Source organism: Aotus nancymaae, unplaced genomic scaffold, assembly GCF_030222135.1.
Source record: "Aotus nancymaae isolate 86718 unplaced genomic scaffold, 86718_ANA_hifiasm-v0.15.2.pri h1tg000015l_0, whole genome shotgun sequence".
Lineage (NCBI taxonomy): Eukaryota > Metazoa > Chordata > Mammalia > Primates > Aotidae > Aotus > Aotus nancymaae.
In genome coordinates, this window is record NW_026988426.1 from 11,819,632 (window position 1) to 11,963,810 (window position 144,179).

Below are 144,179 nucleotides of genomic sequence, written 5' to 3' on the forward strand. Positions count from 1 at the left end.
GGTGTGATGGTGTATATTTGTCGTCCTAGCTACTTGGGAAGCTGAAGTGAGATGATATTTGAGCCCAGGAGTTCTAGGTTGCAGTGAGATATGATTATTCCATGCATTGCAGTCTGGACAACAAAGTTACACCTTGTTTCTAAAAAAATAAAATAAAATAAAAGAGTTAGCTTGAAGTAAATCAATGTTAAATAACGTTATTTTTCTATCTTTTTTCTCCCTGTCCCCATCTTAAAAGTAACTTTGAAAGGACGATTGTACTGATTGCTTGCTTCTGCTTCTGCTTCCTTCAGTCCTTCTCTATGAAAGCAATCTCTTCTGCTCAGCTCATTAGAACAGATTCTTTTTCATGAAATGAGGCATTGCCCAATTGTAGAATCACAACAAAGCCAATTGAGATCTTTAAATTCATTGTAATTTCATCCTGTGTCACTGCTTTGTGCTATTGTTAACATATATTTTATATGTGTGATAAACTCAAAAATTCACTGTTACAGTTTTTACATTAAAAAGTCAGGTGCCTTTTAAAGATATCAAGATAAAATATATCCTCTTTTCTGTTTTCTCACATATTAACCATTTTCAGTGCTCCTCACTCCTTTTTCTAGATCTGGGTTTCCATCTGGTGTCACTTTCAGCATAAAGAATTTCTGTAGCATTATTTTTAGTTCAGTTTCACTGGTGACAAATTCTCTCAGCCTTCATTTATTTGAAAATGTCTTTATTTTGCTTTTATTTTTGAAGGATTTATTTACTAGATATAGAATTCTATGTATACATTTTATTTCAGCACTTTAAAGATGTTGTCATCCAAAAAGCCAGCATGGTGGTGCATGCGTGTTGTCTCTACTACTCGGGAAGCTGAGGCAGAATCGCTGGAGCCCAGGAGTTCCAAGCTGTCATGTGCAATGATTGTGCCTAAGAATAGCCACTGTGCTCCAGCCTGGAAAACATAACAAGACCTTGTCTCTTAAAAAACAAAAGAGAAAGAAGAAAAAAGTTGTCATCCACTATTTCCTGGCCTCACTTGTTTTGGTAAGTCACTTTATTATTGGCCTTTATAGCAATCGTAATAGTTCATCTTTCTCTGGGTGCTTTCCAAAGTTTCAGTGTATCTTTAGTTTCTGGATGTGTGACTATAACGTCCCTACATATCATTTTTATGGTGTTTACTCTGCTTTGGGTCTACTAAGCTTCTCGGATCTATATGTTAATATTTTCCAGCAATTTTGGAAAAATGTTGCCCATTATTACTTTAAATATTTTTCTGCTTAGTTCTTTCTTTCTTCTCCCTCTACACAACTTTATTAGGATGTTTGATGCTATATCACAGTTAACTACTGTCTCTTTTGTTTTTGTTTTTATTATTTTTTCTGATTTTTAAAATACTGGATAATTTTTATTAATCTGTATTCAAGTTTTGCTGATAATTTCTTCAACTGCTATTCTGCAATTGCCAATCCACTATTAAAACTTATGCAGTGACTTGTTCTTTTCAGGCATTATAAATTTCAGTTCTACAATTTCCATTTTGCTTTCTAAAAAAAAATCATCCCAGCCAGTCACAGTGGCTAATTCCTGTAATCCCAGCATTTTGCGGGGCTGAGACTGGCAGATCACATGAGGTCAGGAGTTTGAGACCAGCCTGGCCAAGATAGTGAAACCCTGTCTCAACTAAAACTACAAAAATTAGCCAGGTATGGTGGTGGGCGCCTGCAATCCCAGCTTGGGAGGCTGAAGCAGGAGAATCACTTGAACCTGGGAGGTGGACGTTGCAGCGAGCTGAGATCATGCCACTGCACTCCAGTTTGGATGACACAGTGAGACTCTGTCTCAATAATATAAATAATTTTGATTTACCTACTGAGATTTAATACTGCTAACTTATTTGACCATATAAACATCATTACCAAATTTTTCTTTAAGTTTTTAAACTATTTTATGGTGGTTGCTTGAATATCCTCATCTGCTAACTGTAGTATCTGGAGTGTCTCAGGTTTTGCCTGTGCCTATTGAAGATACATATATGCTCACACATTCATACAGACATATATATACATACATATATGTGTGTGTGTGTATCCTATTATTATATACTGTTTTGTGATATTTTTTAAACAATGTACCAGACATTTTCTACATTAATTACATTCTGATTTGTTATATTCCTCGGATTGATTCCTATTAATTTTTATTATAAATAATACCAGTTAAATTATTGATAAATTACTTTAATCTTGCAGAAGATTTGTTTTATACTCTTTTCAGGTTGGTCAATCTCAGTTTGTTTTTAGGCTTAGAGTAAATTCATCTGTTTTAACTTTTAGAACAGATAAAATTTACGGTCCTTCTGGGTTTTGAAGGAATGTCAGAGAGGTTTAGGAAGATCCTCTAACTTATTGGAATTTAAACTTCAAATCCAGTATCTCCTGCAGCGAGTGGCAGCTGAAATATTTGCTCAACTTTTTCAGTCTCTCAATTTTTGCTTTCATCTGGGATTCTTGTTGTCTTTTCTCCATTTCCACATAAAAACAAACAAAATTTAAGGGCGGTTTACATACACATGTGGAGTCTTATCTTTCTGTCTGTGATTTCCCTCCTCATGTGAGCTGCTCTGGCAGCCCAAAGCTTCCTCTTAAACCTCAAGCCAGTAAGATTGCTGCCTTCTGCTGATTGTAACCATCCTGCATTTCCAGGATGGAAGGGCTTCCTGGATGTTGGACTTTCTGTGCTAAAACCAGGAAGTTTCCACAGGGGAAAAGTCACAAAATCTTAGATCTCATCCAATTCAATTTCCTCTCTCTCTCTCTTTTGAGACAGAGTTTCACTCTTGTTGCCCAGGCTGGAGTTCAATGGCGCAATCTCGGCTCACTGGAACCTACCCATCCCAGGTTCAAGTGATACTCTTTGCTCAGTCTCCTGAGTAGCTGGGATTACAGGTGTGTAACCACCATGCCCAGCTAATTTTTTGCATTTTTAGTAGAGACAAGGTTTCACCATGTTGGTCAGGCTGGTCTCGAACTTCTGACCTCAGGTGATCTGCCCTCCTTGGCCTCCCAAAGTGTGGGGATTACAGGCGTGAGCCACCTCACCTGGCCTCAATTTCCTCTCTTATTGCCCATATCTTTTCACTTTCTGCCTCCTTTCGGCAGCATCCTACTACTTGACATATTTGCTTATTTAATATTTTGTCCAATAGTAATAATTATTACCTGTAAATAGTCTACTTTATCACTACTAGAAGTAGAATATAAATAATATATTTTACTTTTCCAAGTAATGAGAGATTTGATATCAACAACAAAACTTGTCCAACTTATAACCTCAAAATTCACTTCTGGATGTAGAAACTATCACAAGAATAGTAGTCCTAATACAATGTCAAATTATAATCAAAAATAAAACTTTATTCATAGAAAACTAACTTGCAAAACAATTTTCCAACATATTGGCAAGGCTTGTTTGGATGAGTGGATGTGGTGGTAATTTTCTTCTTTTTGCTTTCCAGTGTTTTTCAAACGTTAATATAAGTAAATAAATACACACACACACATATACACATATATATGGCAACTTCGCATAATGAGGATTTCAAGCTGAAGGACATTGAGAAGACCACAGAAGCAGGAATGTCTTTCTGGCCTTCTTCTGCCCCACTTCTCTCCCTAATCAGGTCATAGAAACTATAGAGAATTTCCTTCGCTCTTTTTCCCCAGCAGTGGGCTATAAAACCTAGTTGACCTTCTGAAAATAGGTCATAAGGTCCTCATCCCAGGGATGTCCTTCCTGTGCCTGGAGAAAAGCAATGTCTTTGTCTCTGAAGACACAGAGACATGGAGATGAATCTGAACTAGGAGGCCTCTCTGAGTTCCCCCGCTTATGACCTTTAGATCATATCTGTTTTTGTCCAATAATGTTTCTGCACAACCATCCACTTCTTCATCTGACTTAGCATAAAATACACAATTTTCCCTGTTTCTTTTGAGCTTTCATTTCTAAAGGCTCCCATGTCACATAAAACTTAAATGAAATAAATATTTATGCCTTCTATTGTTAATCTGTCTTTTGTCATAGGGATCTCAGACATAAACTTTGTAAAGGGGAGGAAAATATGTTATATATTTCCTCTATAATATATACATATATACTATTTGCAATTAGAAGATAAGCATCATGCATATTGAATAATGGTTATTTTATTTATTAGAAGAATAATCTTAAAAATGGGCAGGAGTATAGCTCAAATGTGATAACAGAAGAAATTACTAGGTCTCTTATAAACACCATTGAATATAGCATGTGTTGTGAAATATTAGAAAACATATTAAAATACTTTTTTTAAGAGAGTAGTCGGCAGATGAGAAAGGTCCAGAGAGGCATGCTGATGCTTACTAGCTATGAACGGCACAATTAAATTTGTACTCAGATACCATAAATAGTAAAATTTCCTCTATGGTTTCTCTTAATATGCTGGGTAAAATTCCATCATTCAATAGCTTCTAATTTATACGGATAAGGGATCAGTACATGAATCACTTCTTTGTGAATGTGACAGCATTCATTTTCACAACTTCGTTATGGTTGATAATAAATAAACTCACTTGAGAAATTTACACAAAAATTTGGAAATGTCATGTATGGTAACAGAATTGTCACATATAGATATTTTATATAGTCTATAAAAATTGCAGCCTTGTGGCCTGCATGCCTGCTTATTTTGGCCTCCTTTGCATTTTAAAAATTAGAACATTTTACCCTGCAAATCAATTTCCATTTCTCTGGCAGTTCTGATTGGAACTTAACAGTGGCAACTCCATTTGGATGGAGTATCAGCACTTCAGTGTGCATGGTTTCCACCACTTTACTGATTCATAACCTGCCAATCTTTTCCATTTATCTCACTTTCTTGGGTTTTGTAGGGACTTAAGTAAATACATGCACACATATCTTATCCTACAAAAGTGTGATTCAATAATTTCAGTGAGAAAATATATACAGCTATCAACAAACTAGGCTCTTTTTAAAAAAAAATTGTGAAAATGTGGCACATATACACCATGGAATACTATGCATGCCATTAAAAAGATGAGTTCATGTCCTTTGTAGGGACATGGATGAAGCTGGAAACCATCTTTCTCAGCAAACTGACACAAAAACAGAAAACCAAACACCGCATGTTCTCACTCATAGGTGAGTGTTGAACAATGATAACACATGGACACAGGGAAGGGAACATCATACACTGGGGTCTTTGGGGGGGCAGGGGGCTAGGGGAGAAATAGTGGGGAGTGGGGAGGGATAACATTGGGAGAAATACCTAATGTAGGTGATGGGGGGATGGAGACAGCAAATCACCATGGCATGTGTATACTTATCTAACAATCCTGCAAGATCTGCACATGTACCCCAGAACTTAAAGTATAACATAAAAAAAAAAGAAAAAAAAAGAGACACTAAAAAAATTGTGAATATAAGAAGGGTCATGATATTAGCCAGGCATATTGATGTAGTTCTATAGTCCCAGCTTCTTAGGAGATTGAGGCAGGAAGATTGATTCAGCTCACAAGTTTTAGGTTGCAGTGAGCTGTGATCATCCCACTGTACTCCAGGCTGGCTGACAAAACAAGACTTTGCCTCTAAATTAAACAAATAAAAATTAAAGAAGAGGAAAATGCCTTCACAGTGCAGCAGAGAAAAAAAAAGTTACATAGAAAGGGGATTTATGTTTGCTTTGCCTCCATTTTAATCCCAAGAGAAAAAAGTCAAAACTGCACTTGAATGTGGTTTTCATTGGATTTTTTGTCTAAATATCTCTGCCTTAGGCAGAGTTATAAAGCCATGCAGGATTACAGTTGGGTCTGTCAGGACGTTTTTGCTTCATTGTCAGAATGCATCTCCTCAGTCCATGTGATGAGCATCAGCCACTGGTAATTCTTTCTGCATTCCTTGGGTATATTTTAGTGTTAGTGATGGAAAGTGGACCTGATTTTCTCATGTTTATTCCTATGCCTCCTGGACTCCTTACTCAAACTCCATTCTTGGAAGACCTTTTTCTTGCAGGAAAGGTACTTAATTTGAGACAACTCCTTGTCACTTTGCACAAAGGGCTCAGATTGGACCTCATCACCAGTACTGCTTCCTGCATGCCTTCGTGGTAGTATCTTGCCTTTAAAGAACCATGAAACACTCTCCCACTTTCTTTTTCATGATTAATTTAAGGGATTTCCTCTGTGGTGGATGAATTAGTTTGGTATAAAGGGGTATCTTCTATATGTTAGTATCCATGGTAACATTCTAGGCAAGGAAGAAGCATGCTAATACCACTAATCCAACATATAAACTTTCAGAATTATTACAAAGAAGAGCAAAAAATCAACCCCCCACCTAACAAACAGAAATCCCTTTGCATTGTTAAATGACCCCCTGATTATACCCCTCAGCCCATCCTTCCTTCAAAAAGCACCCCCCTCTCACATCCTACCACAAAGATTGTGGTAGGTAATCTTTACTCAAGCAGCTATCCCCATGCAATTACATTTGTCAAACTTCAAGCAGTTTTGTGTCTTTACATTATTACTGGGGTTAGAGGATGGACCAGGGAGGAATGAATTCTGAGTAGCATAGAATTTCTCCATGTCTTTTAATTCTATCAATGTTTTCTTCCCTCATTCAAATTGAATTCACCAATCTGTCTGCCTACAGGATGGCTTACTGAGACACTCACACCTCCCCCACTGTCTGCTCCCCCAGCTCTAACAATGCAACCATGATTTCTAAGACTGTACGAGTTTAAAATAAGGATTCTTGGCAGATCTGACGACCACAAACCTTCTGTCATTGGTGATGTAGTTTCTGGGCTTGCTAAAGCATCTCTTGTCCCCATGAATGCCAGTCCTTGCATGCTTATGTGTGCAGTAAAGGGTTAAAAAGCTTTGGAAAGACACCACGCATGTGTTAATTCGTGCTGCAGCAGCGTGCATCACTTCCACTTTGACCTCATAATCTGCGTGATAGTTAATCACGCAGAGTCTCTAATGATTTTTTTCCTGTTTATTTTAAATACATACACACACACAGGGGGCTGCACCCTGTAAAAGAAAAAAAAATCAAAACAAACAGATAGATAAACCCAAAGCGATGGACCCGGGGGAGAACGTGTATGTGTGAGGGGCATGAGTATACACGAGTGTGCGCGTCTTTCCCTCTCCCTTATTTGTCTCCGTGTGAGTCTCTCCCTGTACCCTCCCCCTGCCTCGATGATATTACTCCCCCAGACTTGGAAGCCGCTGCCAGAGTGACGCTTTGATGGCATCTGCAAGCGTTTGTGCTGATCTTATCTCTGCCCCCTGAATATTAATTCCCAAAGCTGGTAGCAATCCATCTCCCCAGTGACGGGACCTACTAGAAGCAGATGGGGGGAGCCACCATCAGATCATAAGCACAAGAATAATACAAAGGGGAGGGATTCTTCTGCAACCAAGAGGCAAGAGGAGAGAGGAGGAAAAAAAAAAAAAAGCGATGAGTTCGCCAAATATATGGAGCACAGGAAGCTCAGTCTACTCGACTCCTGTATTTTCACAGAAAATGACGGTGTGGATTCTGCTCCTGCTGTCGCTATATCCTGGGTAAGATGTGCCCTTTTTGGCGTCGTTTTGCTCAAAAGAGGTGGGGGGAAGGGGTGGGGAGGGGGAACTCGGGAGACCACCCAGATTTAAAACACTCTTCTAGGACGTGAGGCTTTATAATTTAGGGGAGAGTGAATATATGGGGCGGGGACTGGAAGGAGAAAAGTGGAAGGTCACTTTTGTTAATGTATTAATTTATTGGATTTTATTTTTTTGTTGTTGTTTGGTTTTAGAGTGGAAAAGGTAACCTCATAAAGACTTAGTATTTGAGGAGTAGCATTTTGACATTACTGCAATCTGATGTCGGAGTGGGCTGTGCTGGTGCACGCCAGCATTTGAGGCCATGTTGCAAGCGTTGTGGGTGGGGGTCTGAAGAAGAAATTTACAAATGGGGTCCTGGCGCACACCCGAGGGATATGTGTGAAGGAGCTGGGGGAGGGGGCGGCAAGCAGCCCTGTGTCTGTGTACTAAGGCATCCTTTGCTTCTGAACCTGGCATTCTTAAGGTCACTCAGCCAGATTTTGCATCCAGCCCCATTGACCAGACAGCCAACTCCCCTTGTGCAAACATGGTTCAGCACCAGGGACAGCAGTCCTGGTTGGGGCCAAAGGGAGAGAGGCTTGTCTAACCTGATAGACTGTCTCTAAATATACATAGGGTATCCACACAGTCAGACAGAAGGCCAATGAAGCCACGGGGCACTAATAAAATCTAAAGACCCTGATCTGATTACCTCTACCTCCTCGTTGATATGGGAGGAGAACTATTTGGCACAGGATGGAGAATGTAGTTAAATGATTGCATAGGGGAATGTATGTTGAAAAGAGTTGGCCTTGCTGCAGTGTTGGAAAATATACTGAACCAGGTGAATGTGATGCCAAAATCGTGAAGTATGCATTAATGCTTTAAAACCTTGCTGCACTGAATAGAAAAAAAGGAAAGGCTGGAGACTGGACTCTGAAAACCCTGAAAATGTGTGTACTCTGAAGTACCTGGCATTTAAATTTCCTTGAACTTCCTTGAGTCAAGAGTATTACAGAAGTAACCATCCATGCAGCTTAGTTGACTATTTGTCTACCTACCTAAACACTTCCCCCACGCTCCAAAATCTCTAACTAGGACCCAAAGGCACATCAGAGGTCCACTATTTACATTACTTGCATTCTTCTATGCTTTCATTTTGAAATAAAGTTCTAGAAATATAACTCTCACATTCTACCAATATAGAGGAACAACCAAACAAAAACTAGCTATAGAAAATATCAAGACATTTCCCTAACATTTTTTGTGCGTTAATAATCTTACATGGTAGTTGTAACAAAAGGAGTTAAAAGAGATGGAGGGTAAACTTAAAAAAAAAAATTATTGAAACTATCTAGTCAACTTCTCCGGCCCCCTCTTCTCTAGAATGGGTAATGAGACATATAGCTTTATGATAAAGAGACCCAAGCAAAACAAGGAGTGAAAGCCTCACTTTGGAGTTTCTAAACAGCGAGAGTCTGCTTAACTCTTCCAGCAGTTTTTATAACTTCCTTATTTACTATAAAAATACAATGTATTTTCATTAGGAGTATAAGATTTCAATAGCTTTCTCAAAATAGGAGAGGGCTTTTTACTGGAAACAGTTTTATATGTAATACAATTTCATTAAATCCTGAAAAAATCATTTTTCAATTCAAAATTTGAACCCATTTTTATATTTAAGGTTGTGGATTGCTGTTAAACTTAATTGTTTCAGAAATTAGAAAATGTCTATTTTCTAATTTACTTACTAATGAAAAATATCTTTTCCCTATTTCTACCATTAATGAAACCTGTGGATTAAAATCTAGACAAGACACAAGGGAATGTCTTTCTTTTTGACTCGTCTCCATCTTTGTAAACAACTGTCTAACTTAATAGATAACAATACTATGTGTTTTATCTCCAGTGGCCCTATTTTAACCAAAACGTGTTTAACTTTACTCTAGTTCATAATAATGTACTCTTTAAGATGTGTTCTTATTGCCACAGCCCCATCTTTTCCATTTCAATGTCATATAAAAAGTACATTTGATGATACATTTTAATTTTCAATTCGTAACAGACTGTCTTAGATGAGTTTTTTAAAAGAGCTCTAAAAAATATGAGCTATTTGTAAAGGAAACTCCCCAAAGTGGTAATTTTTACATTTTCTCAGTAGTGACAGAGAATGGAGTCATTGCTGTGTGCTGCAGAGAATGTCATCAGAGTTTCAGTCTCTTACAGTCCTATAATAAAAGTCATTTGAATCATTGAGTAGGACTGGAGGTAAATGGAAGCTTTGATCTCTAAAGCTTACCCTGAGGAGGGACAATAAATAACTGGGAAATATTTGAGACACTAGGAGCTCATAGGGAATAGTACTTATGAAATAATACTTCTGTGGTAAACAGTAGTAGTAGAACCACCTAGGAAGTTAAAGAAAATGTTTAAAAAATGATTTTTCATTTATATAACTCAAAAGGATGTTTCCCCCCTCATTAATAACAAAGTTTATTGGTCTGTGTCTTTACAAAAGTAAAGCAAGGAGAAAAATAAAGCTCTGAAGTGAGACTATTAATGGCTAATATCTCCTCATAAGTGAAATAGTTAATTTCTGAAATTCAAAATTTTTGAAACATTCACATATCTTGTGCTGTCATAAAAAATAACCTAGGGAACTTACAACATGGAGATTCCTACACTATACACTAAATGATTTTGAATTATTATGTCGGGGTGGAGAACAGGAATATTCAACAGGAATATTTTCAACAAGTACCCTAGACCTCACTTTGAAGAAAAGTAGCCTATACTTTGATGATTTTGAAAAGTAGTTTATCAACATATTTAATATTTAAAGCTGTTCTGATTATTCATACGTTATTATTCAGCTGAGAATAATGAATCAATTTAACATCAATAATTTTTTATTTATATATAAATCATTGAGATATTATACATATAATAAAACATAAGGAATAGTATAAAGAATACACCCACAATAAGTATGAGAAGATATTGGCTGCAAAAAATAAAACATATATACATATATAAATGTGTATGTGCTTATATTCAAAAACTATATATACTCCACATGTATATGCACACGGATTTTAACATAAATTTTACAATTTTATAAACTTTTTCAGTGTAACTTTATTCCATCTCAAAGTAAAAATATCCTAAAGGAAAGAAACACAATAGGAAAATATAGAAAATAATTTAGAGTAAACAAGAATAAGTGAAACAAGAAATGTTTTTATTTTATTAAAATTAAACAAGATTTTGTAATATGCTTAGAGTAACAAAACTATTTTTCAAGGATAGATTGAGCAGAAATAAATTGGGTTGAATTTTTGATGATCCATCTAAACCTTACTTTGAAGAGCTCATTTCGAAGTTTTGAAAAGAAAATACAGTTAAAGGTTTATAAATATTTTCTATTTTTAGCTGTTGCTTAAACAAAGATGCTTTCAGTGATGTTTTTTATGAGCTGCTAAAGTGTTTATATTCCATAATTTTATTTTACATAGTTCTTTAACAGGCTGACTATGCATATAGAAAAAATATTTTGATTCTTCAATATACCCCTATTTGATTACAGAATTAATCTCTACAGACAAGCTTGTAATTCCCTATCTTTCTAAATGCTCCATCTGGTATCATCAAGAAAAAAAATTTATTTCCTCAGCATACTGAATTGCTTTAGTTATAGCCAAAACATTTCAAATAATCTATCCTGATGTAGACTGGGTAGATTATTTGAAAGGTAGGGCTACCCTACCTTTCACATTTGAAAGTTTACCCTGAGGCAACCATTAACCAAAGAAAAAAAAAATTAAAGAAAAACAGAAAGAAAATAGAAGCTTATCAGCCAGTGTTTCCCAGAATCCGGTTGCCTGCTACTATCTAAACAAAACACCTGAACTGTTGGCAAAAGTTAAAAATTGGCTAGTAATTTAAATAATTTGTTATATAAATGTCTCTTTCATATCCCAGATTCATTTAGAACAGCTATTTTCCTCAAAATAATTGATTTAAAGCATATTTGTTTTAATGATAGAGGACTCTGTTCTATACTTTAAAAAATTGTTTCATGCCAAGGATTTCCACTCAAATTGGAAGGGAGTTAAGACTAACTTTAGATACTGTATCTCTTTGCTATAAATATGTTACTAGGGTCCTGGCTACCTCTCTACTACAATTTCCCAGCCATTCCAAGACAGACTTTTTGGTTTAAGTATAAGTAGGCTTTACTGGAATTATACATACTTATCGTTCTCCAAATAATTCTGCCAAATTGGCTGATTATAGAAGATCGAATTATAATTAAAAGTTATAATTAGAGCAGTTTAGAAATTGTTTGACCACTCAGGTGTCAGTACAATTCAAAGGCTCAGAGATTCAGGATTTCAGTTGAGATAGATATTCCAGATGTGATACTTTCTTCAGGTAGACATGCAGAAGAAAATGAGTCTTTCTGCTGCTGGGTTATCCGATACCTATGTGACATCTTCAAAGTCAGAAACCAAATAGTCACAAGATAATATCAATTTCATGCCCTGCTTGTGTCATGTTATACATACACTGAATCAAGTAATACACACATGCATACACACTCATACACACACTTAATCTTCATTATGACTCCACAAAGTATTTATCATCAACCACATTTGAAAGACTAGAAAACCAAGATTATAGACAGATTAAATGACTTGCTTAAACACAATAGAAAACTAGAAGTAGCATAATATAATAAACGTGAATGTGGATATATATAAATGTAAGTAAACATTTATACATATATACATATACATATATATGATGATGTTTATATATGTGTGTATATATATGAATTATAATAACTGGTTTTTTCTTAGATCTGTCAATATTATCTTCTGTGTTTTCTTACTCAGTATGGTGTCTCAATCCATCAACAGTGTTCATACAAGTGTAATAGGTGGATTGGATTATCTATAAGATATTTACTAGTTTTAATATTTATGATTCTCTGATTCTATCTTCAGATGATAGAATCTATAGCAGATACTTTACATCCATTTAGTCCACTGAATAAATCAAAACATCTAATTTATATAAGGGCATTGTTTAAGATACTCAATCTCCATCAATGACATAAATATTACATTACATTTTATTGTTTTGATTGGAAGGTCTAGAAAGAAATGCTTAGCAATAGTCTGAAATTCCATTGTTTTTTAATTTAAGAACATACTAAATGAAATTATTTAGAGCTGCACCAAAATTATATTTAGAATATAACTTTCCCCGTTGGTTGTGTCTATGTAAGTAAAGCATAGTTTAATCTGCACTTAATTATACATCTGGAAACTTAACTATAGCATGTCATTCCATTTTTAATGAGGAGACCTTGCCTTCTATTGAGCAAATTTATAGGAAACTTGCTCAATGTTGTCCTCCAGTTTTCTTACAAAAATTCTTGGAAAAGTGAAAGACAAAAGTGAAGCAACTATACTCAATATTAAAGTAGAAATAATGTTACAACTTCATATATAGATATGTATAGTTTTAATATGTAGATATTGAAGGATGACATTTTAATCAACCCAATCATACTAGCAACTGCTTAATTGACTTTGCTATGTGGTAACAATATGAAGGCTCTTAAGTTTCCATTTCTAGAGGAATAAGAAGTTATAATTTCTAGAAAGTAGAAAGTAATAGGGGTTTTACATTTTTCCAGGAATGTTTGTATCCACAGTTTTAGTCTCTCAGTAGACTCATGAGTTAGATGAAAAAGATAATATTTTCTTCTGACAACTGTAGAAAATGAGATATTGAGAGATGAAGGGACTTGTCCAAGGATCCTTTAATATTTCCTGTAGGACAGAATTAAGACCCCCTCCTTGAATTCATAGCGCAATACATCACATTGCACAAGTATAGTCACACTCTTTTTTTCTAAATGTAAGAAAATACTTTGGTTGTTTAGAGATGTAAAAGTCTTCTCTACCTTGCATTACTCAGGAGGGTTATTTCCTATTCATTTGTTCCACACACTAGAGAATAAATATCCTTTAAAAAGGAAATAAAAAGCTTCTTTTACATTACACATTAGTGGTTTAGGGTAAAAATAAAACTTAACTCCAAATCATATTAATCCCTACAGTATTATGATGTAAGAGAACAAACTATGGTAATAATTCTATATTATTATAAAAATTATTGTATAACTCTGCATAGATAAAATACCATGTAAATGCTAAATAAGTAGCACTGATACTTCACTCTCCACCCGTTCATAAAGGAAACCATATAAGTACCAAATAACATAATCACTGGGAAAACAAGGGATGTTTTAAAGCAAAGATCCTTTGTAATACCTGAAACCCTGCCATGAACCCAAGTGTTGCTGTAAAGCCAAAGTCTATGTAGAAATACAAATATACAGTGTGTATTTACTTGAATACACCCAAATAAGTTACAGAAATTACTGTATAGTTATATAAATAAAGTGGGAAAGACAAACTGAATATAATATGTCAATATAATCATGATGGGAAAAAATTAATGATTGATACCTTCACATGTTCTTTTTTTTGTTGGTAATCAGATCTTTTTATAAAGTGCTTTTTGAAAACACACTTGAGATACATAATTGAGGAAAGCAACTCTAAACATAAAAGTAGAAATGAATGTACACTTTCTTAATTTATGAAAGGAATTGTATTTGAGCCAACTCTGGGATTTTTGCATTATAGAGAATACAGGCCAAATTTCCCTAAGAATTATCTAGCCACTCTTTGTTCCGAGAATGCTAAGAGGTTGTCAAAAGTTTTTGTGTTTGGATTAGAGATAAGAATTGGCCTCTTAGTCTTTTTTTATGGTGGACATTTATGAGTACATTTCCTGATTTCCTTTTCACTTACCTTAAGGTAGAAGTGGAGCTACCTCCCACTATGGCAGGAGATATGAAATTGAACAGTTCCTTCTACTCTAGGCCAGTAACTCTCTTCCACAAATACTCCTCTCTTATTTAATCCTTAAACTCCTATCACATAGCTGCAAGGCTGGGGAAAGAAAAGGAACTCAGGGCTGTTTTATTAATCTTTTCCAGAAGGTTCTGTTTCTTCTTAGCAGTCTACCATATGTATATTAAATAAGAATATGACGTTTGTCGTCTACTTTTCTCAGGAAATTTATCATGATAACACAGGAAAAATTTTGTATACTATTCTGTTCCCTGTGCAATGTATTTCTCTCACATATCCACTGATTAACTCACTTATTTTAAGTTTTGCTCAAAATCCTCATCTTCTCAACAAGGCCCGCACTTACCACTCAATGTAATACTGCAAACTCCACTCCACCCTGTACTCCCAAGTCCTCTAATCCTCTCTGCTTTATGTTGCCTTAGTATTTACTTATAGCCTTTAGTGATTAATTCAAAAAAATTATGTTATTCTTGGTTTGCTATTTTTACTTTTTTATTTTCTATCCCTCTAAGCTAGAAGCCAGGACACATAAAGGCAGAGATGCCATTGATATAACCCACCTTTCATAGCATGCGTAGCCTATAATAGATGTCCAATAATTATATGCTTAATTAAGTAATAAAAATTGAACTCATTTCCACCCAAATTTGTATTCTTTTCAAAAAAAAGGAAGTATGTTCAAAATTTTTATTGTATCTCACTCTAATTCAGCATATATGACTGTCAGGAAAAAAAAAAAAAAAAGAAAAGAAACAAACAAACATGTTCCATAGCATAGTATACTTGTTAATACATAAGCTATGGAGACACACTTGATCGGGGTTCAATTTGATGCCCCCAGTCAACTCGTTTCAGTTAGCCTCTATCTCTTCATATAAAAAGAAGAAGGTTTGGGAAGCTGACTTGGGAGGATTGCTTGAGCCCAGGAGTTCCAAACTGGCCTGGGCAACATGGCGAGACCTTATTTGAAAAAAGCAAAAAAGTAGCTAGGCATGGTAGTGCATACTTGTGGTCCTAACTTCTTGGGAGGCTAAGGCAGGAGGATCACTTCAGCCCAGGAGTTCAAGGCTGCAGTGAACCGTATTTGCACCACTGTACTCAAGCCTGGGTGACAGAGTGAGACCCCGTCTCAAATAAAAAGGAAGATAATAATATTTTATAAGTTTATTTTGAATAGGAATTGATAGTAAGGGGCACATAGTAAGTGACCTTTACACGGTGTTATTTTTGTTAGTTATTGTTATTGTTGTTTTTGTTACTAATACAAGTCATTATTTATCTCCTGATATACCCCTGGAAGCACAGGTAGTCTCTGCACTCCTGCTAAACTCTGAAATTTGGGGAGTGTAGAAGAGGGATTTTTTTAAATACAGCTTTTGTAATTCTCCAGTTTCTTGCTTTGGCTTGTATGAGATAAGCAAATTGGGTAGAGGTCCCTAAGTTTTGAGAATGCCTATATAAACATTGAACTTAATATCTCCAACAATGTGGAATAGTTCCTATTTAAATGAGAAAATATATCTTGTCATACAAGACTCCTTCCTGAAGATAATTGTGTCATTGTATGTAAAGAAGGATATTTTCCCAAAGATATTGTAAAACATTATCCCTTAGTTGCTAAGCAAATTTATTCAACTCTTTATTCAGAGCAAACTCGAGTTGCTACTCTTGATGGTCAAGTCTATACTGGACAACATGAAATGGAAGCAGTGGTTAAGGAATCTGGAGAATAACGAGGAATTAAACAATCCAAGCTGATATTTTGCTATTCAAGGTCATGACTGACTTTTCATTTTTCTTTGTGCCTCATACATCTGATCATAGAACAAAATTCCACATCATCTGTCACCTGGGTCACTGTATCACTACCCAAAATACCCTTCTGAATATCTTTTTTGCTCTCTTCCAATTCACTCATCACATAATAGACTTTTCTCCACAACTATTTCTTAAATAAAGACATAATTTAGATTCAACAAATTATTCAGAATTTAATAGATAGGTGAGTTTTTTTTCCAAATGTATGCAGCAGTATGACCACCACCACTGTGTGTGTGTGTGTGTGTGTGTGTGTGTGATGTTTCTATCACAACAGCATGCTTTATTATATTCCTTTAACAATCATCATTCTTCTACTCTCTAATCCCTGCTTGCCCCTGGTAGCCTCTTTTCTTATTTCTTTCATCATAGATTATATTTTTCTGTTGCACAACTTTATAATAATGGAATTAACAATGTGCATACTCTTTTGCGCCTGGCTTCTTCTGCTCAACATGATGTTTTTGAGATATAATACTTTTGCATATATCATGAGTTCCTTTTTATTATTGTTGTTATTAATTCCATGGTATGAATTACAATATATTCACCCATTATCCCCTTGATGCTTCTAGTTTGAGATTAATTTAAAAAACTGTCATGAATGTTTTTGTATGAGTGTTGCTATAGACATCTGTTACTACTCTTGAAATTTCTAGGGCATAGCATGGATGTATTTTATTATTACTCTAAGAAATTAGCAAAACACTATTTCAGTGTATGACAGTTTATGTTACTTTAAGTCATTTCAGCCTTAGATATTATCCATCTTTGCATTAGTTATCTATGTCTACATAACCACTTATCCAAAAGTTAGCAGTTTCCAATAAGAAACACTTATTTTTGCAGTTTCTGAGGAGCAGGAATCCAAGAATGAGTAACTTGGTGATTGTAGTTTCAGATCCCTCATAAGATTGCCGTCAAGATGTTGAACAGGGTGCTGGACATCTTAAGGTGCTAAAAAATTAACTTTCATGCTCACTCCAATATGGCTATTAAAAGAAAGCTCCAGTTTCTTGCCTTATGAGCTCTCCATGGGGTTGGAGAACTGGAAAAAGAGAGGAGACAAGAGTGGACTGGCGGAGGAAAGGAGAGAGGAAGGGAGAGGGAGAGAGGGTCTTCAAGATAAAAGCCATAGTTTTTACAATAAATTGTCAAAAATTATACGCTATAGCTTTTGTCATATTCTGTTGGTGATACAGACCCATCCTGCTGCATAATGGGAAGGGTCTACTTGAAGGTGATTCCTTAGTCTGTTTCTGCTGCTAAAATAAAACACATAGAATATGTGGCTTAACAACAGAAATATTTTTCTCACAGTTCTGGAGACTAGAAGTCTGAGATCAGGATGCCAACATGACTGGGTTCTGGTGAGGGCCTTCTTCTGGGTTGCAAATTGCTCTTCTCATTGTATCCTCACAAATACTGTTATGCCACATTAAACTTAATTAGATCATTTTAAACACCAGGCTTATTTTCCTGTCACCTTTACAGGCACTATCTTCAGAGCATCTTACCCCTCATCCATTTTTGTTGTTGTTGTTGTTGTTTTTTGAGACGGAGTTTCGCTCTTGTTACCCAGGCTGGAGTACAATGGCACGATCTCGGCTCACCGCAACCTCCGCCTCCTGGGTTCAGGCAGTTCTCCTGCCTCAGCCTCCTGAGTAGCTGGGATTACAGGCACGCGCCACCATGCCCAGCTAATTTTTTGTATTACTAGAGACGGGGTTTCACCATGTTGACCAAGATGGTCTCGATCTTTCATCCATTTTTTTTAAGCATATCATCTTCAATACAGAATTTTCAACCGAATGATGGCTCAGGATTTGAGATATAATTTTGTTATAAGTCTTTTCCATTTAAAGTTTAAAAAGTGCCGGGCGCAGTGGCTCACGTCTGTAATCTCAGCACTTTGGGACGCCGAGGCGGGTGGATCAAGAGGTCAAGAGATCGAGACCATCCTGGTCAACATGGTGAAACCCCGTCTCTACTAAAAATACAAAAAATTAGCTGGGCGTGGTGGCGCGTGCCTGTAATCCCAGCTAGTCAGGAGGCTAAGGCAGGAGAATTGCCTGAACCCAGGAGGCGGAGGTTGCGGTGAGCCGAGATCGCGCCATTGCACTCCAGCCTGGGTAACAAGAGCGAAACTCCGTCTCAAAAAAAGAAAAAAATAAATAAAAAAACGTTTAAAAAGTGAGGTCATACATTGAATAACATTTAACTCAGCTAATTATTGTTTTTTAAAGCCTGAAATATTAAAAGTGACTTTGTCTACATAAACAAAATCCACAACCTTCCAGTCACCTCAAAGTCTTTTATATATTAATAATTAAATTTATTTAATTTGTTTAAATTAAACAAATATTAATTAATAATTTTAAAAATGCAAAAATATTAACTCAGTCCCATAAAACCAAAAATATGTGAGTACTCACGTACTCCTCAAAACTTCTATCACAGTTGATTGTAGTTTTCCACGTACTCTTGCAGTCAACAGGCCATTTAAAACAGTTTCCATGGTCCATGTTGGAAGTCCTCTTGGGAGACCAACTTCCCTTTGCATGTGCCTCTCCGTTTCTCTGATGATCAAGCATCACAGTAAACTCTAGAAAGTCATATGAGTATGGAGAGATTTCTTGATTCAATTTTAGTCTCTTTTACTTCAGGTTGTAAGTGATATACCAAGTGTTGTTACTCTTGATTATTACTCTCAGCAGATTCTTAACAGTTGTTTAATTTTCAATAAAATATATCAGAAAAGGACAAATGCACATAAAGCACAAGATTTGAGGTAGGAGTTGTATACTCTGTTTCAGGTGACCAAAACTATACCGTCTTGAATTCCTATCTATTTTGTTAATGACATTTTTATTAATTCCTATCCACTATGTTCTTAGCACCATGCCAGCTGCTGAAGATATAGCGCAGAGAAGGCAAACATAGTCCTGCTCTTATAAAGCCTGTTTTCTAGAATAAGGACATAATTTTTAAAATATAATATACTATATATAATGTAATGATATATAGCACTGCTTTTATAAATTAACTTAAAGACAATATCATACCTATATATTGATTTACTTTACTTATTGACTCTGATACAAGGTAGTTGTGTACCCAGACACACATCTTATACTCAAACATTGTTTTTTTATTTTTATTTTATTTATTTATTTTTTTATTTATTGAGACGAAGTCTCACTCTGTCTCCCAGGCTGGACTTCAGTGGCTCAATCTCAGCTCACTGCAGCCTCTGACTCCCAGGTTCAAGCAAATCTCCCACCTCATCCTCTCGAGTGCTGAGATTACAGGGGCGCACCACCATGCCTGGCTAGCTTTTACATTTTTTAAACCCATAAATCCACACGATTCTGTTTACTTTTCCCTTGAAATAAGCTAACATAAGATGCCATTTGACCCTTGTTGAGCTCTGAGGTATTGTGCTAAATGTAGAATGAATATAAATGCAAGGTGGATAAATTCCTTCCTGCCTGCTTCCTGCCTTCCTGTATTGAGTTTCTAATACTTGCTTGGCGGTGTACTAGGAAATAGACCTTGCTGTCTGTGGGAAAGCAGACAGTAAAGAAACAAATTAAATAAACATCAAATTGTGATAGTGTTGAGGGTATAACTTAAAAGTGTGGTGTGATGAAAATAATCAAGGAAATTTTACTTTGCATATACTGGCCAGGAAAGGCAATTATGAATAATGGATAAGAAGTAGAGACTATGAGAGGAGGAAAATAACCCACCAATGAAAAGTTTGAAGGGAAGACCATTATCATCATAGGTAAAAGCAGGTACAAGGATTCCCCAATGAAAAAGGAGCTTAGTTTAATTTAAGAATGAATAGAAGGTCCTGATTGGGAATGAAAAAGGGGGAAGAAATTAGAAGGCAGAAAGCTATTTCCTAATGCATGACCTCAAAACCATTGTAAGTAATCTGAATTGTGTTTCAGGTAAGGAGTTTGGATCAGGGGAAAAACTTTATATACTAATATCATGAGTTTCATTCTTAGGGGAAAGTGTACCTATATGATCTGGGGAATGACGAGGATTGCATTTTACCTACCAGTTTCCAGTTGCTTGACAATTAACTCAAGTGCTGACTCTCAGCTTCCTCTAAGTTATATAACATGTTGTTCTCCAGCCTATTGCAAAATCTTAGCAATATTAAGAACCAGTTATTGATTCTGCTATTAGGTCAGTGATTTAAAACATACTCATGGCATTGTAATAAAATTATTGCATTATATTTAACTAATGTATGTAAATAGATTTGTTTTCATAGAGCTAAATGCATTGCATCTAATAAATGGCAAAGACTCTTGATGAATTCCAGGTTAATTATTATGAATTGGTCATTAATTGCATGTTTAAAATTTGAAGGGATTCTCATAGAGAGCATTGACAAAAGTGTACTAATTTCCTATCCATAAGGTTTGTTATTTAACTTAATCTGTGTATAAATCCAGGCAAATAGTAAAAAAGATATTTAAAATTGTATACAAAACTAACAAGAAATCAGAGTATTAGTTCATTAATGAAATTTTATTTCTCCCCACAAAATTTTTAAAATTTTAAGCCCAATTATCTCATACTTTAAGGAAATTTCCACAAATATCTAATGGCAGAGAATATTTTTTAAAATGTAATGATTAGGTTACAGAATAATAGTTTTGTTTTTAAGTTATCATACAGTATAATGGACCTTTTCAAGTGTATATTTATATACATTTTAACATATATGTTAGTTCTCTCAAGTACCATAAGTGCTACCCAAATCAGTATTCTTGGTTTGAGTGGTACTTATGGTACTCACAAGAACAAAACAAAAAGCAAACCATCACCACCACAACAAAACCCTCTACTCCTTAAAACTGATCTGTTATTCATCATTGAAGATTTTTCTTTCAGGAATATAATTAGAGACACATACAGTTCATTTAGCATAATACTTTAGAGATTCATCTAACTTTTTGAGGTGTCAAATAATCACAGGAAAAGAGGTTCAACATCATTAGCCATTACCCATTAGGCAAATGCAAATTAAAATCATAATACGGTATCACTACACACCTATTAGAATTGGCAAAATAAAAACCACTCTGGCAAGACCAAGTGTGGTGAGGATGTGAAGCAATGGGAACTACATAGGTAGTGTGAATGAAAATGGTATAGCTACTCAGGAAAACCAATTTAGCAATTTCTTATAAGTTAAACATACACCCAACATATTACACAGTAATTCTACTCCTAAATATTTACATGGGATAATTAAAAACTTATGTTACAGAATAGTAGATTTTAAAACACAGTGACTACGTTTCTTTTTTCCAGAAACTCTTACATAAAAAATGATCACATTCAGTTTTCTAGACAAAATGAAGGTTTTTTTTTTCTTAGAGAGTACATTCTTGATTGGATTAATTGTGAACTTTTAAATGGCTATGTGTTCTGTGTTGAGACTGCTGGTGATTATGGACCTGATATTATTAGAAAGACTAGAGAAAGTAATAATAGGAAAGATGGGGGAAGAGCATGGATTCTATAAAAGCCTAATTTTACAATAAGCACATTAGTGTTGCAGCCTTTTGTAAGAGATGATAATATACTGCCAGAAAAGACAGTAAGTTATCTTGTTCTTCCATTAAGTTACTCTCATTTTGTGATATGGATTCATAATAATGTAAGGCTTTTAGCCTTATTGCGTGTTAAAAGATATAAACTTGTAAATCTGTAAATTACACAAACAGCCTTTTTCTATTATATAAATCTTTTTGACTCAACATATGCTTAAAATTGGGGTGAAGTTAGGATGGTTTCATATTTCATTGGGGATTTTGGTATGTTGTTCCAGAATTCCAGGAACAAATGTAATTTTGGACTTTCCAAAATGGGTTCATGAAGAACTAATTTGTTCACTCTCAATATGGAACTTTTAAAAAAAGTAATAATTCTAAGTGCTAAGAATAGTGCTTAGCTCATAAGAGATGTCAGTGAATAAACACAAATGAGTGAATGAACACAAATTTCTATAATCTGGAGTATTCATAATTCCTAGTTATGTAAATTCATATTATATGGGGATAAAAATAAGCTATTTATATAACGAGAGTAGGAGGAACGAGGAACAAGAACAGTACTAACAACACGACTAAAAGATAAGAAAAGACTTGATTAACTTTTTAAAGTGAACAATAAAACCTTGATTTTGAGAAAATATTTTATCTATAAAGAATCGAAGAAAACTTAGTAGTAGTCTTCTAGAATTGGCCATGACCACGAGGACAGATTTGGCGTTTGTTTACCTTGAATATGAAGATGAAGTTTTAGCACAATTTTAGAAAAGAAAGAAACAAACATAAAAGTATAAGAAAGATGAGTAAGAAAAAAATTCCAGAATTATGATCATTCAGTTGTATGTACACATGTTGTTAACACTAGTTTATGAAAATGAAAATTTAATCAACTATCTGAAAAAAATTATTCCATTGTTTCAAATATCGAAATATTAAAATGAAATTGGAATGTTTCATTTTCTGTTACCATAGAGCAATATGAATTTTCAAATACATTTGATACATTTATGTGTCTAAATATGGAACCAGCTTTCATTTTCATACACTTGTTCACAGTAACCTTTAAATGATCCTAAATCTGAGAGAGTTTAATCTTTTATTCATGTGTCATGTGAAAGTGCATAGAAGTTCTCCTATCCATCTGTGGTCTCTGTAAATATGTAAAACATTATGCATGTTTTTATATATGAATGTTTTTGCTAGAGAAAGAATCAAAAGTTTTATTAGTTCCTCAAACTATTTTGTATTCTAGAAGAAAATTTTCATCTTACATAAACTGAGATTTGAAAGTGAATGCGGTAGAATATTGATAGAAGTAACCTCAATATCAAATTGGAGGTGCTGACAGACAGAGCTAAGTCATGTTCTACAATGTGAGAATGTTTTTGGTATTGTCTTGCATTGTTATTTGGTGTTATTTTTTTTCTAACTGTTCACGTATTTGTCTTCTTAAATAGATGAGGAGTGTTTTGATATCAACATTATATTTTGTACTTCTTTCCATTTGCAACTGTGGCTTACAGACAAAGAGTCTCAAATATAAGCCAATTAATGATGAACAAAGAAATCTAAATCTGTGTCACTGTTTCCCAAATTCAGTGTCTTTTGCTACATCTAAGTAATACATGGTCATTCATGACTGAACTTTTTTTTTATAAAACTAAGTACCTTTCAATAAAATAATTTTAGTTAATGCATTTAATAAATACAATACAAACTGGAAATCAGTGTCAGTTTTCACACTGAAAGACAACTGCAAAGTAAATTCAATATACCAGAACAATATTATCAAATTTTAATTATGTATTTTGTCTCCCAGATATGCCAAGCTTGCTCTTGCTCTCTTTAGAAGTCAGATTAGCAAATTAAAAGGAGTGGCTAAAGACAAATTAGAAATAAACTGAGACTTTGTCCTCAATGTAATTAGATATGCTGAAAGAAAATTAAAAAGGCAAAAACTTTCTAATTATATGTTTCAATATCTTTTAATAGTGTACTTATGTGACACTTCATTAAAATTGCCTGTGTACAAGGGCAGGTGTCCCAAGCTTTAGGAAACACTAATTTGGACCTATCTTAGTACATAAATATCGAGGATGATGCTATTTTGAATTTTCAGTTTACCATGAAACACTATAGTAAGTGACATCTGACTTTCCTAAAAGCAGCTACCAAAGTAATTCTTTACTCTAAGAAAAGAAAGTCTAGGTGGTTCTGTCATACTCTCTTGCAGTAGCTCGTTTACAGCTGCACCTTAGAATTATTTCGATACCAAAGTCTTGGTCTCATAGAGACCAATTAAAGCGGTATAAGAGGTAGGCCTTCAGCACTGGTGTTTGTCTAAAGCCCTCTACTTAATATTAACACAGTCAGGGTTAAGAATGACTGGTATACGTCCTATTTTGAAAATAGTATATGCAGCACTTTGCACATTTTTAACATATTAGTCATTACACAAATTAAGAAATAAGAAGTATTTCTTACTTGATATATTTCTTGATGGTAAATAATTACATCCTTCTCTTTTTAGGTTTGCATATCTTCTGTGGTTAAAATTGGTCTCGTATTTTCCTAGAACATGGCAAGAAATGCAATCTAGAGTGCATTTTCTGGAAATGTTTCTGGAGTGAAGGAGAGGAAGCCTTCCTAATTACATTGACTTTGTCACCATGTTATCATTATAGTCCAGTAAGAAGTCAAGTACAGTGTATAAGTTCTACCGTCTGATAAAACAAATGCTGCATTAGGCCAACATATTTATGAACTCATTTCAAGTTACTGCCTTTAAAAGCTTCCATGTTAGTGTGTAGTGTGCAAGACAAGCTGTCCCAGTTTTCCCAAGGTCATGCAGGGTATGAGGTCACCAATATTATATGTGGCAATATTTCACAAATTGGCATTGTTATCCAATATTTCATTATATGTACATGCCATATTTTATTTATCAATTTTACTGTTGATTTGAGTTCTATTTATTTCTGTATGTGACAAATAATGCAACTGTGAACTTTCTTGTACATATATTAAGTGAAACAAAGTCATAGCTTTTATTCTGCAGTCAGGTATGCACAAATGAGAAAGTGAAAATACTACTTTTAACATGTTGTAAATAATTATACTGAAGTGCTTTATAAATAAGGAGATAAATGAGAAATATTCCGGTTTAATAGTCATTTATTAACTTTTCTTTCTACCCACAATTTAGCATGCACATTTTTCTTTCTATTCTACCGAGCAGCCATGGGCATATGACATGATTTTAGGATTTGTTCTTGCGTTAACCTTGGCTTTTTTTTTTTTAACTACTTTTTCTTTTAACTTTTATTTTAAGTTCAGCAGTACAAGTGCAGGCTTCTTGTATATGTAAACTTGTGTTTACAGGGGTTTTTTGTACAAATTATTTCATCATGCAGATATTTTGCCTAGTGCCCATCAGTTATTTTTCCTGGTCCTCTCCCTTCTGGAAGCCACCCTCCACCCTCTGAAAGGCCCCAGTGTGTGTTGCTCTCCTCTATTTGTTCATGTGTCCTCATCATTTAGCTCCCAGTTGTAAGGGAGAACATGCAGTATTTGGCTTTCTGTTCCTGTGTTAGTTTGATAAGGATACTGGCCTCCAGCGCCACCCATGTCCCTGCAAAGAACATGATCTCATTCTTTTTTGTGAATGAGAAATGCCTATCTTATTCTTTTGATAGGCATTTAGATTGATTCCATGTCTTTGCTATTGTGAATACTGCTGCAATAAACATACTAGTGCATGCCTTTGTTTCATTATAGTCTAAAAAGTATTTTAAATGTATGTCATTTGAGTTTTCCCATGCAGAGAATCGACAGCACTTGATGAAGAGAGCAATAGCAACCATACAATAGCATGTTATATAGGCAGCTCCTTTTAGTATTAATTCTAATTGTTACATGGGCACATATATAAAGAGAGTGAGCCACTTACTAAGTTAATTCCACAAATATTGAATCTTCATTCAAAAAATCCATACTCATGTTTTGAAACCTATTCATTGGGTGCCTTGCCAAATGCCAGGCACTTGTAAAGTTTTAGAAAACACCACCTCTGAAGACAGAAGCAGTTCTTGCTCTTAGGTGCCTAATGCTCTGCTTTTAACCTTCATAGCTAAACTTGATTATTTTGTTTCCTATGCAGTATTAATGTATAAAGAGCATATAAGTTTAAAATATAGCCCAATGCATTATCACAAATTCCAATAAAAACCCATGTAATTTATCAACTATGTCTGAAAATAAAATATTACCAATGCCCCAGGAAACATCTTCTTTCTTTCCTAGTTTCTGTCCTCTTTCTCTTACTTCAAATAACTGCTGTCCTGACTTTGAGCACTATAGATACGTTTTTTTGCCACTAAATTTTATATAACAGAAGTATTATATATTTGTGCATATATATGAATGTATAGACATCTTTTGCTCAGATTTTTATTTTTCAAATTTATTTTGCTGCATGTAGCAATATTTCACAAATTTGCATTGTTGTACAATATTTCATTATGTGTACAAGCCATATTTTATTTATCCATTTTACCACTGGTTTGGGTTCTATTTATTCCCGTATGTGACAAATAATGCAACTGTCTACTTTCTTGTACCTGTATTTTAGTAGATGTGTGAATTTATTTCCTTTTGGAAATAATCAAGAGATTAAATTTCTGGGTTATATAACACACAAAATGTTCATTATTAGCAGATAATGCCAAAATATTTTCCCTCCAGCAGTACTGAGTCCTAGTTACTCTATGTCTTTTCACTTTTGTTTAGGAAGGGTTGAAACAAAGGATAAAAACAGTAAAATATGAGAGGGAGGTGTAATCTGGAGAAAATTGACTGTAATGATTTCATAATGTAATCTGACATTGATTATTTTTTTCTGTTCTACTCCCCACAATGAGCATAGCCATTGCCTCTCCACATTTCCCCTCCTCACCTTCTGAACTACTACAATATTAATTTGGTATCTGTGAAGCTCACGAGCTTTCGGGGAAGCCATTTTCATATTTTACGCTACTGGTAGGTTTATATAATTAAGGTTAAATATTTATCATTTCCTCATTCTCTAGCCACTGATAACAGTTTCATGTGTCTGATCCCACTCAGCCTAGTGATATGGAAAAAAAAAAAAAGGAGGCTTTTGAAGGGGTTTTAGAAAAGTAACTATTTTCCTCTTTTTGAGAGAGCTTTTGAAAAAGTTTATCTCTGTTTTTATGGATATATACGAAGGAGCATAGAGGCGAAAAGTTGTAGCCAGAGTCTTGTGATGACATAGATACTTCTCTGAGTTGAAGTTGACACCATGAAGGATAGAAGAGAGAGACAGAAAAAAAAAATCTAAGATTTTGAATACATAGTTAAAGAACTAAGTCAAAACTCCCTGAAGCTCATACTACCTTAGAATTTATAATTATACCTGTCAGTGTCTCTCAATTTAGTTTGAATATTGTGATACTTACAATCAAATTCATCTTAGCTAACAAAATCCCACAGACATTTATTTGATATGCACCATTTGTGGCTGTTAATAAAGTAAACAATTTGCATTTGATATATTGGAAACTAAATGTCTGATAATTGATTCAGTTCAAACACACCAACAGCTGTTAGCCTAATATAAAAAAAATAAACAGGATGTGAGATGAGAAAGCCATTTTAAGTAGGACAATTTGTTAGTAGAATGGTTTACTTTCCTGCCCTAATTCTACCCTCTTTGCATATATGCACTCATGTGTACACATTCATGCACAAAGCACCCTCCAAACAGGTTCTGTACAGGAAATTTACATGTCCTCACTGGGAGGAATAAAATCCCATGGGCCACTGAAGGACCTATATGAAGCAACTAGTGCCCCAATGGCCCTGTCCATTGAACACCACCATGTCTTTAAAGAGTAGCCAGCCCTCCTGGATAGTACTGAGGGGAGTCCCCCTTCCCATGATCGTATGCTGAGTTCCCTATGCCTTCTGAGGATGTACACTCACCTACTCTGCTTGTTCCTATGCTGTTTACCAAAGCCCACCTTTTGCAGTGACTGGAGGACATCCTTTAAATTGAACTAGCTTATATGTGTACCTTGCCCCTGCTACATACACTGCTTTCCAAACAGAGGAAAGAGTTTAAATGAGGCAGATGATCACATCCATTAAGTTAAATGGCAAGCTTTGCTTTTATTCCTCAGAGTGGGGAGATCAAATCATCACTATCTGCAATGGCAAGTTTATGAAATCCGAATGTTATTAACTTTGTGCTAAACACATCATGTCTTTTATTGAACTCAGACATAAACTAATTTATTGTTTTAAAGGAAAATGGGCTGGAACAATCATTTATTTTGGATGATCTCATTGTTGGATGAATGTATAGCTGTAGATTCTTTGGTCCCAATTTCTTTCTCAAAGCCATGAAAGGTAATGGTTAAATATTTCGTTTTGGCCAACTAACAGTGACTATTATGACTATTATGATTGTCACAGTGTTTCTATATCTATAAAATGGAATAATCACAGGAATATCAGTGTTTTGAGAATTAAGTGTTTTCAGGAATGTGTGTGAAATCTTTAAAGTTATACCTAGAACACAATGAATATTTAACAGTACCTATTTTCAATATTATTATTTCTCCTAGGAAAACTGGTGAGCAAAAAATTTATTTCCATAAATCTCCATTTAGCACACACTCATGAAATTTATAGTTTAGTAATGAAAACAGGCCATAGACCAATCAATAAATGCACACTGTGATAAATTCTATGAAACAGTCTCCTGGTAGAACATGTGATGGGTGGGTGGGTGGGCAACAAATGTAGATAAGAGTCAGAAATAGTCTCTATGATATGATGCTTGTATTGGAACATGCTAAGTAGTAGATTGAGGAGTGGAGCAAAGGAAAGTTTGAAGGCAGAAAGGATAGATACATGCAAAGGTTCTGGAGTTTGGCTTGATTTTCAGAACTCAACTAACTCTCAGGTAATATGATGATATAAGGAACAAGAGATTTCTGTATTAATGATAACTTTGGGGCATGGGATTCCCACTGAACTCTACAGCCTCATGACAATCTGGCGTAGCAGTGGGTCCTTGTACATGTGGCAAAGGAAAGGATAGAGATTTATGAGATATAAGGAGTGGGTATTCAAAATTTAGAGTTAACAATGGAGCAGAAAATCCAACGCATGGGAATTTTTCATAGAAAAGGTCTAAGGTATCATTTTCCCAAGTATACGTCTTGAGAGATTTATTCTGACCTACGAAATACTTTGCATATGAACTCATTACACTTTTAAAAAAGTAAACCAAAACTTGTACCAAGAAAATATTAGTGAAACCAATGTAATAAAAGAAGGGAATGCTGAAAATGTAAAAATAATTGAAGAATACAAATAATTAATTTTTTAAATTCCACTACTTAACAGCGTTAAAGAAAGATAAATATATATTCAGTCTTATTATGCCAAGTACCTATAGGTTTAAAGAAACCTGAACAAAAAGACAAATGCCATTATTTCTCATCCAAATGTTTGCTGTTCTACTATCCTGGGCAATGACTAGATTTTCTTTGTCCACCCCTAAACCTAGAACTTTATTAAATATATAGAAATCTGAAATACCTAGGTGGAAATTTAAAATTCCAGAAACTGCATGACTAATCTTCACAATGGCAAACACCCAGAATATGTACCAAAATTAAAATGTCTAGAATCCTGTACATAATTGTGAGCAACCTGTCATCGAACAATCTCTATGCAGTATTTGTTGTGTTTTATAAGCCACTTTTGTTCTTCTAAATAGGATTGATTTCTACTTCTAATTACAAATATGAATTCATGTTTGTAATCATGCCTAAATTCAAATTATGCATAAAACTGTAATGATGAGAATAAACATGAATAATCTAATATACAACATGAAGATTCAGATTTAAATCTAAAGTAGGAACCTGAGAATTTGTATTTTAAAAAAATCCCGCCCCAACACATACACATACACATACATACAGAGCCAAGAATCAGTACCACTGATCTAACCATTCTATGACTGAGATCCTCAAATATTAATATTATGTGAATCATTTAAGAAACTTGTTAAAATAGCAATTCTGATTCCGGGGTCTTCGTGGGTCCTAGAGTTCTGCATTTCTGGCAAGCTCCCAGGCGATGCTGCTGCTGTGGCCCCAGGCTCTCACTAAGGTGGCTTTCCAATGATTTTTTGAATGTTTTCAGAGATGAAATCTTCACATTCTCTTCTGACACTATCACTCATAAACTATCATTCAGTTGACAAAAATGTCTTTATTATGGTTAGTTAATTGAAGGGGAATTTTAATTTCAGTTATTTCCCTCTATATGAATATTTTCTAATTATAAGTTACCAAGAGGAGTATTAACCTCTAAAGGCTGTTTCATGCAGGTAGATACCTTTAGCCAGAAGTTCAAGTATGTTTGCTCTCTATCTGCTCAAATGTCGAGTGAATTCCTTAAATCATTATCAATCTGTTTCTGCCCAGGCACTCTTATGGAGTCCACAATTCCACAGCATGTCTCATCTGATGGCCAGACTTCATTATTCCTAGATAGCCTACCTGCAAATGCAGAGGTTTTTTATGTCCAAAGCACTCTAGAGAAACAAACAGTATAGCTTTAATAAAAGAAGTTCCTTTTTGTTTTAAGACAAATCTGGAAACAATCCCAGATTTATGCATCAGCTCTTTTAATTTGGACCTCAACTAGAAAAGCTGTGGAAAAGAACAACTTCATTCATTTATAATGTAGACAGCCATAATTTTTTTCCTGCAAAACATCTGTTTTTAGTTCTTCTCAGCCCTTATTGTATTAAAAGTCTTGATGCAGCATAGGTAGATAGATGTAGGTTTTTGTTACATGTTTGGAGCTGGTGTTATAAATCTAGCAGTGGTCACTTCATAAAATTATTATAATAATTATAATAATATTTGTTTCATTAATGAATTATGCTATTGCTTAATTAACAATATAATAACTGTTATGGACTTATTTTCAGTACTGTGTGCTAGGCACTGTGCTAAGCACTTAAGCATTGCCTCAACCTTACATAAGAATGTAATGTAAGAACTAATATTAAACCTCTTTTAAAGCTGAAAACTTTGAGGCTTAGCAAGGTTAAATAACTTGCTCAAAGTCATTAACAGTAAGTGCCAGGCAAGACACAAATTGAGAAAGCAGAGCTAGCCTTTCCTAATTCCCAAGTATATACTTTTAAGTACTCTATTTTATCTCTTGATGGCTAAGTAGACATCCTGAAGTGTAAAAAAACTTGGCGATGACTCTGAGGGAATTGTTGGAGCAATTCTGGAAAAGTAGCCTTACTTCTAAAAAAGTATCCCTTATGTTTTCACTTTATGTAGTTTCCCTCCTGGTCTGCTAGATAATCATAATAATGGTAGTACAGCACCATTATACGTGATTCATTTATTTGTTGGTATGAGGAGGTGCCATAAACAAACACACCGAACAATTGGTACATGTCCTCTTTCCTTGAAGAAAATTTAATAGGGTGCATGTGTCTGATAGACCTAAGAGAGAGAGAGAGAGTTTTTGAAACGGCACTTTTGCATGAACCATTTATACGGTAATAAATTGTATTATGGCATCTGATGAACCAATCATATTCTTTTCTCATGAGTTATTGGAGGGATTTGAAAATTACTTTTCCAGAGAGATTTTTTTCTTCCCTTCAACCAGTAAGATTTGGGTCAGAGGATTAAAGCTCTATTGGGCAGAGTTCAGCAGTACTCTGGAGAAATGATGAATTGAGGCCCAAGAGGGATTTTTCTAGCAGCAAACTGGCCTCTGCTTGAACGGAGGCTTTTCTCTCTGAGACCTGACAGAAGCATTGCTCAGTCCATCATACTCACTATGGGCATTCTGTGAAATTAATGATCGTTAAAACTTCCTATGCTCACTAAAGTGCAAGATGTAAGACACTGGGTATGTTGGGCCTTTTGCAGATGTATTTTTATAGTGTTTCCTAGTTACAAAGCTTAAAAAGAATGAAAAAAGATGTCACTATAATCACTTACTAAGTTGACCCATGACAATAATTACTCTTAAGATGTCATCCTCTATCCTTAATCTCAAACCAGATTAATCACATAATCATCTTACTTCTGCAATATTAACTCAAGATCTATATATACCTATGCACATGAAACATATATCTGTTCATGTGTACACACATACATACAGACATAGGTATGTATATTTAACTACATTGTATGTGTGTGTATAGATACTTGATGACTGAGTATGAGTGAAGAAAGGTAATAAATCTGGCTTGAGAATATATGAATATATACATTTATTTATTCAAGGTAAAGATGGCAATTATGTGATAGCTGACAAAATTCATTCTATATTGTTGTTTAGAAAAACAAGGTAAAGATAGGAGCAGGGTGGGAAATACTATATTTTAAGTTTGTATTTTTTTAAATTTTACTTTAAACTGTAGAAGTAGCCAATATTTATTGAGTGCTTATAAAAATGAAATGACAGCTTTTGCAAAGGTTTGTGTTTCCCCTGGATCTGGAAAAAATCATCTTGGCAGGGTTGTCTTGGGACTTGAGTTAGGGGGAGAGGTAAACTATAGGAATTCCAATCCCTTTCCAGAGTCATTCTTAGGTGGCTTCCAGCTCAACTGCTGAAGGGGTTTCTGACAGGTTTGGGCATAGTAAATATAAACAAAGAATATTATGTGGCTTTTTGATCAGTTATAACAGGTCATTTCATTTCTATGATTGTGGTACATTAACCATTGGAGTGAGTTTCCAGCCTAGAAACCTTTGCCATGATAAAGAGTGGTTTAAAGTCTGTAACCACATTTTTCTTCATAGTACCAGGTTCTTAACAACCAAAGATAAATGAACCGCCCTTGCCTTCAGTGCAAGTGAGGGGAAAAAATACACATAAACACACCCTGGGGGAAGCAAAGGCAGAGAGACTGAGCTCTCTCCTTAAGTGTTCAATTTAGCAGGGAGAGGCATGTCTGGCAGTTCATGGGAGGGAATCTAATTATCAGTCTCTTACTTTATTAATAAGTTGCGCCAAGTGAACTCCTCAAAGGAGGAAAGAGGAGACATTATACCTGAATTCTTAGACTACATATGATCATTTAGCCATCACTTTCACACAAATAGTTTTTTTATAATTACTTCAGGAGGCTGGGAAGTAGGGAGAAAGAACATCAAATATGGGAAAAGTAAACATAACTAGCAAAACATGGTGTATTTGTACATGGGAGGGCAAAGAATTCTGAAAAACTAAAGTGTGCACTTGAATAGATTTAAGTCTCCATCTATGCAGTTTTATTAGAGTAACCCTCGATGAGAATTTCAATGTAAACATTGCTTCAATCCTGTTTTATTTCTTCTTTTCCACTGGTGGTCTGTGGATAAAAGTCAACTTGAGTGTAACCTATGTGTTTTTTGACCAGTGTTTTTTTCTTAGCTTCACTAGCCAGAAATCTGATGATGACTACGAAGATTATGCTTCTAACAAAACATGGGTGTTGACTCCAAAAGTTCCTGAGGGTGATGTCACTGTCATCTTAAACAACCTCCTGGAAGGATATGACAATAAACTTCGGCCTGATATAGGAGGTGTGTTAAAGTCTTTTGTGTTGTGCTATAGATAGGGTCACATAAAATTATCTACTTTATTAGAAAAAAAAAATCAGTGTAGTTCAAGAGCAAGGAAGACTTAAATTATACATTTTTATGTGTTGTAAAAGTAGTGTTTAAATAGTATTCAGGCCTAGGAGTGGGAGGGATGTCAGTAAGTTTAAAATGAAGACATATTATTTTCAAGTGAAGCTTGAGAGCTAGAGCTAGAAATTCAAATATTCCTAGATATCTCAGACTGAGGCTGTAGGAATAAAAGCAACAATCCCTTTATGAAGCAAGGTAAAAAAATCTCCAGAGCTTCTGTACAGCAAAAGAAACAATCATTAGAGTGCACCCGCAACCAACAGAATGGGAAAAAATTTTTTGCAATCTACCCATCTGACAAAGGGCTAATATCCAGAATCTACAAAGAACTAAAACAGATTTACAAGAAAACAAACAAACAAACAAACAAAACCATTCAAAAGTGGGTGAAGGATATGAACAGACACTTTTCAAAAGAAGACACATATGAGGCCAACAAACATATGAAAAAATGCTCATCCTCACTGATCATTAGAGAAATGCAAATCAAAACTACATTGAGATACCATCTAATGCCAGTTAGAAGGGCGATCGTTAAAATATCTGGAGACAACAGATGCTGGAGAGGATGTGGATAAATAGGAACACTTTTACACTGTTGGTGGGAGTGTAAACTAATTCAGCCATTGTGGAAGACAGTGTGGCAATTCCTCAAGGACCTAGAAATAGAAATTCTATTTGACCCAGCAATCCCAATACTGGGTAGATATCCAAAGGATTATAAGTCATTCTATTATAAAGATACATGCACACCTATGTTCATAGCAGCACTATTTACAATAGCAAAGACTTGGAACCAACCCAAATGATAGACTGGACAAGGAAAATGTGGTACATATACAACATGGAATACTATGCAGCCGTAAAAAAGATGAGTTCGTGTCTTTTGAAGGGACATGGATGAACCTGAAAACCATCATTCTCAGCAAACTGACACAAGAACAGAAAAACACCACATGTTCTCACTCATAGGCAGGTGTTGAACAATGAGAACACATAGACACAGGGAGGGGAGCATCACACACTGTGGTCTGTTGGGGGAAAATAGGGGAGGGACAGTGGGGTAGGGCAGTTGGGGAGGGATAACATGGGTAGAAATGCCAGATATAGGTGATGGGGGTATGGAGGCAGCAAACCACATTGCCATGTATGTACCTATGCAACAATCCTGCATGTTCTCCACATGTACCCCAGAACCTAAAGTGCAATAAAAAAATATATATGTATAATTAAACAAAACAATAACAGTAAAGAGAGGATATATTGTTTGCTTGTTGCTATGTAACGAACAACCACAAAATCTCAATGGCATATGACAATAAACACTTCTGTAATACTCCCCTGGAGGGTACACTAATCTAGGCTAAAGCAAGCTGGAGCTGCTTATTTAGGGCAACTATACTGTACATGTTTCTCGTTCTACTCCTGGGACCAGCAGCTAGCTAGGAAAACCATTCTCATAGCAGTAGAAAGCAGCCGATGAGTAAGTAGAAGCTCATAAAGCTGAATGCTTAGTCGTAGCACTGGCACATTCACTTTTGTCTATATATTATTAGCCAAAACCAATCAGATAGTGAAGCCCAAAGTCCAGAGGGGGAGGAATAGCCTCACCCAGGAGAAGGCAAGGATGTGAATACCAGTTATAGAGAAGAATTCAATCCACCACAGAGAGTTAGGACATGATACTTTCAAAGAAAATAAATAAAGAAGAGACTAACACTCTGGTTGTTCATTAAATGTTAAATAAAAATGGAGGCCATCCATTTGGTCATGGATATCATACTACAGATTTTTAATATCATTCATCTCTGACCAATAGGTGTATAATGGGTTTCCATATGGTTTTCTCATATTATCTATGATATCACAGTGTACAACAAATCATTAAGGAAGATTAATTTTGTGTCGGTGAGAAGTATATGAGGATAATGTGGTCATAAAAGAAATTAACAGGGAACTGTGACCCAAAAACAATTTATATTACCCATTTGATCTTTATGTCCACTTCATGTTCCTAATGCATATTTTTTTCTGAGTCATTAAGAAATTATATTTCTATATGGGTCAAGTCAGGGACATGTCCAAGTCAATTTCAGAGCTTGAAGGAATCATGGTAAAATTCAAAATATCTGAGAGAAAGATGGAGAAAAGCTAAGGGCAGCATTTTCTAATTTATTCATTTTTATGTTAGTTTTAAAAGGATAATTGGTTTCAAAACTCTACTCTGCTTGCTTATTGCAGTGCATGCTTAAAAAAGATATTTCTTTGAAAACAAAATAGTTATTCAAATGTGGCAAATTAGTAACTGGTACCAAATTAGTTATGAATAAATTACTTCTAATGTAGCTAAATAAATCTATTCTAGAAAACAAAGATTAAAACATTAAAATCGTGTACCTCTCTATGTGCACACATTTCTATGTTTCTCTTTACAGTGAAACCAACATTAATTCACACAGACATGTATGTGAATAGCATTGGTCCAGTGAACGCTATCAATATGGTGAGTTTGCAAATAAAATTCTTCGTCTATTTTATTAGCATGTTTGAGAGAAAATGTAGTGTCATGGAAATAGTAAGGAACATGCCAGCAAAAAAATTTAAGTTTAAAACTTTTGAAGTGAAAGATAGTCTTCCAGATCCTTTTTTTCTTGTAATATAAAGATAATTAAATTTTAAGTATTTTTGTCATGAGAATTAAATAGGATCATACATATATAATTAATTTGTGTCAATATGCTATGCTGTTGAAATTCAACAATCGATGTTTACTTGCCAAGTGCTACTTCCTACGAACTAAGATATAGTAATCCACTACTTATTAGAATATTAACAGTGTGAGAATGGCATAGTTTGCTTCAAATCAGAAATGTTTCTCAGACAAAATAGTGTGTCAGATGTAATAATGAAAGTAATTCTGTTCCTAATGTAACACTTTCTACCCAAATGTGAAATACAAAACTAGACTGGAGTCCATGATACAATAGAGAATGTAAAATATAGTAGAGCAGAATGGAGTACAATATAATATAATGTTACATAATATTCCATACTACACAATATTAGTACAACATGATATATTATAGTGATACTCTCACTTTAAAATGGCATTTACCAAGCTAGCAATGAAGATACTCTGCTAAGTCAGAAAGAGACATTGCTATCCCAATTGAGGTGGTACACCATCACCTGCATACTCCAAGCTAATTAAGTTTGCTTGTTTCATCATTAAACAAATTCTAACTTCTTTGTAGCTATCATTCGCAGAATCTTTAGAGTTCTTATATAAATTATAAATAACTAAGAAGTAGAAGCTATATAGGTAGTTTATTTAAATGCAGAACTGTCTTGTTTTAGGAGCAACAGTCCCCAGCACTGTTCTACAATCACACTTTGTGAAATAATGGTTTTCAGAATCAAAGTTTTTTATTCATGGCTTTTCTGGCCAAAATGCAGAATAGAAATTAATTAATTATTCTTTCTCCTGGCACATCACTAATTGGTTGATAAGGGATTTCATAAAACAGGTTCTTTTCTCATTACTTGTAGACTGTAAAAATGAAACTAAATGGTGAACAAGGGTGAAATGGCTTACCCGAGTAGAACTGTAGCTAATCACAATGACACCCAGTGGAAGGTGATGCAAGGAAAGAAAACAGAACAATGTGAATGAGGCAAGACTCAGCCTTAATGGTCTGAATTTCACACTGTATCTGCTTTTCTTTTGCTGAAGTCAAGCTCTCTCCAGTTTAGTGATATGTATACTTGATGCAAATAATTATAGTAATTTGTCACTATAGCATTTAAGAATGCATTTTGTGATAGAGATTAGCACAGTATTAGAAATCATTTTTAATTGGTTAATTTCATCTTGTTTAGAGAAAAGAACATTATAAATAAATAGTGAAAAAAAAAACCCTCTGTTTTATTGGGTGTTTGCTATCTACCAGGCATGATGCAAAGCACCTTCTGTTCATTCCCCTTTTCTATCCTAACAAGGACTATCCAGTTAGGTTCTTAAGGATCCCCATTTTAATATAGGCCCAATTGAACTTCCAGATTTCCTGCTTAGGACTTTTTCATATTCTGAACTTTGTTTCACTCTACAGCAGTGGTTCTGAACCTGGACTTTTTTTCCCCCTCAGGAGACGTTTGACTATCTCTGGAGGCAATTTTAGTTGCCATTACTTGGCAGGATTGAGGGTGGGTTTGGGGGTTGCTACTGTCATCTAACAAGTAAAGGCCAGAGTTGCTTCTAAACATTCCACAATGCACAGAACAGCCCTCATGGCAAGGAATTAGCTGGCCCAAAACAATACTGCTCTACAGACATGGAAAGTAATGGATTGTATCAAGGCTACGCTCTTTTGCCAGAAATCACTTTGACAGGTCTACTTTTTCATATAAGTATCAAACATAGCTACAAAAGATGGGTGAGATGGTAGACTCCTCAGCAAAACTCTAGCTTTCTTTTGGACTAGAAGCCAAGATAGCTTTGCTTCATATTGGCAAAGAGAACAGGAATGAAATATACTGATATTTAACAATATAATCTTACTGTGTACACATTTTCTGTTTTATCATTTTTTTAAAAAACAGGAATACACTATTGATATATTTTTCGCGCAAACGTGGTATGACAGACGTTTGAAATTTAACAGCACTATTAAAGTCCTCCGATTGAACAGCAACATGGTAGGGAAAATCTGGATTCCAGACACTTTCTTCAGAAACTCCAAAAAGGCTGATGCACACTGGATCACCACCCCCAACAGGATGCTGAGAATTTGGAATGATGGTCGAGTGCTCTACACCCTAAGGTATTCTGTTGTGAAAGGAAAGGAGTAATTGTTAGAAGAAAACAAACAAAAAAATGCAAAAATCAACGATAAGTCTTTAAAAAAAGAAACTTTAAGACTACATCAGAGTTGGCATGTTTGTTCAAATAGTATATGACATCACCACATTAGTTTTCTTCTTTCTGTTATCAATGAGTTTTTTCAAAGCACTAATTATAGGCAGAGCTTATTCCCACGATTGTTGTAAAAACTACTTTTTCTCAAAACTGACCTAAAATTTCCTTTGCCTTTCAAGATCATCTGACCTTTGTATCTATCTTGGTTTTTGTGTGTGTGCATGTCCTGGTACTTTAGAACACAAAAATTAAAACACAACTAGTCATCCTTGGGACTGCCAGCTCTTATGATTGGAAATATCCTTAGTTTGAATGAAATAGTTCCTAAAAGAGAAGTTTTGATGTGTATGTCTCCATACATCCTTCTCTTTTTAGCTTCACAATAGCAAGCACCTAGAATCTATTGTATTTCATCTCCTGGCACCCCTCTTCCCATTATGTTAATAGGCTGTTTAACTTAATTTATTGTCTATCTTGGGAGAAAGTTGAAGGAGCTATCTTTCAGCCTCTGAAATTAAATTCTGAAATTAAAATTTGAAATTAGAGTAAAATGCTACTTTAATAAAATAATGATTTTATGTCATTATCTTAGAACTTGATACATCGCATTTAAAACATTTTTACATTGAAGTTTCTCATTGGTGGGAGTACATTATTAGACAGAATAATAGATAAGTACATAGGCTTAGGAATCAGACATCGACTTTGGTTCTTAGCTCTCTGTTTTACTATCTGTATGAACTAAGGTAACTCTCCAGCATTTCTATGTAAAAGGGCTTAGGGACAGCTATCTGGTAGCAGGACATTCGGTGTTAGAAGCTTTGTTTGCATAGTAAGTATGATGTTTTTACATAGTTACTTTATTTAGAAAAATTAAGAACTGATGGAAATTATTGGGAAGGAAAGCACAGCCACGCTGTCCCACTCTGTACTATCTCTCCTCCTACCTTGACACCACAACTGAGCGGACTCTTTTACCTTTCATTTCTTTAATTTCTATAAAACAGAGATGTTTATTCTGATGTTACAGATTTGCTACAAGGACAAAATAGGGTAATAAGTAAAGTGATTAGGGTAGAGCCTGATACATAGTAAATATAGAAAATATTAAAATTATGTGTATACATTTTCAATCAAAATAAGAATACTACAATTCTAAATCTTCATATCTGAGAACGTCTAGCTTCAAAATGATTGATGTTAAATGTGCTTGCTCAACATACAAAATATAATACTTGAAAATGGCTCCAAAACCTTTATCAGTTATATCAGTTACTAGGACAAAAATAGCCACAATTCTAAAATAAGTTCATTCCATGCCTTTTATATTCATCATGGCTTTCATCAACTTAGAGATATAGTAATAACTGAATTTATTTTTATTTATTTTGAGACAGTGTCTCACTCTGTCACTCAGGGTGGAGTACAGTGGCATGATCTTAGCACACTGCAACCTCTGCCCTCCAGAGGTTCAAGTGATCTTCCCACCTCAGCCTCCTGAGTAGCTGGGACCACAAGCACATGCCACTATGCCCTGCTAAGACTTTTTTGTATTTTTTGTAGAGATGGTCTCACTGTGTTGCCCGTGTGGTCTCTTACTCCTGGGTTCAAGATATCTGCACCTCAGCCTCCCAAAGTCTGGGGATTGTAAGTGTCAGCCATAGTGTCTGGCCAATGCCTGAATTCAGAATCTAGTGGGTACAAAATTCCCCTGATACATCAGAGCTCAGTTCAGCTTTTTAAATATGAAGTCAATCATACTATATCAAATGACTTTATTGTTCTCATAACATTGTAGTCATTTTTGGACTTTTATTAATTTGTGGAATCTTGCATTAGTTAATTACTAAAGCCATCTCGAAAGTGTCACTAATGGGAGATTCAATCAAAGCTTGAATGGTTACTAGTCTATATATAGAGAAGATTTTGTTCTGGCTGTCTAAAATGAGCTATGAGTGTGTTTGTGTGTTTTTGTGCATGCCCAAAGACATTTAGAACTGTATGTATGTTTGTATCTGCAATTATATTATTTTCATTTAATAATTCCAGTTTAATTTGGAGTAAACAATTAAAATATCAAATTTAATTGTAACTTCCTTTATGAGTAAAACTAATCTTCCCTTTGAAGAGCATATAAATATACAGTAACAATGATTAAAATCTCCATCTTTGAAGGTAGATAATCCTGGGTCCAAATTTCAACTGTGCCTCCAGTTATATGACTTTGGAAGAGTTCAAGAAGAATAAATACATAATAACACTTATTAAATGAGGAAGCAATTCACTCTATCCAGTGCTTCATAGATAATTAAGGGATCAGTAATTATTAGATACATTTTAACATCAGTAATTGCTCCATTGTATCATAGAATAATACATTCTTAATTCTTTTCAATTAAAAATTATACTAATTGGATAAACTCTTAAAAATAAATTTTTAAAAATAATTTTTTTCCTGGTCTTGGTGGATTTCTTCATCAGGGAACACCTTGTGTTTTCAATCAGAATGTGAGGTTTTCTCTAGAAAACAAAAACAAATTATCATTTAAAATTGTGCAAATTTACAATTTAAAATTATGTCTAAAATCCATTTTATGTTTAATATCTTTCTACTTAGGTTGACGATTGATGCTGAGTGCCAATTACAATTGCACAACTTCCCAATGGATGAACACTCCTGCCCCTTGGAGTTCTCCAGTTGTAAGTAACATTTCCTCTATATTTGTGTCCTCCTTCATCTACAGTCTTTCTGATTGCAGTGTTAATTAATTGAAAGAAGCATAAAGAATTGCAAAGTTGTATTAAACTATGTTGTTGACTTTGATGATTTTGACCATCTATCTCATCATAATCCCAGGTTGCTCTAAGATGATTCGGGCAAAAGGACTTATTTTATTAAGAATTACAAATAGTTTCATTGAATTGCAAACTTTTAATAAAGTGGCAGGGTTGCCTAGAGCCTTTTTTTTTTTTTTTTTTTTTTTTTTTTTTGTAATGGATTGTAAGTCCAAGTCTGGACTCAATAGAGAGGGTGCAGTCGTTAATTATATATCCTCTTCCTTTTTCTCCTATGGGCCTAGGAAGGGGCTATAGCAGCACACTGCTAGTTAAGGCCTGCCCCACAGCAAAATTATTTCATTGATAAAATATATGTGAACTGCTACCTGACACACAATAAGATCAAATATAAAACCATTATTTTTTAATGTATTATTTTTATCAGATAGATAATAGAATGTGGTAAGGGGATCTATGATGATCTAACCCAGATTATGCTTTAGTAACCTTTACAGATATATCCTGCCTGAACCAAAGCCAAGCAAACCTAAATTTCCCTAAACATTTTCTTTACTATTCGTTCAGCATCTGTGAAAGGTGAATCAGCCTTTTACATTTTTTGTCTGCCAGTTGTGCATATTGGGCAAAATAAAAATCTGATTCGAGGTTTTAAAATTATGTTTGTAGAAATGTAATTTCTCCACAAGGGTGTCTGCCAAAGTTGATGACCAGAGAACTAATCACCTATTTATCACTTCATCAATACCAGAGGCAACCAGAGGAAAATTATCACTGTACATCATACTTATCCAGAAAAATTCTCATTATAAAACTTATTCCATATTTTACCAAATCCAAGAATGAAATATATTTAATTATAAAATTAAAGCTTCCCCGAACTTTAGAGAGACTAGACTTCCTTTCTTTTAATTTTCCAAGTGAGACTACTTCTTTCTTGCATCAGCTAAAACTCAAAAAACTGTTGATTTCTGTGCCATCAGATGGTCAGTTGAAAACTGTCCTCTGAACCCAAACAAACACAATTTAACACAATTCAATGTTACTTATTGCTATCAGAATAATTCAGTTACCAGCACATTCTCTGCAGAAAGTTGTCTCATATTATCATTTTTTTTTTTTTTTTTGAGGCACAGTCTTGTTCTGTTGCCTAGGCTGGAGTGTGCAGTGGTGTGATCTCAGCTTACTGCAGCCTTCACTTCTGAGGCTCAAGTGATCCTCCCACCTCAGCCTCCAGAGTAGCTGGGATTTCAGGCACATACCACCATATCCAGCTGATTTTTGTATTTTTTGAAGAGATGGGGCTTCATCATGTTGCCCAGGCTGTATGTCATCATTGTTCTCCTCAATTTTCATCACATCCTACCATAGCCCTCTCTATCCCCTGCAACAGTTCTCTAGGGACTACTTTTTTTCCCCTCTTTAATTAATGTAAAAATATAATAGATAAACCTGCATCAAAAGGAACAGAAAGGAGGAAATACGTGAGATTCTATTCCACATACTCAGTGTTCATAATCAAACTCATCTTTGATTATTGTTATTTATTATTACATTATAATTAGCAATATTAGTAGACAAATTGTTAAAACTACTTCTGGTTTTTTATTTATTTTCTTGAAAAAGTTAATTCTACAGTTGACTTCATAATAATGTTTGTCCATTCAGCAAATATACATTGACCATCAATTCCATGAGAGAAGTGCTATCATCTTCCTATAAGGGAACAGACACTTTAGGAGGAAAAACATACACTTGTCCAGAGTAGAATGTCTGGGAAATTGTACTCATAACCACTATTTTATCTCACCTCCCAGTATGATGCTCTCAATAAATATTTTCTATCCTATTAGTACAAACTCATGATATCTTCCTCTTAGCATTTCTACTTACTGCTGCTTTTAATTATGTATTTCTGTGTATATTAAAATGAAATCCTGACAAGTTGAGAAAGAAAGACAATAAATAATTGAGGTTATTTTCTTCAACTATCTTCTACTTCAAATGCATTCTTTGGAGAATTTTGAGTCTATTCTGATCTTATTATTTTCTGTTTCTATGTGACTGAAATCTTGCTCTGTGGACTGCCTTTTATTGTGATATAAGAATTCGTATTTCTACTATTTATTCTAGACTGGTCACTTCATATGCACTATTCCAGATGATGTAAACTATGCATATGCCATATATAAAGCCACATGTAGTGTAATTTCTATGTCATTTAAATGATTTTCAAAAGTCAACTTGACCTTTGTATTTTTGAATATTACTTCCCATTAGAATGGGATGTCATTGTAATTTACGTCCCCACTGCAATGCCCTTTGGTCCAAGATCTTCACCTAGCACTCACAGCCTTTATCTCAGGGTCCTGTTCATAGACGATAGTTGCCATATATGCCAATTTATAATAATTTTTAATGTGAGCTTTCCTATCTCACGGCAGATGGCTATCCACGAGAAGAAATTGTTTATCAATGGAAGCGAAGTTCTGTTGAAGTAGGTGACACAAGATCCTGGAGGCTTTATCAATTTTCTTTTGTTGGTCTAAGAAATACGACTGAAGTAGTGAAGACAACTTCTGGTAAGATGCACTTGCAAAGAATTTCAAGTGACCCTTCCAGAGTTGAAATTGTGATATACATGATTTGGAAGGTTTCTTTCTACGAATGATAATCAGAAAATTAAATGAAGTGTTTCAATTTTCTAGAGAAAATTGTAATTGAAATTCAAGTAGAATAAATATAAATATATTCTATCAATTTGAGCAAATTGGATTCAAATTGGATTAGTAAATTATTCCCTGATTTATTTAAGGAAAAATGAATACCAATTATGGAAAAAGAAAATATTTATTAGATGTACTCTTTTTTTTTTTAGAAAGTATGTTTTATATTATAGCAAAATCACCACATTTCACACAGGAAGAATGATTTTTTTACAAGTGAGCATAGTGGAAATGGATTCAGTCTCCGTTTATTAGTTTAGTATTTTAATTTTGTCCATCAGTGGATAACAGACCAAGCATTGAGTATCAGAGAGGGGTGGGTTCAAATCCCAACTGTATCATTTATGAGCTGTAGACATTGGGCAAATGTATTGGATTTCTGAGATCAGCTATTCCAGATACCTAATATGCATTTAAAAAATTGCATCACAAGGAGACCGTCTGTATGCAAAATATGAATAAAATAAAAAACTTAGAATGATAGCTGGCACTTAGTGAGCACTTGGTCAATAGTAGCTCTTACTAATATTAATTATTATTATGGGATGTGCAGGAGGCATAATATGGTCAGGAATTGAGAATTATTTTAAGATAAGCCAAAGTAAATATTTTTATATGGAATCTTGCGATTTGTAATAATATCAATTAATTGACATAAAACCCTATGCCAGGCATTTAGATATGTTTCCAGACCAGATCTGTGTCATGGGTGGCCTGTTCGAGCTCTCAGCAATGCTGCGTATATTCTCCAGGCAGATTACTCCACTATTCCTTTTAAATTTTTTTACTTTACATATGTTCAAATTTCAAATACAAACATTGTTCTCAGCTTACCATTTATTAAGATATCATTTGAAACATATTTTCAAGAGTTGAGCTGTTTTCTGTTGATTTATTCACTTACATCTGATTAGTTTCTAGAATTCATAGGACATAATTTTTTGTATACAATAATTTGGAATCAGGGCTTGTTCTACTTTATAGAGAGAAGCAAATAAAGGATCTACACAAAAATGGAAATTTATGATTCTACTTTTAAAAGAAATCATCCTCCAAATCAAAGAGATATCTGGCTATAACACTGTTTTGCACATTTGCAGCTGTCTCGTAAGGGAAGGCTCTTTTCTTTCGAAAAAAATAATCTGAAAAAATATCCTAGTAATGTTTGAGTATACTCTTTTAAAATGGCCTTCTGTTCCCTTATTTACAAGAAACTTGACCATCAAGTACTAAACAATCTTTCATTTGGTTCAAAAAGAAAGAGTTCAGAATTGCCTTAGAACTGAAGTTTCCATCTGTGAAAGAAAAAAAAAAAAACACATGTAAAATTAATCTCCAATTCTTCATGTTTCCAGAATGAGAGATTGGGCATTAAGTTCTGTTGTATATTCATATTTCTATAATTATTCCAGCACTCTAAAACAGAACCCACAAACTCATGACTAGATGATCTCTTGTTTAGTTGTTTAGAGCCTAAGAGTGGTATGAAGGCCTAATGGCGGAGACAGAAGCTTTGATTTTACGTCACAGAGCCTAACCTTACCCCTCCCCAATGTCTCATGTGGAGAATGATCCAGGGAATTTACTACCTATTGAGAGACACTTGTGGGAGAAAATCATCTACTTACTTTAAGCATAGCAAAAAGAATTAACCAGGTCCCACAAGGCTGTTAGTCTTCCCAAGGAAATCACAGCAAAACAGTACTGAGAAGGGGAATACTACATTTCACATTGAGTACCATCATGTAACTAATCTCATCAACTCCTTTGTGAGTCTTAATATTGCGGATATTCTTCACAGTTGGCCTTCTCTCCCTCTCCTAGCTCCTGCTGGTTGGTATTTTGTGTGTAATACTATTTCAATGGGCTCCTTGAAGAGAAGGGGCTGAATTGAAAATTAGTGTTGATAATCAAAAAGCAGTCTGATTTCTGTTACAGTTGATTTTTTAATAACTGGAAGTTTTTGCTTGATATTTGCTTGATTTCTGATGCTGTTCTTATCTTCAAAGCATAGCTCTGTAACTAATGAATATCTGCAAGGAAGTTACATTCACAACTTTCTTGGGAAGTTATCAGGAGCTCAATCTTAGTCAATTATAATGTGATTTTCTTTTAGACTTGTGGTAAATGTATCTCCCTTTAAGATGCTTCTTTTGTAACTGGGCAGGAATATTGCCAAATTTTGACATAACTTAGTGAAGGATTTTTCAACCTTTATTCATTCAAGCTTTGTTATATCCAAGTAGTGACTGTACTTCTAATTCCTAATTGTTTTTTCTTTAAATTGATTCATGGGGGGTTTATTGAAGTAAAATGAATTTTATTATTTTGTTTTAACTTTTATTTTAAGTTCAGGAGTACATGTACAGGTTTGTTTTATAGGTAAACTTGTGTCACGGGGGTTTGTTGTATGGATTATTTCATCACCTAGGTATTAAGCCTAGTACCCATTAGTTTTCCTGATCCTCTTCCTCCTGCCTACCTCTACCCTCTCAAAGGCCCCAGTATCTGTTATTCCCTTCTACGTGTCCATGTGTTATCATATTTAACTCCCACTTATAAGTGAGAACATGCGGTATTTGGTTTTCTTTTCCTGTGTTAGTTTGATAAGGATACTGGTTTCCAACTCCGTCTATGTTCCTTCAAAGAACATGTTTTCATTTTGTATGGTTGCATAGTATTCCTTGATACATGGTTTTTTTAGTGAAATTAACTTTTAAAGGAAATTTATATAAGGACTATCACTGGAAAACCAGGACATTTGATAAAAATGTAAGTGATGTAAAAATATGATTTAAAAACAAGTGAATACTCTTATACTTTAAGTGCATATATTTGTGTTCCCTAGACATTGAATATGTTGAAAATCAGAGAAAGAGAGAGAAAAAGATATTAGAGCTTGAGTAAAGTGCAATTTGTACCAAATCAAAACATTCTCTTTGATATTAACAGAAGAATAGAAGAAGCATTTCATAGGAAAGAATTTGCTTACCAGGTAATTTAATGCTAGGTGAGAGTCCTTGCATCCACCATCTGAATCATCTCCTTTATTATCAGTTTTATCTGTACTACAGTTGAGAAAAATATTTACCCTGTGGTAGACTGATAAGATTTGAAGAATATTTTTAATTTATTGTCAATATGCTAGAACAGATTCTGGATCCATGAGTTCTTCTTCAAACTGTAATTCCTTCCTGATTGTTCTATATCTGGTAAAAGAACCACCATTGCCCCAGTGAGCCAGGCGTGAACACTCAGAATCATGTCTCTGCCTCCCACATCTAATGAATCATGAAGGCACTTATGCTTCTGAAATATCTTGTGTAACTGTCCTCTTTTCAGTTGCCATTGCCACTGTCCCAGTTCATGATTTTGTCTGTTCTCATCTGGAATGTGTCAGTAGCTTATTAAGTTATGTGCCTGCTGTCAGTTTCTCTTATCTCCAGTCTATGCTTTTCATCTTAATTATAAAAGCTAGCACTTACTAAGCACTAACTATGTGCACCATAGCAAGGACTATGTGTAAATGATCTACTTTCTCATAACCATAGTCACACTTACTATTATTAACACAGATGGTATCACTGCAGATGAGAAAATTGAGACTTCGAAGGGTTCATTTACCTACAGGAAACAAGTGCAAGTACAGAGACAGAAACTCAAATGGTCTGCTCTGAGATTCATGCTCTTAATCACACTATTAGACTCCCATCATGCCCCAGTGAGCTCCTGATATACCCCTTTCATCATGTCTCAATAATCCAGTAGGTTCAGTTAAGCATAACTGTTTCTAGTATGTAAGAATCTGGCCTCAGGAACTTTCCAACATTGTTTTATATAATTGCCCAGCTTGTGAAAGAACTGATCTGTTAATATTTTTCTGTGTTTAACCAGTCTTACACTCACATGGAATCCTAATCTCTTTCTGTTTTGAGTGACTTCTTAATGCATCACTACCGTCTATGACTTTAAGGCTTAAATCAATGGCATCTCTTCAACAGTGCCTTCACTGATCTTAACACCAAAACAACTTGAAACAATTTTTAAGAATGTTCACCATTTGAGTTAGACAGCTCAGGTTTTAACACCAGCTTTGCCACTTACTAGTGGCGTGACTTCGTATAAATCATTTAATATATCTGAGCCCAATATCACCAGTATCAACAGGGTTGCTCCAAGGATTAAGAAAGATACTGCATTAAAAATGTGCCTGACAAATGGGAAGCACTTGGCAAATGGAAGGCAGCATTATTACTAATATTATCACTATCATTATTATTTCATTAACTCCTCCAAGAGCATTTGCACGCACCTCAAGAAAACATGATTTCTGCCTTGTGTTGATTCGGCACTCGTTTTACTCCTCAGTCCCTGACCCATTACTCCACTACATAATCTTCACAGCATAAACCTTATTTTAATCATCTCTAAGCCAGCCACCAGACTAATAGTCATCATGGACTATTAACCTGGTGGCTGGCTTAGAGATGATTACAGGTAATTGTTGAATTAATCACTCGTAACAACTATATTGATAAAACGATATATTGTTCATCAATGAAATACATAATGCAGAATGCTATTATATATATGTTCCATTGCTTATTGTGTTCTTTAAACTAGAAGAGTTTATTCTTTCTGTCATGTTGCCATGACCAGCTCATCAAATTCCATCCATAATTTTTGACTCTTTGTTCTTCCTGTTGTCATCCTGAGATATGGGCTAGAAAAGTCGACAAATGAGTTTCTTAGGGGAACCTACATTGTTGGGATCCTCATGCCATCATAATGAATCACCAAGAAATAGATCACATTTCTCCCAAATCAGAATACCATTGAATTTGTCATATCATCTTTAGCAATACATCCAAAACATTAGTGTTTCATGAAACGTCTTCATAATTATTTTTGGCATAACCATGTAAATTATTTTCTGTTTTTGTTGTTTTTAATGCCACTTTTTTTCTTAGATTTCATGTTTTAGTTATATTTTCCTGATTTTTATCACAAGGAATATATAACTAGGAAAATGAAAAATCTGTGTACCACTAAATTTATCTTCCTTTACACCAGTGACATGCAGATCACAATTTTAGAAACACCAGCTCCATGGATGAAGTTCATGTTTGTTACCTGATTTCTAAAATATTTATAATCTACTCTACATCTTTAAATGTTGTGCCTCATTTCCCATCATAATGTTTCTCTCCCTGAGATTTTCTTGATATATTACACTTATCCCAAAGTCTCTACTCCTATTTATTTTATTATTTAATACCAAGCTCAAGTCCAACCTTCTCTGCCTACATCAATATTTACATACGAATGAAATGCTTCTTTAAATAAAGAACAATAGCTTCCACCTTTCAGGATGTTTTAATTTAAATGTCCTTGGTAAACTAAGAAACATGCACAAAACTTGACTCATCACTTAGGTGATCTACTTTGGCAGAAAAAAAAGGAAAGTAAAAAAAAAAAATACAAGTTGATGCTATTGTTTTAACTAAAGACGTTGAAAGCAGGAGACAAAAAAACCTAAATGAAATAAGAGAAATAAATAACTACGGCACCAATCCTCCAGTCTCCTGTTACTCCTGAGTCTCAGTGAGTTGTGAGCCTATTTTAGTCAATACTAAATTTTTCAAACTACTTGAAGCAACGTAATATCTTAAAATAAACCAGTGGATGATTGCACGGTAATAGATTTTAATTTTATTTTTAAGCTTCAATTTAGAAAGTCAACTTTGGTCTCAGGAGAGGAAAATGTATAAATTATGTAAATCGAGCTGGGCCTGGAGCAGCCATGGGGAAGTCACTTACCCTCCCTGGGATGAAATTTCCTTATCTATAAAAGGAGTGCATTTGATTAGATGCTTCTTTAGAGTCCTTGTCCTCAGCATTTGTTCGTAATCCCTGATATAACCAAGGTTACACTGTCAATGTCCTAATGTGAGAACTATTTTCTTTATAAATGAATATTTTTCTAGAATGTTATTCCTTAATCAAGTTTTCAATATATTTTAAAAACAAGTGCAAAAATGAACTCCTTGGCATTTAGGTTTTTAATTTAGACGAAGCAGTTCTCCCCCTCCATCTGTTTTGTTCTTAGTAATATGTTATTATACACATTCAACAAAAATGTTAACCAAAAATGATAACATATTTTCTTTCCATTGTGATTCTGGAATATTAGTATATTATGTTGAAAATCGCATATTTGGGTTTTAAATTCTAAGGTTGTGTTCACATTACCTAGCCGGGAGATAGTTTTTAAGGGGTGGAAGGAGATGGTATAGACAAGTTCTGTGAAATCAAAGGAAAATTGTTTGGTTTGAAGGTGACACATGTCATTTCTGCTTATGTTCTATTGGCAAGAATTAGTTGCATATTCCCATAGAGATAAAATGAGGCTGAGAAATGTAGCTCAATTTTGGGTTAGGAAGGAACATTGGGTTTTATGACTTTCTAGCAACTATGCCATATGCACATTGATATTTTATTTCTCACATGAAGCTTCTGAGAAAGAGACTATTATTTTGCAAGACAGAAGAGGAAACTAAAGTTTAGATGGGCCAACTTATTTGTTTAAGGTTATTCAGTGGGTAGAGTTTTTTTATTCAGATCCAGAAATTTACTCCATAAAGAGATGAATTAAAATAAAAACTATTCCTAAGCTTGATAATAGCTACTTTTACAGAAACATGGAACAACGAAGTATTAGCACTTGATATGATAGCCATATATATGAATCAACAATATGTTAACCTGTAGGAATAGCAATTATATTTAGATATAGCAAAAGTATCAAGTGAGAAACTTAATTTAGCAATTACATCCTTTCATTTTTCATAAAAGTTATTTACTGCTTATAGGATGTGAGCATTAGTCACTAGTTAAGTGGACCTACACATGACCATTCAAATCCGGCTTTAACTCAGAAACTGTTGAATCTAGTGTATTTGTGAAAACTTGTTCTTTGAAAAAAAAAATTCCATTTGAGAGAATATATAATAAATGATTTGCATGATGACTATTTATAATAAATTTAAAAATTAATGTTTTTTAACAATATCAAAACCAACCAGCTCTAAAAGCATTTTTAAAATCCAAGTTGTTGGTATTTTCTAACTCAACTGAAAATCCTATTTAGCTATATTTAAGAGACACTTACATCAGTGTGACTGACATAACTAATATATCTCTCCGAAAAAGCTGCTGCCCCAAAATAAATTTAAAACAATTTTTTTTGAAAACGCAAAAATGTGAGTGAGAGAATGAAGACTGAGCCTACAGAGATGATACTCCACACACGAACTCATTGAAGATTGTTTTCGCCCTATTTGATGTAAGAGAGTGATTCCTTCATCTTATTTTTCCAGTTTCAGAAAATAATGCTATTCGGCATTGCAGATAAGCACTTTTAAGCATATCACTGACTGGAAAGTACAGCAAATAGCAATGAGGAAAATAATGTATTCTTTTTACAATATTTTACCTTCTTTTTTTATAAAGGAGATTTTTATGAAGGCCATAACATTGTGTTGCACAACATTCTAGAAAAGAATTTGCGGGGCATACAGATTAGGGGCTGACTAGAGCTTACTTACCATTCTCACCTGCCATTCAATGTAGTTCATTTAAAAGACCAAGAACATCTAATTTTAGTAGTACATCCAGCAAAACAGAAACAGATAGTAAAACCCCAAGGAAAAAGGATTGACCAATATGTTAACCATGATTTACAGTGTCATTTTTTGTTTGCTTTTATTTATTTATTTGTTTGTTTGTTTATTGAGACAAAGTCTTGCTCTGTAACCCAGGCTGGAGTGCATTACCAAGATCTCAGCTCACTGCAACCTCTGCCTCCTGGGTTCAAGAGATTCATGCCTCAGCCTCTAGAGTAGCTGGGATTACAGGTGCACAGCCACCATGCCTGGCTAATTTTTGTATTTTTAGTAGAGATGGGGTTTCACCATATTGGCCATGCTGGTCTCAAACTCCTGACCTCAAGTGATCCACCTGCCAGGGACTACAGGTGTGAACCACCGTGCCTGGCCTGGTTTGCAGTTTTTTTTTTTTCTTTTTCTTTTCTTTTTATTTCTTTCTTTTTTCTTTTCTTTTCTTTTCTTTTTTTTTTTTTTTTTTTTTTTGAGACTGATTTCTTGCTCTGTTGCCCAGGCTGGAGTACAATGGTATGGTCTCAGCTCACTGCAAACTCCGTCGCCCAGGTTCATGTGATTTTTGTATTTTTTAGCAGAGGCAGGATTTCACCATGTTGACAAGATCAGGAGTCTTGAACTCCTGATCTTGTGATCTGCCTACCCTCACCTCCCAAAGTGGTAAGATACAGGTGTGAGCCACCATGCTCGGCCTGCTTTTATATATGGGTATCTCTGCTGTTCAAGAAATTGACAGTGCTTTACATTTAACATAGAAAACACATTATAGAGGTCTAATTTTTCACATTTTTCTGTTTTCCAATTTATCCACTCCAAAATTAATTACTCTGTAGTACGCCATGTTCCAGAATGATGACAAGAAAATACACTAAAAAGTTATATTTTCTTAAAATTAGTTCTTCTTCTGTGTCCACCACAAACCTAATTGTTTTGCCCATAACCACCTCACTACCAGCTTTATAAGATGATATCTTTCTTTAGAAACACTGAAGTACAATAAATAAGTTACATTGCTGACAAGAATCAAAGATGAAAGCTTCCGTTTAGACAAGTCAGTTTACTGGATTAGTTGCCAAACATGATTTCTAATTTCATTATACTCACATGACTAAAGGCACCATGTACCTTGATTGTCATCATTACATCTATTGTTCACTGCTAAGTGGTGGAGAGCTATGTAGTATAAAAGGCAATGTGTAATTCATGAACTGTGTAATGGCTCCTGGTTAAAGAGGTAATGCAGTGAAACCCCTTCTCTACTAACAATACAAAAAATTAGCTGGGCATAGTGGTGCGTGCCTGTAATCCCAGCTACTCAGGAGGCTGAGGCAGGAGAATTGCCTGAACCCAGAAGGCGGAGGTTGCGGTGAGCCAAGATCGCGCCATTGCACTCCAGCCTGGGTAACAAGAGCGAAACTCCGTCTCAAAAAAAAAAAAGAGGTAATGCAATCATGGACACCAATTGTAATCGCCTAATGATCACATTCCCTTATGGGTGGTTTCCTGTTACCAGTATTAGTGACTAAGAGTGGAGTAGGATTGGTACAAAAATGAAATTTTAGGGCTAAATCTTAAAGATCAAGCTGAGTTGTAATTTCACTTACCGGGAAATTACTCCAAAGAGGTAAAGTCAGAGCTTCCGAATTGGTTGCCAATTATCTGACTCCTGCCTATAGAATGGGTCTTTAGGATGGTCAGAGTTAAATTTTATTTTATTTATCAGCTAATATTAAACAACAGAGAATTTTCATGGAAATGTAAAACATTTTTATATCTTAAATATCTGGGAAAGCCCTCACCTCCATGTAAAAATATTTATGTTGAGCTAAATTATCACCTGTCTCAACATGTGGGTCATACAATCTCCAGTTTACCAAAGTCTCTACCACTCCCTGTCCAATTTTCAGAATTGTGTTTTCTACTTGAGCCACTGTTTTCATATTTTGGAAAGCAATGTGTATGTGTATCTCGATGAAAATGGGGAAAATTAAAGATCAGTCTCAAAATGAGAGTGCATATGTACCTGTAGAGATGAAGAATATTATTTTATATTTTAGAGGCAAACAGGATTTTTCTATCACAAAATGACACTCTAAAAAATGAATGTTAAAACCATGACTCAATCAAGGTTTGACTGAAGAAAAAATATTAGGTGAATTGCAAAGAAGTGCCAGAATCTTGTCAATCTAGGTCTTACCTTCTTTTGACATTCTGCTACTGGGCTTATGTATCATAAATATCTAGCATAAGTAATCTTAAGTTTATTCAGTTTATCTCTACTATCCACTTTCATGGAAGACGGATTTTGAATAAAAATAAAATTGTGAAGTTCTGTATATGGACATCTGTGCCTGTAGTCTTTGCTGTCTTTTAGTCAGTTTTTCAACTCACATGTAAGCAGCCAAAAGCTTTGTTGCGATTCTGCTTTGTTGCCATTTTATTGCACATTAGCAGTCTTGCATTGTCAATCAAATTGATACTTTGTCCTTTTGTGATTTTCCGAAGATCTACCCAGTTCAAGTTCTGCAATAAAACCCTATTCTTCACTTACTTTGATAAAATGAGGCAGCTGCATATAGAGCTGTACGTACAGTATGATTCCTATTTAAAGGTTTCCATTTTGGTTGTGTTATCCTGCAGCTGAATGACCTTAAGGAAGTCATTTCTCTTTAAACCTGTAATTTCTTTGTCTCAAAATATATAAAAATCAGACTAGACTGATTTTGAAGGTCTACTTCACTCTTAGAACACTGTGTCATATTTCCTGCTGTTTAACATCTCTGTGATAGGGCAAACATCTGGTGGGTGTTTGTGTTCTCTATGTCCCCCAGAATTCCTAATGAAACTTTTATCATGTTTTCTTATTATGTCACATTCAGAAATTAACAGATCTACTTTGTCAGTCACATGTGGAGATCTTGGGTGAAGGAAGGGGCCCAGGGTGTTGCCGTGGAGATGGCTGATAAGTTAGCTAAGGTCTAATAAAGTGAATTCAGCATGGAAACATAGATCTGCTGTGAGTGGGAGGAGCAAGGGTGAATGCTAACTGAATTTACTGTGGATGAGAAATTGGGGATGGGATGAAGGTAGGATGGTGGTTGTGACAAGGCCTTCAGAGGGGAAGGAATAGATACTCAGGTCTTCAAACAAGAAGACTTGCAATCAAGAGTGCATAAAAGGACCTTAATGTATTAGCTTATTATTTTGTTTTTACTATCTTAATTGTATAAATTGGTTGAATATGTATAGTGCTGTGACTCAGCAGTCAAAATAATAATGACACTACTACCTCTAAATAATAGTAATGATAGTAATAAGATACGCTAACATTTTGAAGCTCTTTCTACACATCATCTCATTCGTTTTTCACAGCCATTCTATAATGTGATTCTCATTTTCCAGATGAAATTATCAGGTAAAACCAACCTTACAGAAAAGTTTACAGAAAGGGTAAGAACCTTGTTCAATATCATGGTGTAAGTTACTGAATAAACACTCACCTTTCCTGACTGACAGTCTGATTGCAATCCAATGATGAATTAAACACCAAGTTTTGTGTGTGTGTCTGTGTATGTGTGTGTGTGTGTTTCCAGAAAGACTTACTCTTGGCCTTATTTCTTTATCTAGTGTGTAATTTGTGTTCCTGTTATTGTTTTGATATCTATCTATCTATCATCGTCATCTATTCTTTATCAATTTATCTAAAGGTGATTGCATATAAGTATGGTAGAATCAGTCTGTATTTATCATCTTAATCTAGATTATGCTATGATAGCAAATAATCCTCAAAATCTCAGTGGTTTAAAGTAAGAAAAAAAGTTTACATTGCACATATTGTTCTCCCTCCTGTGTTTCTACGTTCTGTGGCACATCATTCTCATAGCCAAAAGGGGAAATAATAGAAGAGTAAGTGGTCCTTAAAGCTTCTGCTTTGTGGGTCATAAGTAATTCTGACTCACATTCTACTGACCAAAGCAAATCCCTTGAACAAACCTAATGTTCATGGAATAAGATGCACAGGGAAGGCCTCTATAGGGATGAATTTCATAAAAAGGGGCAGCAAATATCTGAATTACAAAACTATCACCAACAATTAATAATAATATAATCCTTTATACTACACATGTCTCGCCTACCTGGCCATGTCAGAGGGGCCCAGTCACCAGTTCTCATGAAGTCTTCTCTAGAAACAGTGAGGCAGGCAATACTCTGTGCAATTTAATTCTGCAGTATGAGACTATAACTTTGACCAAGATCCCGTCTTCTTAGAGAGTTTGAAAGGAATTCCTAGTCATATGAATGGGAAATAGAGTCCCAGGCTGGTGATTTACCAGTCTTAGTTTCTGTTGATTTTTAGATCTCAAGATCATGTGTCAGGATAAGTCACTTTTAAAAAGAGAGAGATACCATACTCTCAGAGAAAGTATAACCCAAGTATGCAAATGTCTCTCTGAGAATTATCCACTTAAAAAGAGGCTGTTTTGGGTCAAGTCCGTCTCACTTTTTCAGTGACCTATAGCATGATTTCCTATTTTGTAAAATTGGTTTCAGAAGGGCAGGTGAGAACACATGATACTAACATGAAAATGATCATAGGGTGATGGGAACTATCACATTTTATAAACATAAGCAATTTTTTTTTGCTGTGCTGCTGAGACAGCTTTATTAATTATAAGTCCAAAATATTGGTCCTGTACTAAGTTCAATTTTATAGTTATTTGTCAGTGGTAACTTCTAAAAAACAATAAACCAGAATCATCCCCTTGTCAGTAGGAGGAAGTAATTGAACATGATTTAATAAAGAACAGTGACAAAATAATGTAATTGTCCTGGTTGTTATTATTCTTTGCATGGAAAAAAAACTTTAATGTCTTTAACAGTCCTGTGTAAGAGGAAGATATTGTCAAAAAGAGGAGTTTCAAGCAACTTTTAAAATGTTTTCCTGTATTTAATCTTAACAGTTGAGGTATGATTTAACCTTTCCTTTTATGAAGCATTCTTAAAAATAATTATGTTTCTTTGTTTTATATATAAAGTACATGAAGCATAGTGCTACCAATAATTTAAAACATTGCCATATGGCTAATTATTAGTGGAAGTAGAGCTCATTAACAAGCATAGGGACCCCAAGCAACTGTCCTCTCCTCTACCCAAGACTGAATTAATATAAAACAGAATTGCCACTTCATTGGTTGACATTGAATAATTGAGTAGTGAGAGATATTTTGGTCCTAAAAATCTGCCACCATTAATATATGCACAGATAAGTAGTGTTGGTAATGATATGATGATGATGATGATGATGATGATGATGATGCAGATGCTAAAGTCAACTTTTATTGGGCATCCCACATATGAAAGACACCCTGCTAAGCATTTCACAAAAACTGTAAACCTGAGACCATTTTTTGCAGGTTTTTGAATTATAGATTCAAATCCTGAGTCAGGATTTAATCTGGGAGTCAGCCCTAGAATTTTTGTTGGGTCTTATTTGTAGGTGGTGGTGATTTGGTATAGCAGTTTTGTTTATTTTTTCTCCTCAAATCTTTTTCTGCCATCCATAGTAGTTTTCAAGAATAAAAAACTATTGCAATCTTGCATGTTCTTCACATATACCCCAAAACCTAAAATGCAGTTAAAAAAAAAAAAAAAGAAAAAGAAGGGAAAAAAACCTACTGATGTTCACAGAGGTTTCTACAGTGTGTGTGTGTGTGCGTGTGTGTGTATCTGTAATAAACATAATAAAACATATTTTCAAGGTACTCATGCCAATTATATAGTGTAACAGCCTGATAAGTTTTATTAACTGCAGCTAATGGCAATAGGGTTTTGATAATTAACTCTAATATATCTAGTTTTCTTTTTATAAATATAAGAATGAAGAAGTAACAGGAGAATCTTGACAGTTAAAATGCTTCCCATGACTGGACATATTATCTGTCTCTCCAAGGAAAACTCTGTATAATTACATGGGTACTATAATAGCAAAACTACACTAGAAATGAGAAGATCTGGCTTTAAGTTCCAGCGAAACTTATGAATATGTGAATATATTTGAGCAACTCACGTAGCCTCTTAGATCTCACTTTGCTTCTCTGTAGAATGAAAAAAAACTATAATTGCTCTGCCAAAGTTGCTAGAAGACTGAGGTACGTATTTGAAAATGCTTAGGAAATTGTGGCTAGCTTTGAAAATAGGTGATAATGTGATCACAATATCATTTCTTTCCCCATCATTCTCATCCCTTAATTTTACACTTGAAATAAAAATGTTTCTTCATGACAACTTCTTTAAAAACTTCCAGGCATATTTAAGGGCTCTAAGAAAATAAATGTGATTTATAATTTTTTTTAAGTTAGTAAAACCTAGTGCTTGATGCTTGATGCAATGGTGCACTCCTGTTCACTCTGCAACCTTCCATTCAGAATACAGACTACAGAAGCTTTCCTTGGTGAGCAGGTCTATGGAAACCTACCCCTAAAAGGAGGAAGCTGAGAAGCTGAAGAAAAAGGCTGTCAAATCCAATTTCTCTGAAAGAAACATTTAATAGAGACTTACAGACAGAAGCAATGTCTAAGGTAGCCACAAGATGGTAGATCCCTGAACCTGCCTTCCAAAAAATATCTTTTATATGTATCAAGCTTTTTGGTTAAACATGTGCAGGTGGTCATGCCTCAGACTTTCTTGCAAAACTTTTGACCACTGGGGAGGTTAGATAAACATCTTTATGAGGGGTTGTATTTGCTATGAGAATACTTTGGTATTCAGGAATCACAGATCATGGTGGCTTTGCTTCAACGTGGTGTTGCTTTCACCATGGAACAGGCTGTTTTCGTACAGGGAGCTCTCTTTTAATAGCTGTCCCCAAAAGTGGCTTTGGAAGAAAAGTACCTTAGAACTTGGAAAAGAAATATTAGTTGACTTGTTGGTAAATCATGACTAGCTTGTAGTGAACACAACAGAACACCCACATTCATGCATGTAAGCACATATTTGCTATCAGAGAAGTTAATTATTTTCCATTTCACATAACTAGCAGTGCTATATGCCATAGTTATATAATAAAGGCAAAATCATGCAACCCAGAGAAATCCTGGGCTTGCCTAGTCAAGTTCCTTTATTTCATATATATATATATATATACACACACACACACATACACACACACACGTAAATATATATCTGAAATATATATATAATAATATATATGTGTATGTATATATAAGGTACAGAGAAGTGAAATGGTACACTTAAGGTCTCTCAGCTTCTAGTTGCATAGAAAAGAGTCATGTAAGGATTGGTTTCCATATCTCATTTCAATAGCCCTCTCTCAAGCCTCCCTGGTAATTTACATAACTCAGAAGTTTACTTTAGCAGTTCTTCTCTCATGCACTAGATATTGAAGTAAAACAGAATAAAGAAAAATGAAAATCAAGAGAATAAAAATGACTGAATTAACAAGATGACCAATGTTTATGTTTGCTGAAACATGTCAGCTTTCAATGATTTCTGAGGAATAACTTAGTATTTTTGATAGTGTTTGTAATTATTCATTATTAGGTGGAATATCATGGAGTGGTGAATGAAACACTAGAGGATGAGTCTTTCAACCCAAGTTCTACACCTACGACTGCTTCTAACTTACTGCATTGTCTTGATCAAATCCTTTTATCCCTTTGTTCTTCAGTTTCCTGTCAGTTTGACGTGCATATTAGCAGGCTGCCTTTCTCAGAGAAGTTTAGAAAGAATCAAATGAAATGATGAATGCAAAAATGTTTTGTGACATATTGGGAAAGCAGCATATAGGCAGAACATAATCATGATCATTGCTGTGATAATCATCTGTAAGGCTCCTGCAGGTCTATACACACACATACACACACACATACACACATACACATACACACACATATGCCAGTAAGCAAATTGAGACGTGAAATAAATGAATCATTTGTCCCAACTCCACAAGGAGCAAAACTGAGAGTATGACTCAAGTTCCTGCATCTCACTCTTGGGTTCCTGTGATCAGATTTTGTCATCGGGACTTAAGAAGGATGATGAGATGATAACAATCAAGGGTGTTGTTAAAGCAACACAAAAGGCAAAATTCTGACTTTTCTGCCACTTTGGTGGAAAATTGCTATTAAAAGATCAAGGCTAAATATGGAAATAAAAGGATAAAGAAAACTACACTCAGAGGAAAACAGAGGAAGGTGGTATTGGGATGCCCCCTAGGATTAATGCACTTAAACCTAAAGTGAAAAAGGGACTGGTAGCATTGGACACATTTGAGGTCCCCAGGTGCATTTGAGAATGCTGGACCCAGTTAAATGCAGTCCTTTAACTCTTTTGGGAATTGAAAATTAAACTCTCAGATAAGAAATGCAGGATGGAAAATAATTTGAAATTAGACTCCACAGAGAGATATTTAAGAGAATTATTCTTTCATATCAAAACGTTCGATGCATTCTCTTGCCTGTAAGTGGGGACACAAGGAAAATTACAAAACTTAGTATTAGTGCTAGTCTGCATTCTGTCTGGTGCTGAGAGAAGCAAATGCTTATTTCCTCCTGAAAACTGATGACCTATTTTCAACTTTCCAAATTTCTCTCAGGATAATTGCTGTTTACTTCAAGAGTTCACAGTTACCCAATATTGTAACAATTACTAACATGTTTATTTGTTGAAAACTACTGTGTGCAGCAAACTACCCAGAGCACTTTGTTTATAGTATCTCATAATTCTTATAAGAACTTTGAAGTAGATATATGATTACTACCCTACTTTCAGAGATCAGTTCATTGTTTATTTATTCTCAGCTTCCTATGTTCCTAAATAGGATTCAAGAAGGTAAATTTTTCTTGAGCAGCCCGTAGTCCAACGAAATGACAATGAGACAGATGTAACTGAACATTAAATCATTTTTACATGAATCTCTATGTGCTAAGCCTGATGAAGCACTTACCATACACAAAAATCTATGGTTTTTACTACAACCAAGCACATCAATGCCTACGTGCTTCAATAGCATGTCATTCTCATTTTTATTTTTTTGAATGAAGAAATCATTATCCTAAATATACCTTAAATTCTTAAAATACCTTAGGATATGTTTGGAATATAATTTGAAGGTATTGGTACAGTCATAATGCTGTTTAAGAGCTATTGTAGTTCTTAATTGTGACGGCTCTAGGGGCTTATTTTTAGCAAGTTGCCTACTTCCACCCACTCCTCTTCCTGGCATTTGGAATGATCGCCCCCATGCTTGCCATGCCTAGTGCCTCTCAGACAGAGGCTGGTGGGAGAGATGTATCTGCACAGTCCATCTGCCAGCCCTGCACAGAAATAACTGGGGTTTACTTGAGAAGCCTTTGCTAAAACCTCAGACAGTGACAAAGGTGGTGTTTCCATAGCTGTGCCAACTTAACACTAAGTCAGGTACTAGATGGTTTATACTAGACTTTCTCTGTCTTTTACATTTAATTTTGGGCCCATGGAAGTACCAGGCACGACCTTTGCACACATACATATGTGATCTGCCCATAATTCTATATATGATAGTCATTTGATATTGTGTCCAACATTTCCATCCACCCTCAGTCCCTTAGGGGTTCTTTCTCAGGTCTAGGAGAATATAATATAATAGATCACACTCAAAGGGAGCATTAAGCTCTTTTTGAGATTATTACTCTAGCATTGAAGTTTCATGTCTAAACATGACGTTGTGCCTACTTGAGTTCTCTGTACAGTGGAGATATTAGAGATTTGCAGTTAGGACTCCAGAACTGTAGTTTTTGCTTGGCTATTCATCCTTCAATATAAGATATGGACTTGGGAGGATCCTGGATGAGGTATCAGATAATAGAGATGGCATGTGAGCTCTCACGCCGTCTCTGCAAGCTGCATGAACTCAGGCAGTTTCTAATCTAACTTAGCCACAGTTTCCATGCCTGTAAATAGGAATTAAAATATTCAATTTATCTGACCATATAGGATCCTTGTAATTATTAAATGAGATTAAAGTATATGAAAATTGCTCTGTAATTGCAAAGCACAGCTTAACTTTACAGGACCATTTAAGCTGTATTATGCAAGAACAGATCTAGCCAGTTTAGATTAAGAATTCCCATTAAAACCTGGTAGTAAAAAGCCAGCATTGATTTCTTTAACCAAGATATTATTCAATTAGATATCTTGTTCATTATTTGTTTAGTATTTGCTGAGCACATATTGTGTATAAAACACTGTATCAAGAACTATTAGGTTCAAAGTTAAGGCAAGGATTCCAGTTTCAGTAAGCTTAAAGTTTTAGTCATTCATCTGAATTATTATAAAACTGTAGAAGGAGTATGCTTTTTACTGAAACTTCCCTCTGTCAAAAGTATGGACCAATGTCTGTGGCAATTTCAACACTAGATTTCCGTGGGTCATTCCATTGCATGTCCACATACTTCTGTTGAGTTTAATGTTTATCCAGAGTCAGCTGTGTTTCCATCCAAACCTGTTAATGAATGTTGAACTATTATTTTAATGATACAATTTCCATATTACTTAAGGCCATATAATTAGATGTGAGCTAATGAATTGTAAATGCTTATAAAACAATACACATTAGAAATATTTTTTACACTCGATATTGTTAAAATTGATGAATTTGGATGTGATTTGTATATGAAAGATAACATTTGGATAACCAGTTGGTAGACTCTTGCTTGAAGCAAAGGAGATTTGGATCTTTTCTCTTTTAATGGTGAATAAAGTGTATATTTTGTAGAATTTTAGTTAAAAATGCATGTTGAAACATTATATCAATAATACTCATTAATAACTTAGATTTCTTTTAACCAACTGATCTAGTACAAGCTCTTTTTGTATTTGGTAAGAGGGATATAGAATATAGATACAATGCCACAAACATGCAATTTTATTGTTATCTCCTTAGCAAGTACTTAGTGCCTGGCATATAGTAGGTGCTTTTTGAAGGCATGATGGAATTGAAGGAGGTAACTAGAAGAAAAATCATGAAATGGAAGCATTTGAAATGAATTTTGCAAATAAGGAGAAATTGGCTTTGATAGTGATGTGGACAGAACAGAAAGATCATCATATGTCCTCTTGAGATCAAGGGATTATGGTTTAATGTAATTTAAGGCATTTGAATTTCTATATCTGTAAAATGTAGAATAGCTAGCAGTCAAAGGGTCATATAGACACTATGCATGCATGAATAAATTAGTGCTGTCATTAACTTTCCAATGTCTTAGTGTCACTGAGGGCAAAAGTCAGGTTTAAAAATATTCTTAACTTTCAATTACATAAAATGCATAAGAAAATTTGTGAAATTGGATGAGTTGCAAATATATCTTTCTTAATTCCTCTAGAATACACACAAACACATAAAAATAAATGCTTATTTTAAAATTTGACAAGATATATATTTATGTAACTTGAAGTAATTTTAAATTATTTAGAACCAAAATAAAATTTCATTGGCTGAACGTAGGGAGGAAATTGAATACTTAAATGCAATTCATAGATCCTATATCCTAATAACTATAAGAGTTAGACCTCTGCTGCAGTGTTGCCTCTCTTAAAAGCACACCAAAACAAACCGAAAATAAACAAAGTGGACAAACGAATATACCCATACACAAATTTTAAAACAGACAAAAATAATTCAAGACTTTTAAAAAATTAAATGATTATAGAATTTGCTTACACTGAATATATTAAAAAAGAGAATAGGTAATCTATATAATCCATTTGTCACGTGTACTATTGAAGGGGTTCATCACTAGTATAGAGACATGTCATGAATAGTCCGTTTTATACTTCAGATTATTTAATGTTATTTTATCTTCATGACAGACAACCCATTATATTTCAGTTGTCTTGAAATATAATTTTAAAAACAGAGAAAGAAAAAAGGAAAGATCAAATAAAGCAAAAAAGGAAGACTTTCACAAAGATATGTCTAGATAAATGGCTTCATCAGTGAATATATTTAAGCATTAAAGAGAAATATTATTCTTATACAAACTATTTGAGAATGGAAAAGATAGAACATGAATTTTGAGACCATTGAAACCTGACATAATATTTAAAGACTCTGTAAGGCAAATAAGAAAATTTAAAAAAGGAAGGAAAAGAAAGAAAATATTAAAATGACCTTATTTTGTTGATTCTAAAGATTTTATTTTTCATTTTAATATATTTAATATTTAGATATTTTAAAATCAATACTATAATATCTTGCACTATAAGTCTGGGAAGTAGCTTCTGGCACAGCCAAGAAAGTAGCAATATGAAAATACCTTAGAATATATTCAACATGAAGATCATTGTATATTTGAAAACAGAGTGCTTAATCATAGTTAAAAAATAACTACTTAAATGTTTTAATATTCTACAAAGAGTTAACTAATTATATTTGAGAAAAATATGAGGCATATGTATTATTTGTTTTCTATTAATAAAATCTGAAACTCATCCTCCTAATATTATTTTTTTCTAAATTCTATTTCTTCACACTTCAAACATTAAAAGTCAACAATGTATTTGTTTGGAATTAGTCATGGATAAGATATAGTTGACTCTATTAGACTCTAATAATGTTCTATGTATATGAATCTTTCCTTTATCTAATGATTATTATTTATCGAATTATTTCTGTAAGATGATGGTATTGTCATACGATACATCTATATTTAAACAAATTTTCCGGTGGAACTTGATGGGGATTAACCAATACAAAATAATTATGCATTCTCAAATTTAAAAATTTGGTTAAGCTCAATCTGTCTTAGGAGTTATAGCAAAAAGGAAAAGGACATACATGTGTAAGTGTGTGTCTGTTTACATATAAACACATTATGTATTTATAAAGAATGACAGTAGCTTATTGGGTATTTACTATGTGTCAGGAGTTGAGCTAAGTGTTTTATGATGTTACTCAATTGATCATTATAGTAACTATGAGGACTTATATTATTATTATCATTCTACAGGAGAGAAATAGATTTAGAGAAGTTAAGAAATTTACCAGTGGATCACATAGTGTGTAGCAAAGCCAAAACATGTAAAAGGGCTTGTCTACCTCCAAAGAATGTGTCCATAACCATTGTGTTAATGCTTTCATTTTTGTGTGAAACATTTAAAATAATGGTACTATAAAAGCAACCTCTTCAAATGATTGGTCTTCAGGAAAGCTGAGAGAAAAATGATTCTCTTTTATCCATATGAGCAAAACGCAGCAATGAATGATGAGTCAAGGTTGGGGATAAGTAGGGTTAAAGCAATGCTCAGTAGAGGGCCTGGGAGGCATGAGGAACCAAAGAAAGTTCCTTAAAGACAAGGTGTTTGAGCTGGGTCTTATGAGATTTCAACTGGCTAAAGAGAGAAAAGGGACATTTAGGCCAGGATAATAGTATAAATAAAGGTTAATATGTCAGAATGAGCAAGTGTTTTCAAATGATTGTGAATGTTTTTGTTTAAGAGTTCAATTAGCAACATGATCTTCCTGCCTCCCATGTTCTAAAACAATAGAAAAATACAACAAATAAAGTGAGGAGAAAGTGACCAAAGCATCATCTTCATTACTGATATTCCTGATATTGAAAAGTTTTGCATATACCTATGAGAGAAATTGCTTTTTAGTGTTAAAGCCAAGAATGAGAAATACCTATCTAGCAGAATCAGAGTTACTCACCCCTGGAAAAACAGCATAGAATAGCATGCCTTTTAGAGACCCCCTCCCAAGAAAAAGGACTAGGAAGGAATGTGCCAATGCATATCCAGTTTTGTTTTGTTTTTTTCCCCTCCAGGGAGGAGAAGGACAGAGGCTGGCAATGTTATTCTAATAGAGCACCTTCACAGGGGAGGAAATATGAGGAGTGAAGAAAAAGCATCCCTCCACCTAGGCCAGACTTGAAAATCTGCATGTAGAATCTCAAGAATGGGCTGTTTCTTAATGTGCTACATGACACACAGTGCTAGAGATCCAGTCCTTTATTCCTAGCTCTTTCTAAATATTCCTAATACCAATTAAACCCAAGAATTGAAATTTGCCTCTGCAAAATGATGCAAGGAATCTCATAAGTCACCAACAAAGGGTATTACCTACACATAAGAGCAGTCTCCAAATGAATAAGATGCAGTTTTTGCTGTTCTTTCTGGCGTAAAGAGATGTGTGTGGGTGGATGGAGGGCGGTGTATTTGCAACTAGGTGTATCAAAAACAGAATAGAATGAAAGGTTTCTCAGTTTTTGACCATACTTTTTCTGAGTTCAATAATTCAATAATTATGTCTGAAAAAAAAACAAAACCTTGGGACAAATACGCTATATCCTGAGAAGATAGAAACTTTCACTTTCTGGTAGAAAAACAACTAGAGAAATCTATTGCCTATATTTTTTCTCTTAATTTCCAAAATTTATATTTATTTATTTCCAGTTGAATCTTTGGGCAAACTCTCTTTGGTGTGAGTCCTTTTTAATCTTCTGGATATTCATTTTTACCCTATTGTTTGCTCATCTATCCTTTCTGTTGTGAATGTCTGATTTTAAAATATGCTTTAACATTTTATTATTAAATATAATCAAAGAGTGTCTGTATTCTAGTGATGATAAGGCATTTCCCACCAAGATTGTGGGCGATATAAACACTGAGGCCTCAAGGCAAACGTAGGTAGCAGCTTCACTGTAAGGCATGATGCATAAGGTTTGAGGTCCTGTACCATTTTTGATAGTTAGGATTCCCAGTTTTTAAACACTATTTTTTAATTGCTGCAAAGTTATTAGGGAAGAAGACACCTCAATGGTCCAAAGGACAGCAAGGTCAGGTTGGTTGAGAGTGGGCATCAAGCAGGAGAGAATTTTGATTTAATCAAAGTGATGGTTTTGTCAGATGAACATAATGAAAGACAAGAGAATTGAGAGAGGCCACTGAAGGGATGAGGGAGTTGTAGTCACCAACGAAAGAACTTACACAGAGTAAGGAAGGAGAGGCCACTGACGAGATGAGGGAGGGTTATAAGGTCATAGAATCAATAGATTGAAGGTCTCCATAAGATAAAAAGATTTGGAATGCTAGAGTATAAGAGGGAGTTTATTAGAAACAAGTAAGACATGTTGTTCCATAGTAACATTCAGGAAATAGACGTTATGGAAAGATTACAGTTGTTAATTTAAAAATAGTAATGTCGTGAGTATGCCATTGAAGAGGGTGAATAAAATAGTATGGAGGTCAACCTCATACAGCATCAATCTAGAGAAATGTAAGAAACGTAGAAGACAGAGATTTGTGGCTCATATTTTTGAAAACTCAAGAATTAATACAAAAGATGTTAGAGTGTGTTATAGTGAGCCAATATTTAAAGTCTTCAAGAGATGAGAGGGTAATGACATTTCATATTAGGTTAGACATAATAGAGTCGAGTTAGCTAGTGTTGGTGCAGCTATTGAGAGTATGGCTGAAGAAGTGGTACTTGTGGTTTCATCTTCACTCCTACAGATGAGGAAAGGCATTCTGGAGTATTGGAGGTTTACCCCACTGTGCAATTCAGTCTTCCACTCCCATTGGATCCCTGATAAATGGAAAATCCTGTGGAAATCATTGTCCTAGACTAGTGTGTGAACTTGCTTTTCACCTCTATTGTGGGGAGATGGGACTGTATGAAGTGTGAGGCTCTACTTGACATCTTTAGACAGTTAAAACTCGGGGAAAGGCAGATGTTATCCTAGAATGAGGTTTCTCTCTGCACACGAATGGTGGTAGACAGCCTACGAAATGCTTCACATCATTCCCAGGAGCAATTCCAAATACCTTAGCCTGACATACATGATACTGCATACTCAATTCTCTGAGCTCATCTTTCCCCATGTTTCCCTTCATCTAATTCTAGCAATCAACATTATAGCCACATGAACTGTTTGTAGTTTTTCAAATATGTCAGGCTTCCACATGCCCCAGGGACTCTTCCCTTGTTTCCTCTGCCTGAAACATTCTTCACTTGACAACTCCTATTTGTCCTTTATTATTAAGTTGTGATGTGGCAATTTCAGAAAATATGCTTGCATTTCTCTTCCTTTATTGTTCTTGTTCATGGCAGCTATATCAATGCTTTGAATTGCTTGTTTACCTGAAGTCTTTCATTGTTCACAAAAAGCACTTTGCAATTTGAAACTCTCTTGTTTACCCTGTATCTATGTTTCCTATCACTGGGAGTGGTTTATAGCAGGTGATCAGCAAAATCAGATTGTTATAAGTTAATTTAATTTCCCATAGTAATTAATCATCCTGAACATTTTCAAATTTATAATTAGAAAATTCCAGAGGTAATTTCCAGGCACCATTACCTCTGCAAACCGACCATCATTAGAATTCAACAGTGGCACTCTTAAGGATGAAAAAAAAGATAAAAAAGTCTTAAGTACAGACACATAAGTAACGGAGATTAAGATAGCAGGATTGCCTGAAGCTCATAACTCTTGTTAAGAATTTTTAAAGCAAAGTTATTGAACCTCTGCACACATACGTGTTTTGAATATAAATGTAATTTTTTTCATGAAAATCATCTTTTCACTAGTGCCGATAACTTTAGATATTTGTGGTTAGTGGCTTTTCCTGGAAATTAAAAGTATGCTAGAAAAATTTAAGATTATTCTAGGTTTATATTGGGTTGTTCTAGATTTTTTCTCTTCACCTAATCACCTATTTGTATGCTCTAGTATATGATTCAATCTAAGATTTTTGTAAGATTATAAAATTGGGGGTATCTTTATTTATAACCAGTTCAGCCATCAGTGGAAGCTCATATGTCATATCGCATATCTCCATATTTGAGCAATATTGATGTGGGTCTTTAGGGCAGATTAGAGAGTCTGTTTTGTCACTGTACGAATGAATAACAATGAATTTGGGAGCTCTGGATATGATTCTATCCTCCTGTGCACCATGATATCGAAACCCCAGTATTAAATATCTTGTCTCCTGAGTTCACAGCATTGTGTCTTCAGGAGTCCCCTGTAAAATGCAAATGCCCAAGAAAGGCAATCATTAGACACCTAGTATGTTATACTTTCTTTCTATTAGATCAAAGGGAGGGAATACAACACAAAAATATTTGAGCATAGACATGAAGAAACTGACGATCCAAGGATTTCAGTAACTTAAAGTCATATACTTAGTAAGAACCAGAGTCAAGTTGTGAATCCAAATTTGGTCTCAAAGCCACATGGACTTAGTGAGAGCACAGAGTGATACTCAGGGTAAATGGTCTGTGAGGTGCCTTGTGTGAAGTTAGGCAGGAGAAGATGGAAAGCAGATCTTTGGTCACATGGGACAGACAGCATCAAGAGACCATTTCCCAGAGAAACAGAAAGCATATGTGATACATAAATTCAGTATTTATCATGCTTTTACTTAGGTTATTCAAATTATTCAGAAGAAGGGAAACTCCTCTTTTCTTTTACCTGCTGGCCCAATTTCCTGAACACCCTCACTTTCCTGGAGATCACAGAAGGTGGCTACACGCCAAGCCACGCATCGCTTCTGCTTAAGTTTTCCCCAGTTCTTTTTTCTGGCTGAGATACAGTGAGGAGGTGTATTGATTTCAGCTCAGATTCTCATCTGGGTCATTCAACCCGCATTCAGCAAGTGGCATTCTTTCACTGCTGGAAGCAGAGAGACACTGTCAGTCTCTCCCTGGAGGACAGTTGACTAAGTGTAGTAAGACTGTTTGCTGGCATCCCTTCCCTTGTCTGGGTTTGTTTTACATAATAGCATGCCACAGCTCCTCAAGGAACAATGCTGGAAAGGGCCTTGGCTTCCCTTCTTCTGACATGTAGGAGGGAAACATGAGCATTTGCAAAACGCTGTTGCTCCAAACTCAGCTCTCAGCAGGCAGATAATCAATATTCCTCCGTGCTGAGCTCCTTCCTCTCCTCTCCTCTCCTCTCCCTCTTCTTCCACATTACATGGTTATCTATGACAGTGAAGCACTGACACTGTACTTCCCCTTCCTGAGAAGGCAGGATGAAGAGCTAGGGCCTTCAGTTTCCTCATTTCTAAGATGGAAGAATTGAAGAAGTTGATATCTAAATGTGCATATTTCTGTGGTCATGGTTATCCTGTTATTATTTCAGTAGCATGGACCAAATCTTCTGTGTGTGTCTTTTAATGGAATGTCATTGTGAAAAAAAAATTTTTTTTCTTTTGAGACAGAGTCTCGCTCTGTTGCCAGGCTGGAGTACAGTGGCATGATCTCCACTCACTGCAACCTACGCCTCCCGCGTTCAAGCGATTTTCCTGCCTCAGCTTCCTGAGTAGCTGGGACTACAGGTGCATGCTACCATGCATAGCTAATTTTTGTATTTTTAGCAGAGATGAGGATTCACCATGTTAGCCAGGATGGTCTTGATCTCTTGACATCGTGTTCCACCCACCTTGGCCTCCCAAAGTGCTGAAATTACAGTCATAAGCCATTGCCCTTGGCCAGAAATCTTTAAATTAAGAATCAAGCAACTAAAATTCTATAGCTAGATCTGGTACTAACTAATTATGTGACCCTGGTTATCATTTCAACTGTCTGAGCTGCAGTTATAGCTGGATTAGGTGATCCTTGACAGTCTTTCTAACTGCAAATAAGTCTGTTATATGCTTTCTTTTTTCTAATTGGTGTATCTTTTATTTAAAGTGCTAATATTTAAAACAAATAATTTTGGAACTAAAAACACAGGGAACCTGTTCATATTTTCTTAGTTGTTGATCAGTGTATTTTTTTTAACAAGAACAATAGCCAAACTGGCATAGGAAAGCAAGAAAGTCTGTAAGCAATGTTTATGTCACCAGATTTTCTTTGCCTTTCTACAGGAGATAAGTTACATGAAATCTTGTTGAATTTGACATTGGGTTAGGTTACCAACTTTCCACAAAAGTAGACACATGGTAAACGAGAAAAGAAAAGGTTTGTCTTCTCCTCATTCAGAATACAAATCTTAAAACATTATTAAGAGTATATTTCCTAACATGAAAAGGAATAAAAACAATAATGTTTAACTCAAAGCAACTATTTTCTATTCTATAATTCCTATAGTTAGCAAACCAGTTTTCACAAATTATTCCTGTTACCTTTTTACCACCAAATTCTACATGTTGTTAAGGAACTGGTTGGAGTGAAAGAGCTATATGGTAATGTGAATAAATTCTACAAAGTGTACATTCTATGGAAACTGCATGAAAAGAAATAGATTTTTTTTTTACACTCTAGGGAAAACTACAAGAAGAAGAAGGTAACTATTATTTAAATACTAGATTCGAAGTAGGCTACAAATTCATTAATGCCAACATGAAATCTTCCTTGAAATAAATCTCTCTTGATTAGTTGGGCTAAGTTGTTGCTTCAATGCTGAGAGAATAGTAGAGTCTTAGCAATAACATAGCTCTTTAAAATTAAGGATTATTATTTTTTCCCTTATTGTTATTTGCAAATTACTAAAGCAGTTACTCCACAACAAGGATAGGTTACCTCTGAAGTTTATTCAGGAACTCAAGCATGACAAAGGAGAGAGAAAAATCTATTAAATGTTTCATGCTAAAACTATAGTTCAGATTTATATCTCATAGTTTAGTTATTAAAATGACAGTATCGATTAGAATATTAAAGGTACCCAGTGTAAACTGAAGGACCTGGCTTCACGTGCAGGTTCTGGGTTGTGAACAGTGACCTTTGACAAACTCCTGTCCCTTTCAGGACTCCTCTTATTCACTGGAAGAAACTGGTCTGATCTGTAAAATATCTTTTAGCTCGACACTGCAAGATCAAATGCAAATTCGAAATCAGCAATGAAAGCACTGGCACTGACAATTCTCTGTAACAAGGACAGAAACAGTTTCGGTTTTGGTGAGCAGAGCACCGTACAATTGTTTTTGATGATGATTAGTAATGGGTTACAACTTTTGAAAATAAAGCAAGTACCAACCCAAAAGAATGGAGTTAGAGAGCCTTCGGTAATCCCCTATATCAATACTACAATAGCAGAAGCCAGATATGGGGCAGATGCCTACATACCTGGATTCACAGGATCCTTTTTCCTAGAAGTTTATTCTGCTCAAGAGTACAACTAAAATCTTCCCTGTGGACAGAAAATGCTTGACACTAACTCCCACTCTGGTTTGTCCTTTATAAAATGAAAGAGGCTCAATGCCTTATGTGACACACAGCTTGAGACCAGAATTCATTATTTGAATACAAAATTAGGTGACCGTAGTGGCGGGCACCTGTAATTCCAGCTACTCGGGAGGCTGAGGCAAAAGAATCACTTGAACCTGGGAGGTGGGGGCTGTGGTGAGCCAAGATCATGCCACTACACTCCAGCCTGGGCGACAGAGTGAGATTCAATATAAATTTTTTTTTTAGATTATTCTTTGGCATATAAATTGAAAACCAAGACAAACTTGATTCTGAAGTCCAAATATAATCTGAAAATGCATATGGTTACCTGCTTTTTTCAAAGTCATCATATTATTTTACTTAATGACACAATCAAGTCACAACAAAGTATTTTGATGTACAGAGGTGATTATGCGTAAGAGTGGAGTAGAGGCAAGGTAGCCCTGAGGGGGACACTTTAATCTGCAGATTTCATGTAGAGTACAAGGCCTGCCACCTTCTGCTAGGCAGCATTCTTATATTATGGCTGGGCTGCTGACTTCTCACATTACTAGGGCTGTAGTAGAGTCTTGTCAGGAAAAGAAGAAAAATGAATGGTTCTGCTTTCTTGTCTTTGACTCTAAGTAGGCATTACAATGCAAGAGAAAAGATTCTGTTAGACGTACAGCTATAGGATTTTTAGATTTAAAACTGGAAGAGGAAAGAAAGGGACTAAGCATGTGATTTCCTGACAGGTACAGAAGAACTTAAAGGCATTTTTTGTAAATGCAAACCCAAACAAACAACTGTGATATACAGCTAGATTCTCAAGATTATAAGAACCTATGAATTATATGAAGACATTTAAAAAGTGAAAAAAAAATGGTAATAGCATTCAGTAGCATTTGTTAAGCGCCTATCATGTCTCAATCCCTGTGCTAAATACACCATAGAAATCATTTATTTAATCAGTTTAACAAATCTATGAGGTACAGATGATAATTTTTTCCATTTTCGTCTGTGAAAAGACAGACCAGAAAAATAAGGTAATGTTTCTTGCTCCACATTATAGAGCAACTGAAGTCAAACTAAGAAATAACAGAGGTTTTTTAAATTTTTCATCAAATCTTGTATTCCTTAATTTTTCAAAAATAAATTTTAGAACTCTCATTGTTAAAATTTGACATATATATTACATATGTAAATTTCAAAAAAAAATCACTAAAGTTTTTTAAATATTAAAATTGTATTTAACAGTTATATAGGGTTTTTACTGATCTATTATTTAATTGAATTTGTTGTAATTTATAGGGAAGAGAAAGAGAGTCGGAAAGAGATGGAATTCATCCAGGAATATACAACAAGTTCACATGTAGGCAGGAATTAGAAGCAAGGTCTGCTGACTTTGAATCCAGTGTTTTTCCCACCAAAACAGAAAGTTTCCTTATTCAGAGAAGTTGAGGATTTTTGAAACAATTCTATATGGTATGATAAAATTTCCAGAGGTTTTAAAATATATATTGGCAATGATTTTTAACAGTATCTTAAAAATATCCTTGAATATCACAAAATGAAAAAGTTCCTGGGTGAAAGAATTCCATAGGGAAATGGGTGTGGTAGTTTAAAATTGAGTGCTTGGGAATAAAGAGCAAATAAGGTCAAATTTTTAAACCTATAATTTTGCAGAGTATCCCCAGGAGTGATTTGACATCTTGGGGAACATTTTGTGATTTGACCTTTTGCAACCACTTCCTGCAGTTGCCTGAATTTGAACATTCTTTTTTTTTCCAGCTGCTTTCAAAGCCATTTTAGAAAGCTTGGTATTCTGATAACATTAGGTTTCTCTACCTCTGTGGAGCCTTTTCTTTAAGAAAATGTCAGTGCCAGTGTTAGATTAATCAGGTCTGGCTTCAAATGCAAAGTTACCCAGGTTCATCAAAAGGGTGAAAATGACAAAATAAATTTCCCCAAAAGAGGTTTCTGGGTTTGGGGTTATATTTATTAATAACATTTCTCAATTTATCTCTTGATTTTGACCCATTTGTGAGATATAGCTATAAATTGAACAAACAGAATTTAAATACCATCTCGATTGTAGGTAGCCTTGGTTTGTAGGATTAGTTTTTATTTACAGCTGGGATTCTTAGATTTATACTTCAGGGCTAATATTTGGTATTAACCAACTCAAGAAAGAGCTGGGTGTGGAAGACCACACACTTGCTTAGAATAGCTGGCTGACACCCACTAAGCCCCCATAGTAGGCATGGAGAGAGACTACGAGGTCATCATCTAAACAGTAATCCATGCCTTGACTCAAGAGAGCTTACCAAATGAAGGACAAAAGCAAGGAATTACGAGATCCATTCAGTAAGAAAACACCTAAGTGGTGAAGTGTCTTAATTTCATCAATTAGATAAAACAAAATGAATAAAGTGAAAGCAGAAAGAGTAGAATCTTTTCTTTCCAATACTTCTAAAAGGCCATACATTTCTGTTCACAGGTCAGAAAAAAAATGAGGGAAGACAAAGGACATTATGACTCCTAAAGAGGAGTATTCCCCACAGCAAGTCCTGCTGAATATGGGTACTGTAAGCTATAGTAAATGTTTCCTAAAACCCTAGATTTGTGAAAATACATCTTTGGAAAATGCTAAGTTAAAGGCAAACATCTCCTAGTGCAAAAGCACTTACGTGCTAATGTGCATGGTGAACTTCCAGTGGTATAGCATGTTGTATCACAAAATCAAATGTTCCTGATTGAAGAAGTCATTATTTTTAGCATATTATGGGACCAATGTTCAATGAAATACATTTTTTAGAAACATCGTTTTAAGAGTATTCTCAACTATTCTCTTCTTCTTTCTCCTCCACTGTATTCTCTTTCTTCTTTTTTAAATATTTTAAATTCTGGTGGTTCTCAAACTTTGGTAGGAATATTAAACAAGGAATGAAATAAACTACGACCTAAAAGAAAGAACAAGTATTTGTAAGAATTTATAATTTTTAAAGAATACAAATTATTTATAGACAAAACTTATATAAAATACATATTTATAAAGACTTTTAACATGCATACTTTCAAATCCACAAGACAGCATCCATCTAATTATAGTCTGAACCTATATGCCACGATTCAAATATCCCCCAATGTTCATACTGCCCTTCTAAAGTTTGCAGCTGTTACTTTGTTAGAATTATTAAAAAATAATTGGTAAGGCTTGGATTTAGGGTCAAAACTTGGTTCGATGCCTACTCCAATATTAGTAGCTATAAGGAAGTTACCACAAATTTGAAATCGTTGTATACTACTCAGTGAAATATTTCCAATAGTAAAACATAGGTTTTGGGTGGCATTCAGAGTTCCAAGTAGAGCCTTCGGCACCTAGGAGAGGATCAAAAATGGTGGTAATTACAACAAGTATTTATTAATTACAACAAGTTATTGCAACAAGTATTGAACAGGTCAGATTGCTATGGAGCATTTTGTCATCTGTATTTTACAAAATAGGAAACTGAATCTCAGATTGCTTAGTTAAAATAACCTCCTATTCACAAATTAGTTCTTGATCAATTTGGGAAAAGAACTCGGTTCTTACTAGAGATATTGTCCTGTTTTTAATAAATTGATGAATACCAAGCAATTTTTCAGGAGAACAAGATTCTGTCTCCAGAATAGATGGAAAAAGTGGTTTCCCGTGGCCAAGGCATCCGTTTTCCAGGACAGACCTGTGGACCAGGTATTTTTCTGTTGAGAATTCCTGGTTCTTTCCACACACCACAAAGAGAATTTCTACTCATTTTCTCTGTGAAATGCAGTCTCATCATTTCCGTGTCAGAAAGGCAAAATGTAACATATCGACCCCACCTCTGTGGCTCTGGGGTTACAATTCAGACAAAGGAGCATATCTACCACTTACCTAACTATGTATGGTTAACTAAAAGTAAATATCTGCAACATTTCTCAGAATTTATCACATCTTGACTGATACCACTGTAGATCCCGTTTTCTTTATTAAAGTCAAATTTTCATATCAAAGTTAATATGCAACTATTGTATATGCTTCTTATTGGCACCTCTCTTCTAAAGTACTGAAAATAATTCCAGTGAACCATGAGAGCTAAGAATGGAATATGCAATCACATTTTAAAATCTCTCCTAAAATAGGACTTCTGCAAAAGGTAAATTAGATCTTTTAGTGTCACAATCATATTCTACACAAACATTAACTGCACGCAAAAGAATATTTTGTTACCTTCTCCTGACAAAACCTGTTGGTATGTAACTAGTCTGTTCCTCAGAATCTGAGTTGAACAGAAGAGCATAATTTTACTAATGCAAGTATGTGAACTCTAATATTGTAGGAATGTATTACTGGCTTTCATGGATGTATTAATATTAGTAGAAACAAGAATAAGATTGGCTGCTTTACTATTACTCCAAGGCTGAAGGTAGCCTTTTAACAAAGGCAAAAAAAAAAAAAAAAAAAATCACTCAACAGGAAAATTACCTACCAATGTCACAGAAGTTATCTATACTCTGTGTTCGAAAGACTTTACCTATACCCCGTGTTCGAAAGATGACAAAACACTTTCCCTACCATCACAATAGTCTTAGCAATATTTGTTTATTCCTACATTAGTGGGACAATTTAAACAACTTACTCATATTTCTGTATCTTATTATCAAGATCGCATGTACTTGAATCCTGGGACTAGATCTGCCACTGTGACTTGTCCTGCATTTATGTAATACATGTTTTAATATCTAGTTAGATGTAAGCAGGAGTTACAGTTAATTATACTGGGAAATTGCAGTCTCTTTTGATGGATCAAAGTAGCAAATGTATTCATTTGTATCTGCAGTTTTAGATATCTGAGCTGGAGTTGTTTTATTAATGTATATCCCAAGGTGAACGTATTTGCTGCATTTTTGGAATTTCATTATAGACTCAGACAAATGAATTGCATTACAAAAGTCCACATTGGGCTAGGCATCTGTGGTAGCTTTCTGAAGGGTGAGAAAGATAACCTCTTGCATAAAGAGAATTTTCTAGTAAAAGCAGGCAGAAAACTGGGATATTTACAAAGAATTTGCTCTGTGAAACTAGAAAACCACTACATTTCAAGGCTTTGCAGATATCAAGCTTTCTTTCATCTAAAGCTATCCACCAGGAGAAAATTTCCACTATTGTTGAGTCAGACACATCCCAGACAAATGAGTTTTCAGCTTCCAAAAGGTAATATGTGGATTATACAAGGTTCAATAGTAAATGAAGACTCTGTTCGAGGTTGAGGGCCCCAATTATCCAAACCAGCTTTCTATATTAACCACATTAATGACATTGACAATTAGCTTTCCACATTGTTTTTGTTTGTTTTTTTGGATTTATCGTCATGGTCCTAACCACCGATTTAGAATGCAGAGGCTATTTTTTACAGGAGTATGTGTTTGCGATGCAGGAATCTTGGACCTGCTTTGGATAAAGCATCCTTCTTTGATGAACCTCAACTGCTTAATCTTCAAGAGAATAGAATTGATTAATGTAGATGAAGTCTAAGACCCTTTCTAACTCTAATTCTCTTTTGAATATTTAGTAAGTTTCTCCCATGTTTATTATGGGTCAAAACAGTGTTTAATCATATTACATAGATTACTCTGCCTTGTCATAACTGACATTACTGTACTGTCCTATGTGACAGGAATTGTACCAAGAATGGTGTGTATATTAATTCTTTTTATGTTCACAATATCGATGTGAAGTGGATTCTATTATTACTCTTACTTTATAGATAAAGAAGTTGAGACTCAGAGACTTAAGCAGGTTGCCTGAAATCACACAACCAGTTAGTGACAGCATTCAAATTTTGAACCCAGTTGATCTGATATCTACCCTTGCAGTAGATACTGTTGATGCCCCTGCCAGCCTCTCACCTTCCTTGAACTCACACACCCATCTCCCAGATGCTTAAGGGTTGACTGCCGAGAGCTCACTACTTGCCACTTTTTCCAGAGAAATACCTTTGTCCAAAATACAGCCATCTAAGCTAGGAGACTAAGACCATCCCTCCTCAGCAGCCTGCAGGGAGCAAATGACTGCTCCCCTTCGAGGGAAACGGATTCAAAGCAGTTCCCATTCTTCACTATAGTTCCCAACCTCTGCCCTCGGTTGAGATTCAGATAGAGTCTTTGAAAGATAAATTTAAACCAGAAAAATTACCTTAATGCACTTTTTATTTTTTATTATATTTCCCTCAATTGCTATTTTGTCCTTCTTCATGCACTTAACAGATAAAATCAAAATGGCAAACTTTTTAAATGAAAACACACCTAGTGGACTTGGCAGAAAGTGACACTTGTGTTTTAGCAGCCAAACCCCTTTGTTCTCTTCTTTCACTAATGGATCTGGCTGAGAAACTCAAATCACTAAATGATTGTTTACTAAACATAATGCAGCCACTCTGATAAAGCTGATTTCCCGTCTCTATTTTTTTTCTTGGCAAGCAGTTAGGATTGCTAACAGCTCATTGTGACCTTATATCCATTGACATTAAGTTCAGCACATTTTTTTCCAGAGGCGGTAATTTGTAATGTAAAGTTTAATATCTTAAAAGCCCATGTTGATCTCCACCTCGATCTTAAAGACTTCTGGTGTATAGCTCATCTAGAATTTTCTTCATGTCATTCTGAACTAAAGCGTTTATTTATTTAACAAATAATTGTTGAATTCCCCTCTATGTCCCAGGCACTGTATTAGATGCTGAGAAGAAAATAGTGAGCAAAATAGGTACAGCTACATCCCTCATAGAGCCCATAAAATAATTATAATCTAGACTATAATCCACTATTCACAATCATATATTTTTATTGTGATCTTACTGAGTTTTTACTATGATGTCTTACTGAGGACATTTGATGTAATCAAGGCTTCTTCCATGATGAGACACATTAATTGACATTTGAAAAATGAATGGAGTTAATTGAGTAAAGAAAGATGAGATACTAGAGTTTGAGCCAGAGGAGGCAGCAGGTGAAAGAACCCTGTGGGGAGAGGAAGCATGAGGAAGGCATGTCAAGAACTACAAGAACCCCAATAAGTGAAGAAACACTATTTAATATGAGTCTGGGAATATAGTGAGGGAAAAACAAACAAAACAAAACAACCTATGAAGCCTTAGAGAACAAGCTAAAGAATTTTAGTGTGTCCTGATATCAGCGGGCAATTATTGAAGAGTTTGGAGGTATTTATATGTATATGGCATAATCAGAGGGGTAGAGAACATTTTAGAAGTTGAGAGCAACATATTGCAAACAGGGGCAAAATAATGAGAAGTTTCCCCTTGGAAAAGCAGAAAGTAAATCATATAGCTGGGCTAAGAGGTGGGTGATTATAAAGCTGGGATGCTTCAGGGTGGATCAAAGCAAACCGGGCCAGAATCACATGTTAAGCAGCGTGAATTTCATACTGAGATGCTCTAGGGGAATGACCTGAACAGATAGGTATTCTAGACAGAAAAGCTTGGTTTAGCACTGTCTAATTAAACTTTCTATGACGAAGAAACTGCTCTATCATCTGTACTTTCCAATATACTAGTCACTAGCTACGTGTGGCTCTTGCGCACTTGAAATGTAACTTGTGCAACTAAGAAATTAAATTTTTTTTAAATTTTAAAGTATGTTTAAGAAGCCTAGCATTTTAGATAGCACAGGTATAGACGCATTGTGGAGTATATGTGTGTGGAGTGGTGGTGGTGGTGGTGGTGATATGGGGGGTCAGAAAGTTGGAATGAAGAAAAGGACTAAAGAGATTATTCAGCAATCTAGGAGAGAGATGATGGCAGGAAGAATAAAGACAGAAAAATCATAGAGACATGAAATAAAAATATTTAATTTATTTGTCTAGGGCTTACAGGACACAAATAGAATAATGAGAGAGAAAGGCTCAGACTAAATTTAGATATACAGCCTTGATGCCAGGTTTAGAAGCCTGGACATTTTCTGACGAGGAGCATGGACCTATTTAAGTTTAGTGAAGATAGGCTTTTTTACTCAGAATTTTCAAAAATATGCCTGTCAGAAGGTTTCCTTATGGTATGTAAGATAAATTAGGATGTACCTGTTATATTAGAGCTATTGTGCCATTATGTAGTGAGAATGTATTGACATGACTTTCTTAGCCTGACAAATCCTTGATGGCAAAACTAGAACTTAGCTATATATATTTTCCCCTCTCTTGACCGCACAGGACCTGGTTGGCAGGAGATGTTGAATGTATTCCAGAAGAGTTAAGAGAGAATAAACAGCCCCTGAGAATGGTGGGCAGGTGATGAATGCAGAAACTGCTTGAGAGTAGCATTTATAGAAGTTAGCAGCTGATTAATTTGGGAATATTTTCTTCACAACAATGTTCTGGATCCTTTAAGCTCAGGGATTGGGATTCTGCCCAAAGATTGGGTATTCTACTTAGACTTCTGGGCACATAACAAACCATGAGAAAATTTTGGTGCCAATTGAATAGCAATATTTGAAAACTTTTTGTTTCTGTAGTGTTTATCCAAGAATTAAAATATATATATATGTTTCTATATACTTCCAGATTATCTTCCTGAAAGTCCACATCAATGTGTATCCCCACCAACATCACCAATACATTTGGTTTTTCCTCAATCTGCCAGGCTAAAAATGAAATACTATTATTTGATGTTAGATTTCACTGATCCCTTCTAAAGCTGAGTTTTCATACATATGTATGTATAAGGTCTTCATTTTCTTTTAGCTTAGTTAAAAATTTAGTATTTTTTCTCAATGACAAATGGGAATTCTTTATGTATTTGGTGATATTAGCCTTTGAATTCTTATTTATTTTGGAAATATCTCACCACACTCAAATGTGGAGTTTTGCCTTTTAAAACTAGTTATAGCAGTGTTTCTCTTTCTTTCTTCCTTCCTTCTTTCTTTCTTTCTTTTTCTTTCTTTTTTTTTTTGAAACAAAGTCTCACTGTGTCCCTGATGCTGGAATGCAGGAGTCTGAGGTGCTGTAAAAGGATCTCCACTCACTGCAAATTCCACCCCACAGGTTCAAGGGGTCTTCCCAACTCAGTACCTGAAGTAGCTGGGATTACAGGCGCATGCTGCCATGCCTGGCTAATTTTTTGTAGAGATGGGTTTCACTATGTTGCCCAGGCTTTTATTGAACTTCTGGATGCAAGCAATCCATGTGACTTGTGCTCCCCAAGTGCAGGGATTACAGGTGTGAGCCACCATGCTCAGCCAGCAGTCTTGATAATACAGAAGTCTTTTTGTTGTTGTTTTTAGTTCATGTTTTTTATTAACTCATACTTATCTTCTGGTTTGTTGAAGCAGTAAGTCAGACAACATTTGCCACAGTAATGTCTGTCAAAGTGGCTTTCCATAAACACTCCAGCACCACATTCATCAGAAGGGCACTCTCGACCAAGGCAACTAATTTTGCCATTCTCATCCACCTTATAATATTTCAGGACAGCAAGCTTAACCTTTCTATTGTGCTTATTCTTCTTGGGAGTGGTGGAAGACTTCTTCATTTTCTTAACACCACCACAAGGTCTCAGCACAAGATGAAGAGTAGATTGGTTTTGAATGTTGTAGTCAGACAAGTATGTCCATCTTCCAGTTACATTTTACACAATCAACCTGTATTTTTTCCTTTATGCCTTTTAAATTTTATGTTATACTTGACAAAGCATTTTCCACACTAAGATTATGTAGATATTCTATAGTTTTCATTCCGTAGTATTTATATTTGCTCATAAATTTGAATCTTTGGTCCATCTTGAATTTATTTGTGTCTTAGAGTGAGTACAGGTCTAATCTCAGAAAACAGTTTTCCCAAATGAAAACTCAGTCAATCAACTCTCCTGCCTGCCTTTGGTCAAAATCAGCCTCATGGAATTTTGCCCCCAGTTCAAGTGTTTAATGAGGGATGCTAAAGCTGGATCTAATGCATTGTCCTAGAACATCTCTCTTTATCTGGGTTATAGAAAGAAAACCATCATTTGTCCTTTTAACACATTTAATTTAAAATCAGTAATGAGGCCCCCTAGGTTTTATTCTCCACATTACCTAATACACTGCTCTATGCATAGCAGTGATTAAAAATATCTGTGGGCTTAAAACAGGAGCTAGAGAAAGGAATGTAAAGAAGAGTGCAACACTATTTATACCTTCAAAGTTAACCAAGCAGAATAAGATATACTTTATTCAACTATGTTTAAGTTGAATAAGAATGATGAGAGAGGAACAAAGTGAAGATATATTTCATACTTCATTTTTTCACCATCCTGACAAAGCATTTAGGATGTTTATAGATAATATATGCAAACCATTCATCCCAGTGTCTACACATAGTATGTTTTCATGATTGGTAATTAGAAAATTATTTCCTAGTTCTCCTTGAAGAGGTCCTTTATGTTCCTTGTTAGTTGTATTCCTAGGTATTTTATTCTCTTTGTAGCAATTGTGAATGGCAGTTCGTTCTTGATTTGGTTCTCTTTAAGTCTATTATTGCTGTATAGGAATGCTTGTGATTTTTGCACATTGATTTTGTATCCTGAGACTTTGCTGAAGTTGCTTATCAGTTTCAGGAGATTTTGGGCTGAGATGATAGGGTCTTCTAGATATACAATCATGTCGTCTGCAAATAGAGACAATTTGACTTCCTCCTTTCCTAATTGAATACCCTTTATTTCTTTTTCTTGTCTGATTGCTCTGGCTAGAACTTCCAGTACTATATTGAATAGGAGTGGTGAGAGAGGGCATCCTTGTCTAGTGCCCGATTTCAAAGGGAATGCTTCCAGTTTTTGCCCATTCAGTATGATATTGGCTGTTGGTTTGTCATAAATAGCTTTTATTATTTTGAGGTACGTTCCGTCGATACCTAGTTTATTGAGAGTTTTTAGCATAAAGGGCTGTTGAATTTTGTCGAAGGCCTTCTCTGCATCAATTGAGATAATCATGTGGTTTTTGTCTTTGGTTCTGTTTATGTGGTGAATTACATTTATAGACTTGCGTATATTGAACCAGCCTTGCATCCCCGGGATGAATCCTACTTGATCATGGTGGATAAGCTTTTTGATGTGCTGTTGCAATCGGCTTGCCAGTATTTTACGAAATAAGAGAGGACACAAACAGATGGAGAAACATTCCATGTTCATGGTTAGGAAGAATTAATATCATGAAAATGGCCATACTGCCCAAAGTAATTTACAGATTCAACGCTATCCCCATCAAGCTACCAATGACCTTCTTCACAGAACTGGAAAAAACCACCTTAAACTTCATATGGAACCAAAAGAGAGCCCGCATAGCCAAGTCAATTCTAAGCAAAAAGAACAAAGCAGGAGGAATCACACTACCAGACTTCAAACTCTACTACAAGGCTACGGTAATCAAAACAGCTTGGTACTGGTACCAAAACAGAGATATAGACCAATTGAACAGAACAGAGGCGTCGGAGGCAACACAACATATCTACAACCACCCGATCTTTGACAAACCTGATAAAAACAAGCAATGGGGAAAGGATTCCCTGTTCAATAAGTGGTGTTGGGAAAACTGGCTAGCCATATGCAGAAAGCAGAAACTCGACCCCTTCCTGACACCTTACACTAAAATTGACTCCAGATGGATTAAAGACTTAAACATAAGGCCTAACACCATAAAAACACTAGAAGGAAACCTAGGCAAAACCATTCAGGACATAGGCGTAGGCAAGGACTTTATGACCAAAACACCAAAAGCATTGGCAACAAAAGCCAAAATAGACAAATGGGACCTAATCAAACTCCACAGCTTCTGCATGGCAAAAGAAACAGTCAATAGAGTGAATCGGCAACCAACAGAATGGGAAAAAATTTTTGCAGCCTACCCATCTGACGAAGGGCTGATATCCAGAATTTACAACGAGCTATAAAAGATTTACAAGAAAAAAACAAACAAGCCCATTCAAAAATGGGCGAAGGACATGAACAGATACTTTACAAAAGAAGACATACAAGAGGCCAACAAGCATATGAAAAAATGCTCATCATCACTGGTCATTAGAGAAATGCAAATCAAAACTACATTGAGATACCATCTCGCACCAGTTAGAATGGCGATCATTAAAAAATCTGGAGAAAATAGATGCTGGAGAGGATGTGGAGAAATAGGAACACTTTTACACTGTTGGTGGGAGTGTAAATTAGTTCAACCACTGTGGAAAACAGTGTGGCGATTCCTCAAGGACCTAGAAATAGAAATTCCATTTGACCCAGCAATCCCATTACTGGGCATATATCCAAAGGACTATAAATCGTTCTACTATAAGGACACATGCACACGAATGTTCATTGCAGCACAGTTTACAATAGCAAAGACCTGGAACCAACCCAAATGCCCATCGATGATAGACTGGACAGGAAAAATGTGGCACATATACACCATGGAATATTATGCAGCCATTAAAAATGAGGAGTTCGCGTCCTTTGTAGGGACATGGATGAACCTGGAAACCATCATTCTCAGCAAACTGACACAAGAACACAAAACCAAACACCACATGTTCTCACTCATAGGAGGGTGTTGAACAAGGAGAACACATGGACACAGGGAGGGGAGCACTATACACGGGGGTCTGTTGCGGGGTAGTGGGGGGGACAGCGGTGGGGGGAGTTGGGGAGGGATAGCATGGGGAGAAATGCCAGATATGGGTGAGGGGGAGGGAGGCAGCAAATCACACTGCCATGAATGCACCTATGCAACAACTTTGCATGTTTTTCACATGTACCCCAAAACCTAAAATGCAATAAAAAAAAAAAAAGAAAAAAGAAAATTATTTCCTATTATTTCAAGGATTTAATAGAGGGAAAGATTTCTTTACCATGGAATCTTCAAGTTTCTAAAATGAGATAGTTTCATGTAGGAAATAGAAACCTAAACACTCCACCACATATTAAATTTTAAAACTATCATGATTATTTACCACTACAGCTTAAAAACAACTGACATTGATAATCTCTTCCTAAAACTAGACATAAGAATCTCACAAAAAAAAGATAAATATTAATGGGTGTTAATATGTCTCCACTCTTCAATCATAGCCTACATCTATAGATTCTAAATTAAGACCAAAGCAGGAATGAAATGAATATGTAAAATACTATGACTTTAATGTCATATGTTAGGATAAATCAATAGAAGGAATAAATTTGAAGTGGCAGAAATAATCACCTTTGACTTGCTTGGCATTTAAACCTTTTGGGCTTGGGAATCACTGATGCGGCACTTTAAGGGGATTTGATTTTATAGGCTCTTTAGCCCAAGAGTTTTTAGGAATACCAAAAGCGAAGTGGCCTTGGAGATATGACAGGCATCAGGCTGTCACTGTGAAGCTGCTTTGCCTTTAAATGGCTTGTTCTCAAGTTTGAATCCATAATCCACTGGTATAAAAGCTTTAGACTTACTGGCAAAGATGAAAGATGCTCAGAAGCCATTACCTTATAATAGAAATTGATAGATAAGTAGACCATAGAAGTTTAGACTCTGACCTAAAGGGAAGTGGAGAATTAAATTGAGATAATTATCTTGTTAACTTTGGGCAAAATTAAGGTTTACCTTTAAAAGTGTCAGATCATTAATGCCAAAGTGCAGATCCTCATTCACTCAAATGAAAGGTGAAAAGAAGTTACTAAAATTGTCTAGCTTTATTTAAAACATTATAATTCATAATTTTTTATTTAAACACATTTAAAATGTGCAGAAAGCTCAAAGACTTGGAAAATAGGAAGAGAAAAGTTACCCATAAATGTTATTATTTAAATAGAAAAACTTCCTTTATTACTTTGCTCTTCCTATCTGGAATAAGAAAGGATGCATTTGCCTTTAGTATTCTGATCAAAGAAATGAGAAAGAAAAAGATGGGTGTTAATAAAGGTCATCTCAAATTAAATCCTTTTGCTCTTCAATCATAGCCTGTGTCTATTATATTCCAATTTAGGACAAAAGCAAAGACCGAAATGATTTATGAAATGCTGTGTCTGTAAATAGCTTATGTTCAATAAATTAACACAGAGGAGCATATGCTGTGGGAATTAACTGAAATATATTATCATTGATAAAAAATTAAATTTCTACCTTCAAGTCTTTAGGCACAATTGCTAAATAATTGCTACTTATTGATCTCTGGGATTAAACTGATGTCCCATTGGAAGCCTAATTCCCCGATCAGTGCTAAGTCTTGATCACTACCTCAACCAGGTCGTACTTAAACAAGTAACTATATGCCAGTCTTCCAAAAGGCACTGTTAAGGAGCATTCAAGACCCCACTTAGGAAACACTGCAAGGTTAGAGGACAGTCTACTCCCTCAAAGAGCAGCTAATAAAGGGCTATTTCAGCAGCTTTGAGGGGCATGGGGTGAAGCTTGAGAGTGGAAAAGAAAAACTAGCCTGAGTAGTTTTTCTACTCACCCTGCTAAGTCAATTTTCTCTGCATGAGGCTTCTAGGGCACCTTATTTTCAAATCAGATTAAATCAGCCAAATAAGTAGAGAAATGTAGGCATAAAGCCAAGTAATTAAGCTAAAAGATATGATTTGAATTTAATTATCTATGTATTTTAGGGCAAAATATAATTTAGCCAAAAAAAAAAAAGGAGCAACATTTGAAAAGCTATCTCATTTATTCACCTCACATTGTGAGTGCAGATACAATATTTGAAACGGATGTTCTCTGAGTATTAAAAGATGTGTAGTAACTGGGATGCGTTTCTGTAGTGTATTTTCTGATTTTAATATTCAAATGCTTTAAAACTTTGCTTGGAATAATTCAAAGTGAAGGCCACGGAATTTTAAGAGCAACACGTACATCATGATTTTAAGAAATCAGAGACTTCAAATTGTGTCCCAGTGAATTGTTCTCATACCTTGCTATATGGTTATTCCTTTATTCCTTTAGTACTTTGTCTTAACATATTCTCTGGATTATTTACATAAATTTCTCTTTTTAATTCAAACGTTCCATAATATATCTTCTTTATTTTTAGAGGCTTTTTATGTGTAAAATTTATAAAGGCATTCATTCATTTGCACAATTACTTGACAAATGTTACTTAATGCCTGTCTGGAGTCATGCAGAATGCTAAGTACTGGATTGCAATGGTAGGCTTAAATGGGCACTGTTTGTGGACTCATGCAGATGGAGTCCAGTAGGGGGACAGATACTGCAAAAATCACCACATGAATGAACACTTAAAATTTAAAGTAACTGCTGTAAAGGAAAGCCATGTGATTCAATGGCCATGTGAAAAATGTCTCATCAAAGGAATTTAGCTGTAAATTCTGAGTAAAATATTTATTTATTTGTGTCAAGCACCAGGATATTCCTCTCTGGTTTTCATAGATAAGATTTTGTCCTAAGAAATAAAAGGAAATTGTTACAAAACCTAGAATGAATGCAAACAAGATATGTATAGTGTAGAAATACTGTTCTCTGCCATCCTCAGCACACAAACATTTTTATGATATTTGTGAAGTGGGAAGCTAAGGCATCGGAAATCATCTGAAAGAAGAAAATAAGGTCAATATGCTAAAAATGTTTCCTTCCATCGAGTAGAAAAATTGCTTCTAAAAGGGTCAGGATTCAGTTCAGGTTGTGTTTCGTTTTTGTTTTTTAACCTAAGTGGGCAAAAATAGTTTTTAGCGTATCACTTGTAGAAAACTCTCAATTTAAATGTGTGTGCAAGATTATTGAATATATGCTTATTTTTAAATGCTTTCCAGTGATTGATAAAAGGTTGTATGGTGCTATCTTTGCTCTGTTCCAGGAGATTATGTGGTCATGTGTGTCTACTTTGATCTGAGCAGAAGAATGGGGTACTTTACCATCCAGACCTATATCCCCTGCACACTCATTGTTGTCCTATCTTGGGTGTCTTTCTGGATTAATAAGGATGCTGTTCCAGCCAGAACATCTTTAGGTGAGACATCTTGGTTTATGTTGCAGTTTCTTAAGATACGTACCAAATACAAGTAATTTTTATTTCTTTTTCTATGTTGATCTGCTTTAAATTTAGTCAGCAATTACATAGAAATATCATTTGTTTTATATTCAAGAGAATTAGAATTTTTAAAAAACAGTGTTTAATGTTTTCTACTTCTGTAGTTTGGTTCTCCTTGACAGGTTTTCTTGAGTAACTTTTCTTAAGATATTTTAGCTAGCTATTTTTTAAAAACCCTTTTAATACTAACCTATTTGTTTGTTTAGGTCTCTGGGTAATATACTGAAGCTACTCACACCAGCTCGTGAAAGCTGATTGTGTTTATCTCTTCCCAACTTTGTATTCTGTGATGTCAGATTGGTAGTTAATCAGCCAAGATGGAAATATTAACAACATGGAACCAATAAAAATCAGGGCCTTCTTTTTTCTAGAGTTAATTGTTACACATTTACCAGCACACCATTGGCTGTTGGCTATTTTCTACATGCGTAATTACTGGGATCACATTTGAAGTAACTGGCTCTTTATAGAAGAGCCACTGAAAAAAGCATTTTTGAGAAAACATATTTATCTGTGGAATTTTTATGGGAAAAGAGACTTTTAACTTTGCTCAATCTAATATACATGGTGATCTTTGCCTTGACTTTTCACATCTTTTTCTTCCCATGGGGAAGATGTCTTACACAGACTAAAACAAAGCCCAACACATGAAATTTTTTAAACCTTAACTAAAAATAAAGCCAGTGAGAAATGAATAAATTCAACACCCTTTCATCAGCTATGTAAAACCTAGAACCATATCTCTTGCTAACTCTGTCTAAAGAGGCAGTAGTGTATAATAGCTAGGAAATTGGGTTTCGAAGTCCCACAAATCTGGGTTTGACATAACACATTTAGTATAACTTTGGAATGTCGTTTAATCTCTAATTCACAGTTTCCTCACATATAAAACATGCATCATTTCCTGTACCTAACTTAGTGGGTTCTACTAGGGTTAAATAAGTTATTCGATGCAAAGTGCAGGTAACATAATAAAGCCTCAGAAATGTTGGCTACTATAGTCATTTTCTGACAAAATGGTATGTACTAAGTTATTAAGCTGAGGGCAGAAGTGATTACTGGAGGAAAAAAGACATTATTTGCATATCTGTCCTCTTCCAAACCTAATTTAGTTTCCCATCTGTTTCAAAAGGAAGTTATTTTGATTTTTTCTGTTATATGTGGTACTTTGTGTTACAAGTCCTTCTCAAAAATTAAAATATCTTGTCTAATGCTACATGCTGAAACAAACCCCAAATATGTTGAGCCTATTACTTGAAGATTATTACTTGTCACTGTGAGTGAAATGTACTGCATTACATGCTTCTATGTCTCTCTCATCAGAATGTCAGTCTTGTACCTCTCTAGTACAGTGCCTGGAACATGGCTGGTACCTCAAATAATTGTTTAATTGATGTATACACTTATGAATGGATGGAACAAATACATTGACATATGCCAATCATCCTTTTCCCAAAAACATTTTGAGGAAGAGATTTCCAATCAATATCTCCTCTTGAAGCCTGGATTCTTGCCGGCCAAAATCTCTCTTATGATTGCTTGGGTAGCTCATTTAACCGACTCAGTAAATAAGTATTCACTGTCAAGAGATCATGGTGGAAGAAGAGATCAAGGTGAGTGACTCAAGGAATGAGAGAGAGGCCCTTGAGCAAATAGCAGATAGGTGCTTCTGTTTGTTTGTAATCTGTAAGTCAGAAATGCTCAATATGGTCTCTATGTCTTTTCTATTCTTCACAATACCTGCATGTAGAAATTGCTGTACTGATCATTGCTATCACAGTTTTTAGAGCTGAGCTAAGGAAGCAGAGGTGCTGCAAGGACACAAGATCACAACATAAGGAGGTGGTAGATCTACACCTCAGCTGTTGGGACATAGGTTTGCTCTGGGTGGGAGGCCTTGTTGAAGGCCAATTGTGCATACAGGTGAAAAGCTGAGCTGAGCCAGTTTCTCCATTTTAACTTTGCTGTCTCACTTTTCTAGATCAGTGCTCCTTGAATTTAATTGCACATTTAAGTCACTAGAGGATTTTTTAAAGTGCAAATGATTTAGTTCAACCCCAAGAAATGCTTTTCTAATGTGTCTAGAACATGACTTTGGTGTTAGGATTGAAAAACAACTACTGGAAACCATCATTCTCAGCAAACTGACACAAGAACAGAAAACCAAACACCGCATATTCTCACTCATAAGTGGGTGCTGAACAATGAGAACACATGGACACAGGGAGGGGAACATCACACACCGGGGCCTGACAGGTGGGGAGCTAGGGGAGGAATAGCAGGGGTGGGGGGATTGGGGAAGGATAGCATTGGGAAAACTACCTAATGTAGACGACGGGGTGATGGATACAGCAAACCATCACTATGGCATGTGTATACCTATGTAACAAACCTGCATGATCTGCACATGTACCCCAGAACTTAAAGTATAATAAATAAATTTTTTAGGAAAAGAAAAACAACAACAAAATCCCCAGGTGATTCAAATGTGCAGTAAACTTTTAGAATACTGCTCTAGATTTCATTGAGTTCCATTACTTTTTCCAGTGTTTACGGTCCAGTTAAATGAGATGACCTTAAACACTTGTAGGCTTTAAGCTTCTTGCCACAGAATAGTTAGGCCAAGTTGTTTGATGAATGAGATAAATTTATCCACGTGGCTTAGAGATACTGGTTGTTTTCACAGAGTCCTAGAGTATGGGCAGCCATCATCTTGGAGCATATAAAAGTGAATGTAGTTTGGTGCCCAGGTGGTAGTTGATGAGGCATATTTCTGGCATAGTAACAATGAATGAAATGAAAATACCATTTGGTATTTTTCACCCAACTGATTTGAGGTGAAGTAACATCCCTGGAAGAGCTTACTTCATGCCAGGAGCAGAGGAACTGGTAAAAGCTATGGATATATTTCATTTACCCAGCTAAGAAAAGTCTTATTTACTTATGAGAATTGGAACTGTCTTATTGTTGGTTGAGAAGCCAGTTAAAACCGTCACTGCTCTGCCTCTCATTATTGATGTCATTGCAGTTCTCTTTCCTGTGGCTCCAGGCACAGCCCTGAAAATACCATGAGGCAGTTCTTCAAGAGTCTACTTTTACATGGCTGTGATGAATGCCTGTGTAGCCTAAATAACATTTTCCCAATTTGCTGGATCAGTGTTTAACTTCATGTCAGAATTTGTTTCTCCCAAATTATCACATCCCACATTTTTAATAAATGAACTCATCTATGATATCTACCACAAATACTGATACGTCCACTTGTCAAGGGTCAAGTATGGCCTCAGGCCTGATTGTAAAACAAAGGTCAAGGTGCCAATTTAGTCTTTCAATTCTCTGCAAAAATATCAGTTGTCATTAGGTACAATGAGAAACTTTTACATGAATTAGTGCACAGACAACCTAATTAAATATTTTTAGTTTAAGAAATAAAACTTTCCAATACCTAATATTTACTGGGATTTTAGTAGGTATTGGTACCCTGTGCTCATTTTTAAATTAAATCTTCACAAGAGACTTATAAGTTTCCCCATCACTACCACCATCACCCCTAGTTTATGGATCAGGATCTCAAACCTCCTTAATGTTCTACCCTGACAACATGGAAGACCCCAGACCTATATCACCTCCCTAGTCACGAATCTACAATAGATCCCATCTATCTAGCGCTTCATGCTGCATATTTTCCATCTATTTATGGGGCTAAAATACTATGTTTCTGAGCACAGCATTTGAAGCCAGGCTGCCTAGGTTTGTATCTCATCTCCCATCACTTACTATGTTGAGCAAGTTTTTATTCTTCCAATGTTCAGTGTTTGTCACATGTAATAATAATAATAACAATAATTACATTATAGAATCATTGTGAGGCTCTTGTGAGATAAAGTGCTTGACACAGTACCTGGCCAAAGGAAAAGATCAGTAAATGTTAGCTACTGTTATTTGCAATTAAAACTATCTCCCAAAAGTCATAATTACGGATTCCTATTCTTAAATGTAGATTGAGCATCTTTGATCTTTCGTGTATATACTACGCATTGATTCACTGTTTCACACATTCATTGAATAAATATTTACTGAGTCCCAGCATGCTACTCCACTGTAGGGTTATAATAGTCATCAGGACAGATTCTGTTGTCATACAGTATACAGACTAGAAAGGGAGATTGGTTATTACCTAATTGGTAATAGTATAGAAAAAGGACAATGGTATTTCTAGACGTAGTTCCCTTGATCACCTCTTTCCTCTATCAAAGGCTACCCTCCCTCTATAGTTATTTCAACCAGCGTTAGCGTTTCCACTCTCTGGAATTTCATAACACAATGTGTATTTAGGAAACTTTCACAGTAAGTTACAATTAAATGACCCAAGAGAAACACATAATTCTTGGAAATGTACCTAACCTCTTCAAAAATGACTCTGACAAAGACTTGAAAATGATTAGGAAGATAATGGCAATTTTATCTCCTCTTACTCATCCTTTCTTCAGGAGTGTTTTTGCTCCTCTCAGTTTTCTTCTAAGCATATTCTACCAGTTACCTACTTCTTAGAGAATAAAAGCTTTTCTTCTTTTCCTGTATGTTACTGGGCTTTTCTCTGTATCATCTTCTTCTCTTGCTCTCCAAGTCTCTCTACCTGTTTCATCCTAGTTTCCCTAGCACTGCTGTTTGAGACGGGAGAATCTGACTGTCCCCTAGAAGTTTCTTGGTTAGTAGTAATAGTTATAATTGCACATCATTAAATAATGGAAACTTCGTTCTTTTTTTCTTTTCTGTCCCCCGTAAGAAATATAAATCACAAACCTGGAGATGATAAAGTGTGGGATTACTGCTTTTAGAGTACAGAAAGATGCGTCCACTCAGGATTAGAAATTCTGAACTAGAATTGTAGACTGGTAAGCGAGGTGGACCTTCAAAGAGTTAGTCCAACAGATGAGAAAACTGAGGCCTAGACTCTTAAGATGATTTACATTCCTATCGCCTATTTGAATACTGAATACTAAAACCTATTTGAATACTGAATCCATGTTGCCTTTAATATAAATAACACAACCTTGTTTTGTTTGTTTGTTTGTTTGTTTGTTTTGAGACGGAGTTTCGCTCTTGTTACCTAGGCTGGAGTGCAATGGCGCGATCTCGGCTCACCGCAACCTCCGTCTCCTGGGTTCAGGCAATTCTCCTGCCTCAGCCTCCTGAGTAGGTGGGATTACAGGCACGTGCCACCACGCCCAGCTAATTTTTCATATTTTGAGTAGAGACGGGGTTTCACCATGTTGACCAGGATGGTCTCGATCTCTTGACCTCATGATCCACCCGCCTTGGCCTCCCAAAGTGCTGGATTACAGGCGTGAGCCACCGCGCCCGGCCAACTTTGTTTTTTTTTTTGAGATAGAGTCTTGCTCTGTCACTCAGTCTGGAGTGCAATGGCACAATCTCTGCTTATTGCAACTTCTGCCTCCTCTATTCAAGTAATTCTCCTGCCTCGGCGCCTACTAGTAGCACCACTACGCCCAGTTAATTTTTTATATTTTTAGTAGAGACACAGTTTTGCCATGTTGGCCAAGCTAGTCTCGAATTCTGACCTCAGGTGTTCCACCCGCCTTGGATTCCCAAAGTGCTGGGATGACAGGCGTGAGCCACCACGCCTGGCCAATAACACAACTTTTACTCGGGAATGCTCCTTATCCTTCTCTGGTTGATGAATATAGGTTGTCTTGATATTGTTCTCTGTCACTAAACAACCACTGGAGAGGACAGGTTTGCTTAGGTGCTGTTGTATAATTAGTAAAATAAGAGCTTTGAAAACATGTAATTTCTGTGTTCAGTTCTGTCTGATACTTACTAACTATCGGATCCGGAGCTGGTCCTTTAGCCTTGTTCTTCTTGTCTATAAAATTGGAATGAAAATACCTGCTGTGAAGATTCAACGAAACAGTGCACATAAAGTACTTATCATTGTGCTTGACAGAAGGAAGTTTTCAGTAAATATTACTTATTATGCTACTTCTGAGATACTTATTTTAATCCTATAATAATCTAAAAGAATTCATCAATCAAGCATGTCACTTTCACATAACCTACCTCCTTAGCATCTTTGATTAATTTCTCTTTGGACTTTGAATAAAATGTAAACTGTTTAGATGTGCCACATTTTATAACTTTTTTTTTTTTTAACCAAAATCACATTAATCTTCTTGTCCCTCCCCAGGTGCCAGGTCTTCTAAAAATTTTAAAACAGACAAGATTTCTCTTTCTCAGAACCCTCCCTTAATTTAATAATAATCAAAAAGTTAGTTTCTTCTTAGATTTAAGCTTTACTTTAAACACCAACTCCTCAAAAAAAGTCTTCTCTGAGCATTCCATCTCAATAGATTCTCACATCCCTGTATTCTCCATGGCACATACCATAATGCGACATTATAGTTTTCTTTGTTGACTTGATTCACAGGGTATCTCTCTCACTAAAATATAAGGTACATAAAGGCCAGAGCAAATCTATTCATGAGTGTTTGTCATTTCAACTGATGTATAGTAGACAGGCAATAAATATTTGTAAATAATGTGAATTAATTCCACTTATACCTCTTTTCCCATTGCAGAACCTGTCTATCACAGGTCATGAAACAAGTGTAGTTTCACAAGTGACTCAGTTACCCAATTTGCTTATGCAGTCACATGACCTGTTTCATTGCTCCTCTCTTCAGGTATCACCACTGTCTTGACAATGACCACCCTCAGCACCATTGCCCGGAAATCGCTCCCCAAAGTCTCCTATGTCACAGCGATGGACCTCTTTGTATCTGTTTGTTTCATCTTCGTCTTCTCTGCTTTGGTGGAGTATGGCACCTTGCATTATTTTGTCAGCAACCGGAAACCAAGCAAGGATAAAGATAAAAAGAAGAAAAATCCTGTATGTATCATTTCCTATTGGGACCATTGAAATTTTTATGATTTTGGTTTAGTTTGTTTTCATTAGCCTATCTGTGGGCTAAGGTTCAGCAGTTTGGGCTCCAAGATGAAAACAGAATGTATGAGTGTAGCCAGGCCATAAGGATTCATTTATGATCATTAATTACTTGAGAGAGACTCGGATCTGATTCTATTTTTCTCTCTCTGTCAGAATTCTTATACAGATATAATGACCTGCTCTATTTTGTGGAGACTAAAACCATTGTTAAGAAATATATTCATCTGGGGCCGGGCGCGGTGGCTCACGCCTGTAATCCCAGCACTTTGGGAGGCCGAGGCGGGTGGATCACGAGGTCAAGAGATCGAGACCATGCCGGTCAACATGGTGAAACCCCGTCTCTACTAAAAATACAAAAAATTAGCTGGGCATGGTGGCGCGTGCCTGTAATCCCAGCTACTCAGGAGGCTGAGGCAGGAGAATTGCTTGAACCCAGGAGGCGGAGGTTGCGGTGAGCCGAGATCGCGCCATTGCACTCCAGCTTGGGTAACAAGAGCGAAACTCCGTCTCAAAAAAAAAAAAAAAAAGAAATATATTCATCTTCTATTATTCCAGGTTTCACTGATTTTTCTGCCCTCTTACAATTTTATATATATATATACACAGATATATATGTGTGTATATATGTATGTGTGTATATATATATATATATATTTTGAAATACAGTGTCAGTCTGTCGCCCAGGCTGCAGTGCAGTGGCATGATCTCAGCTCACTGCAACTTCTGCCTCCTGGGTTCAAGAAATTCTCCTGCTTCAGCCTCCTGAGTAGCTGGGACTGTAGGTGCATGCCACCAAGCCTGGCTAATTATTGTATTTTTAGTACACACGAGGTTTCACCATATTGGTCAGCCTGGTCTCGAGCTCCTGACCTCAGATGATCCACCCACCTCAGCCTTCTGAAGTGCTGGTATCACAATCATGGCCACTGTGCCCTACGATAATAATATTTTTAAATTACTGATGTTTTAAATTAAAACTTCCATCTAAGGCCTTCCACTAGGAAGCTATTAGGTCCTCGAAGTTTCAAAGATGACTACATTTCTGCAAAAGATTTAGTGTGTGTGTGGAAGTGTGGTGTGTGTATTGTCACTAGATAATTTCAATTGATTTCATTCTCAAAATGTATCTTTTTGTTTTTAAAACAAATGATTTACTATTATATGGGCAAGTTACTTAGCCTCCTTGAGTTTTTTTTTATGTATATAATGTGTATTATTTAAAGACACTTGTCTTATGGGGCTGCTATGAGAAATAAATGTGTCAATGAAGGGCAACAATACCCCAAAATATCACATAGTACTCTCTACATGAATGTATTTAACATTAGTAGTTGGTGATGATTGTTGATGTTGATGACTTATACAGTTACCAGCCTGGATTGATTTCAGTGTCACATGATTTGTAAACAGGAAGGATGACTTCTACTTGCCAGTAAACTTTAAATGGTGAGGATGAGGCACAAACCCAAAAGCCTAAAGCAACTGTTTTTTATTGTGGGTGTTGAGGAGAGCATGCAGTTACCCACTTACACACCTGAACAAAGTGGCTGGCTCATAAAAGTGCTGATGAAAGTTAAGGTCCATTCCCTCCCAAGACATGGGCAAAGCAAATCACCTTACCATCCGGGATTTACAAACTTTACTGGCCTTCTTCTTTTAGGACCATAATAGTCTTTAGCTATCCAACCCACAGACTTTGAAGGCTGAACTGTAAGGAGGGAATTTAGCTGATTCTAGGTTGTATTCTGATACATCTCTAGAAACCCAAGTGAAATACTACAAGAGTAATGTGTCTATTTGAATATAAGACTTTGTAACATATAAAGAAAGAAGCATCATTATTCTTGATTTTAAAAAATGCTTGTCTTTAATTGCTCAAATATTTACAATGCTTTATGCAGTCCTTTCCTTCCCTGTCTATTTTGCCTCTCTCTGACTTTCTATCTTCTCTGTCCTTGTTTTATTTTCCTTATTGTGTTGTTTCTGTTTGCTCCCTGTTGTTCACTTTCCATTTCACTCTCCCTCAAGAAGGTGGTTCTATTGAGAGTTGGCATATTACCCGCCAGCTATAACAAGGATGTGAGGACTGGCTTTCAAACAAGTTCTGATGAGTCCTTTGGAAAAAGTCCTTTGGTCCTCTCTGTTAGCTATGCCAGAGTGAATTTTGTTGCAGAGACAAAAGCAGATTCCTTAATTCAGGGTCATAGAAATGGCAGAAGAAGAAAAGGCAGAGGAGAACAAGATTAAAATAAAATGAGAAAATGAAATTACCTGAGAATTTCATGCACTTCTTTTTTCAAGGCAATTAGATGATTTATCAGAGCTACCAAGAAAGTAAACTGGGAATGAGAAGCTGAAAGTTTGTTCCTGTTTAATATGTCTTTTGGATAATTGTGTCAAGACTCACCCATTAAGTTATCCTTGATGATAATTAGAAAATAAAATTACGGTATTTTTAAACAGGGGAACTAGGCAATAGGAAACTTCCTCACAGTGGAACAACTCTGGCTTCTTCAGTAAATAATCATAGATTAATTTATTTAAAATGTTCTTAGGTAATTACAAAATTCCATTTTTCAACTTTAAGCAAATACTTTATTCCAAGCTTGGAACTGTCCTTCTGTGTTTATAATTTCAGTTCGTTTCACTTACTATGTTTTCAAAATGTATTTTTAATTTATCTTGTCTCTCTCTTTTTTCTTTTCTTTTTTTTTCTCCTTTTTATTAAAAACAAATGCAATTCTCTTTTCTGTCTACAAACCCAAAGCTTCTTCGGATGTTTTCCTTCAAGGTATAATGTTTTTGGAATGGAAATTCACTGCATGCAACTGCTGAATTTAACTATTAATGCTTACATGGTGTTTTATTTTATTTTATGAGTAGACATTTAAGCATTCTACTAGCGATAATGTTGGAGAAATTTCTATAGACTTCTGGAGTTGATTCAGCAACTATACTCTAATTCACATAGGTTTTAATCTTACAACAAGCTCAAAAGTTATAATCCCTATGAAATGTTATAGGTAAAGGAGGCTGCTTTATCCATCAAAGCCAAAATGAGCTCCCTCTTTTTAAATAAAAGTGGGATCAAGTCTTACTCATTACACCTACCAAGTTTGCACTCTTTTAAAACTAAAATTTAACTGTAAATCCTAGTTCAGAATGGATTCGTTCATTATTGTTTTGTAAACTTAATGATTTCTGTTTTTCTTAATTCTACCTGTAAGTTCTATAAGAAGAAGATTCTTTTTGAAAGGTTTTGAGTTAAAATATCCATTCCTTATTTCCAGAGTGATCCCTGGGTCTGCTGGCTCTACTATAATATATTACAATGAGATTTCTATTCAATTATAATAGCTGATTCTGAGATGTTAGAATTTCTGTTTATGTTATCCTAAAACGAAATCCTCCAAATTAACATTAAATATATCATTTAGTTCTATAGAAATTTAATAATTGGTGTAGCAGGAAATTTACCAAGTAGTAACATTCTCTTCTAAATTTCCATTCATATGTAGTAAACATTGTTGACATTCTTAAGCTTATAGATAGTGAATGCTAGCAAAAGTGTCATAGTCCTTTAAAACATAAGGCATACTTTTGTGGTATAAAATCAGGAAAATTCTATATTTCTATAGATTTTAACATTTTCTATTAACAGCATTTAATGCATTTGCTCAGTGTAATGGGTTTTCTATTTACCTATAACTAAGCATGACACAATATTTGATTTCAGAATTGATGCATTTTTATTTATCTGTTCCACTCACATGCAGCACCATTAAATGCCTTCATGTAACCAACTTCACATCTAATAGTTACTAGAATAAGATTCCATGTAGTTTGATTTAAATCTTTAACTTTGAGTTATTTTGGTGTTCAATCTCCTTGCTATAGCTATTAGCTTGATGATATTATTTTCAGCTGCACTGCTTAAGCTCAAAATTTGAAATCTGCAAATGTGCTATCTTTCTAAGTTCAATTTTACCATTGTAGATCATGATGTCATAGCAATTTCCTGAGTACCCATTTTCAGATTCATCATCACATTGGTGACATTGTGGAAAAACAGTCTAGGATCTCTCAAGTATAACTAACTGATCCCTCTCCTTCCCTACCCTCATCCCAGGCCCCTACCATTGATATCCGCCCAAGGTCAGCAACAATTCAAATGAACAATGCTACACACCTTCAAGAGAGAGATGAAGAGTATGGCTATGAGTGTCTGGATGGCAAGGACTGTGCCAGTTTTTTCTGCTGTTTCGAAGATTGTCGAACAGGAGCTTGGAGACATGGGAGGATACATATTCGCATTGCCAAAATGGACTCCTATGCTCGGATCTTCTTCCCCACTGCCTTCTGCCTGTTTAATCTGGTTTATTGGGTCTCCTACCTCTACCTGTGAAGAGGTATGGGTTTTATTGATATGGGTCTTATTCACTGAGTCTCATGGAGAGATGTCTGTTCTAAGTCCACTTAAATAATCCTCTATGTGGTTGATAATGATCTGAATTTGTTTCTATGTCCAAACCTGGTAAATTTTATAATGTCATATTGTTTGTGCCCAGCCCTCCTTTGGTTAATGTACTTTGAACTTCGATGTTTGCTGTGTTTCAAACCTGCAAGGCAAAGTAAAATTACAGCAAGAACATTCACACCAAATAAGATATTTTTCAGCTACAGCAACTGAAACAGTGAAAGCCCTGACTGTTTACCATGGTGGTATCCTTACTAGATAAGTAATGCAATTAGATAGAAAAGGCCCAAAACTGTACCCTATGTTCATTTCGGGTCAAGTTGTCATGAATTTGATCCCAATAGAATACCTCCCTCATTTGAGACAAATCACAACTCACTTTAAATATGAAAGACTAGTCCAGAGATCTATTATGCCTTTATCTCAAGAGAGACAGAAAATTTACTCCACATTCATGTACAATGATGTAAATATTTCAATAACTTAGAATGCTTCAAGTTTAGTGCATGCATCTCTTTAGATCCCAAATAAATGGATTGAAGTTATCATCCTATTGTCTTTTATTTTGTGTCCTTGGGCTATAAAAGAATCCTGAATGTAATTATAAGGATTTGGGTTTGGAAATGGAGGGAGGAATTTCCATTGCCTTCTCCCTCATGCATGAAGATTCGAACAGCTTATTTTTTTCCTTGTATGACATATTACAACACTTTAAGTAAAATATAGACTGAATAATCAACATTTGCCACCTCTAAATATGCCCAATTTCATAACTAGAGTATAAAGTAATTGTATGTGCTTGCCGCTATTTTTTTCTTCCTTTTAGGATGATAGATCATAACAGAACTTATTCTCCATCTCAAGATCTGCTTCTAGTGATTGTGAGTGCCTTGTGGGCAGAATCCTTGTCATTTCCTCTTTGGGTCCATAGCACCTTGCATAGTGCCTGGCACATAGTTGGTGCTCAATAAATATGGTTTGAAGTGAATTGCCCTCACATGCTTCTGGCAAATCTCTGTGCTGGCCTGAAACCAGTGATTCATCTTTTCTCATAGGTGTTGTCAAGTGATATTTGATTTTGTAAAAATAACCAGAAAGATCCAAAGAACTTTAGCTATTTATGTTCATCTTCAAAAATTTCTTTCAGGCAAAGTCCATACTCCTTTTAAAACAATATTTATGTCCTATGTTTATGTATAGAAATGACTCTACTAGGGCATAATTAGAGTTTGTGTATTATTTTTCCAGGTTTGGGGATGAGTCAGTCCTTACCCATCCGCAATTTTGTTTGTGAACTTAAAACAGGAATAAGCAAAATTCATACCTGACTAGTGTTCAGAATGTAGTATTCTGTGCTCTGTGAAGAAAAATAAGTACTGAAGATTAGCTTTTAAAAACTGAAAAAAAACTGAATTACTTGCATAGAGGTTGAGCCTATGATTGTGGTCTCATTAGATTATATTGTAACCAAACAAAGCAGTTTCTCCAGACTTAAAACGTGGTGAGTTGAGCTCTATCTTCATGTACTCATCCTGAATTTGAATCCTTATTTTTCTAAAATAGCAGTCTTTGTTAATTATTTTTATGGAAATTATTGCTCTCTGTTATAATTAAATTATAGCTAGTATAACTTTACAGATAACCTGAAAAGAGTAAAAAGGAAGAGAGAGCGGCTTTGTCAATATAAAACCATGTAAAGTCATCATCAAGTCATCTGGATGAATCTTGAAACACATTTAGCCTCCAGTTTTACAAACCTTTAATATATCAGTGCTCCAGTATATAACCTCAAACAAATGTAAATACAATGAATTATTTTCTTGTTTTGAATTGTCAATATACTAAATGTTGACTCTTTGGGAGAGTTGTTGGCAAGTTTCAATGGTGACAAACATGTTATTGTCAACTTGAAATGTGTTCTGTAATGGGGACACTAAAAAAAGCTAGCTTTCCAATGTGTGCATAGTATTGGCAATATGAATATATATTATATATAATCTAAAACCTATTATAAGCTGCTCCCTGTCTATGTATTTGGAAACCTTTTCACAAAGGGAATTGCCTAACATGTGGACTTTTACAATAAAAATGCTGCATTGTAATCCATGGTGGCATCTCAGTAGTCTGGTTGGACTGTTTATCTCTTTTCCTCTCATTTCCCCAAATCCCCTTTCAGTGAGCTTTACTTGTGAGCTGTGTGACTGTGTTTTGTATGGTGGTATTCTTCACCTCGAAACAATTAAGAGAGGCACGTGGGCTACAGAGTGAAGAAGAAAGGCAGACATGTAATAAAGTAAAAATTCAAGCCTTCTCTACCTCAAGAATTTCAGTGTGGTTTAACATTAATTCCAGTATCAGATAAAGTTGGGATTCCAGCTTTATTATTTACCAGTTGTTTGACAATTGTCAATTCAGCCTTTAGAATCCTCCATACAGAATGATTTATGTATTTGTTCATTTGTTTAGAGATGGGTTCTTCCTCCATCACTCAGACTGAAGTGCAGTGGTACAATCATAGCATACTAGCCTCAAACTTATGGGCTTAGGTTTTCCTTCTGCCTCAGCCTCCTGAATAGCTGGAACTACAGATGCATGCCACCATGCCCAGCTAGAAGTCTCCATTTTAGCAGCTATGAATTAGATATAATAATGCTAACCTATGTAGTGACACTCAATAAATGGTCAAAAGCTCTCTCCCTCGCTTCCAATGCCTTCCATGCACTGCTGTCGTGCTCCCTTCACCCTATCAAGCTAGCTTCCCTAATAGAATCCAGCATTAGGCATATAAGCCTTTAAGTGACTCTTCATCACTCTGTTTTATTTTTAGGGGATATTTACATTGCAAACCTTTTAAACTATATGTTGGAAATTCATGTCTCACTGGGAAAAAACCCCTGCACATTACATTAGTTATTTTTAAGGCCAAAGAACTGTTATTTGTATCCCCCAAATTTACAAATATATGAAGTTGCTTAGACCTACTCCAGAGACAAGGTCATGTTTTCTTGAAGTCTTTTGAAATTCTTTCAGGAATATAATATAAACTTCACAACACAGCTGCCCTAACCATCCTCTGCCCCATTCTCTTGACCCCTCCTGTCTCCCTGCATCTAATTTAAACATCTATTTCTCACCTTCCAGACATATAAAAATATAGTTTTCACTTAGATGTTGTCTGCTGTCTAACTCAATCCTTTATCTTTAGCTCAGTGTGTATCTATTATATTGTCTTCATTCCTAATATTAAGTCTCAATATTATTCCTACTGGTAGCAATAATTTTTGTCTGCAATGAAGGTCAAATTAAGTTAACCAAATGATGTGGTCTTCAGGGATTATGTCAAAATTTGCTATCTCTATGCTTTGTCACTATGAATCTTTGTCAAAGGTGTAGAATATGGGGGAATGACCTAGGCCAAAAGCTCAGCCATATTTTCTGTGCTCAGTGAACTGCCAAGGTCACACAGCTAGTTGAAGGCAGATCAGGGGTTCATCTGAGTATTGCTCTTTCCACTGTGCCTCACAGTGTTTCAGAATTTGTCAGTAAAATTCTGGAATACTTTATCTTTCTGTTAATGTTTTAGGATCTGCCATACTGCAGGATGCTTGCTTTCTTTGATCTAAACCTCACTTTGACTCATTTTATTGCAATCAGACAGGAATTTTAGAATACCTAGTAACAGAGGGAAGTCAATGGATTTTGTATTTCTTTTATTCCCTCTCATGTATAATGACCAATTGATATTTAATATTACCCAGACTGATTTCAGAATGGTGTTTCAAAGAAATATCTTAACAATCCCAGACCTAGAGTTTGCCTTTGTCCTTTAGGGTATGAGTCAGTAGACAACCAAAAATTTTTCATGGCTTGGATCTGCAGGCTCATTCTTTCTACTATTTGAGCAAAGTGGTGGGGAGTGATCTAACTCTTATGATTCTGTCTAAGGTTAGAGATTATAGGGCAATTGCAAAATCCAGTTGAAACTTTCTTTTGCCATATTTTGAATAATAAAGAAATCATTTTTTTCTGATTACAGTTTGTATAACTAATTGGAAAGCAGAAGTTCTTGCTCCAGATTAACTAGGCTCAAATCTCAGCCCTGTCAACTTTTGTCTGCCTTAGTTTTCTCACCTGAAAAATGGAGATAATATTGGTGTACATCTCAGACTTTATTATAAGGAGACACTGAGTTAATACCAAAGAATGACTGGATGCTAGTAATTTTCCTCAGTGTAGATATGAAGTTTCAGAAATTACAGGGTACAAGGACCATATCTACTTTGCTTAAAAATATTGATCATCATTTGTGAGAACTCTCCTTTCTCGTTAAAAAAAAAAAGATATGTCACTGGACCAGGGATCGAAATTTCAGTTAACATCTGGGGATTTCCAAATATTCCTATCTTGATGATATTCAGTTTCTTAGGTAAATGAGAGAATTTGGCCCCCTTTTCTCCAAAAGACTTTTATTCGATCACTTCTCAGCTATTTGCTATGGCCTGATGCTATTGATTACCATCTAACATTTCAACTCTATTAAACTCTGTCTCTCTCCACACAGCTATCTTGGCTCATTTATCTTATTTCCTCCTTGAGACTTCTCCAAGGAAGTACAATATTCCTAGAATGTCTTTCTCTGCTCAACAGATTCAACAGTCTCTAATTAAAGACTCTACCTGGTCTGTAAAGTCTTCCCAGTTTCACTAAAGTTCAATATGCTATTTTCTTTTATCTCTTCCAGTACTTGATGTGACTTTTGAATGGCCTAATCTTAATGTTTGTCTTAGCTAAATACTTACATTCATCCAATCCTCTTAGTAAATAAAATTAAATGAACAATGCTGTGACAAGATTATGTTATAAATAATTCACTATCAATTTGCATCTTAAATCAGGTTGTTTATCTTCTATCTCCATGCTCTATAAATTTGACTCATAGTTTTTTTTTCTGTGACTTGTATTTTTTATGAGTGTGAAATTAAGTTCCTCATCAAATAAGTTTTCATTAAGCATCTATACATTCAGTTTAATATAAAGTTTTCAGTAAATTCATGCCGTGGGCCTAATATAGGGCCCTGTGAGTGCCAGAAGAGATAAATTTCAGGTATGCTCGGGCCTGAAATGTCCATAATATGATAGAAGAGTCAGACGAGAATACAAATAACTATAATAGAGCTGCGCACAAGTAGTTGCAGATAAAATAAGTCATTATTCTAACTGTTAGTGAAATCAGAAAAGGGTTTCTCTGTATAAAAAGCATTCCACTACATGTGAGGAGGTCCCATCACTGCTCAAAGGCCACCTTTCTAAAATTACTAATAAAAATCCTATAGACTATTTGAAAACTATGTACAAGTACATAACAATATTGTTCTTAATACATTAGCAAGAATTAATCACTAAAATAGTATTTATCTTTTTAATTTTGTTTTCCTCCATATATATTTACAGCTGAGGGTTTATTTCCCATATATATTTAAACACATAGATTAGATTAGACAGATGAATAGAGGTATACATATGGATATGTATCTGCTTTGAAGTATGAGTTTTCCACACAATTATATGTGTGTCGGTGAGTATATTTAACATAACATTTTCTGGCATTCTATTATTATATCACAGGGCTGTGTCATAATTTATTTCCCAATCCTTCATTTCTGAAAATTTGCATTCTTATTTTTGTTGCTATAAGTAATATTACAAAAATATTTTTGTCATAGGCAATATATATATACATATATGTATAATATCCATATATATAATATGATACATATTTTAATTCAACAAAGCCCATGTTTAGGGATTTAGTCTATAAAAATAGAGGAATATATATATACACATATATATAAAATATAATACATATTTTATAGACATTTAACAATTAGAATTGTATAGGCATTTAACAATTGCTTTATCATTTTAAAGCCTATTGAACAATTGTATAGGCATTTAACAATTAGAATTGTATAGGCATTTAACAATTAGAATCCTGGCAGAAAAATAATTGTATACTCCAAGGAGTAATTGAAGAAAAATTAATGAAGGGTTACTTACAAATATGTACACAAGGTTAAAGCCTACCAATTAAAGGATAATTTAGTACCATGGGTCTAGCAGTTATCAACTGAACTAGTTACCTATGTCCATTGTACAAATTACTATGAACTCAGTGACTTAGAACAACACAAATTCATTATCATATCTGAAGGTCAGAAATTTCAGTGGCTGAGGTCAAGATGTGAGCAAGGTTGCATTCCTTCTGGAGGATCTAGGAGAGAATTGATTTCTTGTCTTTTCCAATGTCTACAGGCCTCTTGAATTCCTTGGCTTGTGGCTCATATTCACCTTCAAAGCCCGCAACTGCATCACTCAAATGTCCATTTCCTTCATCTTTCCTCTGGTTATGACCTCAAGCCTCTTACTTACAAGGACCTACGTACCTTGTACTCACAAGATAGGTAATCCAAGATAATCTCCAACATAGATAATACAAGATCATCTCATCCCCAGATCCTTAATGCCTGCAAACTCCGTTTTACCACATAAGATATCATATTTATAGTTTGCAGAGATTCGAACAAGAACATTTTTGCCTACCACACCACCTTAGTCATTGAAGCACAAAAGAAAAGAACAGTTACAGGACCTAGAACTCAACAGGAGCTGTGACTTTAATACAGCCACTGCCGAACAGTGGCCAGTCAAGGAGGGAGAGTAGGAATAAGTACTCAGAATTATCTCTTCTCCTACCTAAAGTACACATAATTGGTCAAATCAAATGGAAACTAGCAGACATGGAAATACAGATAGGGTAGGACAGAGGTCACCCTCATGGGGCATACCATGTGGTGAAGAACTTTGAAGAATGAATCCAGAGAAATGAGTAGAAATGATCCAGAAAACCTCTTCAAAAGGAAAGGAGACATTTAGGGTTTTCAAATTGATTTCTATGCCATGGAAAAAATAGTCTTTGAAAGTTATTACACTGGAATATTACAGACCCAAATATTTTATATTGGGTAATCTGTTCAACCTGAACAATTTTTCAATAGGCTTTAAAATGATAAAGCAAATGCCTTTATACAACTACTTTCTGGGAGTTAATGTGGGTTAATAGGCCTCTCAGGTGAGTCTTGTGGCAAGGATGCCACAAGTTAGTCTTTGCAGGCCACAGCACCCTTGAGGTATTTTAACAAAGTGTGGACCTTCTGAGCCAATATTTCTCATCTGTTATTGCAGAACTTAAAAAGCGACAGGGCTTCTGAGTCACTGAGAGCCCAAGGGTACAATTCTACACTGAGTTCAAGGCTGAAAATAGCAAAGCCACAGACCTATTTCTGTAAACACAATGACTATAAGGACAATTAATACTTAATTTGCACAATTTAACCTAAAGTGATTACAGCAAACCATTTGGAAAACAGACCATCTTAGTACTGACACTCTGAAACTAGCCTCTTTCAGTGTACAAGACTGTGATTTTCTCACTGACAGCCTTCCTAACCTCTTGGAATCATGGGAGAAACTGAGTCCTCATTAGGGCCAGATTGTGAACCCTCTTGAACAAAAAAGGACAGTTTTACTTTGCACTTAAATTTAGCTCTTCTCTTCTAAACCTCTGTTTCTTCCCTTTCACTGTTTCCATCTCTTTTTTTTTGTCTTCAAAAAGACTTGATGATTATGACACAATGAGGAGGTGATCCAATTCAGTAAGTATGTTGAGTGCCTACCATATGCCAAGAACTGCACTATGCATTGGGGATATCTTCACAAAAATTATTGGCTTGGGCCCTATCCTTATGGAATTTACAATATAATGCAAACAGAGGTAAGAAATTGAAATTCAGTGGCTGATTAGTATTATTGATGCAGAGGTAAACATCTTATCACAAAAGCCTCACCCCTTCCCAAATCCTACATATATAAATGTATGGAGTAGCCTTAAGCTGATATTTTTCAATTAATATTAATAGATGTATATCTTATACATAGAAAATAAACCTGTAAAGTAGTGGATCATGGGGTTTCCTTAGGATAACACATTTTTCATTTTTGAAAATTGCTAGTAACTACTAGAGTATTGAATCAGTATTTTTCATTATAAATGTCTTTTCTGGCATGTATATGAAATTACACAGGCAACATGTATTTCTTTTGAAAACACAATGTTTTTCAGGCATAGTGATTTTTTACCAAGGGACTAAACAATACAAAATCTTAAAGTACTCTCAATGGTGTTTTATATTAAATAGTTGACCTCCCTAGTTTGGTACTGGAGAATTAGCAAGAGTTATTAAAGTAATAAATTCCTGCTGGTGCCATGAAAGTTGGGGCTTTCCAACTTGTACTGACCTATGATAAGCAATAATTTTACATCCTAAACTAATATACACGCACTATGCATGTATATTCATTTGCAATGTATATACTTGATGAAACCTTCCTTATAAAGCTATAGCTTCTCAAAGTGAGGGCCCAAGTTTATACATCTGAATCTTTATTGCCTAGCACAGTGGCTGACCCTCAATAGCCACTTGAGAGATGAAGTTTTTAAAATACAATCTGTAAAACTGATGCTACTGAACTATTATTTGTGAAGTTTTTATTTAATATGCCCATTCTATTTTTGATTTTTAAGGAGGAATATACATAAATATATATACATATATATGTGTGTATATATATACACATATATATATATATGTAGGCACCACAACATTCTAAAGCACCCTTTCACAAACCTTCCCCCAAAGATCACCATTAACTTAATGAACATAATCAAAATTAATCCTTAGATGTTAATGTGAGACTCCTATCTAAGACAATATCTACTGAAAGTCACCATGAAATTTAAGACAACTTACTGAGATTTGTTATTTAGCAATTAGCCATCAATGGCATCCAAGAGACTCAATTAGTTTTGGGGAGAAACAAGAAACAAATTTCCTCGAATGAGATTTTGTCAGGTAAATTCAATCTAACAAGGGTCAAGACTAAAATTACTTCCTTTTTAATAAGTGATATGGTTTGGATGTTTGTTTTCTACAAATCTCATGTTAAAATGTGATCCCCAATGTTGGAGATGGGGCCTGGTAGGAGATTATTGGATTATAAGGCAGATGTCTCATGAATGGTTTAGCACCATCATCTTAATGATAAGTGAGTTCTCGCTCAGTTAGTATAGGATATCTGGTTGTTTTAAAGATTCTGAGACCTCCTCCTTCTGTATCTTGCTCCTTTTCTCATCACGTGACATGCTGCTCCTGCTTCAACTTCTTCTATGAGTAAAAGCTCCCTGAGGCCTCCCGAGAAGCCAAGCAGATGTCAGTGTCATGCTTCCTGTACAGCCTGCAGAACCATGAGCCAATTAAACTTCTTTTCTTCATATATTACTAGCCTCAGGTATTCCTTTATAGCAACACAAAATGGACTCATACAATAAGGTAGCAATTATTTATAATTGTCTGAACTTCTTTAAGTCCACACTGAACCCAACTTTGAGAGCTTATTGTATTTTTTGCATAATTTTTTAATACTTAATACAAGGTAGAAAAATAAAGAGATAATGATTTTCTGGTTATTCAGTTTAATGTCTACGTCCTTCAAAGTTTATTTTGATGGTTTTATAGAGTGAGAGGAAGAGGAAGACCCAGACCAAGAGCAAGATGAGATAATGAGGAATAAATAACACAATGGGGAAAGGATAAAAGAATTTACACTTCTTTGACCATTAATTCATTACTATTAGGAATAATTTAACTAGAATCCCAAATGTAATAATTTCTTTATATTGGTATATGATTTTTCATTTGCAAAAGTTACACGAGCCTTCATATTATCATTACTAACACTTTGAGCACTTATATTTATATTTGTACATTTAGTAGAAAATACTATTTGTATTTTCCAAATGTTCTGTCGTTTATGACAAAGTTTAATCACAACATGCTACTCATCACTGGTACTTAACAAATGTCTGCTTTAATAGCAATGATGACAAAATTATATGATAATAAAGATGTGGCAGGGGAGGGGGAAAGATGACCAATTAGAAGCAGCTAAGTGCATAGCACTCATGGAGGGGAATAAAAAGGGCGAGTAAATACAGCACCTTGAACGGAGATATCCAGGTACTCTTACTGGGACTGATCGAGGAAACAACTTGACCCATTGAGAATGAAGAAAAGCAGGGCAGGGTACTGACCTACCTGGGAGCATCATGCAGCCAAGCGAACCCTTACCTACCGCCAGGGGAAGCAGTGAGTGAATGTGCAACCTTGGGAAACCACACTTCTCCCATGGATCTTTGCAACCCTTGCATCAGGAGATCACCTCGTAAGCCACTCCACCAGGGCCTTGTGTGAAGTCTCAGCAGAGCAGCTGCTCAGACATGCACAGAGATCCAGGAGCTTTCCATACTCTGGCCCTAGGATTCCGACAAAAGTGACTGCATCTCAGGCAAGGTGGGAGGTCTGTGAAGGGGTGTTGTCTGGGGTAATATTAGAGGTTCGTGGCCTCACTCCAAGAAAATGAAGGATGCAGACAAACACAAGGAGTGAGTTTAAGAGCAGAAGTTTCAGAGGCGAAAGAAAGAGAAAAGAGAAAAGCTCTCTCTCCTGCAGGGAGAGAGAAGTTCCCGAGGGGGTCTTTTGGTGGTGAAATGCACAGGGTTTTATAGATGAGCTTGAGGAGGCATTGTTTGATTTACATAAGGCACAAGAAATTGGTGAGACCAGGTATGCCATTTGCATAGCATGTGAAGAAGCTGTCCATCTCACCCCAATCTTTTATTATGCAGAGGGGGTCTCTACCTGCCTGGTGCCATGTTGCCTGCTTTTTTATTGCACACATAGCAACAAAGAAAAGGGGAGAGAAACCTCCATGTTGAATATATCTGGCTTCCAGGTATCCCTTTTCTATAGGTATAGCTGCTGGCATTTACCTATGCAAGCTTTTGGCTTGCATATCTATGCCTGCAGCTTGATTTTCTCAGGCTGCTTCTTGTTAGAAAATAAATGATTTGGGAGCTGCTTTTTGTTAAAAGAAACCTTACTGAGGACTCTACCCTTGCTATCTGCCTAAATAATTTCTAGCTCTTACATCATCTGTACATACTCCTAGGAAAGGTGGAAAGTCCAGGGGCTGGGCAAGATTGGTCTGCAGGCCCCATTCCCATGGCACCACACAAGATAAGACCCACTATCTTAAATTCCAGCCGGCCTGAGACCTGAGATGGGACACAGCCCCCAAGGGGAGGAGTGGGCCACTGTCTTTGCTGTTTGCATGACTCAGTCATTCTAGTCTGCAGGCTTTGGAGAGTCCAAATGGTACTGACAAGGAAGAGGCTCCCAGTGAAGCACAGCCTCTTTACCAAATACTGATAACATCATTAAAATCTTTCTCGATCTGGGTTCTGCATAGGTGGATAGGTTGCACGTATTTTGTGAAAAATATTTGATCAGTACCCTTTTCAATACATATATTTAGTTCGGTAGAAACTTCAAAAATACAGGAAAGTAGCTTCAACCAAAGCTAACAGAGCCCAAGTTTCCACAGGAAGTTTGGTGCTGAGCTGTCCAGAGCAGTTATGCATCTGAGTGTTGCCAGCCCTTAGCCATGCTTTCTTAGCTTTATTCTCGCCTGTTATTAGGCATAGCCTGAACCAGAGCTATGGCTCACTGCTCACTTTATTCTACTCCCTAGTCATGCGGAACAACATAGTCTAAAAAGGAAGATGTGGACTGGGGAGATGGGAGACCTGTTTTCTATTCCCTATGCTTCTACTAACTAGCCTCGAGATCTTAACCACTCTGTGCCTCAGTGTTCCCATCTGCAAATGGGGATAGTGTTAATTGTCCTACCTACCTCACAGGGTTGTTGTGAGGGTAAACTGAGACAATGAATTGAAAGAACTTTGACAAGTAAGTGCTATAAAATTGTAAGAAATGGAAACAGTCATGTTAAAGGCAATGGAATGGACATTGGCAGAAGGGGTAATGGATCGTCCAGCCCTTTCTCTGTGTGGCTTAAACCCAGGTAGCCATTGCTTTATACATTTTCACTTAGCACAGATTTGTAATTATGCATGTAATAAAGCACAGCCTTATCAAAAAAAAAAAAGATAAAAATACATAAAGGTGGTCAGGAATGGTGGCTCACTCCTGTAATCCCAGCACTTTGGGAGGCTGAGGTGGGTGAATCACCTGAGGTGAGGAGTTCAAGACCAGCCTAGTCAACATGATGAGATCCTGGCTCTAGTAAAAAAAAAATACAAAAATTAACTGGGTGTGGTGGCAGGTGTCTGTATTCCCAGCTACTGGGGAGGCTGAGGCAGGAGAACCACTTGAACCTGGGAGGCAGAGGTTGCAGTGAGTTGAGATTGTGCTGCCACACTCCAGCTTAGATGACAGAGCAAGACTCTGTCTCAGAAGAAAAACAAATGTATAAAGGTGTATGTTTGCATATATACATATTCTGTATTTGTTTATATCTATCAACAAACGATATACATCTATAATAAATTAAAGTACATCCCTTGGCTGTGAAGCCATGAAGCATAATATAAGGAATCTTAAAGAAAATCAGATCAATTTTACTTTAAGTTCTAGTTTTGCAAGAAAAAGCATTGTGATCTCAGGATAAAGATAGCATGTCCAGAGTTTTCTCACGAGGGGCTTGAACTATATTAAATCCAATTTTAACTTTCGTATCTTATATTCCATAAGCTATACATGAAATGTTTTATCAATCTTCCAGGTACTGATACCGACTTTGAAAGAGAGTAAAGATAATGAACACAGTTTCTAGAATATCAGTAGACCATTGTTATGTTCATTTAGATTTATACTTTTTCACTTTACAAAATGCGTGTTGACCACGAGTTTTAACTATATAACTAGAAGTCAAATACATTGCATTGTTATTTCAGTAGCTGGAAAATATTCTGCAAGTTGTATGAACAGAATAACTCAAATGTTGTGAAAATTATGCCTATATGTATATCCATGGAGAATTATTAACCCTCACCAAATAAGAAAATCCTTCATGCTATTTACACTCATCTGTGTTATATACATTGGCCAATCGAGAATCAGGCGCATAAAAATGGTTTATATTTGTGACAGAGGACCTGAAATTGCTGTTTATGAATTCACATCTCAATATTTGTAAGCCTGTCTTTCCTGACCAGAGTCACATGGCCTGCTAAACTGTGCCTAGATCTTAGCTGCTTTGAAGGCCAACTCCCAGAGACAATTCTCCAAGGAAAAACATCAAGTCTTTACTATCTAGCTGAGAATGAAATATAAAAAAATCACTCACGTTCAAAACAAATCGTTATCTGCAACTTCTTTGGAACCCTAACTGTGGGTCCCCCAAAGTAAATTTTGAGTAGACGACATATTTTCACTTAGAAAACTAAATTTCCAATTTTGGTGGATAGATTAAATAGAGAGATGACAGATAGCCAGGCGGACAGAGAGAAGGAAAAATACTAATAAAATTTATGCTACTTGGAACATTAGAGACCATTAGTGATTTTTATTTTTAAAAATATCCCTCTGAGTTTTCTAAAATCTTCAGTTGTGTACACAAATTAATTTTATAAGCAGAAAAGGGATATGTTCTTAAATTATAAAATTGCTCTGATAAAAATCTGGATTTTTTACATATATGTGGTCAGTGTGGGAAAGATTTTTCTCAGCAAATCATAAATTCTACCCCAAAAAAGTCACTACCAGCAAGGTAGACCACAGTGCTACGTATACAATTCAACAAAAAATAAAGTTTTTTTAAAAATGTTAAATGTTCTTTAAACCAGAAGTTGAGTGCATTTACTTTCCGTTGTTGTTTAAACACATTCCCTTTGTCCTTTCCTCCAAACCCTTCCTTCCTGTTTCAGATGGCATTTCAGGGAGCTATTTGAAGGCTCAGCCCCTCCCACACCCACACCTCCACTTTTAGTTCCTTTTCTTTTTGAAAAATACAGAAAGTGCTCATGAGAAGCAACAGAGGAATAGCTCTAGAGACTGGAGTTGTCTCTAATTTCCATTATTAGTGGAGGTCAGGTGGCAATGCTCAATGTGTGTTCCACCATCCCACAGTGAGATTTTAAATGTTGCAGAAGTGCCAGGGCTCCAAAACTGGGTCATGGTGGCCCTCCTCCAATTAGTCACAGACACTCCGCTGTGAGGCTGATGAAGGCAAGTTGCAACATTCCTCTCTCCTAACGTGGACTGATTAAGAATGATTAAACAGTGTGCTTGCCCACAGCGCCCATGCATGAGAAAATAGAGGACACTACTTCGCTCAGTGAGGCTGTTATTCTACTATTCATTTATTCATTACAAAAATAGCTAGGAAATACTTACTAAGTGATGAAAAATGATGATTCTGGATAGAATAGAACAAGAAAGAGTCAGAAACTTCTTCTTTTTAAAAACACTTATCTAATGAATAGTTTAGAACATCTATTATGAAGGAGACATTATGATGTATGAAGACTAGAACAGGAAATAAGCCTGTGCAATAGCCAATGCTGTTGAGGCCCATATCCACCATCTGTATCTGACGTACAAGAGCCAACCTTCAACTGTCAGCTCTTGCATTTTTTTTTTTTTTTTTTTGCCTGGAAGATTTTGGGTCGTTGGAGTTTATCCGGTTGTCTACACAACAGGCTAAAAGTGTCAGGGAATTCATAACAATCCCCCACTCCTCCAATCACCTGCCTTCCCCTTAGCTGCCTTTAACCATAACTGATGGGAGTTGATACTAGGTGATTACTCTGGTTTGCCTGGGACTGAGGGGTTATCCAGGATGTAGCACTTTCAGTGATAAAACTGTAACTTTCGTTGCAATCGGGCTAGTTGCTCATACTAGCCCTCCTCCAATTAGTCACAGCTACTCTGCTGTGAGTGTGTGAATATGGTAACTCTTTCCTAGGCTGGAGTAACCCTGAGGCACATATTTTACACGGTCTCCCAGAGAGTCTAAGCATGTTAAGCTTCACTAACCCAGAGTGACAATGTCCTTGATGAGCTGTTTATTGATTACTTTTCCACCCTTGTCTCTCTTTTTACTCTGTCATCAGTAAGAAAGATCACCTTCAAAATTATTGCACTTGAATTTTTCTCTCAGACCCTGCTTCTAGGGAAAAATAAGCTAAGAGAAAGTCATGGTGCCTACCCTTGAAGGGACATAAAATTCAGTGACAGTCAGGCGAAAAAAAAAGTGGATAATTAAGATGCAAAAAAAAGACTCAGTATGATGAATTCTATGATCAGGGTAATAATTATATCCTCTGGGAGATCATAGGGGGACCTTGGGGAGAGAGAGAAAGCTTACAAGAGTAAGTTAACAACTAAGCTGAATCATGAAGGATGACGTGCAGTTAGCCTACCGAATGAGAGAGAAGGTCACATTGTTAGGCAGTAGAAGAGAATCTTTCTGTAAATCTTAAAGGTGAAATAAAGTGCAGCCTGCCTGGGGATCTACAAATAGTAACCAATGGTTGGAACTTAGAATGAAGTGAGTAGTTTGGATAGAAGAAGCCACAGATTTAGACAAATGCTGGGTCATGAATGACCTTGTTTGCCCTACTAAGGAGTTTGGATCTTATCCTGAAGGCAGTGGAATGACATTGACAGGCTTTAAGTAAGTAAGGAAGTGACATGATCAGATTTGACTTCAGAAAATCACTCAGACTGCATTGTGAAAAATGGATTGGAAGGGTCATGAACTGAAACAGGGACACCAGTTAGGAAGCTGCTGCAGTGATTATTGGGCAGGTTAATGGTGTTTTGATCAGTGAGATAAAGAGATAGGCATGTATATTTCAGGTATTAGGAGAAGATAAGCTATAAAACTTATGATTTATTATATATGATCTGTGAGAGAAAATGTCCAATTTCTTGAGTATATAAATTGATGAATAATTACAAATGGTTGCAATAGTAAATCAAATGGAAAATTTCAGTTTAGGATCTGTTGGATTTGAGATTTTGTGGAGAAGCCATTGCATATTAATCACTACAAGCAGAATGAAAAGTGGCTAATAGCATGGGATTGTAAGACACATCTAAATTCTAATAGTATGTATTGAGTAATTTATTAAATATCGAATCTTCAGTTTACTTATCTTTAAAGGGAGTTAATATTTGAACCTACCTTTTAAGGCTGATAATTCATCAAATGGGTTTATCAGAGAGACTCATCCACAGTGAGTTCTCAATTATTATGACTCTTACATTTAATAGTAGTACAGTGTTACCATCAGGCTATAATTCCATAGATACATAGACATGTGGACTGGAGATAAGGAGAAAAACTTATATTGGAAATATAGCTTAAATTATTAGAATAAAAAAACAGTACCTTAAGATCAGGGAATGAATAGGTTCACTGAGGAAAAGTGTTTAGAATAAAAAGAAGTTGTAACCATGAGGAAAACAAAAGAAAATTCTAGTAAGGAGGCTCAGAAAGACACAATAAGAAGGCTGTGGTGTGACATATTCCTTCCCCCTCCAGAATAAAGTACAATGTAAGGAAAGGTTGATGAACACATCAAATTCTGAACAGAGATTAACTAAAACTAGAGCTGAGATGTTTCCATTCAACGAAGTAACAAAGAAGTCAATGGTGATTTTATCTACAACAATTTCAGCCTAGCAGAGGTGGCAGAAGCCAGACTGTAGTTGTCTGAAACACAAACAGAGGGTGGCAAAATGGAGACAGCCATTCTTTTGCAGGCAACTTCTTTAAGACACTTGGTTGTAAAGGGAAGGAGAGAGATAAGAGAATAGCTTCAGGGGGTCCAAAAGAGGTGAAGGAAAATTTTTATATTTTAAATATGGGAGAAACTTGTATTGGTTTTAATACTGTTGAGAGAGGTCAATGGAGAAGAAAGGCTAAGAAAAAGAAAATAAATTGAATTAAATGACCCAGACCTTTAAGGACACTGAATGTGACGGGATCCAGTACACAGGTGAAAGAAAGACACCTTTAATATCGTGTCCTTAGGCTGGGCATAGTGGCTTATGCCTGTCATCCCAGCACTTTGGGAGGCCGAGTTGGGCGGATCACAAGGTCAGGAGTTCGAGACCAGCCTAGCCAACATGGTGTAACCCTGTCTCTACTAAAAATACAATAACTAGCTGGACATGGCTGCACGTGCCTGTAGTCCCAGCTACTCCAGAGGCTGTGGCAGGAGAATTGCTTGAACCCAGGAAGCGGCGGCTGGAGTGAACTGAGATTGTGCCACTGCACTCCAACCTGGTCAACAGAGCAAGACTCCATCTCAAAAATAAAAAATAAATAAAAAATAAATTGTTCCCTTGCCAAAATATCTTGCTAATGTATACACAATTTCTAGAATAGAAACTTCTCTGGCCGTGACTGATAGTTTGCACTGTAGTCAAATTTGTCAGGGCTAGTTGATTGGAGTTGCATGGCATTAGTTATTAGAGCATGAAGCAAAGTTAATCAGCATCTAAGGGACAGATTTCCTGTCCTGTTAACCTGAGCTTCTGGGAGATTTTACCCCTCCGAAGTTAAATTGGTTCCACTTGTTTCCACTTTGCATTAGTTTTATGGGGCCATCATTTAATCCACTACATAGCTTATGTGCCAATTTTAGCAAGTTAAAAATGATTCCTTGAAATGTACTCGAATTAATAAAGTGACCTGAGAGACTGGGAAAGGATGGGGAGTCAAGGATGGGGGGTTGGTATTGCACATGCCTAATGTAGCACATGCTTTTTGTATATTATTCTGGTTAGCTTAATAATGTATTCCATACAATTTACATATATATATATATGTATCAAATGTCAATTAAGGAAATAAAACCTAATTCCAGGTAATTGTATATTGTGTTTTGCATATGTATTATATATTATATGTAATATACATACTACAGTATAATACATAATAATTGTTCTTAATAATTACCATATAATATATACTACATTATTATAATGTATATATTAATCATTCATGATAATTTTATATATTACATGTACTATATCTTATAAATATAATAAATATTACATATTACAATTATATATTGTTACAATATAATAAATACCATTTTTATATTATTATAATATATTATAATTAATTGTTATATATAATTATGTATGTATATTATTTATATATATATATATTTACACACAATATAAAATTTCCTGGAATTAGATTTTCTTAATTGAAATTTTAGATAGCTTTCAATCTATAAATTTACTTAGTCAAATCAATATCAAAACTATTAATATTGTCAGTGATTTGTCTCTGAGCCTGAATTCCACCAAGGGAGAAATTTGTAACAGAAAAAAAGTCCATTCCTTACTCTACAGGTAGTTTTGAGATGTCCAAGTTGTTCTCAGCTCCTGTGAATGCTCCACTAGTCATTAGATACGCATTGTATGATGTTAGTTTGAAAACAACATAATTATTACAAAGGATCACTGGTGCAGAAGCTAATGGACACTCTAGAATATGCATGGATAGATTTCAGGGATTCTGTAATCCTCTAAATTTATGTGCATGTTTTCAACTTAAATCAAAGGAGAACCCACAGTCCACATAGTTTGAAAGAAATGCTGAGTGCTCGTGTTCATCCTACTCTTAGTTTTCCTATCTACTGACATTTCAAAGTAGTTACATCAGCTTAGACTCACACCAGAAAAAATATAAGCGAATGTTTCTCATACTCCTGCTGATGCATATTATTTAAAACTTTTTAATATAGGATTTGAATTGTGCTGCTTTGTTTTAAATTGCATTTTTATAAATTTATGAGATTCAAAATCCTTTCTTGTGTTTGTGATCATTCAGGTTATTTCTTTGAATTGATTGCCCATACCCTTGATTGTTTTATCTTCTTCCTTTTTTTTTTTGTCCTATTCATTTATAGATGCTTGTTTTATGTTTTTCATATTTTACCTGTATTGGAGATGAATAGATGTTTAAATATCTTCTCTTAGTCTACCCAGCTGTTTTTAAACTCTATGATTTCTATGGCATACAGAATTTTTTAATTCATTGTGGTTGAACTTATATGCTTTTCCTTCAGAAAGTCTTCTTCACACAAAACTCTCTATACTTTATTGTAACACTTTTGTAGTTTTCATTGTTTTAATATTAAGGTAATTTTCAAGATATAATTAATTTGCATATATATTTTTGCATTTATACAAGTTATTTTTTTATTTCAATAGGTTTGGGGAACAGGTGGTGTTTAATTATTTGTATAAGTTCTTTAACGGTGATTTCTGAGATTTTGATGCACCCATCACCCGAGCAGGACACACTGTACCCAATATGTAGTCTTTCATCCCATGCCACACCTCATCCTTTCCCCTGAGTCCCCAAAGTCCAATGTGTCATTCTTATGTCTTTGTGTTCTCATAGTTTAGCTCCCACATATGAATGAGAACATGCGATGTTTGGGTTTCCATTCCTGAGTTACTTCACTTAAACAATAATAGTCTACAATTCCATCCACGTTGCTGCAAATGCCATTATTTCATTTCTTGTTATGGCTGAGTAGAATTATCTTATATATATCAAATTTTCTTTATCCACTTGTTAATTGATGGGCATTTGGACTGGTTCCATATTTTTGCAATTCCAAATTTTTGCTGCTATAAACATGTTCATGCAAGTATCTCTTTTATATAATGACTTCTTTTCCTCTGGGTAGATACTTAGTAGTGGGATTGCAGGATCAAATGACAGATCTACTTTTAGTTCCTTAAGGAATCTCCACACTGTTTTCCATAATGCCTGTACTAGTTTACATTCCCATGGACAGTGTAAAAGTGTACCCATATCCCAGTATCCACGACAGCATAAATTATTTTTGGATTTTTTTATTATGATCATCTTTGCAGGAATGAGGTGGTATCACATTGTTGTTTTGACTTACATTTGCCTCATCATTAGTGATGTTGAGCATTTAAAACCTTTATTTTAGTCATATTTACTCTTGGGTTCTTGGTCATAAAATCCCCTAAAACAATGTCTGGAAGGGGTTTTCCAATGTTATCTTCTAGAATTTTAAAGTTTCAGGTCTCAGATTTAAGTTTTTGATCCATCTTGCATTGACTTTTGTATAAGGCGAGAGCTGAGGATCCAGTTTCATTCTTCTACATGTGGCTTGCCAATTATGTCAGTAATATTCATTGAATAGGGTGCCCTTTCCCCACTTTATGTTTTTGTTTGCTTTGTTGAAGATCAGTTGTCTGTAAGTATTTGGCTTTATTTCTGGGTTCTCTATTCTGATGCATTGGTCTATGTGCCTATTTTTATACCAGTACCATGCTGTTTTGGTGACTATAGCCTTATAATGTAGTTTAAAGTTGAGTAATGTGATACCTCCATCTTTGTTCTTTTTGCTTAGCCTTGCTTTGGCTATGTTGGCTCTTTTTTGCTTCTAACAATTCTTTTTTCTAATTATGTGAAGAAAGATGGTGGTATACTGACAAAAATTGCGTTGAATTTGTAGATTGCTTTTGGCAGTATTGTTATTTCACAACATTGATTCTAACCATCCATGGGCAGGGGATGTGGTTCCATCTGTTTGTGTCATCTATGATTTCTTTCAGCAGTGATTTGTAGTTTTCCTTGTAGAGATTTTTCACGTCCTTGGTTAGGTATATTCTTAAGTTTGAAAAGGAGGACCCAATTTAATTTATTCCATGTACCATTATTTAATCCAGCAAAAATTATTCATTAATCATTTCCCCATTAAAGTGTATGCAACTTCCCTCATATAATGATTTGGTATATATCTAAAGGTATCTTTCGAAAATTTCTGTTCTAATCCATTGATTTATTGGTCTACTACTTCAGCGTAACACAATGTCCACATAAGTTCTTAAAGGAGAGGTAAAAAAAAAAATGCATTGATACAATTTTGCTAATAATGTAATTTTGGGAACAGACATTAAAAGGGATTGATTATTGTAAGTATGGCATGTATATGTAAAGTACTTTATCCAACAGCTAAAGTAATGATGTCATTTAAGCATGGAAATAGGCTGAAATATGCATGTGCTCAAATGCATATATATAAAGTATGGCTTTAATATTATTTATATATAAAGTGTAAGCTTAACTACAATGTATATAGTTAAATATATATATACGTGTACACATTTAAAATATATATATTTAAGTATATATTGTATATATGTGTGTATATTTATACACATACATATATATATATATGTTTTACTGATTTTTCATTTATATCTGCCCATTAAACTTGGTGTATTTCCATTCTCCAATATAAAAGATTCCTCTTTTGGTAAAAACTACTCAACAGTTGGTAGCTATAATTTCCACTTTGTAAATAAGGAAAACAAGAATAAAATGAGAAAGATAAGATGCCTGAGATCACTCAGAGACTCACACAATTTACATATAGGTTTCCAAAGCAGCCAATAAAGTAACTCATTGTGTGACATGGCTTTAAACAGGAAGCTTAATTCCTATTTACAGTAACATTTGTCTCTTATGATTGGGTCACTGTTAAAACCTAAACTGCTAGATTAAAATGGTAAATTTTTTCATACTCCCCTCTTGCTGCTTGGGTGTTGTTAAATCTCTATTTCTAGCACCTGTGGATTTTCTTTCTTTTGTAAGCCTAAGTTTGTCCACAGGATAATTTTAAATTGTGTTATTCAAAATTTCAAGATGTTTGTAGCCAGAACTGTGCCAGAATCAGAAGTTAAATGAGTTTGTACAATTGAGGAATGGGATGATCTCATGTACAAGAGACATGAAAATGTGGGCTCACATTTATTTTTAAATAAGCACTTAAATACAACGTAGCCTTTTTTACTTTCTTCTTTTAACTGGTGCAATTAATACAAAGAAAATTATCTTGCCATGATTGGTGTAATGCTGTTATGGTAGCTTTTGTTCTCAACTTTCCTTTATGAGGGTGAATCTCATCAAAATCTTTAGAAATATCAGAATTTTCGTCTAGTTTGTTTGTTTATGTATTTATTTATTTGTTGCTGATTTAGATCTAATTTTTCAAGCCAGGTGATGTGCTGCATGCCTGTAATCCCAGATACTCAGGAGGCTGAGGCAAGAGGATCACTTGAGCACAGGAGTTTGAGTCCATTTGGATAACATAGTGAGACTCTCATCTCTTAAAAATATATATAAATAAAATGAAGTTAGTGGTTCAAAATCCTTATTTCAAACACACAGGCCTATACTTTCAATAAAGAATATAAATTTGAATTATTGGGCTTTACTTTTAATTTGAAAAATGATACCTAAATCACAAAAGACAATTTTTAGTAATTCTACTTGAATTCATGTTAAAAAACATTTTTGTCATCTTCTTCATTAATATATAATTAATGTGATTTGGCTATGTTCATGCTCAAATGTCATCTTTAATTTTAACTCCCATAATCCCCATATGTCATAGGAGGGACCCAGTCTCACGTGACCTGATGATTTCATAAAGGGCAATTCCCCATACACGCTCCTTTGCCTGGTGCCATGTCAGACATGCCTTTGCTCCTTCTTCGCCTTCTTCCATAATTGTAAGACCTCCATGTGGATGTGTGAGTCTATTAGACCTCTTTTTCTTTATAAATTACCCTGTCTCAGGTATTTCTTTATAGTGGTAAAAAACTGGACCAATACAGTTACAGCCATAAATTAAGTACATTTTTTATTTTGCTGTATTTGTTTATCACATATCTATTAACCTATCCATCACTCTTTTAATTAAATTCATCTTCATTTTTAGGAGTAAAATGTCTATACAAGTGAAATGCACAAAACCCAAATGTGCCATTATCCAAATGTTGACAAATGCATACACCTGTATAATGCAAACTAATTTTGAAATATAACATTACCATTATCCCCAGAAAGTTTCCTTCTAACCCTTCCCAGGAGATTCCTACTGTCAATTCCCAAAAGGCAATCACTGCTGTTTTTGATTTTTTTCACTATAGGTGAGTTTTACCTGTTTTATATGTTATATAAATGGAAAAAAACTATATATATTCTTTTTCCACATTATTGCACATTATGAGTAGTTGTTCCTTTATATCTCTGAGATGTAGACTATTGTTTAAATATATCAAAGCTTTTTAAAATCTAACTTTCTTCCATGAAAATTAATCTTTATCTACTTTAAGACTATTATAAATAAAGCCACCAAGAATATTATTTTTCCAATATTTTTTAAGAGACAGGGGCTCACCATGCTTACCAGGCTGAACTCAAACTTCTGGTTTCAAGGAATCTTCCTGCCTCATCAAGCTACATGTGTACACCACAAGCTTCAAATCACTTTGGACATGTGGTTTCATGTATCTTGGGTAGAAAATCTAATAATGGAATTGCTGCCACATAGGGTCAATATAAGTATAATCTTCTAAGAAACCACCAGAACTTTTTCTAAATATATTGCAATCCTTTTCAGTCCCATCAGAAATGTGTGATAGTTACAGTTGCTTTGGATCCATGAAACATTTGTTGTCATTTTTCAAGATTTTAGTCTTGCTGGTGGGTCTTTCATTATGCTTGGCTTATTTACTTATTTTTCTAAAATTACTTAAGCAAAATTGAAACAGGGAAATATGGCATAATAATTTTTTTCTAGTTTTTTTTTTTTCTTTTTAGTTTAACTCCATTGTGGTCAGATTACATATTCGTGAAGGTTTATTCTTTAGAGTTGTATCAAAATTTATTTTATAATCCTAGGTGTGATCTATCTTGGTCAATATTCCATGTGCACTTATAAAAATGTATATTCTACTGTTGAGTATAGTGTTCTGTACATGTCACTTAGAGCTAATTGATTAATAGTGTTGTTCATTTCTGTAGCCTGCTGCATTACATTTTTTTTGGGGGGGGGTGGGAGGGTACTATCAACTAATGATAGAAAAAATGTTAAAATATCCAACCGAATTAGTTCAACCATTGTGGAAGACAGTGTGGTGATTTCTCAAGGATCTAGAAATGGAAATTCCATTTGACTCAGCAATCCCATAACTGGGTATATACCCAAAGAAATATAAATCGTTCTGCTATAAAGACACATGCACATGTATGTTCATTGCAGCCCTGTGTGCAACAGCAAAGACCTGGAACCAACCCAAATGCCCATCAATGTTAGACTGGACAAAGAAAATATGGTACATAAACACCATGGAATACTACGCAGCCATAAAAAACGATGAGTTTGCGTCCTTTGTCGGGACTTGGATGAATCTGGAAACCATCATTCTCAGCAAACTGACACAAGAACAGAAAGCCAAACACCATATGTTCTCACTCATAGGTGGGTGTTGAACAACGAGAACATATGGACTCAGGGAGAGGAGCATCACACACTGGGAGCAGTTGAGGGGGGTAGGGGAGAGACAGCAGGAGGTGGGGAGGGAGGGGAGGGTGGGGAGGGATAACATGAGGAGAAATGCCAGATATAGTATACATCCAAAGTAAAATAAATAAAATAAAAAAAAAATCCAACTGACTTGATTTTTTCTACTTTTTCCTTCAGATTTATCAGGCTTTAAAATTTTTTTATTTTGTTTTGTTTTCATAGGTTACTGGGGAATAGGTGATGTTTAGTTTCATGAGTAAGTTCTTCAGTGGTGATTTGTGAGATTTTGGTGCACCCATCACCTGAGCAGTATACACTGTATCCTATTTGTAGTCTTTTATCCCTCACCCACTTCCCGTCCTTTCCTCATGTGTCCCCCAAAGTCCATTGTGTAATTCTTATGCCTTTGCAGCCTTATAGCTTAGCTCCCACTTATAAGTGAGAACACACTATGCTTGGTTTCCTGAGTTACTTCACTTAGAAGAATGGTCTCCAATTTCATCCAGGTCACGTTGATTGCCATCAGTTCATTCCTTTGTATGGCTGAGTAGTATTCAATCATATATGTATATATCACAATTTATTTATACACTCGTTGACTGATGGGCATTTGGGTTGGTTCCATTTTTTGCAATTGCAAATTCTGCTGCTATAAACATGCATGTGCAAGTATCTTTTTCGTATAATGACTTCTTTTCCTCTAGGTAGATACCCAGTAGTGGGATTGCTAGATCAAAGTATAATTCTGCTTTTAGTTTCAAGAAACTAAAACTTAGTTTTAAGGAATCTCTACACTGTTTCCCATAATGGTTGTATCAGTTTAAAGTCCCACCAGTGGTTAGAAGCGTTCCCTGTTCACGGCATCAACAGCAATATCTACTATTTTTTTATTTTTATTATGGCCATTCTTGCAGGAGTAAGGTGTTATCACATTGTGGTTTTGATTTGCATTTTGCTGATCATTAGTAATGTTGAGCCTCTTTTTCATATGGTTATTAGCCATTTGTATATCTTCTTTTGAGAATTGTCTATTCAGGTCCTTAGCCTACTTTTTGATGTGATTGTTTGTTTTTTATTCTTGTTTATTTGTTTGAATTCATTGTAGATACTGGATATTAATCCTTCGTCAAATGTATAGATTGTGAGGTTTTTCTCCCACTCTGTTGGTTGTCTGTTTACTCTGGTGACTGTTCCTTTTGCTGTGCAAAACCTCTTTAGTTTAATTAAGTCCTAGCAATTTATCTTGGTTTTTATTGCATTTGCTTTTAGGTTCTTTTTGCCTAAGCCAATGTCTAGAAGGGTTTTTCCAATGTTATCTTTTAGAATTTTAAAGTTTCAGATCTTAGATTTAAGTCCTTAATCCATCTTGAATGGATTTTTGTATAAGATGAGACATGAGGATCCAGTTTCATTCTCCTATACATGGCTAGCCAATTATCCCAGCACTATTTGTTAAACAGGATGTCCTTTCCCCACTTTATGTTTTTGTTTGTTTTTTTGAAGATCAGTTGTCTGTAAGTATTTGGCTTTATTTCTGGGTTCTCTATTCTGTTCCATTGGTCTATGTGCCTATTTTTATACCAGTACCATGCTGTTTTTGTGACTATGGCCTTATAGTGTATTTTGAAATCAGGTGCCTCCAGATTTGTTTTTTGTTTGTTTGTTTTTCTTAGTCTCGCTTTGGCTATATTGGCTCTTTTTTGGTTCCATATGAATTTTAGGATTCCTTTATTCTAATTCTGTTCAGAATGATGGTGGTATTTTTATGAAAATTGCATTGAATTTGTAGATTGCTTTTGGTCATGTGGTCATTTTCACAACATTGATGCTACCCATTCATGGGCATGGGATGTGTTTCCATCTGTTTGTGTCATCTATGATTTCTTTCATCAGTGTTTTGTAGTTTTCCTTGTAGAGATCTTTTACAACCTTGGTTAGAGTATTTCTAAGTTCTGTTTTGTTTTTTGCAGCTCTTGTAAAAGAGATTGAGTTCTTGATTTGATTCTCAGCTTGGTTGTTGTTGGTGTATAAAAGTGCTACCAAATTGTGTGCCTTAAGTTTTTATCTGGAAACTTTGCTGAATTCTTTTATCATTTGGATGAGCTTTCTGGAGGAGTCTTTAGAGTTTTCTAGGTAAATAATTATATCATCAGCAAACAGTGATAGTTTGACTTACTCTTTACCAATTTGGATGTCCTTGCTTCCTCTTCTTTGATTGCTCTGACTAGGACTTCCAGTACTATGTTGAATGGTGAGAGTGGGACTTCTTGTCTTGTTCCAGTTCTCAGAGGGAATGCTTTAAACTTTTCCTCATTCAGTATTATGTTGGCTGTGAGTTTCTCCCAGATGACTTTTATTTTATTCAGGTATATCAATAAAATAAAATTTGTATGCCAAATTTTCTGAGACTTTTAATTATAAAGGGATGCTGAATTTTCATTGAATGCTTTTCCTGCTTCTATTGAGATGATCATGTAAATTTTGTTTTTAATTCTGCGTGTGTGGTGTATCACATTCACTGACTTGCATGTATTAAACCATCCCTGCATCCTTGGTATTAAACCCACTTGATCATGGTGGATTATCTTTTTGACATGTTGTTGGATTTAGTTAGCTAGTATTTTGTTAAGGATTTTAGCATCTATGTTCATCGGGGATATTGGTTTATAGTTTTCTTTTTTGGTTACATCCTTTCCTGGTTTTGGTATTAAGGTGATATTGGCTTCATAGAATGATATAGGGAGGGTTCCCTCTTTCTCTATATTGTTGAATAGTGTCAATAGGATTGGTACCAATTCTTCTTTGAATGTCTGCTAAAATTCTTCTGTGAATCCGTCTGGTCCTGGACTTGTTTTTTGTTGGTAGTTTTTTAATTATCATTTCAATCTTGCTGGTTGTTTTGGTCTCGTCAAGGTATCTAATTCTTCCTGACTTAAGCTAGGAGGGTTGTATCTCTCCAGGAATTTACCCATCTCTTCTGGGTTTTCTAGTTTATGCATGTAAAGGTGTTCATAGTGTCCTTGAATGATCTTTTGTATTTATATGGTGTTGGTTGTAGCATTTCTCACTTCATTTCTTATTCAGCTTATTTGGATTTTTTTCTCTTCTTGTTAACCTTACTAATGGTCCATCAATAGTATTTATCTTTTCAAAGAACCAGCTTTTTGTTTCATTTATCTTTTGTAATTCATGAAAAAAAAAACACAATAAAACATATATAATTTATATGAAATGGAAAGTAAAAATTAACCACTGGAGTTGGAAAATTAATTTTTATGTTAAAGACTTCATCAATGGCAAATGTGCAGACATAATTTGGAAACTTGCCTATTATTCTTACTATTCTTCTATTCTATGGTCTTAAATAGACATGAAAATAGTGTCTAATTGTTGACTCCTACTATGTGCTATTCATCTTCTCCTGCCAATCTTTTTCTAAATATTCAATATCTTTTTTAAATTTACTCTTTTTTTTTTTTTTGAGATGGTGTCTTACTCTGTCGACCAGGCTGGAGTGCAGTGGCACAATCTCGGCTCACTGCAAACTCTGTCTCCCAGGTTCAAGCGATTCTCCTGCCTCAGCCTCCCAAGTAGCTGGGACTGCAGGTGACCACCACTATGCCTATCTAATATTTGTATTTTTAGTAGATATGGGTTTCACTATATTGCCCAGGTTGGTCTCCAACTTCTGACCTTATAATCAATCCACCCACCTTGGCCTCTCAAAGTGCTGGGATTATAGTCATGAGCCACCATGCTCAATTATGATTTATCTTTAGGAGAGTATCATCTAGAAGCCCAGGGATGTTAAATATGCCTATGTCCCTTTGCAGTAAAAAATGTAAATTTCAACAAATACATTAGCTTCTTCTAAAGTACTGTTTACCTTCTTGACAAACTTTAAAAGGGGTCATTATTATCCCTATTTTATAACAGGAAACATAGATGATGTTTTGGTTACCCTACAGAGATAGGATGAATCCCTCACCCAAAATTTGATTTGGATGTTGAGACTGATAATTCTACTTAAACGCACACCAAGAGGGCATGAAAATGGCTATTACCTACGTAGTGAGACATTCTAGGAGAGAACAGGGATTAGCTCTCAAGCTGGTCCAGAAATGGCTTCAATTAGTAGGGAAAGGCTTGGTTTTAATGGTGCTTAGTTGGTGAGACTGTGTTGTGTTTTCCAATACACAGTCTAAGTATTCCAAGGCTTGAACTTTCTGATGGTATCAAAGAAGAAAATACCGAACCTTTCTTATGAATTTTCTCAGGCATGGCGCAGGAAGGAAGAGGAATGGTGGGGCCCAAAGTCTGTCAACAGTCAATAGAAAAAAGTGGCCTAAGACTCGTCATTCCACAAGTATTTCTATACATATGGCAGAGCACAATCTACAGGGGTGTTCCATGGCAGTCTGCTCAACAGGTAGGGTTTAATCCTAAGGTTAAAATGTCTAAAAATAAGAATAAATAGGGCACAGAAAATTGCATTCACCTATATGTTATCTGAGGCTGTGAATGTTCAGGATTTCCTTCCTATCTCTTCCTGAGTCCTTACCCCCAGGCCACATAAACTCAGAGGAGTCACATTGCTGACTGTAGGACTATGAAGCAGGATATAGTTCTTAATCAAGAAACTTAAAAAAATTTTTTTTAATGGAGTCTTGCTCTGTTGTCCAGGCTGGAGTGCAGAGGTGCAATCTCATCTCCCTGCAGACCATGCCCCCTGGGTTCAAATGATTCTCCTGCCTCAGCGTCTCAGGTAGCCGGGATTACAAGCTCACACCACCACACCCAGCTAGTTTTTGTACTTTTAGTAGAGACGGGTTTTCACCATGTTGGCCAGGCAGGTCTCGAACTCCTGAGCTCAATGATCTGCCCTCCTTGGCCTCCCAAAGTACTGGGATTACAGGCGTGAGTCACCACGCCTGATCAAGAAACTAATTTTAACAACGTTTTTGTTTTTCACTTCAGTATGACTCAGGCAATTGTCAAAGTCTTCTTAGAGCATCAGCTTCCTTGGGTACATTCTTACATGGCAGATTATGTATTATTATTCTGTGTCATTATTTTTGTGAACTCGCATATGAAATCTTGACCAACTGCCACTATCTTAGTTTGCAGTTGTAAACCCCTAATATGGAAAGGATTGTGCCCATCGGTCTAGTTCTCATTCACACTCATGAACATACAGAAAAAAAACAATCATTACTTATGGTTCAGCATAATATTAGTCTTAAATAACCCAGTTCTGAAGAGAACTGTATATGTTATCTAACTCTCTCAATTGACAAATGAGAAAGATGAGTCTTATCCAAACCAGCAAATTCCAGAAAGCAAGAAAGAGGTATAATACTATGCCTGCACTGTTTATATGAACTCCAAGAATATTAGTGCCAGCCAAATCTGTTCGTGTTCTTTTTTAGAGAACTGAGTAGGTCCACTGAGAGTATTTCAATACTATGAACAATTAAGATGCAAATTCTCACTTGTTAAAAGTTGCATTCCCTCAAAAAGATTAAAGCTAGAATTTAAAAATATAATTTTTGTGTCGTGCTTGGCAGTGTCTGAAAGAGGGAATACTGATGCTGCTGCCAATACTGTCAATACTAATTACTGCTACTGTTCTAATACTATTAGGCATACTGCATTTTAAATTTGAGATAATATTAAGTGTGATGGTTATTTGAAAAAGCTATGGAGTAAGTAAACATTGGGCTTCAGCCTTTCTATCTACTAACTAGCTTTGTGACTATATCACAAACTACAAGAGTTATATAAATTGAGATCTGTGACAAAAGTCATGAGACATAGATATTTAGTTAAGTAAATATTGATTTACCTAATTTTATTATTTCATTAAGACCCTTTCTGCTGCAAATATGAAAAACTCTGACACAACCTGTGTTTAAACAATAAGGAAATTGATTTCTTCAAACATCAGGATAGCTTAAAGTATAAGAGATTTCAGACCTGATTCATTCGGCTACTTGGTTTTTCCTTCAAGAACAAAGACCTCTATTTATCTCTCTGCCATTCTTAATCTTGGTTTTATTCTTGGGCTGTTTGTCATAGGAAGTAGAAGATCTGTATTTCATATCCTAATACATCATCATTAACAGTAAGTTTTCTCAACTTCAGTACTAACAATATTCTGCAAAATTCTTTGTTGTGTGGCCTGTCTTGTACATGGTAATATGTACAGCAGAATCTCTGATGTCTACCCAGTAGAATACATTAGCCCCTTTCCAAACTATCCCCTGGTTATGAAACCCAAATTGTCTCTAGACATTGATAAATGGCCTCTGATGGGAAGAGGGGTCAAAATTGCCCTCAGTCGAGAACCACCTTTATTCCCAGAGGAGGAGAAAGAGAAGAGAGCACCTTTATTCCCAGAGGTTCTGCATGATTCTTTTCCTCGTGCTTTCTTGGTAAGGATTGGATCACATATACATGAGAAGACCCTCAGTCACATAAGCATTGGGAATGGAAACCTGAACACAGCTGTGATCCTTTGAGGAATGGCATTGGGGTAAGGAACCAATAGTATTCTAAGTACTATCTCTAGTATCTAATTATTTGTTTCCACAACAGACAAACTCCCAAATCTCAGAGACTTAGTTAGCATCATAAAAATGCTATTTATTCTTCACTTAAATTCTCACATGGACAGGTGTGATTTTTTCTACATCTTGTAATTTCAAGAGCTAAAAAACAGGAGAAGAGATAGAGAAAACACACTACTTGTTTTTAACCTTTTCTTTTTGAACCAATTTCAGACTTGTAACAAAGTTGTAAAAATAGTACAAAGGGGTCTCCTTTATCTCTTACTCAGCTTCCCCTAATGGTAACATCTCCCATAGTACAATTGAGACAAATAAATTATAGTGGTAAAATATTACTAACTAAACTACAGGTCTTATTAGAATTTTGCCCATTTGTTCACTAATGTGTTTTTTTCTCTGACAGCCATAGCCTGGAAGTGACAGAAGTCACTTCACAGAGTCATTGGCCAGAACCCATTATACAATGCTAATCAACTGCAAAGGAGAATAGAAACTGAGAAGAAGACATGGATATTTGGTGAGAACAAATGACTGCTTCCTAACATTTTTTAGACAGGTATATGACTGAATACACTTAATCTCTCCAGAGATTCCAGAGATATACGTAAAGCCAGAGGACTCTAATTTCAACGACCTGTGCGAAGTGGGTGTTGCCATACCTGAGGCATTGCCCATGTATAGCTTTCCTTATCTGGGGAAGTGTGTTGCTGATCGGAACCTGTGAGAAGAATTCCTGTTAAAGTCCAGTTGTATCATATCATTTGTCTTGGCCAGTCTTCCAGGCCATAAGAGGCACACATCTGTGCGTCTACACTTCCAAAAATAGCTGTGGTGTTATCTAATTGTCTACATCGGAAATTCATAGTTGACCATCTTTCTGAGATGAACTTTCTTTACAGTAACTTTAAATGTGATTTTTGACTGCTCTGAGGCTCATTCTCCTTGTTGAAAAATAGAGACAATAACGCCTCATATAGTGGATCAAAGTATTATATGAAATAATGTACATAAAGAAAGTAGAATGTTTGAGCCATAATACATGTTCAAGAAATTAAAAAGAGTTATGCTAGTATATGAGAATGGTTTTGATTTATCACCAATTAAAACAGATTATTCGGTAGCATTCTGTAAATTTTAGACTTTTTAAAGTATGCTTGATATGTTTAAAAGGCTCAGTTTGCAGATCATTATTAATATAATTTTAAATTTTAGGGTCTTTGTGTAAACTACAAGAAAGCCAACTGAGTTAATGTAATCTGTTTATTTGGGAAAATAGGATTTAAAGAGAAAATTTTAAATTCAATTCTCTGTGGATGCTTTATCTTTTTATGACATTTTTCATTGACTTTCCTCCCTCCTCATAATAAATTGTATTTGTTTCTGTAATATGTTTATCACACTTTCTCCAGAGAACTCAAAAACTGTGATATTTTTAATATAGGCTTTTTTGTTTCCCAGAAATTGGGCTAAAAGAAGGTGAGAATCTATAGAGTTGCCAAAAGAGAAATGCTTGGTGATAAATTATCTATCTGAGCATGTACAATGGACACAGAAAATATACTGAAACTGTCAAATCAAATGTGAACATCATTAGAAAAAAGCTGCTCGATGTCAGGGCCTTGTTTAAATAAAAGTGACAAGTTCTGACAGAATTTCTGCCTGGTGTGGATGAATGACTGAGATGATTTCTGAAATTGCTTTAAGGAAAAATTAAAGAGTCAAAGTTTCTCTGCTGTATACCATCCGCAGACAACTCCTTGGTAATGGGAAACACCATAGTTTCCAGAAGCCACACATTTTGCAGACTCCGCTGATCTGGTCTCTCTCCCACCATCTTTAGCTTAAGGCTGGACTTGGTCTTTGATCAGCCATGGGTAAAACAATCACGTGGCTTTCAAAACTACAAGAGGAAGCTGAGCTCAAAGGTAAACACACTGATCTTCAGAGTCTGGTCATTCTCTTTACCAATCCACTTTTCTAGATGGCAGTTTGTCTTCTCAGAGAAAAGTGAGGTGCCTTCTTAGACAAGAGTGATATGCCTTCTCAGAGAAGAAGAAGCCACACTAGGATTTTACTGGCTTTCAATTCCAAACCTATTGAGAACCAACTGCATGGCTTAAATAAGCCTTTTGTTTTCTCTTTGAACTATTTTTCTCCATATAAAGCAGAAAGAATGCTTTCAACATTTAATAGATCCATGCTACATACTGGTTTCTGCGGTAAACATTTAAACTTATACGATGTACTCACTGTCTCAAAAGGTTTAATAGTTCATCTATTTACTGAGCAATTGAAAATATAAAGCATTATATGAATGCAAAGATTCACCAGAGTATTTTATCTAAAAGAGATAGGTGTGTGTGTATAAATAATAACTCTCACCTATTTATCCATTTATTTATCTGTATCTTCCTCTCCTTCTCAATGTGTGTATCATATGCTACACAGACATACACATTGAGAGAGGGAAGAAGGAGGAAGACACAGAAAGAGAGAGACTAATAAGAAAAAAGCTTGTAATTACCATTTTCGGTGTGATTATATATGACATTTTATTTTGAATTTATGTTTTTAGGATGAATATACGTTGCTTTTGTAACAAAATAAGCAAGTAAAAGTTATTTTACCTCTATTCAGAAAAAAGGGCATTTTACATGGATTCAATTTTGCATTTTTTCCATTATTATCTGACTTTTATTTTCTGTAGCTAACACAAATATGGCCTCCCTCCTCCCTTGCAGACTATTTTCTTATAAGGTGGGGTTAGAGGAAATGGGGGAGGCATGTGATACAGATTATATGTCAAATAATTTTAGAATTTCTAGGAATTTAGAGAGTAAGTAGGTGAAAATCAGACATCATGGCCCACGTAGAATGGCTGAGGGAAGCTGTTTTCTTCACAGCCTGATCCTGAGTGCCTTGCACCATGCCCAACGTATAATAAGATATAAAGAGAAAATTAAGACCTTGGCTGAACCAATGCAGCTATGAGCTCCCAGGCCCATGTTTTGGCTGTGATACTGGAGTTAGAAGAATCTCTTTTCCCCCCAAGTCTCAGTTAATAAAAAAGCTAGTTTTAAAGATTCAAATAGCCATGCTTTGGATAGACGCAAAAGTTTAAATTGGTTACAAACAGGAGTACATCTCTATTATCTTCGTTCATCTAGGGCTCAGTTGAAGGCAACGAACTTTAGCATCAACAATCGTTTCGTTGTGACAAGATATCTTATGCTAACTTTCTATTTCTATATAACATATTTGCACAAAGCTTAATAGCTTAAAACAACAAACTTAAAAACCTCACACAGTTTTGGAGAGTCAGAAGTCTAGCAGCTTAGATGAGTAGTTCTGGTTCATGGTTGCTTTCAAAACTGGGCAGAGGCTGCAGTCATCTCAAGGTTAGACTGGTTGCTGGCCAGAAGATTCAGTTCCCTGTCACATGTGCCTTTCCACAGGCCTGCTTCCCCGCATGGGAGCTACTTCACCCAGAGAAAGTATTGAGAGAGAGAGAGAACACTCTAAAGTCTCAATGTTTGTATGCCCTGTCTCAGTCACATCATTCATCCCATTTTGTTAGAAGTAAAACACTGAGCCTAGAGCTGTTCAAGAGAGGAGTTTTAAAGAATTTGCTGACATGTTAAAAAACTTTTGTTTTATTTATTTTTATTTTTGGTAGAGACTGGATCTCACTATGTTGCCCAGTCTGGTCTCAAATTCCTGGGCTTAAGTGATTCCCCGGCATCAGCCTGTAAAGTGCTGGGTTTGCAGGCAGCATCCATGGTGCCCTAGTTGATATATTTGTAAAATCATCACAGATTGGGCTCAATATGGGGGGAAAGTCGGGATTATAGTTTTGGCTTCCGGCAATAATGAACTGTCCCTTACCTCTTCCATCACTGGGCTAGAATCTGTTGTTTTCACACTGAGTTAATGCTGTGAAGCTACTACGTAAGTCTCTGTGGATGTGCTGGTGAGTACCGAGATGGATTTAAGAGTCCACAGAGATCAGTTTCATTTTTCTTGGATGGTTTCACTAACACTCATGCAATTCCAAAAATACGATGAAATTGTTTTTCAGTCCTTTATTGGTCTATCCTTGCCCTTTCTGACTGGTTTTCTTCTTAAATTCCACAGGGGAACAAAAACCAGAAGACGTCTTTTCAGATTAAATATTTGTTAAAGTTTTAGCTCCTCTTCTCATAGCCAGAGGGAAAACTATTTATTAAACAAGAAAAGAAATGCCTTTTTTGAGGCACTATGTTATTCTCACTCTCATCTCTCTCTCTCCCCTGACCCAAACATTCACAGAAGCTATTATTTTAATAAGGTTGCTTTATTAAAATTACACATAGATTAGTCAAGCAAAAATTGTGTTTCCTGGAAGCTAAAAAAAGTCTAGTTAATAATTATACTATTACATTCTCATCTGATGATTGTACAGTACTGCAAAGTTTATAAATAATTCTTCATATGTGATTTTATTTAATCTTCATGAAAAATCTGTGGGAGAGGTAAAATAGGTATTAATTGCTCTATTGTACATATGAATAGAGACACGCGGGTGTTTGGTATCTGGGATGAAGTCATGTAACTTCCACCTTAAATATGGTTTAGAATAAATTAGTGGAGAGATGGGGGAGGGGAAGGGAAAGAGAGAGAGAGAGAGAGAGAGAGAGAAGACTGAGATTAGTAACAAGTATCATCACACAGCAGGCCTCTGACAACCCACATCAGAAAACAGGATTTCGAGGTGGCACAGCTGACTCTCCAAGTTAACACAAACAAGAAAGAAAAAACTGTGAAGACTTTTTAGGTGTGATGAGTCACAGTACTGTGGAAAATTTTGAGCCTTAAAACCTGCATTTCACCCTGGAATTTCTCCTCCATTTGCTGGGAAACCAGTCCTTCTTGACTATAGTCAAAAGCATAGCCAAGCAAAAACAAATTAGTTAGAAACGTGTTCTCCAAGTCAGTCTATGAATTATCCCAGTGATTCTCAAACTTGAGAAAGCATCAGAATGATCTGTAGTTTCCTTAAATTGCAGATGCCTGACCCTCTTACCCCAAAGCTGTTGGATTCAGCAGTTATGTGGTGGGGCCCAGTAAGTTGCATTTTTTAACAAACTCCCTGATGGTACCGGCATTGCTTCTCTGGAGATCTGACTTTGAGAACCCCTAAATTGTTCTGTTTGCTTCTACACTTCTTAAGTCCTCCTCTGGCCTTGGCTTCCCCAAATTGATATCCAGCTTATGTGCACTGACCCTGGCCACCACCAATGCTAGACCTACGGAGGGTAACCTTTTATTTTATTATCTAAACTGGGATGCTTTTGAAAGTTAAGGCAGTACTAGTAATAACTACTGCACTGGAATTGTCTTGATAAACAAGAATGTATATGCAAGCCCTAAAAGCACTAATGTGATTCTACTCAATCCTCTACATACTTTTTATTACTTACATAATGATTATTTTAAAAATTAACAATTGAGTTAGGTTTTATGGAAAATAAATATATATACACACATATGCTTACATGTATTATATATATACACACATATATTCATATGTGTATGCACATACACACACACACACATACACACATATGTTTTTTTTAATCCCAGTTGCAGGAACATCATGGTAGATTCTCTGAGGAGCATCTTCAAGAACAAAGGATGGATGTATTCCCTCGGCTGCCGGCTGAAAAGGCTAACAGTTCTTTTGTCCCTCTTAGGAGATGGCCTCAGCTGAAGACAACTTCCTTCCCCAAGGTCATGCCTCCTTCCAAGGACAACCTACATCAGTAACTGATCACAGGATATATAGGCTCATTCTCTTGCTCCAATTTGTGAAGGCTCCAGAATTTTAGACAGGCTTCTTGGGGTTGGCTGAGGCATCCACTGAGACTGCATCACAGCTCAACTTCTTCCTCTGATCAAACTGCTTTTTTCCCATAAGTAATGATCCTAGTTGATGTCTTGCACACTGGTCTTTATTTCAGAGTTGTTGCTTCCTGGGAACCCAACCTGTGATACACACAATAAATATTCAGTAAGACGAGTTGCTGTTATGTGGCTACACCTACTATTTTATTCAAGTAACGTTTCATTCAGTGGCTCCCTTAAACATTGTTATAATACTACTGCTTGATCTGTAGCTACTAAATTTACTATGATAAATCCTATAATGAAATAGCCTTCGTAGAATGTACATAGTAACCTTCTACTTGGTAAATAGTGATAAATGCTTCATCTTGAAGCATAATTAAGGGCTGCCCTCACTAGTATGTTTTGTCCACATGATGCCAATCACTGGAATAATATGGTGGGCAAGCCACTGTGCAGTTCTTTAGGCTGTATTTATTTAACACTCATTAGAAGTCTTAAAGTTGAGTACACTTGACCCTTGGACAAGCCCAGAGTTAGGGGTGCCAACCCCTCTCTTTCCACACAGTAAAAAATCTACATATAACTTTAGATTCCCCCAAAACTTAACTACTAACAGCCTACTATTGACTAGCAACCTTACCAGTAGCACAAACTACTGATTAACACATCTTGTATGTTACTGTATTATATAGTTTACTTTATAATATAGTAAACTAGAGAAAAGAATTTGTTATTAAGAAAACCATAAGGAGGAGAAAATACATTTATAATGCTGTACTGCATTTATTGATACCATAAGTTTATGTCATCTGTTTACAAGATAAATCATCTGTCTGAAATGGGCCACCACAGCTGCAGACCTCAGTCTGTGGTACATAGCAAGCAATCCAGCTTGTTCTTGTAATGTCATGACTTTTCTCTGCTTCTTGGGAGCACTTCCATCATCACTAGTGGCATTTTGTATGGGTCCCAAGGTGTTATTCAAGGTTTATGATCGCGCAATAAACACAATAAAAATTTGCAAGAACCATGAGAGAACACTTTTGACTGCAATACTCAATTTACTAGAGGGAAGTGTTACTCGCATGGAAATGATGAGCATCACACGGTGTTTTAAGCGTATACTCACAACTCTGAGCTCACTCCAATAGCAACAGAAGGAGAAATTGTCCTGGTAGTACAGTACATACTACAGTTAATTTTATACAGTGATGATTTAATACTGCACTTTTATGTTTGTTTACATTTTTCTTGATAGGGAATGATGTCATGAATGGTCTGTGTGTGTGCATGTTTGATAAATTTTAACTTTATATAATAGATTTGTGTATATTTCATGATAGTAAATGACAAAACAGACTAGTGTCTTATATATATATCTTACATATTCATGACATATCTAATTTTTTCTGATTCAATATTTCTAGGCTACATGGTTCATCTGCAAGTTTTTTTAAATTATCACAAATCTCCAAAAATTTTTCTATGCTTATTAAAACAAAATCCATAGATAAATGGACCAGCATGGCTTAAACTCATGTTGTTCAAGGATGATTTTCCCTATTCTTCATTTTGGGCTGTTATATATACTCACTGTGAATTGGAGTGTGTGTATGTGTGTATGCATGCATGCATACATGAAGATGTCAGATGTTGAGCAATTCTCAGTGTAGTGAAGACTTACACCTTAGCTTAATTTCTTTGCATGTGAGCTATGAAATGGGCTGGAAGTTATTCAAATTTCCTTCAGAATTGGCAGTAAAAACATGTGATATTCTTTCTCAGAAGAAGGCATGTTAGATTTACTGTTGATTAATAGGAACCCCAGTCTGTGAGGTGGAGACATTTATACTGCTTGGCAGTATTAAGATCAAGCTTACAAAGAGGCTATAAATTACTTAATCATTGGCAGAAGCTAAGCTTCTATTTTTTTTCATGCAATTTCTAGGCTTCCTTTATATACCTCATTGACAGTTTCAAATGACTTGGGACTCTAAACAAAGGTTTGGCCCCATAACTGTCTCCTTCTTTTACGTGCTTCCTGACAGATTTTTTAAAGAGGTGAACAATTCATTATCTCTATCTGGGTTTAAGAAAACCAGTTTTCAAATCTGGTTCTTCTTGTATGAATGCATTCTAAGAGCTCTAGGTATGGCCCCAGGCACTTTTCAATAACTTAATTAAAACTCATCTGGGAGAGTTTACAGGGAGAATAATGAAAGGAATCAGGAAAAAAGAACCTAAGAGAAAAAGGAGACAGCACATTTAGGTCAAGGTTTCTTAATATTGGCCTCGATATTTGGGGCTGGATAATTCCTTGCTGTGAGGGGCCACCCTGTGCATTTTATACATCTTCAGTAAGACTCCCCAACCCTCTGAATCGTGACAGCCAAAGGTCTTTCAGATATTCCAGAAAGAGAGGAGCAAAATTGCTCCGAGTTGACAACCACTGAGTTAGATGTTAAGTAGCAAGTGTTGCAAAGACCCCACCGTTAATCTAAATGATCTCTTTACTCCAAGTAGCACCAGTGAGGGCAGAAATCTGGTGACCTGGCCCCCATCACATCATTTAACAACCATTCTTGGAATAAATACTGACTGTATTTTCTGGCATTTTACTAGGTCTACAAAATTTGGTTCCTATCTTCAAAGAGCCTGCACTCAACTAAGGAAGACAGTGGATTTAGAATCAGACAAATATATATCTAAATCCAAATAATGGAAGCCTTATGAAGGAAAATGCAAGTCGGTGTGAGACAGTAACAGACAGGTCTCTCCTAGAGTTGTAGGCATAGAAGGATTCCTTGAGGTGCAAATGTTGTGACCAGTATCTGGAGACCTAATAAGAGCTGACAGAGATCTAGCACTGCTTTACTGGCTGAGTCTACTACGTGTTTTAAATTGCACTATCTACAAAGCATTCGGACCCTTTCTTCTTCAGTTCTTTCTTTCTTAGTTATTTCTGAGGGGCTTATGCTTGCTGGTGTGAGAGAGAAAAGATGGGCCTGGGAGGCTGCAGGGCTCCCTGATTAAAAAATTTACCCCTGACCATGACTGTGGTGCAGAGGTGACTCTTCTCACAATGGCCCTGGCTAGTCAAGACTATCTTCAGGTTTTTGCTTATTTTGCTTTTTTTTATTTTTATTTTTCAACACATGCCATCACTACCCCGACCCTGGCTTTTTTAGAATCATACAAAATATATATTATTGAATATATAAATATGATAAAGCAAATCACAGCAATTATAGTATTGAACCTGCTTTTTCAATCATATTCTTCTTTCCCTTCTGAATAAAATTTGGAGAGAGGGGGTTGCATTCTGCTCGAGTTTCCAGGCTGGGGATCATGAACTCAGCAGCCTTCTCATTCTGTTGGTTCTCACGCTGCTAATAAAGACATACCCAAGACTGGGTAATTTATAAAAGAAAGATGTTTAATTAACTCACAGTTCCACATGGTTAGGAAGGCCCCACAATCATGGCGGAAGAATAATGAGGAGCAGCTTACATGGTGGCAGGAAAGAGAACTTGTGTAAGGGAACTGCTCTTTATAAAACCACGAGGTCTCCTGAGACTTATTTGCTATCATGAGAACAGCACAGGAAACACCTGCCCCATGACTCAATTGCCTCCCACCAGGTCTCTCCCATGACACATGAGAATTATGGGAGCTACATTCAAGATGAGATTTGGGTGAGGACACAGCCAAAACATGTCACTGTTACTACACATTTTGTTGTGTAACAGAAACCTGTTATGGGACAGAGTAGGGAACCGCCCTTCTCCAGACAGGGCAAAAACACTTCCTTTACTATTTCATAAATATTTCTAAAATTTACCATGTTAGTTAATTACATGAGTTTAGCCTTAAAGGCCCTAACGAGATGCAAAGTTGACAGATATGGAGAACACATTAAACCTGTTCATGTCCATTACCATGAAAACTGGCATGAATTAAGTGGACACATGAGGAAGAAAAGCAGGACCCTAAAAATGCAAACTGAAACAACAAGATATCATCACATACATGTTAGGGTGGCTATTACCAAAAAGTCAAAAGATATCAGATGTTGTTAAGGATGTGGAGGAAAGGGAGCCCTTGTTTACTGTAGGTTGGAATGTAAATTAGAACAGTCATTATGAGCAATTCTTCAAAAAATTAAAAATAGAACTACTAGCAATCCCACTCCTGAGTATATATCCAAAAGAAATTGCAGTGTATGGAAGAGATACCTGTATTCCCATGTTCATTGTAGCATTTTTCACAATAGCCAAAATATGAAAACAATCTAAATGTTCATGGACTGATACATAGATAATATTTACTAGACACATGTATATATTTTGTGTGTGTATATGTAAATATATATGTATATGTAAATGTCGATGTGAATATGTATATATACATGTGTACATACACACACAAACACACAAACTCTTACCTACAAAATGAAATATTATTCAACCTCAAGAAAGAAAGGAATCCTGTTATTTTGGCCAAAATGGATGAACCTTGAGTTCATTATGTTAAGTGAAATAAGTCAAGCACGGCAAGTTAAATACTGCATTGTATCATTTACATGTGGTATCTAAATAAGTCAAATTAATGGAAGCAAGAGTAAAATAGTGGCTGCCGGGGGACAGAGGGTGGGGGATCGAGGAGGTCAAAGAATGGTGATCAAAGAAAACAAACTTTCAGTTATACAGGATGAATAATATTACTATTAATATTAGAAATCTAATATACACATGGTGACCATAGCTGATAATGTACTGTATACTTGAAATTTGCTAGGAGAGTAGATCTTAAGTGTTCTCACCATGTGCGCATGCGCACGCGCACACACACACACGCATACACACACACATACAGGCACACAGAAGTGCTATCTATACAAACTTATGGTTATGTTAATTAGCTTGATTGTGGCAATCATCTCACAAGGTATACATATATCAAAACATCACCTTGTATACCTTAAATATATGCAATTTTTGTTGTCTTCAGTTTTATCTCAATAAAGCTGAATAAAAAGATTATGAATAGGAAACAGGACCCTGAGGTAATAGAACAGAGAGAAGGGAGGTTCTCTTCAGTAGGGGTGATAGGAGTGTCAGGGAAAAACCCTGGCTACCTGGTAAACCCAAAACAAAGATGCCTCCAAATTCCTCAGCAGAAAGGGATACACAAGAGGAGCCACAGAAATGGAGGAGCAATGCATAGAGAAGGAAAAGTAAGTTTTCCCGCAAGACAAACTTCAGCTCACTTCCAATCGAGCTGTCTTCAGAAAACACATCGGATGCAAAATCCAAGCGCTTTGTCTTTGTCCTTCTTCAAATAAAAAGCAAAATAGCCATAAATAGCCAAAAGGGGTAACAAAACCTCAATTTTTGCCCATCTTAGAGGCCCTGCCTCTGAAGGGGAATGAGAGAAGCATAATAATTTGACACTCTTTAAAATTTAAGTCTAAGAGACTGGAAACTTCCTGAAGCACTTTCCAAACAAAATAAATAGGCAGATGTTTATGTCACCCAGAGTTTGTTTAGGATTTACTAGGTGACTACTAAACATTTTCTTTAAAAATAATAGTTTTGCCTTGTTAGAAAACTTAGTAATTTTTCTAAAATTTTTCTGAAAAGTTCACTGCAGTCTCATTCAACTATTCCTTAAACAGCAGGCCAGGACCGCAAGCTAAGCTGCCGAGCGGTGACAGCTGGGATAGCCCAGCTCTGAGCAGGGAGGTAAGGAGAGCGGTGTCAAGTTACATCTGTCAGAAGAAGTTGAGAAATCTGATAAAAGTACAAAATAGTCAGGATGCAGGAGAAGGGCACCCAAATTCTCCATTTAAAAACAGCTTCCCTTTAAGAAGCAGAAAGATATATGAGAATAGCAGCCGCCTTGGGGCACCTCTTCTAGGTTGATCTACCCGAAATCTGATTAAGTGAAAATATAACGAGCATTTCCACTTGTGTGCTAGAATTAAAAAGGCATCACCTGAAAATAATGTTACTGAGCATGTTTTATATTGCAAGGCACTGAAATAAGCACTTTACGTTAACATTAATCTTCAACACAAATCTATCAGGTTGGTATCATTATTCGTATCTGTAGGAAGCTGAGGTGCATAGAGTAACACGTGAGCAGATGCATACAGGTTGGTCTGAATCCAGACAAGTGCATGTTGAACAATGACATGTAGGTTAACTCAACAAAGGAGCAAAGACCATTGATTCTCATTATTTGTGGTAGTTATGCTATATAAAGTCATTCTGAAAACGTAATTACCAAAAACTAAACCATTGCTCCTATGGGAAATACAGTGTGAAATTTTTACAAACCTCTGGTCACAACATTTTCTTTTTTTGTTTGTTTGTTTGTTTTTTGAGATGGAGTTTCACTCTGGTTGCCCAGGTTGTAGTGCAATGAGGCAATCTTGGCTCACTGCAATCTCCGCCTCCCAGGTTCAAGTGATTCTCCTGCCCTCACTCTCCCCAGTAGCTGGAATTACAGGTGCCCACCACTACACCTGGCTAATTTTTGCATTTTTAGTAGAGATGGGGTTTCACCATGTTGGCCAGGCTGGTCTTGAACTCCTGACCTCAGGTGATCCGTCCTCCTAGGTCTTCCAAAGTGCTGGGATTACAGGCGTGAGCCACCGTGCCTGGCTGACATTTTCAAATGATAAATACATAACCTTGCTTTACATGTTTCTGTTTACAAAAACTTTTATAGTATACCATTGATGCATTAACACTGAGCTCATGGCCAATAGCACTGTAGCTTGTGACTGAATGAAGCTTATCATACACACATTTTTCCCTAAGACACATCACAGCGATCTTACTCTTAGGAACACTACAAGCACTTTAGCACTCTGGTTGGGGACCGTTTTAAATGACAAAATCATCAACAGAAAGACAAAAATGGGAAACACGTGGCACTAAATTGACCACTAAAAGAAAATTTGTTTACAGAATGAGAGCTGAAACAAAATGGAAGAGTTTGATCTCAGTTGGGAACGTGCATTTCTGGTAACAAATATTTCACTGCACTTTTCACATCTCAGTGACTGTAAAAGTGCTGTATCAATTTGGGGATTACATATCAGTTTTGGAGAGTAGGTGAATTCATCAATACAGAATCCAAGAATAATATTGACGAACTACGTGCATTCTGCTCATCCTCATAGCCTGGTATAAATAATGTGCTGGAGAGCAGAAAAGGGGAGAAGGATGATGAGAAAACCAGAACTAGAGGCTCAACAGCAAGGAAGATCCACGTTGCTGACGTCCTTGGTTTTAGTAGTTCGGTTTTTGCAGCATTTCTTCTCTTGGGAGCCCTCTGTTATAGCCTTATTTAAGTAACTAACAGTCTTATTTCCTGAAGCAGAAACCCTGTGTTCCTTGGTCCCCTCTCGTGCTTCCCAGATCTTTCAGAAACGAGGACTTGACTTGTCTCATCCCTAATTCTTTGACAAATCCAGGAGTGCTGTTTCTAAACACAGCCATTATTGGGTTAATACTGTTTTCAGTCTTTCTCATATCTCGTTACTGTTATTCGGAAATGATCTGATCCCCTAATGTTGCATTTTATAAACTTTTCTATACAAATGATCAAAATACATTACTTAAACTGATTTATCTACTGAGGTTAAAGAAACCCAGGGGTAGGTCTGGCATTTGAGCAAGTCTGGAAAAAAGACCACACCCCCAAATGATGGCTCAGGACTCAGCTCTCTTTTACTGTGCTGACCCATGCTCAGAGAGGGTCTCTCCCTGTGGCCACCCGATGGCAAGCAGAGACATCAAG

The 144,179-nt window shown here is 35.6% G+C and overlaps 1 protein-coding gene across 2 annotated transcripts; it reads left to right on the forward strand.

The window, feature by feature from the left end:
- The first annotated feature begins 7,112 nt into the window (after positions 1-7,112).
- GABRG2 (gamma-aminobutyric acid type A receptor subunit gamma2) lies at positions 7,113-101,651 on the forward strand. 2 transcript variants are annotated; one of them, XM_021672214.2, is made up of 10 exons: positions 7,113-7,625; positions 33,508-33,659; positions 36,203-36,270; positions 38,367-38,587; positions 41,300-41,382; positions 43,923-44,060; positions 87,868-88,020; positions 94,806-95,011; positions 97,836-97,859; positions 99,198-101,651. In XM_021672214.2, the coding sequence occupies exons 1-10, from the start codon at positions 7,519-7,521 to the stop codon at positions 99,471-99,473; spliced, it is 1,428 nt and encodes a 475-aa protein (XP_021527889.1). In that variant the 5' UTR covers positions 7,113-7,518; the 3' UTR covers positions 99,474-101,651. The 2 variants fall into 2 exon arrangements, with proteins under 2 accessions (XP_021527889.1, XP_021527890.1); XM_021672215.2 differs by lacking the exon at positions 97,836-97,859 and having other exon boundaries at positions 7,114-7,625.
- The last annotated feature ends 42,528 nt before the right edge of the window (positions 101,652-144,179 follow it).

Coding starts and splice junctions, on each gene's coding strand:
- GABRG2 (XM_021672214.2), top strand. CDS start 7,519: ATGAGTTCGCCAAATATATGGAGCACAGGAAGCTCAGTCTACTCGACT. Junction 38,588..41,299: donor CGAGTGCTCTACACCCTAAG/GTATTCTGTTGT, acceptor CTTTCTACTTAG/GTTGACGATTGATGCTGAGT. Junction 95,012..97,835: donor ATAAAAAGAAGAAAAATCCT/GTATGTATCATT, acceptor ACAAACCCAAAG/CTTCTTCGGATGTTTTCCTT.